At 36.9% G+C, this 144,179-nt stretch overlaps 5 protein-coding genes across 5 annotated transcripts; all 5 read left to right on the forward strand.

The window, feature by feature from the left end:
* The first annotated feature begins 9,431 nt into the window (after nt 1–9,431).
* Nucleotides 9,432–10,741, forward strand: LOC138907148 (uncharacterized). The gene is made up of 2 exons (XM_070197429.1): nt 9,432–9,821; nt 9,935–10,741. Exons 1-2 carry the CDS (start codon nt 9,432–9,434, stop codon nt 10,739–10,741), a joined length of 1,197 nt encoding a protein of 398 aa, XP_070053530.1.
* A 29,701-nt stretch (nt 10,742–40,442) lies between these two features.
* Nucleotides 40,443–48,918, forward strand: LOC104088883 (uncharacterized). Its single transcript, XM_009593632.4, has 7 exons — nt 40,443–40,816; nt 41,710–42,012; nt 45,705–45,913; nt 46,004–46,052; nt 46,148–46,237; nt 46,413–46,475; nt 46,658–48,918. Exons 1-7 carry the CDS (start codon nt 40,649–40,651, stop codon nt 48,542–48,544), a joined length of 2,769 nt encoding a protein of 922 aa, XP_009591927.1. The 5' UTR covers nt 40,443–40,648; the 3' UTR covers nt 48,545–48,918.
* Nucleotides 48,919–52,003: 3,085 nt separating this feature from the next.
* Nucleotides 52,004–60,335, forward strand: LOC104088885 (nucleotide pyrophosphatase/phosphodiesterase-like). The gene is made up of 13 exons (XM_070187374.1): nt 52,004–52,360; nt 53,078–53,165; nt 55,408–55,674; nt 55,958–56,066; nt 56,662–56,776; nt 57,280–57,412; nt 57,556–57,743; nt 58,659–58,845; nt 58,959–59,026; nt 59,400–59,496; nt 59,623–59,811; nt 59,912–59,992; nt 60,084–60,335. Exons 1-13 carry the CDS (start codon nt 52,017–52,019, stop codon nt 60,138–60,140), a joined length of 1,923 nt encoding a protein of 640 aa, XP_070043475.1. The 5' UTR covers nt 52,004–52,016; the 3' UTR covers nt 60,141–60,335.
* A 34,257-nt stretch (nt 60,336–94,592) lies between these two features.
* LOC104088884 (berberine bridge enzyme-like C-2) lies at nt 94,593–96,713 on the forward strand. The gene has a single exon (XM_009593633.4). The coding sequence runs from the start codon at nt 94,747–94,749 to the stop codon at nt 96,442–96,444; it is 1,698 nt and encodes a 565-aa protein (XP_009591928.2). The 5' UTR covers nt 94,593–94,746; the 3' UTR covers nt 96,445–96,713.
* A 17,274-nt stretch (nt 96,714–113,987) lies between these two features.
* LOC138907151 (uncharacterized) lies at nt 113,988–114,506 on the forward strand. The gene is made up of 2 exons (XM_070197438.1): nt 113,988–114,259; nt 114,332–114,506. The coding sequence occupies exons 1-2, from the start codon at nt 113,988–113,990 to the stop codon at nt 114,504–114,506; spliced, it is 447 nt and encodes a 148-aa protein (XP_070053539.1).
* The last annotated feature ends 29,673 nt before the right edge of the window (nt 114,507–144,179 follow it).

Raw genomic sequence — 144,179 nt, forward strand, 5'->3', positions numbered from 1 at the left:
TATCTCCTATTCTTTGTCAAATATTAATTCTTGAATTCCTGCATTAATTGTTACATGCTATTGAATTATGTGCCTTAATTGTTATTTGACATTTAGCATATTAAATATTAAACTGCATATTTTCTCTCTGATTTTCATAATAATTTGCTATTTACCTTTGTTTGTTTCATAATTATTGTATGCTTGTTGTCTTATAATTTTATATTAATTGTTACATTTATTGGGGAAATTTCTTCTATAAGAATTGGTAAATAAAAATGTTGGAGGAGCGGGTTGCATGTCGCAACATAATTAATTATAATGAATATATTGGAGGATCGGATTGCACGCCGCAACAGACTTATTAAAAGTCCATATTGGAGGATCGGGTTGCACGCCGCAACAGACTTATTAAAAAGTCCATATTAGAGGATCGGGTTGCACGCCGCAACAGACTTATTAAAAGTCCATATTGGAGAATTGGGTTGCACGCCACAACAGACTTATTTAAAAGTCGACATACATATTTATATATTGGGGGATCGGGTTGCACGCCGCAACAGACTTGATTAAAATGAATATATTGGAGCAGCAGGTTGCACGCCGCAACAGAACTGAATGTGAATATATTGTGAGAGCGGGTTGCACGCTGCAACATAACCGAATGTGAAATGCTGCAACAGAATTGAATGTGAATATATTGTGAGAGCGGGTTGCACGTTGCAACAGAATTGATGGAAATGATAATTGGTTATGACTACTGAGTTGGCTTAAATTATTATAAATGAGTTACCTGATTTATTTTTACTATTTGTTGTTGTTACTAATATTGCGTACAGGTAATGTAAGTGACCCGCCTTAGCCTCGTCACTACTTCGTCGAGGTTAGGCTCAACACTTACCAGTATATGGGGTCGGTTGTACTGATACTATACTCTGCACTTCTTGTGCAGATTTCGGAGTTCGGCCCAGCGGCGTACCATAGACTTGCTCGGATTTCAGCTACCAGAGGAGACTTGAGGTATAACTGCATGGCGTCCGTAGTTCTGAAGTCCCCGTCTATTTTACTTTAGCTGTGTGTTTATTTCCAGACAGCTTTATTTTATTCAAACCTTTATTTGTATTTATTCTAAAAGCTCGTGCACTTGTGACACCAATTCTGGGATGGTATTTAGACACCGTTGTATTTATGGATTATTTCACTATATTTCAAACTTTGATTATGCTTTTGTTTCCTTGATTATTAATAATGTAAAGATTATTTAAAAATTGGTTAATATGTTTCTAACATTGGCTTGCCTAGCAAGTGAAATATTAGGCGCCATCACGGTCCGAAGGTGGAAATTTCGGGTCGTGACAAAATAAATATTTAAAAAATTATTTATAATTTTAATTTATTTATATTTATATTTATATTTATATTTATATTTATATTTATATTTATATTTATATTTATATTTATATTTATATTTATATTTAGTTATATTTATATTTATATTTTGATATACTTAGTTACCTATATACCTCTTAAGGGTATAAACGTAGGATATTCATAGTATAAGGGTGCGAGTATTAGATTGTAGAACTACAAAGAATGTATTTGACATTGAGTCATATTACAGGGATGTTTAGTGTGATTAATTATTATAATTTTTTTTGGTAAATTAGAATAAACATTTATCTAATAAGATTAAATTGCAGATACATTTCATGCATTTTAAAATCAAACGCTTACAATTATGATACTATAAAAATTCTACACTAATAAAATGGGGATATATTATTTTTCTAAGAATGATTAAACCTTTTATTTAATGAAAATCTTACACACAAAAATTCATTAACTAAGAAAATCTAAGTGATTTGCTTATGAGTATTTTGTTCTAAGTGATTTTGTATGAGCTACATGAACCTGATTTTTAATTAGTCCTCTTGCAAGTGTATGCTTCTAGTATGCTACTAAAAGATTATGTTTATATGATAAGTAAAGTAATTATCAACTAAGGGTGTGTTTGGTATAACGAAAAATATTTTTCAAGAAAATATTTTCTTGAAAATCAAGAAGTATTCTTACTCATTTTCTGGTGTTTGGTACGCAAATTAAGGAAAATAATTTCTCAAAGGTATTCATAAATAATTTAGATACAATAAACATGAAGTCATAAACTTTCGAACCAACAACCTTCCAAACCCACAAATTCGGTAAACTTCCGAACCGCTAAACTTTCGAACCCGTAAACTCTATAATTTCTAAACCCGCAAACTTTCAAACACATAAACCACCTCCGAACTCATAACTTTGGAACTCGTAAAATTTTGAATCTGTAAACTGAAAAATAAAAATAAAAAACAGAAATGAAAATATATATATATAAAAAAAATTGCCACTGGGAGGGGAAGGGGGGGTAGAAAAACGAAAAAACAGAAAAAAATAAGAAAAAAAGTAAAAAAAATTTGGGTAGGTATAGAATCACGGGAGTTGGGGTGGGTGGTGCAGAAAAACGAAAAAACAGAAAATTAAAAATACAAAAAAAAAGTGTTAAAAAATAATATTTTTTTGCGGGGGTGAGGGAGAGGGGTTAGCAGGGTGGGTGGTGACAGAAAAGAAAAAAAAAAACTTTGTGGAGAGAAGGGGTGGGAGAGGTAGGGTTGGGGTTAGATGTGAGGGAAGATGGATTTTTGGAAAATGTTTTCCTAATTTTTTTCTATGGAAGTCATTTTCCTCTATTTTCAGGAAAATGTGATATATAGAAAAATATTTTTCAAACTATTTTGTGCAACTAAAGAGTGGAAACTGGGATACCAAACACACTCTAAGTGTTTACTTACACTGATTAAAATTTTGGTAACGTTTGATTTCAAATTCGCATTAATTTGTGTTTTCATATGGACGGTCTTAAGGGAGAACTGCATCAATAGCCATTTTTAAGCACACTATTTAAAATATATCATCAATTTACAATATATTTAAAGATTAGCCAATTCACCCAAATTTCAGGACTAAGTATCTTGAATTTTGAAATGCAAGACTTAGTGTCTTGAATTTTTGAGTTGCTAATTTAAAATTCACGACAAAGTGTCCTAAATTTCTGAACTACTAATTTAAAATTCAGGACATAAGATTCAAATTTTTACATACAATTTTCGAATTTTATGACACGATGTCCTTAAGTTTGAACTTTGCGGCCCATAATGTCCAATCAAAATAGCACGACTATCTTGAATTCAACCTATCGTGTGATAGTGGCAAATCAAGTTGGTTCATCGATTACTTAATTCATCAAGATAGTAATGTCCAAATCATAGACTATTCTGCACAAGAGCTATGGCTTAAAGTAAGGCATTCGCCCACAAATAGCCTTGATTTGTGTTTCTAAATAAAATATATGACAACTACGCATATTTATGTATATAATTATATAGAAATGAATCTAAAATGAAAAATAATCTAAATGCCAGAAATCGTGTGGAACTCTCTAGATTAAATAGTCTATATCAAGTAAGGGTGGCAAGTGGGCCGGTTGAGGCCCGGGACCGGCCCGGTACCGCGGGCCAAACGGGCCTAACGGGCTAATGGGCCCGGACCGTTTGGGCCGGATTTAGCGGGCTTGGTCCGGTCTTGTGGTCCGGTCCTATGAATTGGGTCTGTCAGGCTCGGGACAGTATAGCCCGCCAGGGCCCGGGACCGGCCCGGTCCCTTAGCGGGCCAAACGGTCCCAGCGGCTTTTTTTAAAAAAAAAATAAAAAATAATAACCGTTGGGCTGTCAAAAATAGTATATATAGTATACTAGATATACTAGATATATATATATAGTATAGTATAGTAGATATACATGTATATATAGTATATCTTAAGATGTATACTATCGAATATGGCTTATATACTATGTATATATAATATAGTATAGTATATATATACTATATATACAACTTAAGATATATAAGCTATATTCGATATACATATATATATATATATATATATATATATATATGCTTATATTTATACTATACTATAGTCTATTCTATATATACATCTCATAAGATATATAAGCTATATATATATATATATATATATATATATATATATATATAGTCTATACTATATATACATCTCATAAGATATGTATATCGAATATAGCTTATATATCTTATGAGATGTATATATAGAATAGACTATATATATATATATATATATATATATATATATATATATATATATATATATATATATATATATAGCTTATATTTATACTATACTATAGTCTATTCTATATATACATCTCATAAGATATATAAGCTATATTCGATATACATATATATATAAGCTTATATATATACTATGTATATACTATATATACATCTTAAGATATACTATATATATATATATATAGTATACTAGATATACTAGATATATATATATAGTATAGTATAGTAGATATACATGTATATATAGTATACTAGATATACTAGATATATATATATAGTATAGTATAGTAGATATACATGTATATATAGTATATCTTAAAATAGTATAGTGTATATATATATATATATATATATATATATCTTAAGATGTATATATAGTATATAAATCGAATATAGCTTATATATCTTAAGATGTATATATAGTATAGTATATATATATAAGCTTATATATATATATGTATATCGAATATAGCTTATATATTTTAAGTTGTATATATAGTATATACTATACTATACTATAATATATATACATCTTACAATATATATTATATATATCTTAAGACGTATATATAGTATATCTTAAGATATATACTATCGAATATGGCTTATATACTATGTATATATAGTATAGTATATAATATATTATATATACAACTTAAGATATATAAGCTATATTCGATACACACACACACACACACACGCACACACACACACACACACATATATATATATATATATATATATATATATATATATATATATATATATATATATCTTAAGATATACTATATATACATAGTATACTAGATATATATATAGTATAGTAGATATACATATATATATATAGTATATCTTAAGATATATACTATCGAATATGGCTTATATACTATGTATATATAATATAGTATAGTATAGTATATATATACTATATATACAACTTAAGATATATATAAGCTATATTCGATATACATATACATACATATATATATAAGCTTATATTTATACTATACTATATATACATCTCATAAGATATATAAGTTATATTCGATATACATATATATAAGCTTATATGTATACTATACTATAGTCTATACTATATATACATCTCATAAGATATATAAGCTATTGTGAGCACCTAAATTTTTACCATACTTATGACTTTTCAACACTTTTTAGTATGTAAATAATTTTAAGTTTAATCTACATATTTTAACATTAACTTCATTTTTAGTTGGTTTATTTAAGAAAATTAAAAATCACAAAAATTATATGTTCTTGATTTTAAAATATTTAGCTAGTATTTTTATTTTACACTCTTAAAAATATATATATTAATTAATGCAAGAGTCAATGAGTCATTTATTAATTAAAGCAAGAGTCAATGAGTCATTTCCATGTGGCAAGATTCTTCCTTATCTTTTATAACAAACTCACATGCTCTCTCTCAAAAAAGGCACATGCCCATACACACTCTTTTTCTTGGCCACCAATTAATCCTCATACCTAGACCTATATATTTTTCACTCACCCAACACACAAAGGGGGAGATAGATCTGAAAATAGAGAGATGGGGGAGGGGGCAAAAACAGAGACAAAAAAGAAAGAGAGATAGACGGAACGGACCCAATTTCTTATTTTCTGAAGAACAAACGGACAGACCCCATCTCTCCCTCTCACTCTTTCACTCTCACCTCTCTCAGACACCATACTCATGGACTCGCCTCACCATCTGCAATTTTATTTTTTTTTAGATTTGAAATCGAGGGTAGCTAAAAAACATAAGAACAGCAGTTGAAAATACTAAAAATGCCTAAAATGTTAGTTTAGATCTGCAGGTTCAAAGAGCTATTTGGTTTTCTGTTGATTTTGTTGGTTAATCCCTGGGCTTCTAAGAGAGATTAAACTCTCAAATTGGTGTCGACTGCTGCTGGACACGTTTGCTTCAAGTTACTGAGTTTCATTTCTACAATTTCAGACCTTCATTTGGTTGAGTTCATTCATTTTCTACTATTTAGGTATGTGGATTTTCATCTGTTATCCTTCATTTCGAGTTTGGGAATAAAACATTAGTTGTTCATATTCAGTGGGTGATTGATCTTTTAGATCTGGTCTGTTTAGTTTCCAAATCTGCCTAAGTTTCCTTCTTTGATGAATATCTGATGATGTAATACATGTATCAATTAAATGTCAAAATTGTTAAGTAATGGTTGATTAAATTGATACGGTTTGTTGACAGAACCCGCCTCCTAAAAGCAGTGATTCATGCTTAAGATGAACTTACAGGATTAAACTTATTTCAAGTGGTTTTTGTTTTGAACTGTATGATTAATGATAGTTGTCTCCTTGTGAATTGTGAATCTATTAGGGAAATAGAAAAACAGAAGTTGTAATTGCTTCTGTAGCAAGTTAGAACGTGAAGTTTGAATTACCTATTTGGTTATTGTGGTTGGTGTTATTCATCTACAGAGTTATTCATAAGTGTTAAGAACAAAACAAAAAGGATTGGGTTCCAAAATATTTAGTGCTTTTTTTCATTCGTCAGGAATAGGCCATTAGTATCGTTAATTGAAAGAATGTAATTTTTGTTAATCCAAATAGTTAAAATTATACATCTTCTCCACAAACAATCCAATATTCATAACTCTTGATCTTACAATAATCTCAAACCTTAGGAAAAATAAATAATTCATGAACAATCGTAGTTTGCTTTAGGCGCGATTAATAATAAATCATCGTGACTATGGGTACGGTTCCTGTGGCATAGTCATAATACGCAAATCCCAATTCAAGTGTGCGTTTCACGTGACTCGACTATAACTTCAAATGTTAATAATAAAATCAACACGTTTTAAATCGCGAGTGCGTTTCACGTGGCGCGATTCGCAATGTGTACAAAAAACAATGAGTGCGCGACATCGCGGCTTATTCAAATAAACTCCATAAATAATTAAAAGCGGTTAAAAAGCTAAAATGCACAATAGGTTATAAATATGTATTAATCAGATAATTAGGCCAATTATTAATAGTTGAGCGACCGTGCTAAAACCACGGAATTCGGGAGTGCCTTACACCTTCTCCCGGGTTAACAGAATTCCTTACCCGGTCTTCTGTGTTCGCAGACCATAAATAGAGTCAAATTTTCTCGATTTGGGATTTAAAATAAACCGGTGACTTGGAACACCATAAATTATTCCAAGTGGCGACTCTGATCAAATAAATAATCCCATTTCGAATATTGTCACTTTAATTGAAAAAACTCCCTTTATCCCTATTCCTTCGGGAAAAAGGAGGTGTGACAGCTCTGGCGACTCTGCTGGGGAACGAACCCAGAATCTCTGGTTCAGGGTTCAGAATTCGAGCTTAGATGACTGTTATACTTGGCTTTTACTTATTATCTGATTTTTACGTGTTTGAGCCTAATGTGCTAAATGCCTCTTTTTACCGCTTTGATATTGTTTGGACTGTATATAAACTGTCATGAAACCCTTCTTCTCTCTGAGTCTTCTAAATCTTCTGGAAAGTGTACGCTGGCGTGACTTCTTTTCTGTTAATGTCATATCCTAATTTAGAACGAGGATCGGATCAGTTACAAAGCCGGATGGCCTTTTGGTTACCGGTACGTTGCCCCCCCCGGCTCAAGTTGTCCGCTCGGGTAAGCCAGGTCTAGAATCATACACCCAGGGTTTTTTAAGCCTAGAATAACATAGCCTCATATCGGATCCCTAGTAGGTACGTTTGTTTGCATCACGTGCATTTGACTTTGGAGACTCAACATAGGGATTGGGTCTGTCTAGGACAGGTGTACCCAATTTAAAAGACCATTCTGATGTATTTTTTTTTTACGTGCTACTTGTGCATTTATCGGTTTCGGTTTGTATGTTGACCGGCTTTTAGAATAGGAAAAGAAAATCAAGCAAAATCAAGAAGTGAGGTAGGATAGAGAAACATCCGGTTCTAAAAATACTAGTGTTCAAAATATCCCAAAACTCTGCCGAAATTTTAAAGAAAGAGAGAAAAGAAAAAAGATTTGTCTTTGAAAAATAAGTCCTATTTTTTCACGCGTCAAAACTCACCGAACTACGCGGGTTTGATTCCCACCAGGTGTGGGATACGTAGGCAACCCTCATCGGGTCCAGTCCCATTTTTGCAAAAATAATCAAAATAGGAAAATGTTGTCATAAATAAAGTTCGGCGATGCCATTTTTGCCCAAATAGCCAAAATGTCCCGACGGGACGCCGGAAGACTGTTTTGCAAGAATAGCCACTCATGTTTGTTTTTTTTAAAAAAAAAGAAAAAAAAAGAAAAAAGAAAAAAATTGGCCACTTAGCAAACACAGCCCTAAAATCTTCTCCTCCAAAGTGTTGAAAGGTCGTATTTGCAAAAGTAGCCGTGATTTATTCTCGGTTGTATTTTGCATTAATAATAATAATCTTTTCATGGTCAGTTTTATACAAAATTTTAATTTGGTCACCCTAATTTAAAAATGTACAGAATGAGCACCGTTCAGAACTTACCTGTGAAGGTTATGGATCAGATTCCACTAGCACTCCACATGTGGTGGGAGGATTTGGGAAAACAAGGACGAGGCATGGTCAACCAATACCTGGGGGCGCTCACTGGACTATTGAAAATTCAACCTAGAAGGGACCTGATAGAGGCATTAGTGGCATTCTGGGACCCTGCTCATAATGTTTTGCACTTATCAGATTTTGAGCTTACGCCTACTTTGGAAGAAATGGCGGGTTATACTGGGAGCACGGAAGGATTGAGACACAAGTACCTGGTATCTCCAAGGACTGTTACTCCCCACAAGTTTCTAGACTTAATAAAGATAAGCATACAAATCAAGACTGGAAGTCTAGCAGGGGGAACTTCCACTTTTCATTTTCTATATCAGCGATACGGGCATTTAAGGGGATTCGAAGACCCTGAAAATGGACTCTGCAATAAAGGAAATCGATCAAAATGGGAGACCCATAGATGTTTTGCCTTCATGGTGGCGTTTTTAGGCCTTTTGGTGTTTCCAAGGGAAGATGGGCATATTGATTTACGGGTAGCCGGGGTTGTCCACGTTCTGACTACTCAGGCCAAGAGTACCCTCGCACCCATGAACGTATCAGATATATTCCGAGCCCTCACATTCTGTAAGGCCGGAGTTAGGTTTTTCGAGGGATGCAACCTACTGTTGCAAATGTGAATGATCGAGCACCTTTGTCATCGTCCTCGATACATGAACTATGGGTCTATGGGGAAAAACTTCATTGAAGAGTTTGGTACACGAGTAACAGGATTCAAAATGCCGAAAGGGGTCAAAGATTGGATTACCCGCTTTCGATCTACAACCGCAGATCAGATAGAATGGACATTGGGTTGGCTTCCCGTTGATGAGATTGTTTATATGTCCGCCACTGGGCCCTACTTCTTGCTAATGGGTCTCCGAAGCATCCAACCCTATGCTTCGTACCGAGTTTTGAGACAACTTGGAAGATGCCAGACAGTTCCTAGAGATGAAGATCATAGCACTCATGTGGTCGAAATCCGCTCTGATGCCCAATTTCCCAAAGAAGTTGTTCGCCAAATTTGGAGCGAATGCCAGTATTTGGGAGCAAACACCCGAGTACGTGATTTGTCTAGGGTGAGGTCTTACCTAGATATGTTGCCTGGTATGGAAAGACAGTGGCGACGAATGGTGAATCTGAACGGCCGACTAAACGACCTCATATCCAAGAATTTGTTGACGCATCGCAGGAGCAGTGGGCTTGGTTAGCCAAAGAAAAGGAATACTTGGCCACCATAAGCAAATTAGAACAACGAATCGGAAAAATCAAATTTGATAGTAGTTTGCAGGCTGCTGAGGATGAAGGAGAAAAGAAGAGATTGGTTCGGGAAAATGAGGCACTCCGAGCCCAACTCCGGGACATGAGGATGGCTGCTGAAATGCCTGTGAGGAGCGAGAAAGATGAAAAACTCATCGGCAAACTAAGGATGAAGGTGCATGACTATGCGGCTGACTTGACAAAGGCCGAAAGAGACTTGTTAAATGCTCAAGCAAAGTTGGCCAAAGGTGCGGAAGAACAAGCTAGATTAGCCCACCAGTTGAAGCAGAAATATGACAAAGAAGTAGCAATTTTACAGAAAAGGATGGTTGCCCTTGAGAATGAAATGGTCAAACAAACAAAGGATTTCAAGGCCGAAAGAGAGCATTGCTACGCATTGATTTATCAATTACAAGAAAGCATGCAACAGTTACAAGACCAAAACAACACAGATGCACAAGTGTTGGAGGCTCGGGCCCAGCAGATTGGACGTTTACTTCCAGAAAAGGGTGTCATCAGAATGAGGATTAAAGAGATAGCTGATTATGTTGTAATGAAATGCCATGAATGTGAAGATATGACCAGCTCTATGTTTTTTGCTTCTGTGATGACATTTATTCGCCAGGTGATGGTTGACCTAGACCACCTTCAAGAAGATATTGCCCATAGGCCCGTGCGGAGAACGACCGATGTCCCGCAGGCCCCCGGAGTACTAGTGGAGGCTCTTATGTATTTTTGATTGTTCAGTTTTGAGTCTGTATTTTACTTTTTATCGAGTTTTATTCGTCTTTGTCAAGGTTGTGTATTGCTTTATTTCGAGTCTGTAGATTTTCTTTTGTAGTCATCACTACTTTTAAGTCCTTGTTATAGAAAATCCAAAAAGATGTCTTTTATTAATGAAATATTAAAAAACCCAAAAAAAAAAAAAATTCTTTCCTTTCGCATTTATATCCCTGAACTACGTAATGATCTGATTCATGCGGCATCATGATACGTAGGCAATCCCCATAGGATTCGATCACAGTCTTAAAATAAAATAGAGAAAAAAAAGAGAGAGAGAAGAAAGAAAAAAGGGGCCAAACAAAAGGAAAAAGAGAATGAGAATTAAAAGAGCGAAACACAGCAAAAGGAGAGAGGAAAAAAAATCAGGATTCAAAATTTGGGAAAAGGCCGGGATGAAACATATAAGCCGTCGCAAAGCATTTAGAAACGTTTAACTGCTCAGGTGCATTGCATCCCCAATATACGATTCCCTATCTGTTAAATGCTTCAAAACTGACCAAGTTATTGTGTGTGCAAAGAAAGATAGGTTCTGTTTAGGTGGTTAGTTTGTTGGCATCCTAGCAAGTCACCCCTATAATACTAGATCCAAGAGCAAGGCAATCATGATTAGCAAAGAGTCGAACACGGGTGTTGTTGACCCGCCGAGGGAGATTGTAGAATCAGAGTCTGAATTGAAAGAGGAGATCCACAGGTTGAAGCATCAAATGGCTTAAATGTATCAAGCTTGGATCAGGGGGCATCCTCCACCTTCATTTCCCGTTAACTACACAGAAAATCCCGCTTTCATCCCACCACTAGCACAAGCCCAGAATCCCACTACCGTTGATCTCTCCCCTCAGTATGCACCGGGTTTTACCCCTTTCCACCACTACCCCGGCACCTCGTCCCAAACTTTCCATGCTCCACCAGCCAAAACAACAGCATACCCGGCTCCGACATCTGCTCCTGTTTTCGTAGCCCCTCCGCGAGCTACCCTCCACCGATCTTCTAGTGAACCCGCGTTCCAAGCTCCAGATACCCAATATTACGCTCCGGGCCCAACTTTCAAAGTCACGGATCCTTATTCCTACACCCCTCACTTTGAAACTCCTATTGAAACTGAGAAACCATCCCGGAACGTGGAGCAGGATGAGATATTCAGGAAAGTGAAGAGTCTAGAGCAATCTTTGAAGAACATGCAAGGGATAGGAAGCCAAGTAAGTGTGGTTTACAAGGATTTATGCTTATTCCCTGATGTCCAACTGCCTGTTGGGTTCAAGATGCCCAAGTTTGACCTGTACGATGGACATGGAGATCTTGTGGCCCATTTGAGAGGCTTTTGCAGCAAGATGAGAGGCGCCGGTGGGAAAGACGAATTATTAATGGCATATTTCAGTCAGAGTTTGAGTGGGGCGGCTTTAGAATGGTACACCCGCCAAGACGCTAGCAGGTGGTACACATGGGACGACTTGGCTCAGGCCTTTGCTCGGCACTTTTAGTATAATATAGACATTATCCTGGATCGCCTATCTTTGACCAAGGTAGAGAAGAAGCCCGGTGAGAGCTTTAGGGAATATGGTTTCAGATGGAGAGAACAAGTTGCACGAGTCAATCCTCCAATGGAAGAAGATGAGATGGTCGAGTACTTTCTTCAAGCCTTAGAACCTACTTACTTTGGCCATTTGATCTCAGCCATAGGTAAGTCCTTCAACGATGTGGTAAAGATGGGATGAATGGTGGAAGAGGGACTCAAGTCAAGCAAGATCATGAGTTATTCCGCCATAAAAGCAACCACACAGGCAATTCAAAGTGGCACCAGAAGCCTATTAGGCAAAAAGAAGAAAGATGATGTCGCTATGTTTGTCTCTGGATCAGGGCGTGGCCCAAGGGGTTCGCCTCACCAGTACACCTAACCTCGCCCCCAACCTCAAGCCTACACCAAGCTCCATATAATCCATCCCAACATTATTTCCCACCTCAAGACCCTCAATATTCAGTCAGACCACCCCAATACTATGTTCACCATGCACAGTCATATGTGCAACCCCCTCCTTACCCGCAATGGCGTGCTCCAACTCCACAAAATCCTTATCCACCCCCACAACCATATCGAAACCCTACTGGTTCAAGCTTTCGATCAAGGCCGGATTATAGAAAAGAGAGGCAGCAGCGGAAAGAAACCTTCACCCCTCTTGGAGAGTCGTATACCAGTTTGTTTCAAAGGTTGAGGCAGTTGGACGTTTTAAGGCTGATTGAGTCAAAGACACCAAATCCACCTCCAAGGAGCCTTGATTATTCCCTCAGATGCGCATATTGTTCTGATGCCCCAGGGCACGACACAGAGAAGTGTTGGCATTTGAAGAGGGCGATCCAAGAGCTTATTGATACAAATCAAATTGTGGTCCAGAACCCGGAGGCACCAAACATCAACCAAAATCCTTTGCCGGCCCATGCAGAGACACATATGATTGAGATAGTTCATAAGTATGGGGAGCCCAAGAATTCTTCCAAGTCTGTCATGATGATCAGGGCTAGTGAAAGTAATCCAGTTAAAGCTCCAGATTCTGCAAAAGCAATGCCCTTGATAGTTGAAGGGGTGTCGTAGAAGCTAAGCACGCTCAACGTGAAGCCATCTGTATTGGTTGTGAAAGGGCCTCCGATTGATGTTGAAGCGAACCAGGAAAAGCAAAAAGTGATCGTATCAGGGGTCCCGGGCAAGCCTGTCATAATTGTGGAAGGGGCTCGTATTACCCCCGTTATTATTAAGCCACTGACCCAATTACCAATGGTTGACACAAAAGTCATCCCGTGGAATTACAAACAGGTGATAGTAACATATAAGGGGAAAGAAGTAGAGGAAGAAGTCAATGAAATCGGAGGACTGACTCGTTCTGGGATATGTTTTACCCCAGAAGAACTAAGGAAAGCAAATCCATTCAAGGATGGCCACATCCCAGTAAAGAAGCCGGTCACCGAAGAAGAGGCTGAAGAGTTCCTGAAAAAGATGAAAATGCAAAACTATTCCATTATAGAGCAGTTAAGGAAAACACCAGCTCAGATCTCTCTTTTGTCTTTGCTGATACATTCAGATGAACACCGCAAAGCACTGATGAAGATTTTAAATGAGGCCCATGTTCCTGATAAGATCACGGTAAACCACTTGGAAAAGATTGCTAACAAGATTTTCGAAGCAAACAGGATCACTTTCTCAGATGATGAACTTCCTATAGAGGGTACGGAGCACAACCGAGCTCTTTATCTTACAGTGAAGTGTGAGGATTCTGTTGTCTCAAGGGTATTGGTTGATAATGGTTCTAGTGCAAATATCTGCCCTCTGTCCACTTTGCAAAAGTTAAAGATCAGCACTGAAAGGATCCACATGAACAATGTATGTGTTCGAGGCTTTGATGGAGGAGGGAAAGATTCTGTCGGTGATATAATGCTCGAATTGTCAATAGGGCCAGTTGAGTTCACTATGGAGTTCCAAGTGCTAAATGTGGTTGTCTCTTACAACTTGTTGTTGGGCAGGCCATAGATACATGCTGCCAAGGCAATCCCGTCTTCTCTGCATCAAATGGTAAAGTTCGAATGGGACAGGCAGGAAATAATTGTGCACGGTGATGAGAACTTATCTTCTTACAGTGACACAATTGTTCCATTTATTGAAGTTGAAGATGATAAAGGGCCTTGGGTGTACCAAATGTTTGAAACAGTGTCTGTCGAGAAGATTCCTGAAGGAGAATGCATTCCAGGTCCAAAGCTACCCTTCGCGTCCGTCATGTTATCAAATGAAATGTTGAAGAATGGTTTTGTGCCGGGCAAAGGCCTGGGTTCATCTCTGCAGGGTATTGCACATCCGGTGTGTCCACGTGAAAGTTTCGGTACATTTGGTTTGGGATTCACACTCATAGGGAAGGACATGAAAAAGGCTAAAAATTTGAAAAGAAAGGCATGGTCACTTCCTAAGCCTGTTCCACATATCTCCAAGTCTTTTGTCAAGCCAGGGGTTGCAAAACGCCCAATATCAGCGGTCCCAAAACCTGTGGTAGACTTTGATGAAGAGCTGATCAAGAGGTTCCAAAGTTTGTTTGATGAGGTTAACATGGTGGAAATCGGGGAAGGTTCCAGTAATGCCGATGTGCAGCTCGTTGGGCCAAATGTGAAGCTTAGCAATTGGAAAGCTACTCCTCTCCCCACCCGAAAGGAGTTTTGGTAGTTTGCTTTGTTTTCCTTTCTGTTATCTGGGTTATTCCAGGGTTGTAATCCAGATTTTTTTTTTTTTTTTGCTTGTTTTGATGTACAAACCCTTCTATCTTTTATTTTCAATAAAATACAATTTCCCGTTTTCCATTATTCCTGATAGTGTTTCATTTTGTTTTGTTTCTTTTTTCTGTATAGTTTTTTTTATGCTGGTTTCAATGACATGACATGCATGAGGAATTTTCAGCCAAATCTTAAAAGCCAATCTAATTCCGAAACAACAATCCAAGAAGTAGAGTGTGATGATGAAACAGAATATGAGGAAGAAGCAGCATTTCAGGAAATCAGTAGAGAACTAAATCACTTTGAAGAAAAACCCAAGCCTAATTTGAATGAAACTAAAGCAATCAATTTAGGAGATCAAGATAACATCAGGGAAACCAAGATAAGTGTGCATCTGGAACCACAAATCAAGGAAGAAATAATCAAAGCACTGTTTGAATATAAAGATGTTTTTGCATGGTCGTATGACGACATGCCGGGTTTGAGCACTGATTTGGTAGTTCATAAATTGCCAACTGATCTGGCATTCCCTCCAGTCAAGCAAAAGTTAAGGAAGTTCAAGACTGACATGAGTGTGAAGATCAAAGAAGAAATCACAAAGCAGCTTGACGCAAAGGTCATTCCGGTCACTCGATATCCCACTTGGTTAGCTAATGTCGTGCCAGTACCAAAGAAGGATGGTAAGACCAGGGTCTGTGTTGATTATCGTGATCTCAATAAGGCAAGTCCAAAAGATAACTTTCCATTGCCGAACATCCATATTCTGATCGACAATTGTGCCAAGCATGAGATTGGGTCTTTTGTGGATTGCTACGCGGGATATCACTAGATCCTGATGGATGAGGAAGATGCAGAAAAGACAGCGTTCATCACACCATGGGGGACATACTGCTACCGGGTAATGCCATTTGGTTTGAAGAATGCTGGGGCAACTTATATGAGGGCAATGACTACCATATTTCATGACATGATACACAAGAAAATTGAGGTTTATGTAGATGATGTGATCATAAAGTCAAAGAAGCAGTCCGACCATGTTAGAGACTTGAGAAAGTTCTTCCAAAGGCTCCACAGGTACAACCTCAAGCTCAATCCGGCAAAATGTGCATTTGGTGTCCCGTCCGGGAAACTGTTGGGATTCATAGTCAGTCGACGCGGTATTGAGTTGGACCCATCAAAGATCAAATCCATCCAAGAATTACCACCGCCAAAGAACAAAACCGAGGTAATGAGCCTTCTCGGAAGGTTAAACTACATCATCAGGTTTATTGCTCAACTTACGACAACTTGTGAGCCCATATTTAAGTTGCTGAAGAAGAATGTTGTGGTTAAGTGGACTGATGAGTGTCAGGAAGCATTTGATAAGATCAAGAATTACCTGTCAAACCCACCTGTACTGGTCCCGCCAGAACCTGGGAGACCTTTAATTCTCTATTTGACGGTATTGGATAATTCTTTCGGTTGTGTGTTGGGTCAACACGACATCACGGGCAAGAAAGAGCGAGCCATTTATTATCTCAGCAAGAAGTTCACTCCTTATGAGGTTAAGTATACTCTTCTTGAAAGGACATGTTGCGCCCTGACTTGGGTGGCACAAAAGTTGAAGCATTATCTGTCATCCTACACTACTTACCTCATTTCTCGCATGGATCCTCTAAAGTATATCTTTCAGAAGCCTATGCCCACAGGAAGATTGGCAAAGTGGCAGATTTTACTCACAGAGTTTGACATCATCTATGTGACTCGGACCGCGATGAAAGCCCAAGCCCTGGCCGATCACTTGGCCGAGAATCCGGTGGATGAAGAATATGAGCCACTGAAGACTTATTTTCCTGATGAAGAAGTGATGTATGTTGACGAGGTTGATCATGATGAAAATCCAGGTTGGAAACTCTTCTTTGATGGAGCTGCTAATATGAAAGGTGTCGGAATAGGGGTTGTACTCATTTCTGAAACATGGCATCACTACCCTGTAACAGCTCAGCTTCGATTTTATTGCACTAACAACATGGCTGAATACGAGGCATGCATTCTGGGTTTGAGGCTAGCTATAGACATGGGAGTTCAAGAAATATTGGTTTTGGAAGATTCAGATTTGTTGGTTCACCAGATTCAGGGAGAATATGAAACTCGGGATTTGAAGCTCATACCCTATCGACAATGTTTGCATGATCTTTGCCAACGATTCAGGTCGGTAGAATTCAAGCATATTCCCAGTATTCATAATGAGATTGCCGACGCCTTGGCTACTCTGGTGTCAATGTTACACCATCCGGATAAGACTTATGTCGACCCTCTACATATCCAAATCTGTGATCAGCATGCCTATTGCAATGTGATTGAGGAGGAACCTGATGGTGAGCCTTAGTTCCATGATGTCAAGGAATACATCAAATCGGGGGTATATCCGGTACATGCCACAAGTGATCAAAAAAGAACCATTCGACGTCTGGCTAGTGGATTTTTCTTAAGTGGGGAAATATTGTACAAGAGAACTCCAGATCTAGGATTACTAAGGTGCCTAGATGCTAAACAAGCTTCGACTATCATGGCCGAAGTGCATTCCGGAGTTTGCGGGCCGCATATGAGTAGGTATGTCTTGGCAAAGAAGATTCTTCGAGCAGGTTATTATTGGCTCACCATGGAACGAGATTGCATCAGCTTCGTTTGCAAATGTCATCAATGCCAGGTGCATGGTGATTTGATTCATTCCCCGCCATCTGAGTTGCACACAATGTCTGCACCTTGGCCCTTCGTTGTTTGGGGCATGGATGTCATTGGACCAATTGAGCCGGCAGCGTCAAACGGACATAGGTTTATTCTTGTGGCCATTGATTACTTTACCAAGTGGGTCGAAGCTGTAACTTTTAAGTCCGTGACCAAGAAGGCGGTGGTAGATTTTGTTCATTCAAACATCATTTGCCGGTTCGGAATTCCCAAGGTAATCATCACAGATAATGCTGCTAACCTCAACAGTCATTTGATGAAAGAGGTATGCCAACAGTTCAAGATTATACATCGAAACTCCACTCCGTATTGTCCTAAGGCAAATGGAGCTGTTGAGGCTGCTAACAAGAACATAAAGAAGATACTTCGTAAGATGGTGCAAGGTTCCAGGCAATAGCATGAAAAGTTACCTTTTGTTTTACTGGGTTATCGCACTACTGTTCGCACTTCAATAGGTGCAACTCCCTATTTGCTGGTATATGGAACCGAGGCAGTTATACCTGCGGAAGTTGAGATTCCATCCCTACGGATCGTTGCCGAAGCCGAAATTGATGATGATGAGTGGGTCAAGACCCGGCTAGAGCAATTGAGTTTGATTAATGAAAAACGATTAGCAGCAGTATGTCACGGTCAATTGTATCAGAAAAGAATGGCAAGAGCATACAACAAGAAGGTGCGTCCCCGGAAATTTGAGGTGGGTCAGCTGGTGTTGAAACGCATCCTTCCACATCAGGCCGAAGCTAAAGGCAAGTTCGCCCCAAACTGGCAAGGGCCGTTCATTGTGACAAAGGTGTTGCCCAATGGTGCTTTGTATTTAACAGACATAGAAGGTAAATGTGTGGATATGGCTATCAATTCTGATGCAGTCAAGAGATATTATGTATGATTTCTTTGCTTATCTTCAATCGCATTTTGTACTAGGCATGTTCAAAGTTGGAATGACGAAGGCATTTTATTCTGCTATCCCAAACACTTTTATCATTTGTTACCCCTTTTTTGAGCCTTATTTATTTTCTTTCATACCCCTATTTTGGAATCAGAAGTAGAGTTAGAAATATAAAAGAAAAGAAAAGAAAAGAAAGAAGGAAAAGATTTAAAGCAAAAAAAAAAAAAAAAAAAAAGGAGAAAAAGAAAAATAAAAGCAAAAACAAAACAATTTTTACTAGTTGGAACTACGTTAGACTTGATTCCTTTTAAGGATACGTAGGCAGCCTTACTCTGAGGTTCAGTCCCATCAAATAAAAAATTCAAAATTTCCCAGATTCAAAAAAGAACTGGGGCAAAAGTTTTAGTTTTGCAATAGGTCTAATTCCAAAAGTTGTAATTTTGAACCCTTTCATCTTAAGTCATGTTGAGCCTTATACCACCTTTTCTTTCTAACCCTTTCCAAAAGCCTATACTACTGTCCAAAGAAAGACCTTCCGATCAATCTTTAAAGATGCCAAGTCAAGTGAGATAGAGGTATGATTTCCATCATGGGTAACATTTTGTTCATTGGGTACAAGGAAAATAAATAAAATGAGAGATTCTTATTGGTGAAAACCCTCACGGGCCGTAAGGCGATGGTGAGCTGAGGAAAAATTTAAAATGAGAGAGTCTTATTGGTGAAAACCCTCACGGGCACCGTAAGGCGGCGGTGAGTTGAGAGATGAACAAATGAGAGAGGCTTGTTGGTGAAAACCCTTCGGGGCACTACAAGTCGAAAGAGGTTGGTGACTTTACAGAAAAGTTGGATCGTTGAAAGCCCGGTTTTTGAAGTATGAAGACATGACATGAACTGAAATGTGATTAGTTGGATGGATTAGGCTGATCAATCCGAAATGCATGTCATGATCATTAGAGCCAGTTGATTCATTTAGATAAGTCCCTTTTCCATTTTTCTTCAAATAGTCATCTCAGTTTTTTTCCTTTTTATTCCTAATTCTCGAAGTCACTTCGCTTCGTCTCTTTTGGGTCTATTTTTCTAAGTCTCTGTCAAATCAGTCTTTGTTAAGCAAGCAAGAAAGGACTTCAAAGCTCATTACCAGCTTTTTATTTGCACCAAGTGAAATTCGGCCAGGCACATCACAAGTGACATGATTTAGAATGAGCAATGCGGTGGTAACTGAAGTTCAGTGGTCAAGTGATTCGTGAATTTGTAGGAAATGCATAGGTTCAACAGTTGTCAGAATGAAAGTGCCATACGACGAGTTGAGTGTAAGAGATTCAAGTCATTCAGAGGTTTTGTGGTCGAGGTCCGATCAAAAGGTCAAACAATTCTTTGTAGCCCGAAGCAGCTAATCAAAACGAAGCAGGGTAGTGGCAGAAGCAGACACTTTCAGCAAGGATGCCACAAACTAACCACCATATTTTCAAACTGACAAAATTTTCTTTGTTTTAAGCAGGGGAAAGAAATCTTGTTTGCTTTGTTAGGAATCCCCCATGAGGAAAGCATGTTCGAGATAAGTTCGGTTTTAACTGTTCAGGACCCTCCTGGATAATGGGATTTAATTTCAAGTTTTCAGGACCCTCCTGGATAATGGGATCTAGTTTTAAATTTTCAGGACCCTCCTGGATAATGGGATTCAACTAACACTCAAGAATGTTCCTAGCATAAACTGGGGCAGAAAATTTTCTCTGTTTTGTTTGTGTTGTCATGATTGCAGGCGCCCACCTAGAGAACGAGGGAATTCATTTCAGTTTTAAGTCAGCAGGCACCCACCTGGAAAACGAGGGAATTTATTTCAAGTTTTAAGTTATCAGGCGCCCACCTGGAGAATGAGGGAATTCATTTCAAGTTTTAGAGTCATCAGGCGCCCACCTGGAGAACGAGGGAATTTATTTCAAGTTTTAAGACATCAGGCGCCCACCTGGAGAATGAGGGAATTTATTTCAAGTTTTAAGTCAGCAGGCGCCCACCTGGAGAATGAGGGAATTTATTGCAAGTTTGAAGTCAGCATGCGCCCACCTGGAAAACGAGGGAATTCATTTCAAGTTTTAAGTCAACATCAGGCGCCCACCTGGAGAATGAGGGAATTAATTTCTATTTTAAGTCAGCACAGGTGCCCACTTGGAGAATGAGGAAATTTATTTCAAGTTTTAATTTAGCAGGCACCCACCTGGAGAATAAGGGAATTTATTTCAAGTTTTAAGTCAGCAGGCACCCACCTGGAGAATGGGGGAATTTATTTTAAGTTCAAGTCAGTCGCAGGTGCCCACCTAGAGAACGGGGGAATTTATTTCAGTTTTAAGTCATCAGGCGCCCACCTGGAGAACGAGGGAATTCATTTCAGTTTTAAGTCAAAATCAGGCGCCCACCTGGAGAACGAGGAAATTTATTTCGATTTTAAGTTATCAGGTGACCACCTGGAGAACGAGGGAATTCATTTCAGTTTTAAGTCAAAATCAGGCGCCCACCTGGAGAATGAGGGAATTCATTTCAGAATTCATTCCAAGTGTAAGGTCAGCATCAGGAGCCCGCCTGAAGAATAGGGCAATCTCCAGTTTTGTTTTCAATTCAAATCAGAAGTTAGCACGAGTTGCTTGAGGAATAAGGTTTTTACCTCGAGGCACAGGGTTCAAGATGACCAAAAAAGGAGTCTCAATCCAAAATAAAGAAAAAAAAGGAAAAGAAGTGAATCCGAAATGCAGAAGCGGATGAAAAGATGTGGACAGCTCAAGACATGACTGAAGTCACAAGCTTTGCATGTCGCGTTTTGATCCGAAGAAACCATAGAAGAGTGAACTAGCACCTGTAGCTAGCAAGCATCAAGGTTCAAATCAAAAGTCTGCATGAAGAATTATTCAAGACTCAAGATCAAGCTTCAGAAGACTTATAGATAGGAGCCTTGTAACTCATAGCTGATAGGGTTGTTTAGTTCCTTTAGATTTTGATTTTTTATGTAATAACAGGACCACGGACCGGAGCCTCGACGGAACCTCACTCGACTCCTCAACCCATCATTCCATCACTCCTCTTGAACTACACGCAATCTGATACCCTTATGACCCGGAATATGTAGGTTGTCCAAAACCAGGACTCGGTTGCACCCTTTTCCTTTGTTTATTTTCCCTTTTGAATAAAGATTTGGTAAAAAATTAATCACACAGCTCACTTTTGTCTTTGCCTGAAAACTCTTCATGTTCTCAAGCAAAGAGGGGCAGCTGTGAGCACCTAATTTTTTACCATACTTGTGATTTTTCAACACTTTTTAGTATGTAAATAATTTTAAGTTTAATCTACATATTTTAACCTTAACTTCATTTTTAGTAGGTTTATTTAAGAAAATTAAAAATCACAAAAATTATATGTTCTTGATTTTAAAATATTTAGCTAGTATTTTTATTTTACACTCTTAAAAAAATATATATTAATTAAAGCAAGAGTCAATGAGTCATTTCCATGTGGAAAGATTCTTCCTTATCTTTTGTAACAAATATATATATATATATTAATTAAAGCAAGAGTCAATGAGTCATTTTCATGTGGCAAGATTCTTCCTTATCTTTTATAACAAACTCACATGCTCTCTCTCAAAAAAGGCACATGCCCATACACACTCTTTTTCTTGGCCACCAATTAATCCCCATACCTAGACCTATATATTTTCCACTCACCCAATATGCAAAAGGGGAGATAGATCTGAAAATAGAGAGAAGGGGGGAGGGGCAAAAACAGAGACAAAACAGAAAGAGAAATAGACGGAACGGACCCCAATTTCTTATTTTCTGAAGAACAAACGGACAGATCCCATCTCTCCCTCTCACTCTTTCACTCTCACCTCTCTCAGATACCATACTCATGGACTCGCCTCACCATCTGCAATTTTATTTTATTTTTTAGATTTGAAATCGAGGGTAGCTAAAAAAACATAAGAACAACAGTTGAAAATACTAAAAATGCCTAAAATGTTAGTTTAGATCTGCAGGTTCAAAGAGCTATTTGGTTTTCTGTTGATTTTGTTGGTTAATCCCTGGGCTTCTAAGAGAGATTAAACTCCCAATTGGTGTCGACTGCTGCTGGACACGTTTGCTTCAAGTTACTGAGTTTCATTTCTACAATTTCAAACCTTTATTTGGTTGAGTTCATTCATTTTCTACTATTTAGGTATGTGAATTTTCATCTGTTATCCTTCATTTCGAGTTTGGGAATAAAACATTAGTTGTTCATATTCAGTGGGCGATTGATCTTTTAGATCTGGTCTATTTAGTTTCCAAATCTGCCTAAGTTTCCTTCTTTGATGAATATCTGATGATGTAATACATGTTTCAATTAAATGTCAAAATTGTTAAGTAATGGTTGATTAAATTGATACGGTTTGTTGACAGAACCCGCCTCCTAAAAGCAGTGATTCATGCTTAAGATGAACTTACAGGATTAAACTTATTCCAAGTGGTTTTTGTTTTGAGCTGTATGATTAATGATAGTTGTCTCCTTGTGAATTGTGAATCTGTTAGGGAAATAGAAAAACAGAAGTTGTAATTGCTTCTATAGCTAGTTAGAACGTGAAGTTTGAATTACCTATTTGGTTATTGTGATGGGTTTGATTCATCTACAGAGTTATTCATAGGTGTTAAGAACAAAACAAAAAGGATTGGGTTTCAAAATGTTTAGTGCTTTTTTTCATTCGTCAGGAATAGGCCATTAGTATCGTTAATTGAAAGAATGTAATTTTTGTTAATCCAAATAGTTAAAATTATACATCTTATCCACAAACAATCCAATATTCATAACTCTTGATCTTACAATAATCTCAAACCTTAGGAAAAATAAATAATTCATGAACAATCGTAGTTTGCTTTAGGCGCGATTAATAATAAATCATCGTGACTATGGGTACGGTTCCCGTGGCATAGTCATGATACACAAATCCCAATTCAAGTGTGCGTTTCACGTGACTCGACTATAACTTCAAATGTTAATAATAAAATTAACACGTTATAAATCGCGAGTGCATTTCACGTGGTGCGATTCGCAATGTGTACAAAAAACAATGAGTGCGCGACATCGCGGCTTATTCAAATAAACTCCATAAATAATTAAAAGCGGTTAAAAAGCTAAAATGCACAATAGGTTATAAATATGTATTAATCAGATAATTAGGCCAATTATTAATAGTTGAGCGACCGTGCTAAAACCATGAAATTCGGGAGTGCCTCACACCTTCTCCCGGATTAACAGAATTCCTTACCCGGTCTTCTGTGTTCGCAGACCATAAATAGAGTCAAATTTTCTCGATTTGGGATTTAAAATAAATCGGTGACTTGGGACACCATAAATTATTCTAAGTGGCGACTCTGATCAAATAAATAATCCTATTTCGAATATTGTCACTTTAATTGGAAAAACTCCCCTTATCCCTATTCCTTCGGGAAAAGGGAGGTGTGACAGTTATATTCGATATACATATATATATATAAGCTTATATGTATACTATACTATACTATATATACATCTTAAGATATACTATATATACATAGTATACTAGATATATATATAGTATAGTAGATATACATGTATATATAGTATATCTTAAGATGTATACTATCGAATATGGCTTATATACTATGTATATATAATATAGTATAGTATATATATACTATATATACAACTTAAGATATATAAGCTATATATATATATATATATATATATATATATATATATATACACACACACTATACTATAGTCTATACTATATATACATCTCATAAGATATATAAGCTATATTCGATATACATATATATATAAGCTTATATATATACTATACTATACTATATATATAGATATAAGCATATAAGCTTATATCTAGTATACTTAGTATATCTTAAGATGTATATATAGTATAGTATAGTAGATATACATGTATATATAGTATATCTTAAGATGTATACTATCGAATATGGCTTATATATTATGTATATATAGTATAGTATAGTATATATATACTATATATACAACTTAAGATATATAAGCTATATTCGATATACTATATATACTATAATATATATACATCTTAAGATATACTATATATACTATACTATATATACATCTTAAGATATACTATATATACTATCCTATATTATATATACATCTTAAGATATACTATATATACTATACTATATATACATCATAAGATATATATACATCTTAAGATATACTATATATACTATACTATACTATATATACATCTTAAGATATACTATATATACATAGTATACTAGATATACTAGATATATATATAGTATAGTATAGTAGATATACATGTATATATAGTATATCTTAAGATGTATTTATAGTATATAAATCGAATATAGCTTATATATAGTAAGATGTATATATATTATAGTATAATATAGTATATATATATATATAAGCTTATATATATATGTATATCGAATATATCGAATATAGCTTATATATCTTAAGTTGTATATATAGTATATACTATAGTATACTATAATATATATACATCTTACTATATATATTATATATATCTTCAGATGTATACTATCGAATATAACTTATATAGTATGTATATATAGTATAGTGTGTGTATATATAAGATGTATATATAGTATAGTGTGTGTATATATATATATCGTAAGATGTATATATAGTATATCTTAAGATGTATACTATCGAATATGACTTATATACTATGTATATATAGTATAGTGTGTGTGTGTGTGTGTGTGTGTATATATATATATATATATATATATATACACACACTATATAGTAATGTATATACTATATATACATTAAATAGTCTATATCAAGCAATACTTAATATATGACATTTCAAGGCAGCATAAAACAATAGAAAGCTCATCTAGTTTTAGTATATACATGAAACTCTATTAATATTCTACGTGATACATACTATATGCCATAAAGTTATTTGTTATGACATAAACTTCATTCATGTATGAGATTATTAGTAATGTATTAGATCATCACTATAGTGCACTATTCAACGTCTTATTTTGTTATCTACAATTTATATTACTCTATTTTAATTTTTTTTTATTGTCTTCCTTCTTTACGGACTGAGAAAAAAGTTAATCATGTTCTTATTTTTATTGTGCAGATTTTATATCTGCGTTATTTTATTTGTATATTTTTCACTATTTTTCTTCATTATTGACTGAAGAAAAGAACTACTGATTTTCTTAATATTACTTGATCTGGATGTGATTGTGGAGGCTGAAGTCCCCCCAAGCCAAAGTCCATGTTGACCTCTAGGTTGTCCTCCGGGTTGTGTAGGTTGAGATCTCAAGAAAAGCTAGTAATTTTTGGTCTAAATGTATTTGCCAAGGTCTATATTTGTGCTTCATGTTGTGGAGGCTGAGGTCCCTCAAGCATGGCTAACGAGCCTTGTTCAATAGCATCTTGTCTTGGAAGAAGATTTTTGTTTAAGGTCATTTTATCTCTGAAGATAATTTAACATTTCTTCAAGATCTTAATTAAGTTGTGGATGTATTGCCCCTAAACCATATTGTATTTATATTTGTGGATGGGAAAAAGTGTTACTGTTTGAATTTGCCGGCCACACGTAGCTTGTAATTGTAGTCTTAACTGTATTTTGGACTTATGCATGTGGAGTAGGTGCTACTGCTTGAATTCCCTTCACCACCACCTTGCAGTAATAGCCCTACAAGAAGACTTGGTTAGAAAAAAAAATTATTTGTCCATTTGGTTAGAAAAAAAAAATTCGCATGTATTATCCGTATACGAAATCACATTAATATTATGACGATTGACGTGGTCAATTTGGATCACTCTAATCCCAAAGTAAAACAAATGCCAAATAAAATGCAAGCCCAGGTTTGGAGTTATCAGCTAGTCAATTTAATAACAAACATTTTATGGGCATTCTCATTATTAGCTTATTCTAAACAGTTTCACGGTGGCCTTCCTCGTTTCTACTCTTAAATTGTCCTTCATTTCCAAAGAATGTTATACAACCAATTGAATTTGTAAAAAATGTTATCCAAAACTTTCTTGTGTCTCATTCATTCGAAATAAAAACTTTTTCCTATCATTTTTACATAATTTAAAGGGATTTATAATTATCTATAAGCTACAATTTTTCTACTTTATCTTACTAAAGATTGCTTGTGTGAAACTCACATAGGTAATTACAATTTACACATAATAGAAATTGGATCAATCTAATATAGAGCTAAATGAATATAAAGGATTCTTATATATAAGATGTCAATGGGGCGGAGCGATTGTATGGTAGGTTCAGTCTTAACTAGCAAAGATTGAACTCCTTTGCCCCACCCTGCAAATTTTCATGTTTTCAATCCCCCGCTTAAATTTTCTTTAATTTTTTTTATTTTAATAAGTAATTTTTCTTTGATGGGAAGGTGAGAAATCTAACTTATTTTTTTTTTATGCTTTTTTGACAACGAACGTTAGATGTGAAGATGATTATGGACTTTTGGTTGTGCGTATATTTCAGACTTTCGATAGGCGATCTATTAATTAATGTCTTATTTTCTCTAACAAAGAAATAAATCAATTACCAACTGGCTTATGATTACCTTTATAAGTAACCCAACGGGATTGCCCCAAGGCCCCCAGGTGGACTTTATAAACAAGTGTAATAAAAATTAAATCAGATAGTAATTAATAAAGTTTAATACAACACCAATAGTGAAAATCCAATAGCCATTGTTAACTGGCTTGAAAAATGAAAGAATGCAAAGAATAATGCTGTCATAGTAATATCAACTCGGTAAATAATAGATAACTTAATATTTAGTTTAATATGGTATTTTACTTTTATGGGAAAGAACCCACTACTTAGTTAGCTTAGTATTTCACTTAAAAATTAAAATGCCATTTGGAATATGTATCTCTTATGATCAATCGACAAGATCCTTTTTTTCTTTTTTACAATGCCTTTCATCTCAAGGAAAAAAAACCAAAAAAAAAACAAAACGGAAAAGTAAATAACAATTAGCAATACTCCTTCTTCGTAATGCTCTTAGCGCACGTTAGTTAAACGTACGCCGCTTGTGTAGCCATGGCGAAAGGGAGAGGCAGAGGACGGGGTCGACCTCGTAAATACCCATTAACTACTCTTGTAAGCTCGGTGATAACTGAAAATCAGCCATTGATGGAGAAAGCAGCACCAGAAGCTACTCCACCATCAACAACTCAAACTGCAGATCCAGCTAAGGAAGGTATTGCATGTGAATTTGGCTCTACATCGGGCCATCCTAACATCTCTAAGAAACTAGATCTAACTTTGCCAGTGTTAGTTGGTTCTGTAGCAGCTACTTTGGCAGTACCAGCCAATGGAACAGTAAATATGCTCAAGCCAGCTCAAAATCAAGTAAATCCATCGAAGAAATCAGCAGAGGCAGAGGTGGTAAGAGCAAGTGAAGCTGAACCTAAAGCTCCATGGGCAACTTTGTTCCAGAAGAATAGATTCGCTACAAATGGTATGCCACTTTCCTATATCCCACCGCAAATTGTAGATGGTCAGCCTATGGTTCAATTAGACAAATTAGAGGTAGAAGCGGACGAGAACAAATGGAGGTGTGCATTGATTGCATATATTTTAGGAGATGGACCAGGGTATAATGTGATGAAGAGATACATTAATTTACATGGGTCACATGTTGCTGAGTCTGGTATGTTCTACCATGATGAAAACTATTACATAATTAGATTTCAAACTATTGAAGATGCTCGTGAAATACTATGTGCTGGCCCTTATTCAATAGCTAACAAGCCTATCATTCTAAAACCATGGATCCCTGACTTTGATTTCACTGAAGAATTTCCTATTATTATTCCATTGTGGGTCAAATTTCCTAAGTTACCTATGTCTTGTTGGGGAGTTGGCTCACTTAGTAGAATTGCTAGTGTGATTGGGAAGCCTATTTTTGCTAATGAGTGCACCACTAAGCATACTCGGGTATCCTTTGCTCGAATGCTTATTGAGGTCAATGTTACTACAGAGCTGCCAACTGAAGTTATGGTTATGGATCCAACTGGAAAGAAGTTTATGCAAGCTGTTACCTATGACTGAAAACCTGCCTATTGTGACAAATGCTTAGTTGCGGGACACAAGTGTTCTAATCAAGCAAGACCTATGATGCAGCAGCCAATCCAGCCTAAGAAAGTAAGGAGTAATAAGGTAATCATACAGGAATGGAGAGCTAAAGGTCCTATACCTAATGCATTTGAGCCACTGAATACATCCTCATCCGAGACTCAATAACAAGTTATCACCAATCTGGAAGCTGAAGTTCATAGAAGAGCAACACAAAAACCTGAACCTAAGGAGAGCAATACTCATCAAAACTTGGTGCATGTAGCCGAGAAACGGGATGATAAAGGCAAAATAGTGCAAAGTCCTGAACTTAAACTCATCAACTTCCCTCCTTTGTCTCCCATCCCAGTGAGAAATAGGTTTGAGGCAATATCTATAAGTAGATATGAAGGACACATTCCACCTGGTGATAGAGGTGGAAGTAGCAATCAATAGTAATAAATTGGTTGTTCTAGAATATAAGGGGGGTAACAAAAGGTATAAACAAAAGGAGGTTAGGGAGTATATTAGGAGCAACAAAATAAAGTTAGTAGGTCTTGTAGAAACTAAAGTGAAGGAAGGGAATGCTCAAAGGATTTCAAAAGCTATTGTTCCTGGATGGAATGTTCTGACAAATTATAAGGATGCTAGGAATGGAAGGATTTGGTTGTTGTTGGATACTAATCATCTCATTGTCACTGGTCTTAAAGATGATGCTCAAATGATACATTGTCAGGTGAAAAGTAGAAGGGGAGATATAGATTGCTTACTCACTGTAGTTTATGATTATAATGAGATAGAACAAAGAAGAGCTCTATGGGATAACCTACAACTACTATCAGTAAGCATAACTGTTCCATGGCTAATAGCAGGAGATTTCAATGAAGTACTATATCTAAATGATAGACTATCATGCAACCCAGTAAGCTATTCAGATATTCAAGGATTTGCTACTTGCCTTCAACAAACAACATTGACAAATCTACATTGGAAGGGTGACTATTATACATGGACAAATAAACAACCTGGTGTAGATAGGGTCAGCAGTAGACTGGATAGAGTTTTTGGTAACTATGAATGGATGATGTCCTGGGGCCATGTGGAAACTAACTATGGTTTGCCTCAAATATCATATCATGCTCCTATGTTGTTAACAATGTCATCTTCAACATGGACTAGTAGAGTACCCTTCAGATTTTTTAACATATGGACAACACATGAAGACTTTTCTCAAATAGTGGTAAACATATGGAATTCTCACAATACTCATGGAACTTTGAAATCAGTATGGATAAAGTTGAAAGACTTGAAACCTGCACTAAAAGCTTTGAATTCTAGAGAATTCAGAGGCATCACTCAAAGAATTGAAAAGGCTAGACTAGAGCTGAGGACCATTTAAGAGCAGATATTAATAACTTGTATTGATGATTTGTTAGATATGAAGAAGGAAACACTACTCAATCTTGAGAAGTGGTCCTTAATTGAGGAGAGTGTTCTACAACATAAGGCTAGAGCAAGATTACAGCTTGGAGATTCCAACTCAAAATACTTCACAGCAGTAATGAAGGATAGAACTCAAAGAGAGTGGATTACAAAAATCACAACATTACTATGAGACAAGTTGACTGACCCTGCAACTATCAAAAAAGACATCATAGATTTATACAAGAGTTTAATGGGATCAGCTGCCAATTCCTTACCTGCCATAAATAGATCATACACGAAGAATGGTCCTACATTATCTCATCAGCAAATGATGGATTTGTGTGCAGAGGTAACTGACCAAGAGATTGTTGAAAGTCTTAAAGCTATTGGTGATGATAAAGCACCAGGTATTGATGTATTTAATACAGTTTTCTTCAAAAAATCTCGGGGCATTATCAACATTCAGATTACAGAGGCTATAAAGGAGTTATTCTCAACTGGAAAGATCTATAAAGCAATTAATTGTTCCAATATCACATTAGTTCCTAAAGTGACCAAACCTGCCACAGTCAAAGAGTATAGACCAATAGCTTATTGTTCAGTTCTATACAAGATGATCTCTAAGATCTTGGCTTCTAGATTGCAGAAAGTCATGCCAACCATAATTTGTGAAGGTCAAGCTGGTTTCATCCATGGTAGAAAGATTGCAGACAATGTAATTCTAGCTCATGAACTAGTTAAATCCTATACTAGAGCTCAGATATCCTCTAGGTGTATGATAAAGATTGACCTTCAAAAAACATATGATTCAGTGGAGTAGATCTTTTTACAACAAGTGATGGAGGAGATAGGTTTTCCTGACAGATTTACCAAATGGATAATGGAATGCATCAAGACAGTAAACTACAATGTCCTTGTGAATGGAGAAACTATTGAGCCTTTCAATGCTGCTAAGGGTCTTCGACAAGGAGATCATATATCTTCTTTTCTATTTGCAATTATGATGGAATACTTTAGTAGATCCCTCAATGAACTTAAGCAGGAGCATACATTTCAGCACCACCCCAGGTACAGGAAATTAGACATAACTCATATGAGTTTTGCTGATGATCTATTGTTGTTTACCAAGGGTAACCTATCCTCAGTGACTACATTATACAAATACTTCTCTCAGTTCTCTGAAGCATCAGGTTTACAGGCTAATTTGGGTAAAAGTTCAATATATTTTGGTGGAGTGAAACAAGATGTGAAGAAACAGATTTTGGATCACCTGGGATTTGAACAAGGTTCTTTACCTTTCAAGTACCTAGGCATCCCCTCTCTACTAAGAAAATAACTCTCATTTAATGGCAACCTCTGATTGAAAAGATCACAGCCAAGATCTCCTCGTGGACTGCTAAAAAGTTATCGTATGTTGGTCGTGCGCATTTGGTGTAATATGTTATATTTGATATCCAATCCTAGTAGGCTCAACTATTCATCTTACTTGCTAAGGTTTTGAAAATATTGAGACACTCTGCGGAAGCTATATTTGGTCAGGAACTAACACAATAACTAAGAAGGCATTAGTGGCATGGGAGAAGATATGTACTCCTAAGTCAGCTGGTGGTCTAAACCTTATAAATCTCCATTTGTGGAACAAAGCTGCAATTGCTAAAACATGTTGGGATTTAGCTCACAAACAGGATAAGTTATGGATAAGGTGAATTAATGCCTATTAAATCAAACAGCAACAGGTACAACATATGCTAATCCCACAACAATCTAGTTGGATGGTGAGAAGAATAATTGGATCAAGAGGTACCATGTTGCAGGCTCAGAACTCCAGTGATCATAATACTAGTAGTATCCGGCAAATATACTTATAGTTGTTAGGAGAATTATCAAGAGTGAGCTGGAAATATCTAATTTTTTAGAATTCTGCTCGACCAAAGACAGTGTTCACTATGTGGCTGCTATTGCATGGAAGGTTGCCTACTAAAGATAGACTAGCTAACTGGGGATTAAATGTCACCCCTCACTGTGTTATGTGCCAAGGCCAGGTTGAAACAAGGAGCATCTTTTTGTGCAATGCTCATATGCAATAAAGCTATGGAAGAAAATTATGAAATTGATTCAAGGAGGCCAAATGATAACATCCTGTTGGGATCAACACCTTCAGTGGATCATCAAGCAAGGTAAAGGAAAATCCAACAAGGCTAGCATATTCAGAATGATCTATGCTGAAACCTCATATGCACTATGGATTGAAAGGAACACACGTACATTTGAGCAAGGATATCGTGACAGTGCTGTTTTGGCAAGAGAAATAGCATATATTTGCAATATTAGAGTAGCGGCTCGAGCTAAGAATCATATACAATAATTTCTTATAGAGGAGTAGAACAGTAGTAATATGTAATTAGGTTTGTGGTAATATTTACTTCTTTTGAGATAGTCAGTTGAGTTTGCTTGACTATGGAATTGTAAAGTATCATCTTTGGTGATTAATACAAATGAAAGTTAATTACCAAAAAAAAAAATTAATTTATGTTATAAAGTAAATATTATAATTATAAACTAAAGCACCAAAAGAGAAGAAAGAAGGAATAGATAAGAGATGTAAAGAGGAGAAGGAAACTTTTCTTCTTATTTCAATTATATAATCCATGAGCCAAAAATGCTCTATTTATAGTTATAAAAGTCTCCTCAAATTATAACAATTAATGGGTTCATTCATTTGGTACATGGATTACCAAAGAAATTACGCAAGGGACATCCACATTCACTGGATTTATAATAGTTTCATTTAAATTGTTAATTTACTCCAATTCTTCGATGTATTTGGTATCGCATGGGTTCAAGATTATTGATGCACGAGCTGAAATTTATTGTATTTAAATGACACGAAATCCTAAAATACAACTTTTGAAAAGTTTTAATATTTAATATGATTGAGGTCGCCTCAAATATATTTTCTCAACAAAGTATTGCAAAACTAAATAGTGTGGAGAATATGTTTATTACTTAGAAAAGTAGATACAATTTTAGATAATTTAAAATAGAATGTTTGATTATTTTAAGAAGAAGAAAAGATGTATATTGATCTCGATCAGCAACAACATGTTTAGATATTATAGGCAAGGGTATTTTTATTTAAGATTAAGATGTCTGAATTTGAATACATATTTGAAAATTAAGACGTATATTAAGATTAAGATTTCTGAATCTAAATATATATTTAAATATTAAGATATTGATGCTCAATAATTAAGACGTTTATTTTCTCAATAGATTAAAGTTTGTCTCTATTTAAATTTATAAATATATAATTTAAATAAAATATTAATTAATATAATACTATAGAAAAAATAAATTTATATTGTGGTTGGTGATGGTAAAGGACAATGATTATGGTCGTGGGTGCTGACTGACAATGATAATTGGTGGTGATGGCAACCGATGGTAGTGGTTGTATCAAGTATGTAGTAACTAGTGGTGATGGTGGCTGACAATTCTGATTATTGATGGTGGTTGGCCGTATCGGCTGATAAATATGGTAAATGATAATGATAAATAATGGCGGTGATAACCGATTATGGTGGTTACTAATACTTATGGTGGCTGATAATGATGATTGCCAATGTTGATTAATGGTGATCGTGCTAATGGTGATAATTGGTGATTTGTAAATTGTGACTAACTTTAGTGACCGCTAAATGTGATGATTAGTGGTTGTGATGGTTGTGCTTGAAGATGCTAGTTATGGATAATTGATGGTGATAATCGACAATGGTGGAGGCGGGATGGGGCGAGGAGGGGGGATGTAGGTAGCGATGATAGTGGACGAAGTAGTGGTAAAAATGATTTATTTTGCATAAATCTTTATATTGATAACATCTTAATAATATTAAGATTTTGTTATAGGTTTTAATCATTTAAATATATTCATACTCAATAAACAATAGCAAAAAATAAAAAAATACTTAATAGTTGAGATCTGAATGATTAAGATTTCGAAAGCTTTCTCCCTTTATAAAGTAGTTTCATGGCTCAAAACTTAAATATTACGAATAAGGTGATGGTTGAATTCGATTTGCAAGTCACTGTTCTAATTCAATTGTGCATAGTTTGTTTGAACCCGGTATCGTTACTGGGAGGAATGCTAATAAAGCGACTCAGATCAATGCTAATAAAGCGACTTATTCTCATGGTCAAATAACTTTATTGTATGTAACCCATATTACTACTTGAAATTTCTATCATTCATGTTTAACTTATGTTATTTGTTTTAATACTTCTACTAATGATCATAACTCTGGGTTGGCTTGGATATTGAATGAACATTTCTTGCCTTAAAAAAAGATTTAGAATATAAAAAGCAAATTTAATAATTAAGATATAAATAATTAAATTAAATGTAAATAAATGGAGCTTTACTACTATTATTTTAATGAAAGATTAAAAAAAAGCGAAGAGCTAAGTTGTGTTTGTTATAAAATAAAGACAGTAAAGTAAAGACAAGTATAGAGAGAAACTGATATATTATTCAAATTTCAAACTTATGTACATAATGAACTGAATCCTCCTCTATTTATAGAATAAAGGAAGCTGCTTGTAAGCTGCTGCTGCAAGCTGTTGTGTAAGTTGCTTGTAAACTGCTACTCTAAGCTGTTGTGCCAGATATAGATAATCTTCTACCATGGTTAATATTTATCCATAACGGAGTAACGAAAGGATAAACTTCTTCAGGAGGCTTATTTCCAATAGAGTACTAAATAGATAAACATATTTACGGCAAAGTCTCATATGGATAAGCTTCTTCAGGAAGCTTATTTACAACGGAGTACTAAATGAACATCCATAATATAATATATTTATAACACTCCCCCTTGGATATTTATTAAAAGATAATGTGCCTTATTAAAACCTTACTAGGAAAAAACCCTGTGAAAAAAAATCCTAGTGAAGGAAAAAGAGTACACATATTTAGTAATACGCATTGCTAGCTGCCTCATTAAAAACCTTATAAAGGAAAACCCTGTGGGAAAAAAGTTTAGTAAGGAAAAAAGAGTACATCGCGTATTTTACTCCCCCGGATGAAAATCTTGTTTCAACTATTTAAGTCTCCGCATTCCAATCTTGTATACAATCTTCTCAAAAGTTAAAGTTGGTCAAGATTTAGTGAATAAATCTGTCGGATTGTCACTTGAACGTATTTATTGCACATCAATGTCATCATTTTTCTGAAGATCGTGTGTGTAGAATAATTTTGGTGAATTGTGCTTCGTTCTATCTCCTTTTATAAATCCTCCCTTCAATTGGGCTATGCATGCAACATTGTCTTCGTATAAAATTATGGGTCTTTTCTCACATTCCAAACCACATTTTTCTCGAATAAAATGAATTATTGATCTCAACCATACGCATTCCCTACTTGCTTCATGAATAACTATTATTTCGCCATGATTTGAAGAAATAGCAACAATAGATTGCTTTGTGGAGTGCCATGATATGATAGTACCTCCACATGTAAAAACGTACCCGGTTTGAGATCTAACTTTATGGGGATCAGATAAATAACCTGCATCTGCATAACCAACAAGATCTGCACTGTCTTTGTTAGCATAAAACAAACCCATATCAAGAGTTCCCTTTAAATATCACAATATATGCTTTAATCCCGTTCCAATGTCTCCGTGTAGGAGAAGAACTATATCTTGCTAGTAAATTAACAGAAAATGCTATGTCAGGCCTTGTAGCATTAGCAAGATACATTAGTGCACCAATTGCACTGAGATAGGGTACTTCGGGACCAAGGAGTTCCTCATCCTCTTCTGGAGATCGGAACAAATCTTTATTCACTTCAAGTGATCGAACAACCATTGGTGTACTCAATGGGTGCGCTTTGTCTATGTAACAGCATTTTAAGACCCTTTATGTATATGCAGATTGATGGATAAAGATCCCGTCTGCTAAATGTTCAATTTGCAGACCAAGACAAAGTGTTGTCTTTCCAAGATCTTTCATCTCAAATTCTTTTTTTAAGATATTCAATTGCCTTTTGGAGCTTTTCTGAAGTTCCAACAAGATTTATATCATCAACATAAACATCAAGTATAACAAATTCTGAAGCCATTTTCTTTATAAAAATACATGGACAAATAACATCATTTATGTAACCCTCTTTCAGCAAATATTCACTGAGGCGATTATACCACATACGCCCAGATTACTTTAAACCGTACAAAGATCTTTGTAATTTGATTGAGTACATTTCCCGAGATTTTGAATATGCTTCAGGCATTTTAAATCCTTCAGGGATTTTCATGTAAATTTCATTATCAAGTGACCCGTACAGATAAGCTGTAATCACATCCATTAGATGTATTTCAAGCCTTTCACGTAAGGCTAAACTGATGAGATATCGAAATGTTATGGCATCCATAACTGCTGAATATGTTTCTTCATAATCGACTCCAGGTCGTTGTGAGAATCCTTGTGCAACAAGGCGGGCTTTGTATCTTTCAACTTCATTTTTATCATTCATTTTTCGCACAAAAACACATTTATGACCAACTGGCTTTATACCAGAAGGTGTTTGGACTATTGGTCCAAAGACCTCTCTTTTAGCAAGTGACTTCAATTCCGATTGAATTGACTCTTGCCATTTTGGCCAATCAGATCTTTGTCGACATTCTTTGACAGATCGGGGTTCAAGATTCTCACTATCTTGCATAATGTTAAGTGCAACATTATATACAAAAATATTATCCACCACGATTTCAAATCGATTTAAATTAATCCCATCACTAGTAGAACTTATTAAAAGTTCCTCACTCACTTGAGTCTCAGGTTCATTGATTTCTTCAAGAATCTCAGAACTAATCAGATCTTGGATCTCTTCAGTAGATCCCTTCATAATATCATTTTGATCATTTGTCGATTTTCTTTTTCTAGGATTTCGATCCTTAGAACCCAAAGGTCTTCCACGCTTCAGGCGTGCTTTAGGTTCACTAGCTCTCATGCTAGTAGATGGTCCTACGGGACATTAACTCGGATAGGCACATTCTCTGCAGGGATATGCGACTTAGTTATCCTTTTCAAATTAGTAAATGTGTCTGGCATTTGATTTGCTATATTCTATAAATGGATGATCTTCTGGACCTCCTGGTTACATATTGGGGTACGTGGATCAAAGTGAGATAATGATGAAACTTTCCACATAATTTCTCTTTTGATTTCCTTTTTCTCTCTCCCTAATTGTGGGAAATTTATTTCATCAAATCGACAATCTGCAAATCGAGCAGTAAATAAATCTCTCATCAATGGTTCAAGATAGCGAATAATAGAGGGTGATTCAAACCCAATATATATTCCTAATCTTCTTTGGGGGCCCATCTTACTACGTTGTGGTGGTGCTACTAGTACATATACAGCACATCCAAAAATTCGTAGATGGATAATATTTGGTTCATGACCAAAAACTAATTGTGACGGAGAATATTTATTATAATGTATTGGTCTGAGACGGATAAGTGATGCTGCGTGCAAGATATCATGGCCCCAAACAATAGTGGGCAATTTTATTTTCATAAGTAGTAGTCTTGCTATCAATTGCAGTCGTTTAATAAATGACTCTGCAAGGCCATTTTGAGTATGAACATAAGCTACATGATGTTCAACTTTTATTCCAACTGATAGACAATAATTATCAAAAGCTTGAGATGAGAATTCTCCAGCATTATCAAGGCGAATAACCTCTATAGGATAATCTGGGAATTGTGCCCTTAATCGAATTATTTGGGCTAATAACTTTGCAAACGCCAGGTTGCGAGATGATAGTAGGCACACATGAGACTATCTTGAAGATACATCTATTAGGACCATAAAAATATCTAAACAGCCCACTTGGTGGGTGAATAGGTCCACATATATCCCCATGTATACGTTCTAAAAAGTCAGGGGACTCAATGCCAACCTTCATTGGTGATGGTCTAGTGATCATTTTGCCTTGATAACAAGCATCACAAGAAAATTCATCATTTGTAAGAATCTTCAGGTTCTTTAATGGATGCCCACTCGAATTTCACTAATTCGTCTCATCATTATTGATCCAGGATGGCCCAAACGGCCATGCCAAAGCACAAAAGTATTTGAATCAGTAAACTTTCGGTTTACGATAGAGTGTGCTTCAACTGTACTAGTCTTTGAATAGTATAAGCCAGAAGATAAAGTTGGTAACTTTTCTACAATGCATTTCTGGCCAGAAATATTCTTTGTAATACAGAGATATTCCACGTTCATTTCATCTATTGTTTCAATATGATACCCATTTCGGCGGATATCTATAAAACTCAACAAGTTTCTTCGAGACTTGGAGGAGAACAATGCATTGTCGATAATAAGTTTTGTTCCCTTAGACAGAAATACAATAGCTCTTCCGGAGCCTTCAATCAAACTTATATTACCAGAAATTGTTGAAACATTTATTTTTTCCTTATGCAAATAAGAAAAGTATTTCTGATCTTTGAATATGGCATGGGTTGTTCCACTATCAATTACACAAATATCTTCATGATTGATCTTTGATCCAAACATAATTTGAGGATTATCCATATTCTTCAAAATGACATAAACAAAATAAATGTGATAGTAAACATCATTTTCAAAGCATAACATTTATTTATGTACAACAATTACATAACCATACTATCTACTACAAACAACAAAAATTAAAATATTTACATTTCTACAGATTCACTACCGATCACATGACTTGTTTTTCCTTCTGGGAGTGCAAAATAATCAGCTACATCCAAATGCATAAAGCCTAAATTATCTTCAGAAATAAAATTTGCTTCAATATTTTTCTCTGTCTTCTTCAGGGAGGCTCGATACAGCTCAACCAGGTGCTTTGGCGTACGACATGTACGTGACCAGTGCCCTTTTCCTCCACATCTATAGCATGTATTTTCTGGCTTTGTTGCTTGCACCGCTTCATGCTTTTGTTCCTTCCTTTTCCACTGCTGGTGGTGAGGAGGGTTCTTTAGTGCATTGTTATTACCACGATTAGAGTTTCCCCCCCGACCACGACCACGATCACGACTGGGGCCACGTCCTCTTCCACGCTTAGCTTGGTGGAAGTTAGTCTCATTCACTTCATGGAATGGATAAGAACCAGTAGGTCGGCTTTCATGATCTTTTATTAATAGCCCATTATGCTGCTCGGCTACAAGAAGATGTGAGATAAGTTCAGAATACTTTTTGAATCCCATATCTCGATATTGCTGCTGCAGGAGCATATTCGAGGCATGAAAAGTGGTGAAAGTTTTCTCCAACATATCATGATGAGTAATATTGTCACCACATAGTTTCAATTGGGAAATAATTATGAACATAGCAGAATTATAATCACTGATAGATTTAAAATCTTGTAGTCTTAGATGAGTCCAATCATAACGTGCCTGTGGAAGAACGACCATCTTCAGGTGGTCATATCTATCTTTCAAATTATTCCACAGTATGACTGGATCTTTAACAGTAAGATATTTCATTTTCAGGCCCTCATCAAGGTGATGGCGTAGGAATATCATTGCTTTGGTACAGTCTTGGTGTGATGCCTGATTTTTATCTTTGATGGTGTCTGCCAGACCCATCGCATCAAGATGAATTTCGGCATCAAGCACACAAGACATGTAGCTTTTGCCCGATATATCTAGGGCTACAAACTCAAGTTTAGAAAGATTTGACATTATTTAGAAAAAGAAAGTTCGTACCTCTGATACTTTCAATGTATTTTCTCGAGATGGCAGAGTCTCATGCTGATAATGTGTTATAAAATAAAGACAGTAAAGTAGAGACAAGTATAGAGAGAAACTGATATATTATTCAAACTTCAAACTTATGTACATAATGAACTGAATTCTCCTCTATTTATAAAAGAAAGGAAGCTTCTGTGTAAGCTGCTACTGCAAGCTGCTGTGTAAGCTGCTTGTAAACTGCTGTGTAAGCTGCTACTCTAAGCTGTTGTGCCTGATATAGATAATCTTTTACCATGGTTAATATTTATCCATAACGGAGTACCGAAAGTATAAGCTTCTTTAGGAGGCTTATTTCCATTATAGATAAACATATTTACTACGGAGTTTTATATGGATAAGTTTCTTTAGGAATCTTATTTACAACGGAGTACTAAATCAACATCCATAATATAATATATTTATTTTCCTATTTTGGTCAAATTGTGAAAATGAGAAGAGAATAAAAAACATCAAAGAAGAAGCGGTGTATAATCAGAACGAAGAAGCTTTGGAACCCTAAAAAGGTACTCCACTTTGTATCGGCGTAAGACTCTTCAGGTGGCTGTCTCAGCAAACTGCAATTCCTTCTTTTACATCGGATTCGTGTACAAATTCTACCCAGAAAAAAACCCTAGATCAAAGATCGTATAAACAATGGATGATAGCTGTGCGGTTTGCGCTGAGACACTTGAATGGGTTGCCTATGGAGCTTGCGGTCACAAGGATGTCTGCTCTACCTGTGTCGCTCGTCTTCGATTCATCTGCAACGATCGCCGTTGTTGTATTTGCAAGACCGAGGCTGCCGTTGTCTTTGTCACCAAGGTTTCCCCCTAATCTTCATTCGATTTGACCTTTGTTTCAGAGTAATGTATTTCTTTTTAGGTCTACGACCGATCGTGTTCGTAATCTCATTGATTTACTATGTATTTACAGTTTTGTATAGGTTGTATCAGTCTAGGTTTTACCTGAAAGTTCCAAAATTCAAGTCTATTCTATTGATATTATATTTTAGTTTCAATATTGGTGACGACTAATGCAAGTTAGTTTTTTTTTTTTTGGCTTCTTTTATCCAAGTTGCCTAGGTTAAAAACTATACATTAGAGCTTGATGCTGTAAAGTTCTTTTTTGGTTGTACTACACACCAGCATTCACTTAATGCTGTTTTTACATCAATTTCTTACTTTACTAATGAAAAAAATGTTCAAAATGATATACTTAGTTTCTTTTATATGTAGGAGCTGTCATTGAGTTTGGGATCTAAAAAGGCGCAAAAAGTCTGTCTTTCTATAGACCAGTCTAGCGATTACTATAATTTGTGATTTGTGAACTAGGTTGACGGTGAAAAAAAAGAACTAGGTTGATCAATCAAGATTTTACTTAACAATTGCATTTGTCATTCTTTTGAATTCCTTGTCCAAAAAAGTGCATGGTTCATTCTCTTGAATTGCTCTTGTATTTATTTCAAACATATCTTTGCGTAGCTTCAGAAGAATAATGTATTTTCTTTTTAATTTGGTTTCTTTGTACTCTTTTTTTTATAGGTTATCCCTTTGTGTTTGGGTCTGCTGTTAACTATGAATGTACATTTCTAGGGATTTCGATCTGTCAAAACTCTATTGAATTGTTGTATGATTTTGGTTTTATGACTTTGAAGATCCTTGGTGGGTGATTTTCTTCTGTTTTGTTACTTCTTTATTCCCTTTTCTGTGTTGCAGGCTCTAGGAGATTATACAAGGATGATTAGTGACTTTACGGTATTTCCATATGAACCAAAAGAAGGTCGAATTGGTTCTTATTGGTATCACGAGGACACCCAGGCTTTCTTTGATGATTTAGACCACTACAAGATGATCAGGGCAATGTGCAGGCTTTCTTGTAGTGTGTGTGATAAGATGGAGGGGCCGGATGGTGATGGCATGAAGAAAAGAGCGAGGTTCAGAAATATTGAGCAGTTAAAAGGTCATTTATTCCACCAGCACAAGTTGCTCATGTGCAGCTTGTGTTTGGAAGGAAGGAAGGTCATTTTCTGCAATATCTGATTCAGCTTTTATCTGTTTCATTCCTTTTTCGTAAGAATTTTTTGATGTGAAAGGGAAGAATCGCACTTACAAGATGCATGCGCTAAGTAGATAACTCATACATAATTCTCTATTCTATATGAAAGTGCAACTGGTCATCTTACCCTAGTTGAAACGTCATGTGTTCCAGAAATATATATTAAGTAAAAAGGTTGCAATATTTGCCTTGCTACAATATTGACTAAGTTTATTATATCATATTTGGTAATATTTCATTTTCATTTTATAGTAGAATAAGTACTTTGTTACAGTTAGAGAATAACTAAACTGTATAGTATGTAGTCTAAGAGTCCTATATAAGAAGACTCCTAAATAAGGAGTTCTTGTTGTACATTTTGTTCTGTATTGTCTTCATAAGTGAAGAGCTTCTTCGGATATGCTACTATTGGTCTCTTCCCTTTTGAACTTCCAGTCTAATAGCATATCTCGACGTTCTAATGGTAGTGCACCAACGTGTGTGTGGTAGTTGCACGTCATGGGTGTAAATCGCATATCTTAATACAACCTAGTACACTGCACACTACAACTGATATGCCACCTACAGTAAAGTTGTAACAGAAAATTGACGTCTTCTTCTGCGCTATTGCGGTTGAAACACCAACTTATGTTGACCTTTGCCTTTTCCGTTGTTCTCTGCTATTAGGATAGATTATCATGCTGTTGTTCATGCAAAAAAAAAAAGCACTTTTCTCGGTGCTCTGGGGATTTACAGGCAAGAAGGAGAAGGGGGAAGTCGCCTCATTCCTCTTTAACAGTATTGCGGAGCATACCGTCCATCTGACTTTATGATCTCTAAATGTTTATCTACACGTGAGACTTTTTGCCAGTAGAGTAACACTAGCTGGTTAAACTCCTCTCTCCTCCTGAAGTTTAGGTCTTACAGAATTGCCCCTCCATGTTTCCTCTATATGCCAGTAAGAGATGCTGAAAATAGTAGTAAATATTTCGCTTATTGGGACATCTTGATGTCGTCTTTTTTCCATAGATAAACAAACTACCCGTCATCCACTTCAAATTGTGCATTATTGTATAGGTCTTCCCACAATTTCATAATATTTCTGTATTGAGTCAGCCCATATAGCATAAAGGTCTAATTGGTCTTCCAACCCCTTTAGTGGAGTTCACTGTTTGTCAACAATATCCCTTCTTCGTAGAGATAACTCTATGCCAAACCTCCAATGCCATTTGCCTATGACTCTTTATTGAGTACCCTTAAAACTCTACCCTGACCATCCGCATTTATGGGAGGATCACCTTCAACTTGCTATGTGGTATTTTCTTTACGTTTTTGCTCATGTTTAACAGAAAATACCTTTGTGATTTTTTGTCCTTTTGCTATAGATTGTCCTTTTGCTATAGATTGGTATTGTCAGCCCCCCCCCCCTCGCCGATAAATCCCGTCTACCGTCCTGCCAGTACTATGAAAAGATTACTTACTGCACAGCCCTAGTAAGCTAAAGTCCAACGATAATTCCAGATAAGTTAGTAAGGCAACCGATGGGATGATATAGCACCTTGCCCGCCTGATCGATCTTACCTATATCTATTCAGAATATAACCTAGCTGTGAAGGCCCTTAATTAACCCCTCATCACTGCTTGGTCATAATCTTGCTAGTGTTCTATAATAAGTATGATTAGTGGAAGAGTGGATCTTCTTGCCATAGACGCCTTGAATTTTCCGAAGAAGCCTGTAGTATTTCCATTGACCTAGTTTATTTGATGGTAGATATGCAGAAATGAATCTCCACCTCTCTAAACCCATTTGTTCATTTCGAAGTCCAAAATCATAGTTGACCTTGTAATATTGCCTTTTCCCGATTCATTTTGCAAAGTAGACCACCACATTTTCTTGATTAAAAAAAAAATAGATCCACCTCATCTCTATCCTCCAGTAGACTTACCTGTTTTTGACCAGTGCCCTATCTAGCATTTTCCTTCCACAAAAACCTTATGGAATGTCAAGACCATCTCTTCTAAATTTCTTAACTCTAAAAGGAAACACCTTAGCAACATCTTGGAGATAACTTTCACTGTACTTATTGGTAAGGCAATGAAAGATGTGTTGAGCCTCTTCTCAAATTCTTCCTGTGCTATGGAGTGAATATAGTTCATTCATGTTTTCCTCCTTGAAGGTGTTCTAACATTGATGAAACAACTCCATTCTTAAGTTATCAGGATGGCAGGCTTTGTCCTGTTGAAACCCCCACATCCTCCGAGAACTCGCTATCCAATCACACTCTCATCTCCCCACCCCAATGTTACTTAAGCCTACACCTTCTAAAGCTTGGCTTCCACTCCACGTTTTTCTTATACAATCGTGTACGGAATCACTATATTGCTTCTCACCTCCTCTTTTCGTCATACTCTACTTCTACTGAAGTTACATGTTTCTCCTCTTATTAGCAATAAAGTTGCTAACTGGTTTTTTTGTTGCATTGTTTTGTTTAAAGTATTTTTTCATCTTTAATAATACGTGTTTACTGTAAGATTTATTTATTTTTGCTAAATTTTAAGGTTTTCTTACCTGATTGCAGATTTGTGTATGTAGGTTTTTGCTCTATAACTTCATTAAGTAGTCTTCTGATTTGGCCCGCTGAGGGTTGGCTTAAGTTGTGTAACTTAATAGTATTTCCTCGATGATATACAAAATACTGTGCCTTAATTTGAATAGTCTTTCTTCCTTGAGAAAAAGGTTGGCATGGGTTGCATCATTTAATACTATTTCCTCGATGCAAAAGAGTTTCACAACCTTGTAACTTAACTATAAGGGGTCGTTTGGTTAGCAGCAACAAAGTTATCTAGGTAGTAAACTGGATGGTGCGTGTAGCACATGCACCTAAGTTACCAAAGATGAGATCCAAAACCCAAAAAATTAGTCTCATCTGCAGAAGTGAATGGTGCTTTAACTGGAAAGGATGCTGTTAATATCTATTATCTGCTCTGCTTACTTTTTACTTCAAATTGCAATTGCACTTTTTGACAACTGAAACTTATGAGTGCCCTCAGTTAATAAAATGGGATATGGTTTCTCTGCTCTCCCCAAAAAGGAAAGGGGGGTGGGGGGTGGGAAGCACCGTTGTCTATAACAATGGGAATGCCCATTTGATTGAGTATGTAATACTAATAGGAGATAGTTATTGGTTCTTTTGAGGAACAAACACTAATTAGTTTCTATGATGCGACTGGATGGAATGACCATCACATACGTTGAAGAGATAGTAGACTGGATGGTGCATGTAACACATACACGCACACTCTCATATGGTATTCAAGGTGCAGCTGGAAAATCTTATTCCTGTGATTTGGAATCCTTTTGGGATCCTATAACTAGGTCTCTCTATGCTGTTATTTGGCTGTAATTGTGAGTTCTATAAAATGAGATTGGTGGCTGAAGTTTGTGTTCAATTTTTTCTTTCTAAAATTAGGATTAAGGGAGGAACAACTTAACTCTTCATATTTTGGGTTGTTTGAACTTTGAATTGGATTTTATGCAAACTGAAAATATTTGCCTAATTATGATGGAGTTGTGTTCGGGGACTTGTGCAGATTTTGTATTTCTAGTAAGAGTAAGATGAATGCATGTCAAATTTGTTAGCAACATTATGTCTGATTTGGTGGCTTTGTCAATCAGGTATTTATCTGTGAGCAGAAACTGTACACAAGGGCACAGCTGAATCAGCATATAGACACAGGTGATTCTGAGGTTGATGGTACTGAAAGTGAAAGAGGTGGATTCATGGGTCATCCTCTTTGTGAATTCTGTAGGACCCCGTTTTATGGGGATAATGAGCTGTATTCTCATATGTCGACCGAACATTATACTTGTCATATATGCCAGAGGTGCGGTTTTATGTGTACAGTAACATGATATAAGTTGGTTATCATTGATCAATTAAAGCTCACGGGGTCTTATCCATTGATTTCATGCAGGCAGCATCCTGGACAATATGAATACTACAAGAATTATGATGACCTAGAGGTGGTCTTACTATGTTATATCATCAGAAGCTTTCCCAACTTCTTTGAGTGGTGCTTTTGATGCCAATTAAAGCTGGTGTTTCTTTTCCATTTCAGATCCACTTCCGCAGTAATCATTTCTTATGCGAGGATGAGAGCTGTCTTGCAAAAAAGTTTGTTGTTTTCCAATCTGAAACTGAGTTGAAGGTTAGGATATGTTGGGCTGTGCAGATTATAAAGGGCTCCACAAAAGACATGCATACTTGCAGATTCGAATTATTGCTTTTGTGTTATTTCATAGTTTTTTCATGGACGGAGATGTTTAATTTTCCTTTATTAGATTTCATTTTTGATGGCTTTATTTTCCTGTTTAAATTTTCAGAGGCACAATACTCTAGAGCATGGAGGTCGTATGTCGCGTTCCCAACGCAGTGCTGCCTTGCAGGCAAGTTTCAATTCTGTCCTTGAATAAAGGAATTAAGCAATCTTCTCCTAAAACCCCAGGGGAAGATGTGCTCATGGTGCCTCATTTATTTGAGTTTTCCATTGTGTTTATCCTGACATTTCATTCTGAGCACTATGTTGGAGTCATGTGAGTTATATTTTTTTCTGTCTATTTTTATACAGATACCAACAAGTTTTCGATATCGCCGCAGTAATGAACAGGATAGTCGTCGAAGGGGACGATCTTTTAGGCGTGATAACTCTGAGAATGAACTCGTCATGGCCATTCAAGCCAGTTTAGAGGCTGCTAATGCAGATGGAAGACCACGTGATACGTCAAGCAATAGGAGGGTAGTTTCTGATCTCGCGGAAACAAATGATGAAGATTTCCTTATTGCATCCTTTGAATCTTTGGCTACAGATTCTGTTGAGCCAGCTTCAAGATATCGTCAAGCTGTGTCACAAGCTTCCGGAAATTCACAGCTTCAAGAGTCTTCATTTCCTCCCCTTGCTGTGCCTGTGCCTCCTGCTAATAATCAACCAAGGCCTCAGTCTGATGCTTTACCCAAAAACACCATGGCATCCCGTCTGCGCGGAAAGCAAAACAAAACTACAAAGCCTTCTAGTTCATCTCCAGCATGGCCAGCAACCGGTCACACACCCCCGGTAATTGGTCATCAGCGTGCCTGGCCCGTGGTAAGTAGTGCTTCTGGGTCTTCGTCTAGTTCCAGGCATAGTAAGGCAGCAACTGACAACCCTTCTGCACCAGTAATTACCCGTCAGCATGCTTGGCCTGCTGTTAACGGCGCTATTGGATCCTCATCAGGCTCTAGCCAGATTAAGCCGCCATCATCTAGTTCCAGGTATAGTAAGGCAGCAACTGACGACCCTTCTGCACCAGTAATTACCCGTGAGCATGCTTGGCCTGCTGTTAATGGCGCTACTGGACCCACATCAGGCTCTAGCCAAATTAAGCCATCAACAGTAGATGGGCCTCCACCATCTAGTTATTTAAGTTCTGTTGCTGCTCGATCTTCATTAGTTCATGAAGCTTGTTCTAGTTCCGTTGGTTCGTCAAAGAATTGGTCCCAGAGCAATAGAATTAGCCATTCCACATCAGCCCCAAACCTTGTTCAGAGTGGGTCTTTTGACTCTTCTGCCTCTGATTTTCCTCCAGTCTCTGCTGCGCAGACTCGCAAACTTCCTGCAAGTGGCCAGCAGGCAGTCACGAATGTGGAAGATGTTCAGACTGCAAATAAATCTTTGGTAGAAAGGATGCGTCTTGCTCTACAATTTGATCAAGACAAATTCGCTGCATTTAAGGACATCTCTGCAGAATATCGTCAAGGTTTAATGGATGCTGAGACGTATCTGGCATATGTCGAGCAGTTTGGCTTGTCACACCTCATTCTTGAGTTGGCTAGACTATGCCCTGACGCAGAGAGGCAGAAAGAACTAATTGACACCTTCAATGCTAATTTAGGAGGCACCATCCCTATACAGAATTTTCAAAGTGGTGGCAATCAGTTGAAAGATGGTTACAGTTCTAAGAAAGGTAAAGGTAAGTCATTAGATGCTGGAAATGGCACTTCAAAGGGTAACGTTGCTGATAATATTATAAGTACTGTCAGGAAATTGCAGTCCAGTCACAAGATTCCTGAAGATGATGTGGAAGTGTTGTCAAAAGATGGGTATCGTTCTACTAAAGGTAAATCAAAATTGACTCTGAGTGAATCAGAAGAACTGAATTCCCGAGGTGAACCCTTAAAGCTGCAAGCCCGTCAGAATGGCTTGTCTGCCAGAGATGAGTCGAATCACAGTTCAGGGAATAATGATGGGAAAAGCAAGCAGCGGAAGAAAACCTCAAAGTTTCACAGAGTTCGCTTAGGTGATGGATCTGTTGAAACACTTTTAAATCTCAAAAGTTCAGACCCTGATGCGGATCCAGATCGAAAAGAGACATCAGATGAGCAAAGTGACCCTCCTGAAGGTTTGCCTGTGCGTGGTGTTTGGAGAAATGGAGGAGGTCATAAGCTTGTAGCAATGACTTCAAAAGGTCCGAAAAAGTGATGCAACAGGGCGCGCAACTTTTTGGCTTGTAGGGTAAGCTTCGGATTTCCTCTCCTTTGAACATATTCTTTTGATATTGACGCTAGGTGGCAGGCATTTAAAGTTGCTCTTTTGGTGAAATGTGTTAAGGATGGTCTTGATAGTGGAGCAACTTTACCAATGAACTGGCTCATCTATGTATTGATAAGGTTCCAGCCCCCTGGAAGCCTAAATATTTATGGTTGTCAGACACAGCAGTTGTGCAATATCCGGGCTGTGGTATTTTTTCGTTTCTTTTGTAGTTCCAACCCCTAAAGATGTTCCCTGAAAGATTGGTTCTTTTTTTAACTGTATATTGACATACTAAATACAAGGATAAAGTGGTTTTGCTGATCGCGATTCAGTGCCATTCTACTTTTTGCGAGTATAAAGTTTATGTTTTAGAATTTTTTTGCGGTGCATCTAAAAGTCATTGAAGCATTTATAGGTCAAGCTCTAAATCATCAACCAAAAGAAACAAAGTCAAAAGAGAAATAAATATTGATCTGAACACACAGCTCATGCCATCAGGAGAAACACATACACAAGGAAAACGAGCTACGTGACAGTTTCACAAGACACAACTCATGCCATCTAGCATTGAAAATTTTCTCTGTGGAAAACGGAGAATATAACGATAATTAATGTAATATTATACCCAAATCAATGCGAATCCCCCAATTCAATAGCTAATGCGAAGCTGGCGGAACTCCTTGACTACAAGAAAAAGCATTTTCTTTTTTCTTAAACATATCTGGTTAAACACTATCATATAATGAAACGAAGAAAGTAAATAGTAGTAGTATTTATTGAGAGGTGCTAGACCTCATTGTATCCATATAATTTGCAATAAATATGAAAATACTTAATAAAAATTAATACATATATCAAATTTTATAGCAAGAAATAGTATGAAGTGAACAGTGAAGTTTGAATAAAGTATAGTTGACAAATATAATAATCGATCGAATCAACATCCGGGTGGAATGACAACTCCAACTCGCACAACACAGGCATTGCTAATCAATCTAATGCGTGAAAGAAAGAAGAAGGAAGAGCAATCTAATGTGCTCCTAGTAGCACGAGCACCTGTAATACATGAAATGGCAGATCTGTAGTTTAGATACAAATTTTAAGGGTGTAAGTTAAGTTTTAGGGTTTTACTAACTTTAAAATAGCTTTGACATTTGAAGACAGGAGAACGCTTTCAACTTGGAGTAATATTGTTCTAGCCTGTTTCGCTTCTGAAAAGTTAAAAGTGTTTTTTTTAAAAATATTATTTTAAATTAAATGTGCTTATTTAAAACTCCGCCCGTGTGAGCTTGCTTACATGGCCAATCCCAAGACCAGATAAAGGGGGAGGATTGCGGTAGGTTGACAGCCAGCATAAAACTTATCAATTCATGACACGCCGATCTAATTTGTTTGAGGTTGAGACATAGTTATTCTTGTATTCTAAATGTGCTTATTTTAGAGAGTTGAAGTGTATCAGATACTTAAAAGATTAGATATTCCCTAGAAGCAGTTTTGGAACCTAATCAAGCACAAATTAATGTTCTAATATTGCAAAAATACTTTTTAAATTGATTAGTCAAATACAAACGACTCTTCAAAAGTACTTTTTCAATAAACACATTCAAAATAAGAAGGTTTTGGAAGCTAAAGTGTAGTTTCTATACTACTTGAACTTCATTCACAATTTTCTTTTCCTCCTTAAGGGAGTGGGTGGGTTTCAGAAAATTATTTAAGTTCACGCTAGAGAAAAGTGACTGACAAAATGAGATGTTGATTTCCAATTTAATGTTGTTAGCTGTTCCTTGCTAATTTAGTTTTATAAAGGAAAAATCTTCTTAACTATGTTGCTACCCTAAAAGAAGAAAAAAAGGACAAAAATTACGATTAGTTATTATCATCAGCCGAAAGGGAATAAAAATGTCATTTGCATAAGTCATAACCAACAAGGTAAGTCGAAGGAATCAATTTATCAATAGGATCTCCTTATGTAATAAACTCCCGTAAAATCATAGTATTGATCATTACGTATGATTCAAAAATATCTCTAATTCTCTATTTAATTCCAAAGGTTGAAATACTACTCAAAAACATAATGAGACGCAAAATAAATCGTAACGGTGCCTAAAAAAACGAGAGGGGAATTTAAAAGAATAAAGTATATATAAAATCCAGGATTTCTAGCATTTCTGTTAGAAAAATCTGTTTTCCGAATAATTACCTGTATGATAATCTCAAGAAGTTCTTAACTTCTTTTCATCTCAATATTATATTCACTTAAACATAAATGCCTACTTTTATTTTGTTATTTAAACTTCTATAATTAGGTCGATATCACTACAATTAGATTGTTCGTCTTCGAAGTTGATTTAGATAATATTGCAATAAAATCGGAGTATTCAAGTTAGGCCTAAATTTATCCCCCTTGACTTAACCACCAGCATTGCTCTTTCCACTTTATTTATTTATTTTGCATATGAAGAATCATAATTTTCCCTATTTTTACTTGATGTTAGATCTTCACAGTTTGTATTCCATAATTGAGTTTTTCTTTTACCCTCTTTAGTCATTTTATTTAAACATTTTATCTTGTTTAAGTTGATTTTAAAGAACATGTCATATGAAAATAACATGATGAAATATTATTATTTTAAAACCTCTTGTTTCATCCAACAAAGTAATTACCTGCAAAACATGTCATATGAAAATAACATGATATATTATCCTTTTTCTCATTTCAGACGAGATTTTACAAATTTGATTTCCTGAAGTTTTCTATTTAAGTCATTAACTCAATATTGTTTTCCTTTTCACTTGTCATAAAACATCTGTCTCCATAGTAGATTTATTTCCTATTAAGATCAATATGTAGCAAATATTTACTTAAGCTATCAAATAGGATAAAATCCGACTCATTTGTTTCATAAAAGGAGATAAACTTTAATTTTGTTGAATCGATTTGACACGGATGAAATAGATTACTATACTGAATGCCTACTACTACTAATAGTTTAATACTACTATTACTACTTTGTTAAGTATTAATTTAAACTCCAAACCTTAGGTAAATATCATCATACATATTTGTAAATTCATCTGTCAAAGCTAATTTAGGTCATTTGCACTAAAAACCAATGGAATATTCAAGTTTTACATCTTGCTTTCACACATGTATATGTAGCCTCTCTAAATTCTAGTTTGACAAATTGAAAAAAATAAATAAATTATGTATACTGATAAAATATGTAATATTTTTTTTTACAATATTAATTCAATTTAAATTTTGATATAACAAATTCTGTCGTTCTACTTGATATAAAAAGTTACTACCAGTTATTTTACATCAACATAACTTAAACTTAAAAATAAAAGGAAAACTTTAAAAAAGAGGCTTAGACCATCACCACACCTATAAATATCCATTCTCTTCAATATTATCTCCATGTTATCTCCCATGGCTTCCTTCTATTCTTTTTATAAAACAATTCTCTTTACCTTCTTTGTGTTCTTAACCTCTGCTTCTTCATCTTCATCTTCTACTTATTATTTGTCAAACGTAATTGTGAATTCAACAGCTGAGTTTATTAACCATACAGCAATATCCGAATTTCGGATACTGAACCGAAGAGTTTTAGCCAAATGCCCCGACCCGAACCCGTATCTCAGTATAACTACAGCCTCAAATTCAAGCCTTTCTGATGAAGGCTTTGTTACAGTTCATGTTTCTGGTGTTTTGCTTCCTTCAAAAGGCGATTGGGTTGGAATGATCTCTCCTTCATATGCGGAGTAAGTTAAAAAAAGAAATTAAGTTATATATACTGACACTATAAATATTAGTAAATTATTATTGTAGTTTAACATGCGATAACATATTAATTAGTACTATTAATTTTACCAAATTACCAGTTAGTGTTTAATACTGTTTATCATAAAAAATTACCTATAATTACATTTTAAATGGATTGTGTAACTTTTTTTAACATTATCCGTGCATAGAAAACTTTAAATAAAGAAAAAAGAGACTATGTTTTAATTTAAATTCTATTAGACGCTATATTCAATAGCGTGTTCTGTTTTTCTGTAGTATGAATGTAGATTATTGTTGTTGAAAAAATTTCTCTTTTTCCCGAATTAGAAGAATTATGATTACCTTTTATCATGATTTTCAAAAGTACCTTTAAATTATATATGAATATTTGAGGTTCATAACATGTTTTCCTTTATTATTGCCGGTGGGTCATTAGTAAAGCTTTACCAGCAAATAAGAATTCAAAATATGAATACGTGATGGAGAAAGACATAAAACTCAACCAAGTGGTCCAGTACTTTTGACGAAGAGAAAGTATACTACTTATTATTTGCAGTGTAAAGAAAAGAACATGTGAACAATGGAAGAAGTGATATGAAAATATATGTTCTTTATTTGTTACTTTTATTGTGTTCTCTTTTATAGTTAGGATATTTATTGTATTGACATTTCGGTTGTTATACCCCTGTTTTCAGCGTATCAAGTTGCCCTTTTAACGCCATACAATATCAACAGACTGGTGATCTCTCTCAACTTCCACTCCTTTGCCATTATCCTGTCAAGGTATGTTCGCTATAATAAAATTTCAAATTATATATATACAATCATATCACACTATAACAACATTCCTATATAACAGTTATTCACTATAAAAGTTAATTTTTTTCTCGTAATCGATTTTTATATTATGTTATAATATATGTCGTCTGGAACAACACTTCACTATAGCAGCCTAAAAATATCGGATCAAACGAAACTATTATAATGCAGATATTATTGCAAATGTATATTACAATCTTTAAAAATCACTCAATATGGAAAAGATAATAATACTAGAAAAAAGGATGAGAGATGAGAGGTGAGAGATGAAACAAACAATGTGGGAATTATGTGGTAATTGGTAAAGTAGTGGGAATATGCCTACCACTTAAGAGTAGAGCATTTAATAAAGTGTGGGAAGTGGTCTCGCACCCATAAGCGTACGTACCACATTGAAATTGAAATAAATAAGTCATGCAATACCGCCTCCTTAACTAACTATGCATATATTTCGACTTACATTCATTCGCCCCCACTGCCCACCTTTCATTTTTGATCATCATTTAATACGTTCCCATTTTCTATGCCACCCTCTTGTTAGGACATGTTATAATGGGCCGAACTGATTTTTGACGGGTCAAAATAAGTTGAAGTCAATAAATAGACAGATTAATGACCTGCCCAAAAATTACTTTGCCTGATATGAGCTGGATCAAGATATGTTAAAGTTTGGGTTATAGCCCAACCTACTCAACTCTTATCAAATTTTAGTTAATGTATGTTGTTTTCTTATGAATTATTTAATTATCAAATAAGACTTCTTTTTCTTTTGTTATGGTTATATATAACATATCAAACAAAACAGAATTATTTTAAAAATATTTTAGCAAAATTGTTCATGGAATGGACTGAATCAACCCAACTTTAGATAGACTGAAATGGACTGAATCAAGATGGATTGAGTTTACAATGAGTGGGTTAATGAGCAGCCCAACCTTTGTCGGGTTCATGGATAGGTTTGGGCTTAAATTGCCAAACCCTACATATCATCTTCACATTGATAACCTTTCGTGATTGATTTGATGGACGATCTTTTTTCCTAAGAAATATCCTCCGTTATCAAAGTAATTTGTGCGGAACGACTGTTTTACATTATCAAAATTGAATGTAATGCGTTTGGTATGATTCAGGTCATTATTTATTTAATAGGATCTTCTAAAAATATTTTCTTGAAAATGTGTCCCACATTTGGCTGGTGAATGGAAATTTTTTGAACGAAGAATATATATATGTATAAATTAGTAATAATATTAATAGATCGGAGAGTGTTCTGATAAAATTTTGAGTACTAAAAATTAATAATAATATCTAAATTTAATTATTGTTACTTGTTAGTTAGAATAATATTATCAAGTTATTGTAAGCAAACATGACTTCTACCATAAGCTCTGGCAGTAATGGAAGCCATTTTTTTTTTGATGGAAAATATTTTCCTTGACAAGTGACTTTCATTGTACCAAAAAATATCTTAATTATGGTAAAAAAATATTCTCTTTTGCATACCAAACACACTCTACATTGTGATTCACGCAACAACCTGAGTGACATCATCCGTTTGAGAATATGTCATAAGATAATACTTATATATTTAGACAAGGCGAAATTGACATTTGTTTCATGTATGTTTCATGCAGGACTCACTCCTTGAGTTATATAATTTCCAGGCATTTAAATTGATTTTTGTACATTTTCGCTCTTGGATTTCAGATAAATTTGAGTTCTTTCATATTTTATAATTTTACTTTTATTTATTTTTTTTAAAAATAAAATTTCTTCGAGCTAAATGTCACGCACCCCATATAGTAGGTAAAACGTATCAACGTCCACTGCCTTCCCCTACCTTTTAAAACCATGATCTTAATTAGCTAGTTCGTTTAATTTTGTGTAAGAATTTGTAGATTCTTGTAGAATATTTTTCCTATCTTCTTTAAATAGATATCCATCCGACTATTGGAATATAGATAATTCAACTCTATACACTTAATTTCTCTTCCGTTTGCACCACGTCTTGTTAGTTTCTCTTCGAATTCATTGTTTAATCTTTAATTTATGCATATTTCAAATATGTTAGTACCTTAATTATTTAGGGTGCGGAATATGACAACTCATCCAATTTACAGGAACCAAGCTTATTAAAAAGTTTGGTCTTTAATTTGTATTGTTTCTTACTTTTTTAATTTGAAAGATGATTTGGTTATTATGACAGGCACAATATTTAAGCAAAGATCCAGGTTATCTAAGATGCAAGAAGAAAGAGTGCAAGAAATATGTGAAGGGTTCTTGTGTTGAGAGAAGTTGTAGCGCCTCACTCTCATTTCACGTTGTTAATTTTAGGACTGATATTGAGTTTGTCCTCTTTGCTGGTGGATTTGCCACACCTTGCATACTCAAAAGATCAAACAAATTGAGTTTCACTAACCCTAAACAGCCTTTAAATGGCCATCTCTCAAGCATGGACTCAACAGGAACTTCAGTAAGTACGTATATGCATATTAAAGGGAAACGTTCCTTATTAGAAATTTCTTCATTATAGAGTTCAAGCCCGAGACATCTGGTCAAGGGTAGAATCATCTTATCTAATCTCATCCAACAAAAATAGTTGTGTTTCTTGTTATATATGGAAGGGTAAAAAATTGTAGTTACAATAATGAGCCCTATTTCTTATTTTGATTCTTTGGTTCGTTTTAATACCATAAATAATGTTAGTTTGACCATTTGCTTTTTTTTTTCCCTCTCCTACATTTCATCAAATTTAGTTGAGAGTAACATGGGTTAGTGGGGATAAAGCACCTCAACAGCTGCTGTATGGAAATGGAAACTCTGAAATATCAAAAGTTTCAACTTTTACCCAAAAAGACATGTGCAGTAAGTTTCTTCTTCCAATCCCTATTAATTTGTTTTTTTTAAAATTTTATCTGACATGTGTTTTAACTTGTAAGTGGATGAACAAAACCACAATAATGATTTTCTTTTCATTTTAGTTAAACTTAATTAAGCTTATAATTACTAACATCTGTGATGAGTGATTGACAACTAAATAGTTATACGAATAAGATAACTTCATTGCTCGGTACAACTTATCTATTGCCAAGTAAGCTATATGGTTAAGGCTTAAATGAGCTAATTAGCTAATTATATCTTATGGTTGTTGATTTTCTCTAACACTTCATGTTATCAAGCATCAAATTTATTGCCTTTCATCATCATTATATTAATTAGTTTTTGAGCTAGAAAAGCAGAAGCGGGTTCACGCTAGAAAATCACATTCTATATACAAGTTCAAATATATAATATTTGTATATAGAGTAGATATTGAATCTTGGTAAAAAATTTGGCTCTGCCACTAAATATAACCAATATCCATGCTAAAATTCTGTAATTTTGCATGCCCTTTTTGGGCCTAATTTCTTGTAGGAGTTTAAAATTGATTTTTTTTTTGTTTTTTTGGGTAAATCCGAAGGTGCTTTTCCAAAAAGTCCAGCCAAGGACTTTGGGTGGCATGACCCAGGCTTTATTCATTCAGCAGTAATGACAGGACTTAATCCTTCAACCACATACTCCTACACATATGGAAGGTATATATAAGTCATCTCAAAATGAATGTTTGGTTGTCGGATAAAATTTTAAAAATAAAAAAATAAAATATCAATTATAATTTTTGACAACTGTAATCGAAAAATTACGACTATTGTTTTAAAGTCGAAATAAGTAGTCGAATAAGAGCGACTTTTTAATAGTGAAAGATATTTTTCGGTGAAAATATTTTCTTTCCACCAAAAGGGAGATGATTGTCCTCACTTTTAAACGAAAGTCACTTTGTTTCAAAATTATCCTAACTCTTAACGAGAAACATTTCTTTAACTAATATTTAGACGTTAAATCAATCTTCAATACTCAAAATTACATCAAAACACTATTCAGTTTGCTAATATAATTATCAATCTTCAATAAGTGTTTTTCTGTTTGAAAAATAATTCCGATCATATATACCAAACATATATACACGGATATTTTTCTTGTCATTTCCCAATATATGCTAGCTACTACATGTTTTTCGTTTTTTGCTAAACAAATGCAGTGATTCAGCTGGTTGGAGTGGGAAAATAAACTTCAAAACACCACCTGCTGGAGGATCAGATGAGGTTCGATTTCTGGCATATGGAGATATGGGAAAGGCTCCTAGGGATCCTTCTTCCGAACATTATATTCAGGTAATAAAATTAGTCATATGTCACGTACGGTCGCGAATTTTATTTATTATCACAGTAAAGTCACAAACTCTTTTTTGTTACATTAAGGTACATGAATACCAAACTTTAAATAATTTATACATAGTACAATTACTTTAATGTAGCCAGGATCTTTGGCGGTGACGAAGGCTATGGCAGATGAAATATCATCGGGGAATGTAGATTCCATATTTCACATAGGCGACATAAGTTATGCCACAGGATTTCTCGTAGAGTGGGATTACTTCCTTCAACTAATCACTCCAATTGCTTCTCATGTTTCTTACATGACTGCTATTGGCAACCATGAACGGTAATATTCTTTGTTTAAGCTTAATTAATTGAGCAGTATATATATATATATATATATATATATATATATATATATATATATATATATATTCATTTCCATCAGAGATGCTTTTCCGAAAGTAAGTCATTTTTTGGTGTTTGATTGTCACAAAATATTTTTCAGATTTTTGGGCAAAAAGTCGTTTTTCTTCATAATTATCTCTAACTCTTCATATCATTCCTTTAACTGGCCAACACTTAGTCATTAATATTACCAATCTTTAATACTTAAAATTTTCATTAAAACACTTTCCAATTTGTTAAATATTTTTATCAATCTTTAATCCTCAGAAAATATTTTTCACCCTTTCACCACATACAAAATAAATTATTTTCGAAAAATATTTTTTAAAAATAACTCCCATCATATCAAACACTTCCAAACTTTTGTAACTTTTCAGCAAGCATGGCTATCCTACAATCTTATTTAGTGAAAGATGCTTCTTTTGCCACGAATGTGCTAGAGAAGGTTATATCCTAATAAGTCGGGATAGGAGCGATCAAATAAACAGTAATTCATCTTTGCATAAATGAAGAATGAGTTACTTACTCACAGATTGAAGACTTAAATACTAAGAAAAGATCCTTCCGAAACATAAATGCCCGAGAGCATTCAATAAATCTTCTCTTCCTCTATCAACCCCAACCTCGATTTAGTCGGTCATGGGGCTTCCCTCTGCCAAGAATTGAGAGAAGATATTATTTCACTTTTACTCGGTACACAGATTCAAATTAGTCAAATAAAACTAGACGGATCAACTATCTTACTCACAAAAAAAGTCAAGATCTTGAAATTTTCATAAATTTTATAAAATAAACTTTGGTTGGGGGAGGAATATGAACAATGTTCTTATCCTTTAAGTTCAAAAACATTCAGGGATTATGTAGGAACAGGATCAGTGTATGGAACACCAGATTCAGGGGGAGAGTGTGGAGTGCCTTATGAAACTTATTTTCAAATGCCAACTGCAGCAAAGGATAAGCCATGGTACTCCATTGAACAAGGAAGTGTTCACTTCACAGTTATTTCAACAGAGCATAATTGGTCTCACAACTCAGAGCAAGTATAATTCACCATCCAGTTTAGCTTTTTTATACTTGTTATTAATTCCTATTTATTTGCAGATTCTAATTTACTAACTTCTTACCAAAAATATAAATTAATGATCTCTAACAGTATGAATGGATGAGGAAAGACATGGCTTCAGTTAATCGATCAAGAACTCCTTGGCTAATCTTTACTGGGTAAGTGAATATTCTTCATGCAACATTTATCGCCTGTAATTATCTTATAAGTGATCTAATTATGTAAAATTTTTTTACACTATCAGAGCTTATAACTTAAACTCATTTATATAATAGGAGTACTATTTAGTTCAAGATCAATATAGAGTTTTACTATATTAAAGTATTAACATGTAACATGTTGGTAAATGGTAATTATGCTAGTATTTCTCCATCTCGATAAATTATACCCAATTTGACCTATTAAGGTTAAAACATTTGAATTGATTATCATACTGAACAGCTTAGAATCTTAAATGCTGAATACATCAAGTTCAAATCTTGAATCAACTTCTAATACTATTGTAGTGATCTTATGTTAATTTCTTCGTAGGCATCGACCCATGTATTCGTCAGTTAATGGGGTGTTTCTTAAAAGTGTTGATGATGATTTTGTCAAAGCTGTTGAGCCTCTACTACTGGCAAACAAGGTATGCATCTTACGCTATTAAATTGAACTTGTGCACACTCAAAGTTCAAAAACATTTACACTCTAAATGACTAGTTCAAATATATTTCTTGTTGAGTATTTATTGACACTTAGAAATATGTGTCAGGTTGATCTAGCATTATGGGGACATGTTCATAATTATGAGAGGAGTTGTGCAGTATATCAGAAGGAATGCAAAGCATTGCCTACTAAAGGTGCAAGTGGAATTGATACTTATGACAATACCAATTATACTGCACCAGTTCATGCTGTTATTGGAATGGCTGGCTTTAGCTTGGACAAGTTCCCTTCTGATGTAAGCCTAGTCTTGCGCAAAATAATAGAATTTTATTTACTATAACACTAAAGTCACAAAATTATCACATTAAAGTAACTAACTTTTTCGGTACACACAGGCTGATAAGTGGAGTTTGATAAGAATAGCCAAATTTGGATACGTGCGAGTTCATGCAACAACCAAAGCATTGACAATTGAAGTAAGTGATACAAACATGGACTTGTGCATTTTTTGTTACACAATATATGCACGTCTTAGAATTTTCTAAATTTCTCTTTTCCATTTTGCAGTATGTAAATGCAAATACTAGAAAGTTGGAAGACAGTTTTCAAATAACCAGAAGCTGAACAAACAAGAGATGGAAAGAGAATACAATACACTAGCTAGTGCAGTAAAATTATGTTACACAAAGTATAGGGAGAGTTTATTCAAATTCATATAATACTGTCATACATACACATTGACAGTTTTTTATTCTCTTACATTTAGCAACAATAATTGTCTCAATAATTTAATTTTTAGCTTATGCGCTAATTATTCTACTCCTTCTCGATCGAGACCTTTCTTTAATTTGTTGATATTCACTGGCTACAATATTTTAATTGGGCTCGAGAACTCCCGTGTAAGTTGGGTGACACTAAATTTGCTGGGTCGAGAACTCCAATAATTTGTATTTTTAATAAAAGTACTTCATTACTTTATTCACACTATTAATGTTTAGGTTGAATGCTCAGATTCTTTCACATAGCAACATAATTAACATTTAGTAAGCTCATTTTTTCGCTTATAAGTGTAACGACCCGACCGGTAGTTTTGAGTTCTAGCACGTCGTTCGACGGTTTGAGGCCTTGAGTAGCTTCACTTCGGGTATTATGACTTGTACGTGTGGTCGGAATTGAATTTCTGGAAGTTTGGAGTTGATTTGGAAAGAAAATTCTAATTTTGGAAGCTTTAAGTTGGAAGAATTGACTAAGGTTTGACTTTTGAGTAAACGACTTCGGAATCGAAATTTGAAGGTTCCAACAAGTTCGTATGATGATTTTGGTCTTAGGAACGTGTCCGGATGTCGATTTGGAGGTCCGCAGGTCATTTCAGCATCAATTGGCGAAAGTTGGAAATTGAACGAGTTTGGAAAGTTTGACCGGGAATGAACTTTTGATATCGGGGTCGGATTCCAATTCCGATTCCGGAAGTGGGAGTAGGTCTGTAATGTCAATTATGACTTGTTTGCAAAATTTGAGGTCAATCGGACTTGATTTGATAGGTTTCGACGTCGAATGTAGAAGTTTGAAGTTCTAAAGTTCATTAAGTTTGAATTGGGGTGCAATTCGTAGTTTTAGCATTGTTTGATGTGATTTGAAGGCTCGCCTAACTTCGTATTGTATTTTGGGACGTGTTGGTATATTTGGTTAAGGTCCCCAGGGCCTCGAGTGAATTCTGAATGATTAACAAATTAAGTTTTGGACTTAAGAAATGCTGAAGCTGGGCAGCAACTGGTGTGATCGCTTCTGCGATGTCTTGATCGCAGAAGCGAGGTTGAGCTCGCAGAAGTGAAATGGGAAGGGGCAAGGCAGTGGTCGCAGGTGTGAAGATCTCACATGTGGAATTTCAGAAGCTAAAAATGAAGACACAGAGGCTGCTGGTCCGCAGATGCGCAATTGGCCATCGCAGAAGTGCCTGCGCTGAAGCAAAAACGCTTCCGCAGATGCAAGGTCTCAGCTGGGTAGTGTACTCCGCAGATGTGCATTTTGGCTTGCAAAAGCGAGGCCGCATATGCGCAAATATGTCCGCAGAAGCGAAAACTGGGCAACACATAACGGGATCGAACTTGGGTCATTTCACCATTTTCATTTGGGATTTTTGGACCTCGGTTCTTAGGCGATTTTGAGAAGTTTTCATCATGTAACACAAGGTAAGTAATTTTCCACTTGTTGTGAGCTTAATGTAAGGCTTATATGTGGATTCAAGGAGGAAAATTTAGGAAAATTGTGGGATTTTGGTAGAAGACCCAGAATATAAAATTTTGGATTTTGACCACGACTTTGAAAATGGAATTAAGAATAAATTACATATATGAGTTAGTAATGTTATGGGTATGGTTTATCTTCAAAAAATTTCGGAATCCGGGCACTTAGGCCCGCAGGTTGACTTTATTTACTTTTCGAGCGAAATTGAGAATTGTTTAAATTGATTAATTATGGGTATTAGAGTATATTTTGATTAGTTTGCACCTTGTTTGACTAGCTTTGGATCGACAGGTATCGGTTTGAGGTGTTAGAGAGGCTTTGGAGTTGGTTATGGAATTTCAGAGCGAGGTAAGTATCTTGTCTAACATTGTGAGGAGAAACTACCCCTAGGTGATATTTATTGTTATGTGAAACTAGTTGCGGGTGTTATGTACGCACGAGGTGACGAGATTCCGTACGTACCTAAAGCATGTTTATGTCTGTGCAGACTTAGGATCTTATTTTGTAATATTTGAATTATTTGAACTCATGTTGCTAGCTTAATTAATTGAGGTTATAAATGAAATTGATTTAGAAATAAACATTTGTATACCAGGCCAAGCCTTAACACTTTGAGTAGTGCGCAGGTTATTTGAGAAGCGGTAAAGATTATATTTATTTTGTACCCATGTACGGTATTGTAAACACTTATCTCGTAATTCGGTAACTTTCTTCCTTTTCTTGTGGAGCGGGCCAAATGCCTCGGCAGTATATAGATGCATCTATAGTTAGTGCCGCACAACCCTCGGCAGTGTACACATTATTTCGGATCGGACCGAACGACCTCGACAGAATCGTGCGTTATATCGCTAGTAGTCCGACTATTCACGAGCGAGTCTTTCCACGGATGCCCGACATTTTATGGTATTTATTATATATTTGGTATTAACACTTGGCATTTTTTGAGATATTATGGTAGAGTACAAGATCGAAAAGTTTATGCTTTAAAAGAAATAATTGGGAAACCATGAGATTACAGATTTACTCTACTATTGCCTTGCACTTCATATCTGTCATGAATTATTATACTATTTACTTAGACCTCTAGTAAGTGTCGATATCGACCCCTCGTCACTACTTCTCCGGGGTTATGCTAGATACTTACTAGGTACGCGTTGATTTACGTACTCATGCTATACTTCTGCACTAAATGTGCAGGATCTGACATGTTCATTGATGATCACCTTGGTGCGTAGGCGCACCTGTTGAGGAGACTTCACATGAGCTGCATATTAGGCTACGCAGCGTATTCCACCGAGTCTCCATTATACTATTTATTTTATTCTGTCTAATTACATTCAGGACAAATATTGTATTATTATTGTACTCCTTAAAAGAATGCTCATACACTTGTGACACCAGATTTTGGTGGTTCCTACGGGTTGTTCGTTATTGTAGTTGTGTAAATTCTAATTCATACGATTTAATTAAGGAAAAATTATGATTTCAAAAAAATGGATAATTAAGTTGATCAATCACCGTTGGCTTGCCTGACGGCGATGTTGGGCGCTATCACGACCTTTAGTGAATTTTGGCTTGTGATAGCTTGGTATCAGAGCATTAGGTTCACTTAGGTCTCTTAAATCATGAGCAAGTCTAGTAGAGTCTTACGGATTGGTACGAAGACGTCTGTATTTATCTTCGAGAGGCTACAGTGCTGTTAGGAGCACTTCCCTTCTTGATTTCCTCATCGTGCGATTTGATTCCATTGAGGCTGGTGCCTTTGTTACCTTCCTACTCAATCTTATGCGGCGTGAAGCGCTTGTTATCAATTAGGCGCTGAGTAGTGGTATTGATCCTGTGGACGTGGTGCATGATGTTTTTCCATACGTGTTCGGGCATGCTATTATCGTCGCCTTGCGGAAGGGTGTTCTGTAATTTCAATTCAGTATCGGTACTTCCTATGGTTTTGAGGTTATGCACAGATTGTTATGATGTTCATGCGTTGTTATCGCACAATGTTGGTGTAAGGTAGGGTGCTTGTTTATATGTCGAGGCAGTGAATGACTTGAAAAGAGGATTTCTCAATGCACGATTTAGAGGTTCAACATTTAATTCCAGCAGAGGAAAGGCAATTAGACTATGGATGATTATGCTTTGGTTGATGGAGTAACGAGACTTGAAATTTTTGAGCTTGGTGGATATTTTGTTGTGATGTGGTTTCCTCGTCCTTCTTTGAACGCATTACGGTTTGCCGACATTATGGTCTTCTTTGATTTTGCCTTCGGGGCAGGGTGTGGTGAAATGGTACCTGAGAAGCGGTTGTGAGAGATAGTAGGGTGTAGCGGTTTTAGAATCGAAAGAGTGTTTCTAGTGTTGATGGCTCGAGAAAGATGATCTTCTAGGAGGTTTAGAGTTGGTAGCAATTAATTAGATCTAGTGCTACAATTATGGATTTGATTTGAGGAAACATTTGGGAACCGAAGTATGAGGAAGGACATGTCGGGAGGTGTCTAGCGGCAGATGAGTTACTAGCAGGTCGAGTATGAGAAGCGGATGTCGAGAAGTTGCTTAAAGGAGATAGTTTGACCGAAGTAGGAGTGGCAGAGTAGCATATGGATCATATGGAAGGATAACCACGTACCTTGAGGAATATTTGAGTGATTTGGAAGGCATAGTGGGAGTGACTAGGTCCACGAATTATAATTGGAATGGTGGTTACTGTATAGAGAAATATTGAATATGGCAGAGAGGAGTTTGCTTGAAATAAAGAGGGGTGTGAAGATTTTATTATCGTTACGGATGCAACATAGTTTTGAGTTTGGAAGGTACTGTTGAACTTTTAGTTGATGTCAGCGGGGAAGGAACATGCTTGTACAACTGGTGGATGAGCATGGGCTCAGGAGAATTTACTGATTATGTAGTAGTTGTAACCAGTGCAACATCGTTGGAAGATGTCAGCATGGAATTCCACAGGTGGGTTATCTCCTGTGGGTAGGTTAGCGGTTGCGTGATATTGACGAAGCTTCTGCGAATAATACTACTTGCTACCCGGTAAGAGGTCAAATATGTGATTGTGACTGATGATTCAGAATGTTCATGAAAAGCTTAACCAAAGACTTCGAGAAATTTGGCGGGTTAACGGTACGAGATCATGGTAAATGAGAAGGAGGGATCGTTGTGGGCTCTACATTATGTGATGGTAGCTTAAAGATAAGTGGGGGAGACCCACCGTCTACGATTGGATCGCGTGGATGTCGTCGTGTGCAATTTCTGGTTATCGGTGCATTAGTGGATTATTTGTGACTAAGAAAAGGAAACATTAGGGGTAATTTGAGCAGAGAAATTGATAAATGTGTGTTATATTCCGCCTTATCGATTCATGTATAGGTTTTGGGAAGATTCAGAGTTTACGCTTTGTGGATGTGATGTACAAATAAAGGAATTCATCCGGTTGCTTCTTTCAGAGGGTGTTCATGCTCTAGCAGAGCATTGGAGTTTGGTTATGTTCGAGATCAGGTCAGAGTGGGTGACTCTCAACCACGGTCCTAGTGGATTCAAGAATTTAAGTGCATTGCTTAAGAATTTCGGGTCTGTTGTGTGGTTAAGGATCGAGTTTTTGCAGTGGATTGTGAACGGAACTTGGAATGTTCTATGTCATCATCGGGTATGCGACACAATATTCGAGTAAAGGAAGAAATAGCTTCGAATTCGCGGAAGGTCTTGCAAAATGAGCATACCAATTGAAGATGCTATTGTGCGCTTGAGAAGGGTATGAGATGGTTCATGGGCATTGAGACGATGTGGTCTCGCAATTTGGCTCACTCGGGATGAGTGTGGATTGAGTTCATTATGTTGTGAATGGAGATATTATTATTTCTAAGTCAGGTCAAGAGTAAATTGAAAGAAGTTGGATCAGTTAGTAATAGTTAAATCAGCATGATTGTGGCAATACATGTGGTTTGTGGTTGTACATATGGGCTTGATTGACACCACAACTTGATTGATTTGGGGGAGTAGGGGGGTATTTGATTCAAATGGCCTTGTGGTGTAAATAGATTCCGGAAGAGTCATGACAGTTTAGATCATGACTTGAGGGCTGTATTTCCTGCGGTTTGGGAATTTAGTTGCGTGTTGCATTGGTTCATTTGCAATGAGCTAAGTGAAAGGTTTCTAGCCAATGAGGTGGTTATTTTACTAGTAGTTCAAGGGTTATGGTGAATGCGTGTATTATCGCGTAGCGGCACGATAAATGCAGTGAGAGGCACGTGAATTTGAAAGTGGAGGATTTAGGTTACGGTTCGGTGTTGATAAGAATGTCACGAGCTTGGATGAGCAGGGAAGAATTAAGATGTTTAGAGTAAGCTGGCGTTATCTTAGTGTCGCCTGAGAATGGCGTTATATGGAAGAGGCATTGTGTATCGATTTGCGGATTATTATTTGCCTTACATAATTAGTGCGGTTAGCTGTATGGATGTGCATACTTTGCTACCTGGTGCAGAAGGTCATGTGAGTGAACCCCATGGGGATATTTGTATAAGTGTGGCATGTTAGTCCATTGATTGTTAAAGATTAAAACCAAGTATGGAGGTTATGGTAGTATCACAAATGCGAGCGTTTATGCTTGAGATGCGTTCTGTTCCTTGGGTTGTGGACCCTGTGAGTTTGTTTCGGATTGGACGACTATTCGTGTGTGATGAATAGGGCCATTGTGGATCCTTGAAAGGTTTTTTGCCTAGTATGGGATGATCGGAATCGGCTTGAGGTCTGTTGGTGGGCCTAATGTGAATGTGTGCCCTACGTCAGGTCGGACGTATTCATTCATCATAGCATTACTTACGGAGGAGTCATCAGGGATTGGATGTTATGCATGTCATCAGTTATTCCATGTAAATCTCTATTGTTCCATGTGAGTTGTGAGGCGGCTTGATTATTCGCACACTTGTTGAGGTCCCGTGTAGCTTGTGGTGTTATATGAGTAGATGGATCTCGAGATGCAGGTCATCATTGCACCTTAGTTGTGCTTGGGTTTCGTAGCGTATGGCGCTATCCGTCTCCCCAAGATTTGTATTATGCGCTTGGCGTGTTTGTGGTCGATATTTGGGCATTTCGTAACTATGAGCGTTACGACTTGATATGTGTTTTCTTCTTGATTATTATGTGCAGATTGGGTGACACGCCGGTGTAACGACCCGGCATGTCGTTTTGTGTATTACAACCTCATTCTCCCATTTACTGCTCAATTTATGCTTTCTAGTTGTTATGCGACTCGTCGGGGTGATTGGTTCGAGTCCGGTGAGGTTTTGAAATGAATTTGAACACTTAGTTCCAAGGTTTAAAGCTTAAGTTAAAATAGTGATCGGATGTCGACTTATGTGTAAACGACCCCGGAATAGAGTTTTGATGATTCCAATAGTTCCGTATGCTGATTTTGGACTGAGGAGCGTGTCCGAAAAATTATTTGGAAGTCCATAGGTAAATTAGGCTTGAAATGACTAAAAATACAAATTTTAAGTTTGGAAGTTCGGGGAGTTAACTTTTTAATATCGGAGTGGGAATCCAGTTCTGATAATTTTCATCACTCCGTTATGTCATTTATGACTTGTGTGCAAAATTTGAGGTCAATCGGAATTGAATTGATAGGTTTCGGCATCAAATGTAGAAGCTGGAATTCGTTAGTTTTCGTTAAGCTTGAATTGGGGTGTGATTGTGATTTTAGCATTGTTTGATGTGATTTGAGATTTCAACTAAGTTCGTATGATGTTTTAGGACTTGTTGGTGTATTTTATTGAGATCCCGGGGGCCTTGGGTGAGTTTCGGATGGTTAACAGAATAAATTTTGAACTTGGAATTTGGCTGGAATTTTTCTGATACTTGTGTCTAGTTTCGTTCTTCGCGTTCACGGGTGGGTTCTCGCGTTCGCGATGGGAAACTTGAGGCAGGTAATATTTGATCTTCGCGTTCGCGAGAGGGGTCTCGCTTTCGCGAAGAGGGGCTACGGTCAGGCGAGGTTGTTCATCGCGTTCGCGATTGGGTACCACGTTTGCGAAAGGGAAAATAGTGTCACACCCCTTTTATCCCCCCCTCCCCCCCCAAATGATGTGTATGTGTGGATTGTGAGTTAAAGAGTTTCTCCAATTAAAGTGACAAACTTGAATAGAGATTATTTTATTTACAGAGTCGCCACTTGGAATTGATCTTTTGGGTGTTCCAAGTCACCTTTTAATTGAATCCCTAGTCAAAGGAAGATTTGACTCTATTATTATTGGTCTGCAAAAATAAAGTTCGGGTAAGGATTTTTGTTGACCGGGGAGAAGGTCTAAGGCATTTCCCTAGTCTCGTGGTTCTAGTACGGTCTCTTTATTGACTACAACTTGGCTTGAATTAATTTTTGATAAACTATGATTATTGGTTTTCATATTTTATCTATCCGCTTTTAAAATATGGAATTATCTTTGAAACGAATCACGTGTGTGAATCCATTTTATTTATTGTGCCAAAATTATGCCACGCGTATGTGTACACAATTAATAGCATTTTGTATTATATTAAGATTGTTTTGGCCAAAGTTGCGCGAACACACATTTCGGTTTTAATTTTGGAAATCACAATTATGTCACGTGAACAAATACATAATCGCGATAAATTCATTAAAAGCACGCCTAAAGCACTCTAAGAGGTGTTCATTATTCTTCCTAAACTTTGAGATTATTATAAGGTCATGCATTTTGAAATTATTTGTGAAAATAAATGTAGTAGATTAGCTATGGAAAGGTGAGTTAGCCTAAGAATATTTAACAATTGGGACAACTAGAGCTCTTATATATATTAAACAACTAGACTTGAACATTTGGCCCATTTACCTTGTCGGCTTCAACATAAAAGCTTTTGACAAGTATCTTTCTTAACTTTCACTAGATGTCACACCTCTTTTTTCCCGTAACCCTTATTACGAGGTTGAGTTAGAAGAGTGTTTTCAATAGAAGTGACGCTTTGAAAAGGGATTATTTATTATTTAGAGTCGCCACTTGGAATTGAGTTTTGGTGTTCCAAGTCACCTTTCATTGAATCCCTTATCAAAAGGAAGATTTGACTCTTAATTTATGGTCTACAAAAACAGAAGACTGAGTAAGGAATTCTGTTGATCGAGGGGAAGGTGTAAGGCACCCTTCGAGTCCTGTGGTTCTAGCACGGTCGCTTTATTGACTAATGTAAGGCTTAAATCAATTTCTAGCTATTCTTGTATTTTATTGATTATGGATTATTTATTACCGCCTAATTAATTATTATATTTTATTAATTGTGTTCACCAAGATGCAAGATGCACACAAGGTACTTCTTTGAAATAGAATGTTAAACCAAGGTGCGGAATGTACACATGGTCAAAATATAATTATTTTAGAATTAAAGGTGCCGAGACGCGGAATGCGCACATGATCTTTTTATTGCTTAAGCATATCAATTCAAGGTTCGGGTATGAACACATGGGTTAATATTTAAAGTACAGCTAAAGTTTTTCTAGCGTTTTAGAGTATTTCAAATATTTACTTTTATAGATCTGAGATATTTCTTTAATTATTTATTTATTTTACTCTTTCTTTTTTCTTTTGCGACGAGTCTTGAATTAATTCGCGACGAGCCTCACTCCCTCGCACAATTGTTATTTTCACTCTTTCTTTCTTTAATTTACTAGACAAATCCCCTTCATATTAGATGACCAATATAAACAGACAAACAACTATGTATTCGAGACAATCATGAACTCAAACAATTAACAACAAGAAAGAAAGACATAAGAACGAGTAAACATAATACTAGCCCAAGCCGAATTTCTTAGTGTCCATTTCACAAAGTTTGTACTTAATTCAATTTAATATTTTATCTTAAACAAATAAACTCATTTACCAAATAAATCTCATGAACGAAACAAGGAACAAACAATATAATATTCCTTCAAAATCCTTAACCAAATAAAACAATCAAATGGTTTAACATAAGAAAACAACAAACAACATTCAACTAAAAATAGTAAAGATTGGTGGAAATAATGGAACTTTAATAACGTAAAACTTTCTGACTTTATAAACAAAATTCTCCACAGGAATTTTTTGCGCAAAACACAACAAGATTTGAATCAAACTGATAAACCGCATCGGCGACCTCGAAACCGATCGAACTCAACCAACTGAACCTTGGACAAACATCATGGTGTTTCAGTGATTTTGGGATGAGCTTTATGGATGTTTTGAGCTGGTTTTAGGTGAGTTTAATGGTGAAAACTGGGCTGGTAAATGTGAAGATTGGCAGCTCTTCAACGGCTGCATTTTCATGGGATTTGGGGATGTTTTAAAAAAGGAAAATAACTAGTTTTGGCGTGAGAAATAGAGATGCTTTTATGGCTGAAATTTCTTAACTTTTGCTATAGAAAGCTTCAAGCGCAGAAGCATACTTTTTTGTTTTCTCTGCCTTCGTTTTCTCTCCTTGTTTTTACGTTTTTCTTTTTTTGTTCTTTCTTTTGTGTTTATATATAAATGAAAGGTGATTATGCATTCATAGATATGGGTATTGATGAGATCGTGTGCGTGTGATGTTGTGTGTGGGGTGAGCGATGGGAAAGTTAGGGAGTGTGGGGGTGAGAAACGTGAGGATGGTGGGGAGTTTTGGAGGTTACAGATGTGGGATTAGTGATTAAATTAAGATCTTTTTCTCTATTTTATTTTTATTGTTAAGAGATATAAAATAAAATATAAAGATAAGAATATTAATTATCTATTTTTAGACCAATACAAATATATACTTGGACTATGATTTAAATGACACTAAAATTAAATTAAAAGTTACTAGTCTACTTATTAAGATCCTAATTTAAAAAAAAAAACATATTGTTTTTGTAAATTTTCTTCTATTTAAAAATAGAAACAAAACATATACTCTAAGAACATGCAATTATTTTTTGTAGTTTTTAATTTTTAATTTTTTTTATAAAACTTATAAAGAGTATGATAAAAATTTAAAATATTAAGATTAGACCTAAAAGAAATATTTATACTAAAATAGTATAGAACTCGGGTGGGGTCAAAAATTTGTTGTTCATAGTATGCCCCTCTTTGCTTGGAAACATGAAGAGTTTTTAGGCAAAGAAAATGAACAAGGTGACTGATATTTAACCTCACTATTATTTAAAAAAGGAAAGAAGATAAACGAAAAAGGTGCGACCGAGCCTTGATTTTTGGCAGCCTACATATCCCGGGTTATAAGGGAATCAGGTCACATATAGTTCAAGTGAAAGAAGAGTGATGGAGTATGCTTAGAGGGAGAGTCGAGTGAAGTTCCGTCGAGGTTCCGATCTACGGTTCTACTATTACATCAAAATGAAAAGAAAATCACATACTCTTGAAATCTAAGAGTTACAAAATTCCTATCTAAATGCCATCTGGAATCTTGTCTTGATTCTTGACCTGCTTCCCCCATTGACTTTAGACTGAAACTTGATGCTCTCAATGTAAAAGACTATGAAATATTCTCACAGGCCTGCTTCTTGATCAGGTGATAAAAAGATGGATGTTGAAATTCTATGTCTCAGCATGCATTATGTCAAAGCTGGTTCGGCTGGTGGTTCGGCTGGTATTGAGATCTAACGTTCCACTTTCTCTGGCGAGAGATGGAATCTTATTTTTGCACATCCAATCCGTACTTTGCAGAAAAACCTGCAAACCATCAGAAACAAGCAAAACGAACAAAAATTTTCTGTCTCAGTTTACACTAGAAAATTTTTGCGAGTATTTAAAAACACAATAAACTATCTTTGCTATTGCAAAATAAAGAATTGAAAAATAAATGAGATTTCTTTTTTTGTTTTTTTTTGTTTGATAATAGGGGATGTCGTACCCTATGTTAACAAGATGGAAGGCAACCAGGGGATGTAGTACCCTTTGTTGGTAATAAGATGAGGTTCGTGGCACTCTGAGATGCTACTAGGGAATGTCGTACCCTACGTTGGCAAAAAGTAATGCAGCCAGGGGATGTATTACCCTATGTTGGCAATAAGATGAGGCCCGTGTCACTCTGATATGCTACTAGGGAATGTCGTACCCTATGTTAGCAATGGGATGAGGCTCGTGGCACTATGAGATTCTACTAGAGAATGTCGTACCCTACGTTGGCAAAAAGTAATGCAGCTAGGGGATGTAGTACCCTGTGTTGGCAATAAGATGAGGCTCGTGGCACTCTGAGATGCTACTAGGGAATGTCGTACCCTATGTTGGAAAAAAGTAATGCAGCCAAGGGATGTAGTACCCCATGTTGGCAATAAGATGAGGCTCGTGGCACTCTGAGATGCTACTAGGGAATGCCGTACCCTATGTTGGCATATAAAATGCAACCAGGGGATGTAGTACCCTGTGTTTGGCAATAAAATGAGGCACGTGGCTCTCTGAGATGCTATTAGGGAATGTCGTACCCTATGTTGGTAATAAAATAAGGCTTGCAGCGTTCTGAGATGTTACTAGGGAATGTCGTACCCCATGTTGGCACAAAATAAATGCAACCAAGGGATGTAGTACCATGTGTTAGCAATAAGATGAGGCTCGTGGCACTTTGGGATGCTACTAGGGAATGTCGTACCCTATGTTTGCAATAAGAAATGCAACCAAGGGATGTAGTACCCTATTTTGGCAGAGAGTAATGCAACCAGGGGATGTAGTACCATGTGTTGAAGATAGTGTATTGATTCCCTATAATGAAACTAAAAATAACATGATTACATGAATATTGGAAGAAAATCAAGGATTTGAGGACTTCACTTGGTGGTATTCGTCTTTTCACGAACTGTTTCCTAAAATTGTTATGTTCCTGTTCTGAACAAAGAAAGATTCATTAGTTTTAAAATGGTGGTCAGTTTGTGGCCTTGATTTCTTGGGTGACTTGACCTTGCGTCCATTATACTTGTTAGAAAAACTGACTCCGTCGATGATTGTACAAATTGCCGGGAGATTCTGTCTTTTCTTTCTGGAGATCTTCTTTCTCAACATCAAAACCTAACCATTTTACGCCTATCACCATTTGTGTTCATGGTGCAAACAACATTGCTCCCAAAATAACTTTTAACTGAGTAACTTTTGTTGACCCTTGAAACATTATTCAATCCTTCAAGCCTTTTGTTCGTCAGAAAAAATCACAGATGGCTTTATGCCTTTGCCCATACGGTTTATGCCCAGCAATCTTTGCTTTATATAACGGGAAAACTGTAACCAGTTTTGCAGCCTTTTCTTTGCTTTGCTTTGACAAAATTAGACTAAAAGGGACTCAAAAAAGTAATGTGAAAGAAAATAAGAAGGTGAACTAATAGGTATTACAACTTAATCAAGAAGTGTCCCTTTTAGAGGAAAGAATAAGAAAGGACTTATCTGGAGGAAATATGGTGACTTCAATGAACATGACATGCACTTTGGACTGGATTCCCGATCCGTTTGAACCGTCTAATTCTCAAAATCTATTGTAAACTTAACTTTGAAACTTAGTTCTTTGTCTTGACCATGCTTGTGTCGGGATGTACGAAGCCTTAAATCGATCAATGATGCCCTTTGTGGATTTTCACTAATTGATCTCTCTCATTTGCCTTTCTCTCAACTCACTATTGCCTTATAGTGCCCGTGAAGATTTTCACTAATAAGACTCTCTCATTTATTTTCTCTCTCTTCAATGGCTGAGGCATTACCCGTAGTATATTGACTTAGCATTCTCGAAAGTTGATCAGAAGGTCTTAGCAGGGAAAGGTAAAAAGAACTATTCAACTGAATTATAACTTTTGGAACCATTTTGATGGAACAACCATCGAAAATATAATAAAATCATGCCCCAATTTCTTTGAATACTGGGAAAATGTGGATTTTTGTTTTGTTTTTTCTTCTGTTTTGTTTTCTTTTGCTTATTTTCTTTTTTCTTTTCCTTTTTTTTCTTCTTTCTCTCTCTTTTTTTTTCTTTTCTTTTTCTTTCTCATTACATACAAGGTTCCAAAGAGGGTGGCCAAGAAAAAAGTATCTGGCTCAAAGGGTTAGCAAAGGGTTAATAGTATTTGGGTAGTGAGAATGAAAGCCTTCGTCATCCCAATCAAAGAGCATTAAAGTTGCGTAAAGGGTCAAACATAGTACCTTTTGACCTTGTCTGCATTGACAGTTGTATCAGGAACATTTCCTTCGATGTCTCCCAAATACAGTACTTCCTTTTGTTAGCACTCTTGTTACAATGTATGGACCTTCCAATTTGGGGCAAATTTTCCTTTAGCTTTCTCGTGATGCGGAAGAATACGCCTCAGAACGAGTTGCCCTACTTTAAATTTTTTGGGCCGCACTTTCTTGTTGTAGGTACGGGCCATTCTTTGTTGGTACAACTGCCTGTGGCAAACTACAGTCAATCGCTTTTCATCAACCAAAGTCATTTTCTTCAATCGGGTCTTGACTCAATCTTCATCCTCGAACTCGGTTTCAACAATGATCCGAAGAGAAGGAATTTCAACTTCTACTGATATCATGGCTACAGTGCCATAAACTAATCAGGTAAGGGTGGTTTTCATTTGGACTTGGTTTAGGCTTGTTGTCCCTTCTTTGTTTATTTTCTTACAAGCCTTATCTTTGGCACATTCTACTTCTTGATTCATTATTTCAAGGTCTGACATCGTTTTAGGATCTGGGCATGAAGTCCGCAAGCATGTCATGTTATTAAAATCTGCATTAACAAAAATTGAAAAGAGAATAAGAAACGTGACAAGATTAATAAAAGAGACATTCATGGATGATGAAATATTGATTTCATTTATTTGAATTTTATATGTAAACAAAATAGAAGGGTTTACATCAGAAAGTAAGATAGTAAAGTAAAGGAATTCGGATTACACCCTGAAATAACCCGAAATATAGAAAAGATAGCAAGACCTGCTACCAACATTCCCACCTGATAGGGAAAGTTTCAGGTTTGGCGTCCATTTTTAGGTTTCTTTTCTATTGCGGCAATGGCTACAATGGCTTTTAGAGCCGGATCAAATTCTTCAATTGCCCTTTTGAGGGTCTAACAGTCCTCTGTATCATGTCCTATTACTACAGAGTGGTATTCACATCTAGCATCAGCTTGGTGCGAGGGGGACTCAGGATTTGGCCGGTTCAGGGCCACTGGCTGCAGCAGACCTAGCCCGATTAGCTTTTGAAACAAACTTGAATATGATTCACCTATAAGAGTGAACTGATTCCTTCTGAGGAGCTCTCTTGGGCGAGGATTGTATTGGGGAATATTTGGTTGGGGATTATATGGAGCTTGGTAGGGACGAGCATTTCTGGGAGGTGGAGCTCGGTTTTGTGTATAATGTCGTGGCCGCGTGTAAGGTTGCGCGTTTATCACCGCATAGAGAGGAAGTTCCACGGCATAAACAATATCTTGATGGGGATAATATTGTTGTGGGACCTTAGAAAGCATATATGATTGGTTGAATGACCTGCGGGCCCCCTTCGAGCTCAAAGCCATCATGGCTCCCTCTTCCCTCCTGTTTCTGTTTATTAAACTCCCCGAACCATTCTCAACGGTCTGTGATGTGGCCTTAAAGGCAGCATGACTCAAGATTTGGCCCCTTTTAAACCACTTTCGACAATCTCTCCAATTTTGACAGCCTCGGTGAACGGATTACCCATAACGGACATCATGTTCTGGAAGTAGTCCGCCTCTTGGGCCTGTAGGAAGACCGTAACCATTTTTGCTTCATCTATTAGAGGCTTTACCTTGGCGGCTTGCTTGCTCCATTTGACAGCATTCACGGAAAGTTTCCGCAGTTTTCTTTTTTAAATTGGACAAAGAGTTCTCTTTTTGTATTTTTTCACTCTTGCTTTCTTTTATTTTTTGTTGTTGTTTTTCGCTCTTTGTTTTTCTTTATTATTTTTGTCACTCCTTTCTTCTTCTTTTTTCACTCAGTTTATTTGATGGCAATGATCGAATCCGATGGGGATTGCCTACGTATCATGACGCCGCATGAATCAGATCTTGCGTAGTTCGGGAATACTGGGAATAAAGTACATAAGCTAGCTCTTATTTTTTCTTTGGGAATTTTTGAAAAGAAGACTTCTTAAAGGAGAAAGAAAATATATTTTTTAGATTTAGATTGATATTTCTTTGAATTTTTGGAAGAAAGACTTCTAAAGAAGGAAAAAATATATTTTTGGATTTTGATTTGCAAATTTATTTTTTTTCGAATGAAAGACTTCGGGAAAAAAATATTTTTTGATTTAATGATTTTTTTTGAATTTTCTAAGGAACGAATTCTAAGAAGGAATTAAGCAAAGAAAAAATATTTTTAGATTTTTTAAAAATCAGGGGTCGGAACCGATGCGGTTTGCCTACGTATCTCACATCCGGTGAGAATCAGACCCGCGTAGTTCGGTTTAAATAAATAATAAAAAATATTTTAAAAATTATGATTTTACACATTAGAACCCTTCAAAATTTTATTTTTAAAAAAATGGGTTTTTTTATGAAAATTTTAAGGAAATTTTCTCTTTCTCTCTTCCCTGTTCAATCAATCTATCCTAAAGCCGGTCAACATTTCAGTAAATCCTACCAAATAATGTTATATGTAGCATAGAAAAATGAACATGTTGGTCTGAAAAATTGGTACCTGTCCTAGACGGGCCCGACCCCTGTGCCGAGTCCCGCTAAGTCCAATGCACATGATGCAAATAAAGCATAGCCTACTAGGGATATTCATTGCTGGTGGGTTGTTCTTCTAAGTTTTCAAATCCTAAAGGAGATGGTATCTAGACCTGGCTTACTCGGGTGGATGACCCGAGCCGAGGAGCGTCAAGCGTCACCAGTAATAGAACAATACTGGCTAGCTAACGGCTCTCCCGCCTAAATATGTGTGACTAAATCCTTCACCAGAAGCTGGTAGGCTAACTGGCTTTATCTCAAGATAAAAATTTTGTGATGCTGGTAGGCAAACACAACATAACTACCAATCAGAAGACTCAGAGGGGTACGGGAGAGGATACAATTTATATCACAGTTCACATAAATATTAAAGCAGTAAATAAGCGACAAATAGCACATTAGGCTCTCAAACACAATAATATCCAAAACATGATAAAAGCCAAATAAGAATCAATATACAAAGCTCGAATTCTTATTAATTGGTTCCCAGCAGAGTCGCTAGAGCTGTCACACCTCTTTTTTCCCGCAACCCTTATTACGAGATTGAGTTAGAAGAGTGTTTCCAATAGAAGTGACGCTTTGAAAATGGATTATTTATTATTTAGAGTCGCCACTTGGAATTGAGTTTTGGTGTTCCAAGTCACCTTTCATTGAATCCCTTATCAAAAGGAAGATTTGACTCCTAATTTATGGTCTACGAAAATAGAAGACTGAGTAAGGAATTCTGTTGATCGAGGGGAAGGTGTAAGGCACCCCTCGAGTCCCTTGGTTCTAGCACGGTCGCTTTATTGACTAATGTAAGGCTTAAATTAATTTCTAGATATTCTTGTATTTTATTGATTATGGATTATTTATTACCGCCTAATTAATTATTATATTTTATTAATTGTGTTCACCAAGATGCGGGTTGCACACAAGGTACTTCTTTGAAATAGAATGTTAAACCAAGGTACGGAATGTACACATGGTCAAAATATAATTATTTTAGAATTAAAGGTGTCGAGACGCGGAATGCGCACATGATCTTTTTATTGCTTAAGCATATCAATTTAAGGTTCGGGTATGAGCACATGGGCTAATATTTAAAGTACAGCTAAAGTTTTTCTAGCGTTTTAGAGTATTTCAAATATTTACTTTTATAGATCTGAGATATTTCTTTAATTATTTATTTATTTTACTCTTTTCTTTTTCTTTTGCGACGAATCTTGAATTAATTCGCGACTCGCCTCACTCCCTCGCAGAATTGTTATTTTCACTCTTTCTTTCTTTAATTTACTAGACAAATCCCCTTCATATCAGATGACCAATATAAACAGACAAACAACTATGTATTCGAGACAATCATGAACTCAAACAATTAACAACAAGAAAGAAAGACATAAGAACGATTAAACATAATACTAGCCCAAGCCGAATTTCTTAGTGTCCATTTCACAAAGTTTGCACTTAATTTAATTTTAATATTTTATCTTAAACAAATAAACTCATTTACCAAATAAATCTCATGAACGAAACAAGAAACAAACAATACAATATTCCTTCAAAATCCTTAACCAAATGAAACAATCAAATGGTTTAACATAAGAAAACAACAAACAACATTCAACTAAAAATAGTAAAGATTGGTAGAAATAATGGATCTTTAATAACGTAAAACTTTCTGACTTTATAAACAAAATGCTCCACATGAATCTTTTGCGCAAAACACAACAAGATTTGAATCAAACTGATAAACCGCATCGGCGACCTCGAAACCGATCGAACTCAACCAACTGAACCTTGGACAAACATCATGGTATTTCAGTGATTTTGGGATGAGCTTTATGGATGTTTTGAGCTGGTTTTAGGTGAGTCTAATGGTGGAAACTGGGCTGGTAAATGTGAAGATTGGAAGCTCTTCATGGCTGCGTTTTCATGGGATTTGGGGATGCTTTAAAAAGGGGGAAGAACTAGTTTTGGCGTGAGAAATAGAGATGCTTTCATGGCTGAAATTTCTTAACTTTTGCTATGGAAAGCTTCAAGCACAGAAGCACACTTTTTTGTTTTCTCTGCCTCCGTTTTCTCTCCTTGTTTTTACGTTTTTCTTTTTTTGTTCTTTCTTTTGTGTTTATATATAAATGGAAGGAGATTATGCATTCATAGATATGGGTGTTGATGAGATCGTGTGCATGTGATGTTGTGTGTGGGGTGAGAGACGGGAAAGTTAGGGAGTGGGGGTGAGAAACGTGAGGCTGGTGGGGAGTTTTGGAGGTTACAGATGTGAGATTAGTAATTAAATTAAGATCTTTTTCTCTATTTTATTTTTATTGTTAAGAGATATAAAATAAAATATAAAGATAAGAATATTAATTATCTATTTTTAGACTAATACAAATATATACTTGGACTATGATTTAAATGACACTAAAATTAAATTAAAAGTTACTAGTCTACTTATTAAGATCCTAATTTTAAAAAAAACATATTGTTTTTGTAAATTTTCTTCTATTTAAAAATAGAAACAAAACATATACTCTAAGAACATGCAATTATTTTTTGTAGTTTTTTTGCTCTTTCAATTCTTTTAACTCAGCTGGTGCCATACAATATGGAGGAATAGAAATAGGCTGAGTGCCCGATACCAAGTCAATACCGAAATCAATATCCCTGTCGGGTGGCATACCCGGCAGATCTGCCAGAAATACATCCGGAAAGTCTCGTACTGCCGGTATTGAATCAATAGTAGGAGTACCTGCATTAACATCTGTCACAAATGCCAAATTTGACAAACACCCATTCCCAACCATACGTTGGGCCTTCAAATAAGAAATTACCCTGCTGGGAACATAATCTAGAGAACCTCTCCATTCGACCTTCAGCAAACACGGCATCAACCATACTAAGCAATAAGAGATCAACTCTACTCTCCAGTCCCCCAATAGTTACCACACATGACCGATATACATGGTCCATAATAATAGTATCGCTCACTGGTGTAGATACACGAACATATGAAACTAAGGACTCACGGGGCATATCCAGAGAATGAGTAAAGTATGATAATACATACGAATAAATAGAACCAGGGTCAAATAATATAGAAGATTCCTTGTGGCACACTGAGACAATACGTGTGATCATTAAATATGAATCTGGCCTGGTAGGAAAAGCATAGAATCGGGCCCGACGGACACCTGATCAGCCTCCCTCTCTTGGGCGACCCCTATCTGACTGAGCCCCACCCTGAACTGGCTGGGCGGGTGGTGGAGAAACTGATGCAGAAGTTGTAGCCTGACTCCTCTGCTGAGATGAACCTCCCGTAAGGTGAGGGCAATATCTTTTTATGCATCCCAAGTCTCCACACTCAAAGAAACCCCTTTCTGAAAATGCTGTTAAGTTCTCAGGCGGACCTCGAAAACCAGAATAACTGCTAGAAGCACCTGGTGCAAATGAACCCTGAACTAAAGTGGAACGTGACGTACTTTGGGCTGGCAGGGCACTAAGATATGACTGACCCTGGTGAGAAATGTATGAACCATGGTTGGATGATGCACCACGGTGAACTGGATGACCCATCACTGGGTCACAGACATGTCATCCTGACGAAGCTGCTCAAATTGTCTGTGCAGCTCCTCCTTGTGAAACTGCGGCACGAACTTCTCCAAAAAGAGAACAGAGAACTTCTGCCATGTAAGTGGTGCTGCACCGACTGGAATGCGTCTCTCATAAGCCTCTCACCATCAGAAGGCAGTTGCAGAAAACTGAAAAATAGTGAATGAGGCCCCACTGGTCTCCAGAATACCTGTTGTCTGAAGAATCCGCTGGCACTTATACAGAAAATCGTGAGCATCTTGTGGCTCGGCAGTGCTAAATGATGGAGGTCGAAGCCTCCCAAATCTCTCAAGTCTTCTTTGCTCATCATCTGCCATAACGGGGAATACCAGGGCCTGAGCAGCTGCAACCGGCTGGGCTGGTAGTGCCCCAGGTATCTGAAGTTCCTGCACTACTTGCTCTGCAATACGGGCAACACGGGTATGATTACCTCCCCTGGCCTAAAAAGTGGCAGGTGCGGCCTGAGCCGAAACCACATGAGCAAGTCCAGTGCAAAATGTTAATATCTGGGCCAAAGCCTCCTGAAGGCCTAGAATCACAATGGGCACAACTGGTGCCTGAGCTGGTCCTGTCGGCTCAGCTATATCTAGAATCTTCTCCTGAGCTGGAGCAATTGCTAGTGATACATTCTGCTCCATCTGTTGTACGAGCTACACCCTGACCTCTACCTCGGCCTCGGCCTCTACTACGGCCTGGCCTCTCGCGGCCCTGACTGGTGACACTGGTGGCACTGGTGGCTGACCGTCCAATCCGGTAGTACATGTCCTCGCCATCTATGAGAGAATAGAATAACAGAAATTTAATTTCTGGAATCAACAAATTCGCACGACAGAATACAAGAAAGTGAAATTTTCCTAAGGGTTCGACAACCCTCGAAGATAAGTACAAACATCTCTGTACCAATCCGCAAGACTCTACTAAACCTGCTCATGACTCGTGAGACCTATTTAACTTAGGCTCTGGTACCAACTTGTCACGACTGAAAATCACACTTATCGTGATGGCACCTATCTCAATATTAGGCAATCCGACAACATCAATAACACATTTGTTTTTCTTTAAGTTTAACCTTTGGGCTGAAAGTAGTGACGATCTCAGCAAGTACAGTCCAATATAGAAATGACAGTACAGAAATGTGGACAAGCTTTCAAGTTCACAGTTAAACTCAGTACAAATAAAATAAATCAATTCTGAATGATATGAGGATTATGAGATCTATGTATCTACATGCCCATACACGTACCGTATGTGATGCACCTTAGTGAATACTTCGTGTACTCGCAATCGAAAAATACTCAATCACACAGTACTGTATTTGGTCGATCCATCATAGGGAAGATCCATCCCAAGTATGTATGTATATCCATCAACTGACAGTCAGTGACTCAGTACTGTATAAGGTCAATCCAGTCCAGAGGAAGATCCATCCCCAAATATCAATGATTCGGATAAGATCTATGCCCAGGAGAGATCCATCCCATATATATATATATATATATATATATATATATATATATATATATATATATATATATATATATATATAATGCGCTCATAGTAGGGGTGCAGAATCCGAAGGGGCTCCTTCAGCCCAAGCGATATAATAGCCAGATCCATGCATAAATAAATAAACATAAATATCGCTCAGAATTTCAGTCTCTCGGGCTCTCAATGACAAAAGCATCTACCCGACATGATAATATGATGTATCAATAAATGACAACAAAGACTGAGATATGATATTCAAGTGACATATGTGACTGAGTACAAAATTATATTTTAAACAAATAGTTCAACAACAATACGACCCATGTGGGTCCCAAAATATTTACATGTAGCCAAATCATGATCTTTAATATGAGTCTCAGCTCAATTTCCTAACACGTAGAGAATATGCGAATAATAACATGATTATTTACTTTTATAACTTCACAGAATTTATTCAAGTCATAATTTTTATGGTGCACGTCCACATGATCGTCACCTATAGTGTGCGTCACCTCTAAACAATTTATATAACACCAAATTCGGGGATTCATACTCTCAGAACCAAGTTTAGAAGTGTTACTTACCTCAAACCGTGTAATTCATTATTTCGCTATGCCTTTTCCTCGTTAATTGGCCTCTGAATGCCTTGAATCTAGTCATAATTAATTCGATTCAGTCAATACAAATTATTGGAATTAATTTCATATAAAAATACTAATTTTCCAACAAAAATCGTAATTTAACTCAAAAACGTGCCTGTGGGACCCACGTCTTGGAACTCAACAAAAGCTATAAAATATGAACGTCCATTCAACCACGAGTCCAGCCATACAAATTTTACCAAATTCTGACATCAACTCGACCTTCAAATCTTCAAATTAAACCAAGAGGGTTTTCTAAATCTTTCAACTTGATTCACCAATTAAATATTAAAAACAACCATGGATTCGGGTAACTTGACCAATATTGAGTTAAGAATACTTACCCTGTTATTTTTCTTGAAAATCTCCCAAAAATCGAACCTTCCCGAGCTCCAATCCGTCAAAAATAGAAAATGGGTAGTCTCATTTTCAAAACTTAAATATTCCGTCCAGGCATTCCTTCTTCGCGAACGCGACAGGTACCTCACATTCGCGAAGCACAAACTTATGCTGTCCAAACCAATAATCATCCCAAAACAACCTCCAAAACTCAGTAAAAATCCTAGCCAAAAACTCCATTTAAACAGGTTGGAAAATCTATCCAAACATCACCATTTCAAGGTAGTGTTCAGTGGGGTAGGAGTTTAAAATCCAAAATCTTCTACTCAAGTCGAGGTCGGGTTCAAGTTTCCTATTGAGATTCCGATCGTGGGTCTATTGTTGATGTAGTAGCTGTGCTATTCGAGCTCTTATAGAGGTCCGTTGATGTAATGAAGAAAGTTTAATGCCTGAAGGTCCATCTCTCATTTTATACTTGACTAATACATTATCTTGATTATGGTTGTGAATCCTTGAGCATGAATAAACTTCTCTTTGTCCCTAATAAGCACGATTTTATTTTTAATTTGATCTTCTTATTTTTCATGTTTATATCACTATAATCCGAAAATTTTATTGTTTTGACCTAGCGTGTCTTTAAGTTAGTATTATTTCATTATTAAATTGGTCTAGTGAAAGTTAAGAAAGATACTTGTCAAAAGCTTTTATGTTGAAGCCGATAAGGTAAATGGGCCAAATGTTTATGTCTAGTTGTTTAATACACATAAGAGCTCTAGTTGTCCCAATTGTTAAATATTCTTAGGCTAGCTCACCTTTCCATAGCTAATCTACTACATTAGTTTTCACAAATAATTTCATAATTCATGACCTTATAATAATCTCAAAGTTTAGGAAGAATAATGAATACCTCTTAGAGTGCTTTAGGCGTGCTTTTAATGAATCTATTGCGATTGTGTATACGTTCACTTGACATAATTGTGATTTCTAAAATTAAAACCGAAGTATATGTTCGCGCAACTTTGGCCAAAACAATCTTAATATAATAAAAAATACTATTAATTATGTACACGTACGCGTGGCATAATTTTGAAACAATAAACAAAACGAATTCACACACGTGATTCGTTTCAAAGATAATTCTATATTTTAAAAGTAGATAGATAAAATATGAAAACCAATAAATCATAGTTTATCCAAAATTAATTTAAGCCAAGTTGTAGTCCATAAAGCGATCGTGCTAGAACCACAGGACTCGGGGAATGCCTTACACCTTCTCCCCGGTCAACAGAATTCCTTACCCAAACTTTATTTTTGCAGACCAATAATAATAGAGTCAAATCTTTCTTTGACTAGGGATTCAAATAAAAGGTGACTTGGAACACCCAAAAAATCAATTCCAAGTGGCGACTCTGTAAATAAAATAATCCTTATTCAAGTTTGTCACTTTAATTGGAAAAACTCTTTAATCCACAATCCACACATACACATCATTTGGGGGGGTATAAAAGGGGTGTGACAGCTCTGGCGACTCTGCAGGGGATTCTCAAGAATTTGAGCTTGTACATTGACTTTATTTGGCTTTATTAATTTTTGTATATATTGTGATTTATTTGGGCCTAATGTGCTATTTGTCCGCTTTTTATCACTTTGATATTGCTGAACTGTACTTATAAAACTTTTTCTTTCGCACCTCTCTAGGTCTTCTTGAATTTAAATTGGGCATTTGCTTGACATAGCCCGTTTTCTTTCAGATAGCCGAGGTGTTTGTCACACGGTGAAGGATTTTAGTCACACATATTTTAGGCGGAGAGCATCACCAGCTAAATCGGAAAGCAATGCTACCGGTACGCTGACCCTCCTCGGCTCGAGTTGTCTGCTCGAGTAAGCCAGTCTAGATACATTCTCCACCAGGATTTAAACCTAAAAGAACAAACCTCATGTCTGATCCCTAGTAAGTATGTTTGTTTGCATCTAATGCATTTGACTTTGGGGACTCAACACAGGGGTTGAGTCCGTCTAGGACAGGAGTACCCAATTCAAAAGACCATCCTGATGCATTTAACATGCTACTTGTGCATTTATTTGTTTCGGCTTGCATGTTGACCATCTTCTAGAATAGGGAAAGAAAATCAAGAAAAAATATGAGTGAGGAGAGAGAAACTTACCCGGTTCTGAAAAATCCTAAAACTCTGCCTAAATTTTGAAGAAGAAAAAAAGAGTCATTTCAAAAATAAGCCAAATATTTTCAAACAAAAAAAAATTATGTTTTTTCTGTTATGTCAACACCCACCGAACTACGCGGGTCTGATTCTTACCGGATGTGAGATACATAGGCAAACCTCATCGGTTCCGGCCCCCAATTTTCAAAAATCCAAAAAGATATTTCCTATAATTCCTTCTTTAGAAATTATTTTTTTGAGACCAAAAATCCAAAAATATTTTCTTCCTTTTATAAAAAAAAGTCTTTCTCCAAAAATTCAAAAAAAACAAAATCAAAATCCAAAAATATATTTTCTTTCCTTTGAAATTTACAAAACAAAAAATCAAAATTCAAAAATATTTTCTTTCTTCTTTAGAAGTCTTTCTTTCACAATTTCCAAAAAAATTTAAAAATATTTTCTTTACTAGGAGATTTTGTCAGATTAATTGTATATGAAAAAAAAAAGAGTTAGTTTATCTATTTTATTTCTGATCCATCGAACTACGCGGGTCTAATTCTCACCGGGTGTGAGATACGTAGGCCAACCTCATCGGTTCCGGGCCCCAATTTTCAAAAATCCAAAAAACTATTTTCCTTTAATTTCTTCTTTAGAAGTCTTTCCTTAGAAAATCCCAAATATTTTTTCTTTCTTTTTAGAAGTCTTTCATTTGAAAAAAAAATCAAAATCCAAAAATATATTTTTTCCTTCTTTAGAAGTCTTTCTCCCAAAAAATCCAAAAAATATTTTCTTTCTCCTTTAAGAAGTCTTCTTTTCAAACATTCCCAAAGAAAAAAAAAAAGGAGCTAGCTTATGTACTTTGTTCCCGGTATTCCCGAACTACGCAAGATCTGATTCATGCGGCATCATAATACGTAGGTGATACCCATCGGATTCGACCATTGCCATCGAATAAACTGAGTGAGAAAAAAAAGAGTGACAAAAATAACAAAGAAAACAAAGAGTGAAAAAGAAAAAAAAAAGAAAAAAGAAAGCAACAGTAAAAAAATCCAAAAAAGAGAACTTTGTGTCTAGATTGACAAAGAAAACGGCGGAATGTTTCCGTGAATATGCTGCCAAATGGCGCGAACAAGTCGCCATGTAAAGCCTCAAATGGACGAAGCAGAAATGGTTACGGTCTTCCAACAGGCCCAAGAGGCGGACTACTTCCAGAACATGATGTTCGCTATGGGTAATCCGTTTGTCGAGGCTATCACAATTGGGGAGATGATCGAAAATGGTTATGCTGCCTTTAAGGCCACAACACAAGTCGTTCCACTGCCTCCCTATGCGGTGATGAACGCACAACCTTACACAAGACCACTGCATTATACACATAACCGAGACCCACTTCCCAAAAATGCTCGTTCTTACCAAGCTCCATATAGTCCCCCAACCAAATGATCCCCAATACAATCCTTGCCCAAGAGAGCCTTTCAGAAAGAATCAGTTCACCCCTATTAGTGAATCATACTCGAACTTGTTCCAAAAGCTAGTCAAGTTAGGTCTACTGCAGCTAGTGGCCCTGAACCGGCCAAGTCCCGAGTCCCCCTCGCATCGGGCTAATACTAGATGTGAATACCACTCTGGAGTAGGGGTGGGTATACAATCCGAAAAACCGAATTCCGAACCGAAACGAATTAATTTGGTATTTCGGTATCAGTTTTTTCGGTTTTTCGATTTATTTCGGTACAGAAATTTCGGTATTTCGGTATTTCAGTTCGGTATACGGTATTGGATTTTTGATATTTCGGTATACCGAAATTCCGAAATAGTTTAGTGTAATGGAAAAAGGTTGTATTCATATTACTGTTGTGCTTTTGCTGCTTCCCCAAATGAGTACTTGTTTGTCGATCGCCAATATCACTACTGATCAAACAACACTTCTTAGCTTGCGATCTCAATTTTCTTTTTATAATTCTCACCACCTCTTAGCAAGAAACTGGTCCACTTTCACCCCTACTTGTAGTTGGATTGGAGTTACTTGTGGCTTTTGCCACCAAAGAGTCACTCCCTTAAATCTTTCTAATATGAACCTTAAAGGAATGGTTCCACCACAACTTGGAAATGAGATCTCTCGTTTCTCATTTCCCTCGATATCAGAAACAATAGCTTCTATGGGAGTTTGAAAAAGCTACGACAACTTCTGAAATATAAACTGTAGTCACAATGTAATCTACTTGGCTTTGGTATATGAGATCCAGTAGTAATTCTTTAGATAGACTCCTAATGAAGTAATCCTGTGTTAAAAAGAACATAGTCATGTGTTAGTACACTGATCAACATGGATTACATTAGTTAATGAAGTGGGGGAGATAGTGAAGATTTGGTTTAAACCGAAACCGTACCGAACCAAAATAATCAATACCGAACCGTACCGAAATATTTTGGTACGGTATTTGGTATACACTATTGATAAACCGAATATCAAAATTTTTAAATACCGAATGCCCACCCCTACTCTGGAGTAGTGGGACATGATACGGAAGACTGTTGGACTCTTAAGAGAGTAGTGGAAAACCTCATCGAGGTTAAGACAATAGTACTTAGGGATGAAGAGGCCCCTAATATGATGAACAATCATGTGCCTACTCATATCAATGGGCGAATAGTCAGAATGATCTGTGAAGATGAGGAATTTGATACGGCGCTCAAGGTCATTGCAGTCAATGCCGAGACAAAAGAAAAGCCAAAAAGGGTCGCCAAGCCTGAAAGTCCCCCATCAGACGGGAGTCACGGTAGCAAGTCTTGCTATCCTTTCTGTGTCCAGATTATTTCTGGGTGTAATCCGGATGTTTAACTTTATTGTCTTACTTTCCGATATAAACTCTTCTATCTTTACAAAAAATCAAATTAAAAAAAAATTAATTAAATGAAATTAATATTTCATTGTTCAGGGATATCTCTTTTCTTAATCTTGTCAGATTTCTTATTCTCTTTTCAGTTCTATTAATGCAAATTTTAATAACATGACATGCTTGCGGACTTCATGCCCAGATCCTAAAACGTTATCAGACCTCAAAATGATGAATCAAGAAGCAGAATGTGTTAAAAATAAGGCTTGTGAGAAAATAAACAAAGAATTGGAACACTAGGCCTAAGCCAAGTCCAAATGAAATTGGAAGAAGTTGAAATTCCCTTTCTTCGGATCATTGTTGAAGCTGAGATTGAGGATAAAGATTGGGTCAAGAACCGAGTTGGAATAATTGACTATGATTGATGAAAAGCACATGGCCACAGTTCGCCACGGGCAGTTATACCAACAAAGAATTGCCCGTGCCTACAACAAGAAAGTGCGGCCCAGAAAGTTTGAAGTGAGGAAACTCGTCCTAAGACGTATCCTCCCTCATCACGAAGAAGCCAAAGGTAGCGTTGCCGAAGGGAGCGTTGTATTTGGGAGACATCGAGGGAAATGACCCTGAGACAACTGTAGATGCAGACGTGGTCAAAAGGTATTATGTTTGACCCCTTTTTCCCAACTTTAACATGCTCCGATTGGGATGACGAAGGCTTTCTTTCTCGCTACCCAAACACTATCAACCCTTTGCAAACCCGTTGAGTCGGTTCCCTTTCTTGATTACCCTCTTTGGAACCTAGAAGTTATTATTTATAAAAATAATTGGAAAAGAAAAAAGAAAAAAGAAAAAAAAAAAAGAAAGACAAAGGAGAATAAAACAAAGTTATTGAACTACGTTTGACTTGATTCCGAAAGGATACGTAGGTAGACTTTATCTGGGGTTCAGTCACACCAAAATAAAAATCCACATTCCTCTAAAAATTGAAACTGGGGCAGATTTCACATTGGTTCAGCTACGGTTTCACCTGAAAGGTTCTAAAGTTATAATTCAATCCCAATCCTTTTTACCCAAATCCTATTCAAGTCCTTCCGATCAATCAACGAGAATGTTCAAGAATTGGAGGATACAATTACTTGGATCTGATATAACAAAATGAGAGAAATAAAATGAGAGAGTCTTATTGGTGAAAACCCTCACGGGCACTGCAAGGCGACGGTGAGTAAAGAAACCAAAATGAGAGAGTCTTGTTAGTGAAAATTTGCAAAGAGCATTATAAGGCGATGGTGAGAAGAGAAATGAGAGAGGCTAGTTGGTGAAAACCCGCAAAGGGCGCCATTGATCGAAAAGAGGATCTTCACAGCCATTGGCATTGACACGGTCCTAGGCAAGGTTTCTCGGTTTCAAAGCAAAAATTGTGATGAATTTCTGAGAGTCGGACAGTTGACACAAATCAGGCATCCAGTCCAAAAGGCATGTCATGTTTATTGAAGTCCGCATGTACTTCAGATAAGTCCTTGTTTTTCTTTCCCTGAAAGGGATACCTTTTATTTTAAACTCATTCTTCATTCCATTGTTTGTTTTTTTTTTGAATCTTTTTCGGTCTAATTTTGTTCCGAAAACTGAGACAAAGAAGAGATGGCAAGACTGATTTACAGGACTTTCATTTGCCGCAAGCTAATATTCAAGAGGCACCCAGCCTCTGCAGTGGCATCAAGTCATCCCTGACTGGCCATGGTGGCTGATGCTTTGAAATCAAAAACTCTCAAAAGGATAAAATCGAATTAAAAGTGCCTACAAGGGAAAAATGAAGTTGAAAAGGTTAAGTCCCAAATGGCTAACCGTTTTGGCAAAGTTTGTAAAGCCAAAGGTTCCCCAATGCTCTGAAATTGAAAGTTATGGAGGAAAGAAGTCAAAAGTGAGATGCCATAAAGGCAAAATAAAGTTGAAAAGGTTAAGTCCCACGCGACCAACTGTCATATAAAAGTTTGAAAATTCAAAGGCTCTCCGGGGCCAGAAATGCAAGTGGTATTCACGAAACATCTAGTGGTAGGTTGAAATCATCATCAAAAGAAGATGGGCACAAAGCCAAGCTGCCAAAGACATCAAGGCCACAAACTGACCATCACTTTTTAAAACTCACAATTTTTCTTTGTTTGCAGAAGGAACAAAGCAGTGCAGAATGGCGATTCCTAAAGAACGAATGTCACCAAAAGTGAGTTTCACAAAATCACTATTTTCTTTTATTTTCAGCATGCATCACTAATACAGATTATTTTCGTAGCTTAACCCAGGTAGAACCTTTTCACCTAGAGGGATTTAGCTCATAGTTTCGGGTAGAAGTACTCTTCGCCCAGGCGGTTTTTCGTACCTTAACCCAGGTAGAACCTTTTCTCCTAGGGGGGTCCAGCTCATAGTTTTCGCGTAGAAGTACTCTTCGCTCAGGTTGTTTTTCGTAGCTTAACCCAGGTAGAACCTTTTCACCTAGGAGGATCCAGCTCATAGTTTCCGGATAGAAGTACTCTTCGCTCAGGTTGTTTTACGTAGCTTAACCCAGGTAGAACCTTTTTGCCTGGGGGGATCCAGCTCATAGTTTAGGGTAGAAGTACTCTTCGCTTAGGCTGTTTTTCGTAGCTTAACCCAGGTAGAACCTTTTCGCCTAGGGGGATCCAGCTTATAGTTTCCGGGTTGATGTACTCTTCGCCCATGCTATTTTTTGTAGATTAACCCAGGTAGAACCTTTTTGCCTAGGGGGATCCAGCTCATAGTTTCCGGGTAGAAGTACTCTTCGCCCAGACTTGCTTTTCGTAGCTTAAATCAGGTAGAACCTTTTCACCTAGGGGATCCAACTCATATTTTCGGGTATAAGTACTCTTCGCCTAGGTTTGCTTAATGTAGCTTAATCCGGGTAGAAGTACACTTTATCCAGGCTTGCTTTTCATAGTTTAACCTAAGTAGAACCTTTTCGCCAAAGGGATTCAGCGTTTTTTTCCAGTAATACAGGGCGCCAACCCCTGGTTACATTTCCTTTTCAGTAATACAGGGCGTTAACCCCTGGTTACATTTTCCTTTTCAGTAATACAGGGCACCATCCCCTGGTTACATTTCATTTTCAGTAATACATGGCTCCAACCCCTGGTTACATTTTCTTTTCAGTAATACAGGGCGTCAACCCCTGGTTACATTTCCTTTTCAGTAATACAAGGCGCCAACCCCTGGTTATATTTTCTTTTTAGTAATACAGGGCGCCAACCCCTAGTTACATTTCCTTTTCAGTAATACAGTGGCGCCAACCCCTGGTTACATTTCCTTTTCAGTAATACAGGGCGCCAACCCCTGGTTACATTTTCTTTTCAGTAATACAGGGTGCCAACCCCTGGTTATATTTCCTTTTCAGTAATACAGAGCACCAACCCCTGGTTACATTTTCCTTTTCATTAATACAGAGAGCCAACCCCTGGTTACATTTCTTTTTCAGTAATACAGGGCGCCAACCCCTGGTTATAAAACTTTTTCAGTAATACAGGGCGTCATCCCCTGATTACATTTCCTTACCAGTATAGGGTACACCAATCCCAGATCTCCTTACCAGTATAGGGTACACCAATCCTTATCTTTGTTCTCCAACATAGGGTACACTACTCCCTACTTGATTTGATTTTAAATGCAGGATACACCACTTCATGATATCATTGCCAATATAGGGTATCCCATTCCCTCGCCACATTTTCTCAATATAAGGTACACCAATCCTTAGTTGAGATATTCTTTTGGGACAATTAAAAAAATCATCATGACCTTTTCAGGGTACACCATTCCCGTTTTTTTTATTGCTTTCAATAAAAAAAGTAGTTTAGAATTTTGTTACAATAACTCACGAAATTTTTCTAGTGAAAACTGGGGCAGAAAAATTTTGTTCGTTTGTTTGTTGTGATGTCTGGGCGGGTTTTACCTCGAGGTACAGGATTCTAGATGAACAAAAAAAGTCGTAGAAGAATGAACTAGCACCTGCAGCTTAGCAAGCATCAAGGTTCATATCAGAGTCTGCGTGAAGAACCATTCAAGATCAAGTTTTAGAAGATTTATAGATAGGAATCTTGTAACTCATAGTTGATAGGTTTGTTTAGTTTCTTTCAGGAACTTCTTGATAAAGGGTTTATTAGGCCTAGTGTGTCGCCTTGTGGTGCACCGGTTCTGTTTGTGAAAAAGAAAAATGGTACTATGCGGATGTGTATGGACTATAGGTAGTTGAACAATGTTACAATCAAGAATAAGTATCTTTACCGCGTATTGATGATTTTCTTGACCAGTTTCATGGAGCGAGGGTATTCTCCAAAATTGATTTGATATCCGAGTGTCACCAGTTAAAAATTCGGAACTTGGATATTCTATAGACGATATTTAGGACCCGCTATGGTCACTACGAATTTCTCGTGATGTCTTTGGGCTGACAAATGCCCCAGCAGTATTTATGCACTTGATGAATAGTGTATTTTAGCCATATCTTGATTCATTCGTCGTATTATTTATTGATGATATCTTAGTGTACTCACGTAGCCAGGAAGAGCATGCACAACACTTGGGTATTGTATTACAGAGGCTGAATTAAAACGGAAAAGGGTCAGAAATGCCCTTAACATATTAGAAATGGCTCAAAAATGTCATGCTTCCACCTATGGGTTCAAATTTGCCCTTAATGTTAAAATGTCCATCAATGCCATGTCATCTTTCCGTTAAGAGAGGGGCATTTTTAAGCCTAAAAATAACATTAAGAGCAAATTTGAACCCATAGGTGGAAGGAGAGCATTTTTGAGCCATTTCTAATATGTTAAAGGCATTTCTGACTCTTTTCCGTATTTTAATTGAGCTCGAGAACTCCAATGTAAGTAATTAGGTGACACTAAATCTGATGGGTCGAGAACTCCAATAATTTGTTTTTATTTTTAAATAAAAGTACTTCATTACTTTATTCACAATATTAAGGTTTTAGATTGAATGCTCAAATTTTTTCACATAGAAACATAACATTTAGTAATATATGAGCTCATTTCTCATAAGTTTATATTAATGTTCAAGTGTAAATTTGAAATTTACTTACACGTAGATGCTGAGTTATATAGTAATTACTCAAGACAAATACAACTCAACTAGTTATTAATCACTCCTGTTGATTCTCATGTTTCTTATATGATTGCTATCGGCAACCATGAAAAGATAATATTTATTTTTAAGCTTACTCGCATCTTCTATTTAACATCTAGTAATTAATCGAGCAGACGCATATATATATACCTAACTTGATATTCTTTTCCAAAAGTTAAGAACAAATGCAGGTGTATTTGATGTGATAAAAACTATATTTAATTAGGAAAATACTTATCAGAATATAATAAGTCATCATTGTATTAGCACTCTTAACACGTGCTTATGATTAGAGACAAGATTTTTTAAAGAAATAACTCTAGTTAGTGACTTTGTGACTCTTGCATTGCAATTTGCATTCATCAAGTTGCTGATGTTTAATTGTCACAAAATATTTATTAAACAAAATAAACTTTCTTATGTTTGGGCATAAGTTATTTTCCTTTAAAATTATCTTCTAAATTTTAAAATAATGTTATTTGAACTTCATATTTATCCTTATGACAATGTTTTAATTGTATCCACACAAATATTATTGCAGGTTTAAGATAATAAATTTTAAAAAGATTATTTTATGTTTAAACTCTGTACTAAATTAACTATATTATATAAATTAAAAAGGACAAAGTATAATATAGAAATAGGTAAAGAAATAAAAAATCAATCTTTTCAGACCAATCAGGCAAAGAAAGAGACAAATTAAATAGTAAGAGGATGGCTACGGGGAATCCTTAATCAAGGCAAGACATGCACAGCTGTGATATGCAATGACGTACGCATATTTGTTTTTTTAAGCGGTGTAAATAGGTAAACAAAGAAGTGAACAAATAAATAACTATTATAAATTTAAAAGGATAAAGTATAATATAAATAAAAGAGAAGTGGGTAAAGAAATAAAAAATCACTCTTTTCAGACCAATCAGGCAAAGAAAGCGACAAATTAAATAGTACGAGGATGACCAATCAGACAAGGCAAGACATGCACAACTGTGATATGCAGGGGTGTAAGCATAATTGTTTTAAGGGGTGTCACATTTTTTTAATAGGTAAACAAAGAAGTGAACAAATGAATAACTATTATAAATTAAATAGGATAAAATATAATATAAATAAATAAAAGAGAAATAGGTAAAAAAAATAAAAAATCAATCTTTTCAGACCAATCAGGCAAAGAAAGCGACAAATTAAATAGTACGAGGATGACTAAGGGGAATCCTTAATCAAGGTAGGACATGCACAAGTGTGATCACCAAAATTATTTTTTATAAGCGGTGTCACAATTTTAAATAGATAAACAAAAAAGTGAGAATAACTATTATAATGATATCATATTTTAAAAAAATACAAAATTCAGAATATCACTATAACTCTCTACAACGAGTTTTTGTTTTTTGAGATGTATAAATGATAGTCTTATTAGAAATAGTACTAAATATGTCTTTTTCTTAAGAATGATTTGATTATATTTATTGTCAACTTGACAAACAAATGCAATTTAGCTCAAGTGGATTTTGTTAGTCCTTAATTTTGTTAGAGGTATCAATTTATATGAATTCATTTGGTCTTACTTATTGTCTATATATGTATATTTAATAAATTTTTTCGCTGAAGCGGTATCACGCGACATCACTTCCCATAAGATGGCTCCGACCCTACAGCTATGCACCATGTGGTTAAAATCTAACTGCCCATCTAACATTTACCATATTAGTAATTTATTATTGTACAATAACAACAACAAGAAATAAAGTATAATCCTACAAATGAGTTTGTTATTGTTGTTGTACAATAATAAATTACTACTAATATACTTAAGTGTAAATATTGGGTGGACAGTTAAACTTTTACACGGTGCATGGCTGTCCCCCCTTAAATTAAGGTGAAATTATTTATTAATTAATTATGGTTTTATGATAGGACTATATATATGTCACATATGTCAAGTGTTCAAGATTTGAGTAAGGATAAGTTATAAGCACTCCGTAAAGCACGTGATGCCCCTTTAGCCCACCTGAACTTTTCAATATTACTCCCATCTTTTTGTTCTCAAACTGCTCATGTCTACTATATATATGTATGCCAAGTTAATTGGAAGTAAAGGAAAATAGTTGGAAGAGATACATACAACATGTTTCCAATCATAATTCTGATCAGCTTTTCATTTACTTTCCTCTTTGCTAGTGTTACTAGTGGAGCAGGAGGAGTTACAAATCTTTCCACCTGTTTAATCAACCACAATGTCCATAACTTCTCTATTTACCCCACAAAGAATGATCAAAGTAGTAGTAATTACTTTAACTTGCTCGATTTTTCCCTTCAGAATCTTCGATTTGCTGCATCTTACATGCCGAAACCAACGGTCATTATCCTACCAAACAGCAAAGAGGAGCTCGTGAGTACCATTCTTTGTTGCAGACAAACATCTTATGAAATCAGAGTAAGGTGCGGAGGACACAGTTACGAGGGAACTTCTTACGTTTCCTTTGACGGTTCCCCTTTCGTGATCGTTGACTTGATGAAATTAGACGACGTTTCAGTAGATTTGGATTCCGAAACAGCTTGGGCTCAGGGCGGCGCAACAATTGGCCAAATTTATTACGCCATTTCCAGGGTTAGTGACGTTCATGCATTTTCAGCAGGTTCGGGACCAACAGTAGGATCTGGAGGTCATATTTCAGGTGGCGGCTTTGGACTAATGTCCAGAAAATTCGGACTCGCTGCTGATAGTGTCGTTGATGCTCTTCTAATTGATGCTGAAGGACGGTTATTAGACCGGAAAGCCATGGGAGAAGACGTATTTTGGGCAATCAGAGGTGGCGGCGGTGGAAATTGGGGAATTATTTATGCCTGGAAAATTCGATTACTCAAAGTGCCTAAAATCGTAACAACTTCTATGATCTCTAGGCCTGGCTCCAAACAATACGTTGCCCCATTACTTTACAAATGGCAATTAGTTGCACCAAATTTGGCCGATGATTTTACTCTAGGAGTACTCATGAGACCTATAGATCTGCGGGCGGATATGAATTACGGAAATACTACTCCTATTGAAACATTTCCCCAATTCAATGCACTTTATTTGGGTCCAAAAACTGAAGCGGTTTCCATATTAAATGAGGCATTTCCAGAGCTGGACGCTAAGAATGATGACGCCAAAGAAATGACTTGGATTGAGTCAGCACTTTTCTTTTCCGAATTAGATAACGTATTCGGGAACTCCTCTGACGATATCTCCCGTTTGAAAGAACGCTACATGGACGCAAAAACTTTCTTCAAAGGCAAATCAGATTTTGTGAAGACTCCATTTTCAATGGACGCGATGATGACAGCTCTTGTTGAACTCGAGAAAAACCCCAAGTCATTCCTTGTCTTCGATCCTTATGGCGGAGTCATGGACAAGATTAGTGATCAAGCTATTGCCTTCCCTCATCGAAAGGGTAACCTTTTCGCGGTTCAATATTATGCATTTTGGAACGAAGAGGACGATGCCAAGAGCAACGAGTACATAGAGTGGACAAGGGGATTTTACAATAAAATGGCGCCTTTTGTTTCAAGCTCGCCAAGGGGAGCTTATATCAACTACTTGGATATGGATCTTGGAGTGAATATGGACGACGACTACTTACTGCGAAATGCTAGTAGTCGTAGTTCTTCTTCCTCTGTTGATGCTGTGGAGAGAGCTAGAGCGTGGGGTGAAATGTATTTCTTGCATAACTATGATAGGTTGGTTAAAGCTAAGACACAAATTGATCCACTAAATGTTTTTCGACATGAACAGAGTATACCTCCTATGCTTGGTTCAACGCAAGAGCATAGTAGTGAATGAGATTTCAATTGTACTACTACCAGGGGCAGATGCACAAGGTGGGGGCGGTGTCATCTGACGTCGCTTCGCCGGGAAAAATAATAAATATTTATACTAATATTCTGTAAAAATGAAGCAATATATAATAATGGCACCGCTTATTCCTAGAAAATAGTACTTCTTGGTCCACTGGTCAAACTCATATTTGGGCTTATAAAGGCCGTAGGTTCAAGGCTCGACCTAGACATTGTATTTCTTGAACATATTTAAGCGAGCAATTTTTGTTAAAACCTTTGAGGCTAAAGAGAATTGAACCTACACTTCCCTTGGCAATAATAGAAATGAAGATGTTAAGTTGGATGTGGGAGCATACCAGGAAAGACAAGATCAAGAATGAAGTTATTAGGGACCAGGTGGGTGTCGCTCTTGTGGAACAAGTTGCGAGAATTGAGGCTGATATGGTTCGGACATGTAAAGAGAAGATGCTCCGATGTCCCGGTCACGAGGTGTGAGAGGTTGACCGTGACGGGTCAGAGGAGGGGTAGAGGGAGGCCTAAAAAATATAAGGGAGGAGTGATTTGGAAGGATATGACACTACCTCAGCTTACCGAGGACATGACCCTCGACATAAAAGTGTGAATGTCTAGAATTAAGGTTGTGGGTTGACATTTAGTTGATGGTAGGTTAGAAACTCGTGTTTTAGCTGTATTTTACACTCTAATTACTGCATTTTACTTGTGTTTGAGCTTAAACGATGGTGATTTGCATTTATTACGTGTTTTATGCCTCGAAGGAATTGATTTTGAGTTAAAAAGTTAATTTGGAGCTGAATCAAACAAATTAGAGCTTTGAAGTCTGAGTAAAAGCCCAAGGAATTAAACTGGAATCGCGTTCGGGGGTCGATGACCAAGTATGGATAACAAAAAATTAATAAAAAGGAACACTCTAAGAAAAAAGCACTATCGCTCCGCATGGGGCGCGGCGAGGCGCGACATTCAATTGGGAAAAGCTTGTCAGAATCTGTTCTCTGAAGATGCCCACTAACGCGGCGCGTGGCATGCCGCGAGGCGCTCCGCACCCGTGTATTTTCCTTAGAGTAATTTTTCAATTCGACTAGGAAAGAGTAGTTCCGTCTGGACCCGCTTCTACATGGTATAAATACACCAAAACATGATTTGAGGTGACTTTTGACCTACGAAAGATTTGAGAAGCAACTAAGGCAAGATGACACAAGAATTCATCAAGATTTCAACCTATAATCGGTGCAATACGGGAGTTTGTATCGAATTATTAACATTGATGTTTTCAATGTCTTTAAACCTTCTTGAGATGAATTTTTCCATTGACATGGAGTAGTTTTTCTTTGGGTGTTAACAGACATGGTGTATTAATAATTCGATTAGGGATTCGATTCTAAACAATTGGTTGACTTAATTGATGGAGTTTGAATTATATTGTGAAGTTGTTCAGTATTTGGCTTAATCGAAAGAGGAGTTTTATATCGAATTTCTTTACTTCTTATGCTCTAGTTTAAATTTGTGATTCAACTAGGTAATCGAAAGAGCCTCTTGAATTATTAATTGAACCAAAAAATAGGGTAATATTCGTGAGAAGTTACTCTTTGAACAGAAAGCATCATTATGTTCATTACAATTATTCATTGTGCTTCAATTGGATTATTTCTAGAAATTAAAGTTTAATCGAAAGAGGAACCTTAACATCGAGTGTAATTTAATTATCTGGTGAATTCGTGAGAATCGACAGTATTATAGAGTGAACTAATTTAAGAATTGGACCCCGAATCAATTATCTTGCACCTGTCTAGTCATTTATCTATTTCTCTCACTTATATTTTGTGTTGCTCAACTTTTGTCCTCTGTGATCAATTGATAATTGCTTAAATTTTAGTAGCTAATTATAGTTGATAATCATTCAAATCAAGTGTTAATTTTTCTGGATAGTATTTAACTAAAGATTATTCAAACACTGTTTGAATTCAATCTTTGTGGAGATAATAATTTACTATACTATCTTTGATTAGCGAGTATTAATTATGTGTTGTGTTTTGCCCTCGTGAAACTATGTGTCAAGAATTTCTCCTTGTCCTATTAGTAGTATTAGCACAAGTCTTGTATTTTTCTATTCCTAGTTCCTTATTACTACACGGTGCGTCACTATTACCAATAGTTGATACTAGTCTTGTATTCTCGTATTCCTCGATTTTGGTTATTACATGTTTCGCCATTTGCTGCCACTGCCTTTTACCTTGTTGTTGCTATTGTCACGCCTCCTTTTTTCCGAGGATTGTGAAAAGAAAAGAGTTTTTTCAATTAAAGTGACATTATTTAAAATAGAATTGTATTTTAATTAATTTTAAAGAGTCGCCACTTGAAATTATTTAATTACGATATTCCAAGCCAGTGGTTTTATTTAATCCCTATTCAAGGAAGTTTTGACTCTGAATTACGGTCTGTGAAACACAAAAGATCGGGTAAAAAATTCTGTTAACCCAGGAGAAGGTGTGAAGCGCTTCCGAGTTCCGTGATTTTAGCACGGTCAATTAACAATTTATACTTGGCTTGATTATCTGAAGATTTATATGTTTTAAGGGTTTTTACGTATTTTTATCTTTTACAGCTTTTAGATTACATGGTTATTATAATTATAGAATTATCTTTGAAACGAATCACATGTGTGTATTTGTTTAATTTGGTATGTCAAAGTCACGTCATGTGTACGTGTACACAACTAATAACACTTTATTATTGTTAAGATTGATTCGCCTAAAGTTGCGCGAACGCATACCTTGATTTTAATTTTGGGAGTCATAATTATGTCATACGAACGTATACATAATCACGATGATTTGATTAATTAAGAGTACGCCTAAAGCATTCTAACGCATTTATGAGTTATTTTCTAAGTTTGAGATTATTGTGAGGCATGAGAATTATGGAAGTAAAATTGTGGAAAAATATAGATTTAATCACTAAAAATTATTTACAACTTAAAAGTTCTTACTATTCTATCTATTTACCAAGGAAAGTTTACCTCATATAGCAAAGTTTTACACCCTATTTATTATAAATAAAAATTCTTTTAAAATATTATTTACTATAGCTCCCTTTTGCTTTTTATAGCAAAATATGTATTTATGGTCACTTCCTACCGTTAAGCCATTAAATACGCTATCTAATATTTCTCTCTCATTCTTTTAGTTTATTCTCTCCCAAAATCACCGTATCTTATTTCTCTCTGCACGATCTCTCTCTCACAGCGCCATTGTCTTCCCCATTGTTGAACCACGATTCTCCTTTATTTGCAGTTCTCTCTCTAGATTGTTCTCAAACTCTTGATCTCGATTTGCTGGATTTCATCTCTGTTAACATGAGTTTCAAAATGTCTTGATCAAAGTTTTCTGATATGAGTTGTATCTTTTCCCAAAGTGGAGCGGACATGGTCAGTTCATAGCTGAATTGATTTTGAATGTTGACATGGAAGAGGAAAGGACAGAGGAGAGGGTGGCAACGGCTAATGAGATTAGGATTAGGTTTGGGGAAATGGGTTAAACCATTCACATATAATAATGGAATTGTATTTGTAGGTTCATCAGCAACCATTGAAGCCCAAATGAGATCAAAAATGCGCAATGACCTTAATTGTAGATGTATTTATATGTATTCGGGTCTGCATATATTGATTTTTAGTTTGTACAGTGGGTTTCTCTTCTTGTATTTAGATGTATTCGATAAGGCATAGACTGATTTTTAGTTTGTACAGTGATTTTTGATTGTTGTATTTATATGTATTTGAGTTCATACAATAACATTTTTAAATACATTGTTAGTTCTATCATTTTGATGTTATTCATCAATTAGTTATGCATTCAATCTAACTGTATTCATCTGTATTTTTAACCTAATTATATCCATCTGTATTTAAAACGACAATACAATGAAATACAGTAAAAATACTCTCAATACAAATAGAAAATTAATGAATACAACCAATGAAATATACTCAATAAAGCAGTAATACCATATATTAGGAATAAATAAAATACTGTAAATACAAAAATAAACTTGAATATATTGAACACAACTGTTAGATACAGCAGAATACAAGCACTAGGTTTATTATGAAATATACATGCAATAGGTTACTATTACAGGTTATATCCGGTATAAATATATGATGTATTCATATACAGAAAATCGAATTTCAAAGTATTTCTGTAGATACTTGTATCAATTCCGAGTAGAACCTCAAACAATGTCAAAAAAAAAAACTCGAACTGTATCAAAAAAGAAAGAGGGACTGAAACTCTGAACAATGCTTTTTTTTTTTTTTTTTTGTTTAGCGTCTGATAAATCTTCTCATTAATTGGATTGACAATGTTGTGTGTTATAATTGATTTAGATAAGTTATATTAGGAGTGTATCCCGTTAAATTAGTAGCTTTCCGTTATTAAACAACTGAAGAGACCTATTATTACGTTGTATTCATGAATACATGTGAATTCAACGGCTGACAGCTGGACTGCCCTACTTTTTAGCCGATTTTTGCTACTGTATTCATGAATACAGTAGCTCGAATACACCGAATATATTACCATAACAACTGAAAGGTAGCTACGGAAAGTAATTATGTATATGATAGTTATAAAAAGATAATAGCCACTAAACAATATTCATTTCTGAAAATTTCTCATTTACAAAATTAGGCTCAACTGATCATTTATTAACGTTGGCCCAATTGTCCCTAATATGAAACATCGTTTTAAAGCCCAAATTTTCAAAGTAATGTCAAACCCAACTCTAACTCCTTCTTAAAAGGTGATTTGGCATGACATAACAATTAGGTCCAACAATTGGCATAAAAAAATAAACGTTTTAGGATTTGGAATATAATAGCCTAAAGTTATTCTCTCTCTTCTAATGGTTCATCCTAAGAATAAGCCCCATCAAAATTATTTTTCATAAAAATAGCAAAAAATATTTAAAACCCCATCTCTCTCTTCTCTCATAGCAACCATCATCCTAGAAATTAGGTTCTATTTCCTTCAGTAGTATCTGAAAAACTCCCAAATATTTTTTAAAAGTATATTAAAATTTTATTTTCCTTCTTTGTGTAACATATTTCAGATTGAAAACTCAGGTTCAAGACGACTCCACATATGTATCCCCTATTGTATCCCGTGTATATCTCTATGTACAACAGTGATATCTCATGTATATCATGTGTACCTGTGTATATCCATGAAAATTTGTGTTATATATATGATATACAATGTGATATACACGGGCGTCCATAAAATAATTATGTTGTATACACGATATATAAAGTGATATACTTAGACATCCTTGAAAACCTTTGTGTGATATACACTTATGTACACGATATACAATGTGATATACACATGTCGCAGTTGGATTTTTAGGTCCGAGTTTTTACCTAAAATCAGTCTAAATCACTTCTAATCTTGCTCAAATTTTAAAAATAGTCTCGTTTAGGTATTTTCAACCAATTTCAATCACACACTCATTCAATCCAACCAAAGAAAAAGAAGAGAAAAGAAAAACATTGTTGAAATGTATTTTTTTTTAGTTTTTGCTTTTGATTTTCTCTGATGTGAGATCAACCTTACCTTTTCATCCCAATAATATTTTTGCATAATTTGTAAGAATTTTTGCTAAACTATGAGAGCGAAAGAGAAGAAATAGAAGAAGAAATACAAGGAGAAAAAGGGAGAGGAAAGCAGTGAACAAGAAGAGAAGTGAGCGGCGAAGAGGGGGAAGGCTAAAAAATTACTCATCCCTGTTATGTGTTGTCACCTAGTGCCATCCCTACGCTACCGTAACACGATATCCAACACCATCTTCCCCACCTCCACTATTATAGTCACTATTCCCATTATTTTTGAACCATAAAAAAGGCCACGGTCCACCAACAATGGAAACTACTGTCCAAATCCACCATCACCATTTTTATTCATCATGTATCAGAAAGTAAAAAATATAGAAGCAAAAAGTGAAAAGGAAAAAAACAGGAAAATTTACACGGATTCAATTTCAACAATATTTCACATTCAAACCAAATTGGAACCTAATAAGAACCAAGTTAAATACACCAAAAATTCATTTTTGTAGGAAGATCAATAACCCAATTGGAGAATTGAAAGAAAACTATTTTGATACTAGGATCTCATTAATAATCGATTTTTCTTCACATTTTATATATCTAATGGCTATTTGATAATTGGGTCTTCTGAAATTGCGCCAACTTTTGTAAATATAGAAGGGTTAGCTCTTTGTGAGGGGTTTACGGTTTAATAGAAAAAAAAGGGAGACAATTATAAAATTCCACATTCAAAATGTATATCTTCAACTCAAAGCCATGTCGGCTAATCCAAATCGATAAACTATTAATTAACTAGTGAACAATATTATTACATTTTAACGTTAATCAACCATAACGCATTATTCAGTGTTCTTAAGACCAAGCAATAATCACTAATCATCATTCAAAGAATCCAAAAGTTAAATATTACGTACTACTTAACAGAGATCTAATAATCACTAATGAAGCAACTTATCTACTGAAATTGGTGTCATGAATCAGTTAAGATAACACATAAAGAAGACTCAAAATAACAAGCATTCAAGCACAGAATTATTCATCCAAAAGCAAATCCTAAGATTCATGAATTGAAAAATCCAATGAAACAAGAAAACGGACCTTCAAGCAAACTTTGTTTCAGATCCGCAAACAAAGAAGAAAGAACCTTGCATCGGAAGCCTCACCTAAACTCGAATGAGACTGGTTTGACTATGGTTTTGGACTGGGATTTTGATAACCTTATATATGGAGGTGTTTCGCGACTGATTTTCCAGGCTCCAGCAGTAACGTACACAGCTGTTTTGGGGCTGGTTTAGGGTCAGTTTTGAGCTTAGTTTCCGGGCTGTTCTAGCTGCGTTTTTGGAGCTTCATTTGAGCTGGTTTTGGGACAGTTTTTCAGATCGTTTTGGAGCTGTTTTGAGGTCATTTTTTGACGGGAGTTTGGCAGGTCGTTTTGGGACTGTTTTTATGGCTGATTTTTGGTGGTTTGATGGAGGAGTTTTGATGTTGTTTCAGCTGGATTTTAGTGGCCTGGTGCTCACTGCTGGTTTTAATGGAGGATTTGGGGCTGCTAACTCTATTCTTCTTTGGTGCTCTATATCTCTCCAAGAATAGTGGAGAAGTCCATTCTATCCCTAAAGTAAGGTGTTTTGATAACAATTACTCTACAGCTGTAAAGTCTTTTTGTCTGCTGTGGGAATATTTCATATTTGGATGACTAATTTACGTGTGTAGGTGCTGTGGGTTAAGAATTAGAAAGCAAAAGAAATTAAGTGACTTGTGGATGGAGTAGGGTGAGTGCATAATTTGATTGGCTCTTGTTCTTTCCTTTTTGTTTTCAAAGGTGAAATAAAATACCAAGTTTAAAATACTAGCTAAAGATTTTAAAATCAAGAACATATAAATAAAGTCACTCAACAAGAATTATAAAACCACTAGCTAATTTAATACTACAAAGTTTAAAAGAAATCTTTTTTATAAATTTTCTTTTACAAGTGAAAACAAAATATGCACTTCTAAAAATAACTCCTTTTTTTGTGATTTTAATTTTATTAAATAAAACCTATAAAGGTGAAACAAAAGCCAAAATATCAAGATTAAACTTTAAAAATATTTAAATACTAAAAAGTAGTAAAAAATTCGAATATGATAAAAAAATTAGATACTCACATCTATTAATTGGTTATTGCTTATTTTTGTTGTTTTTGAGAGTCTTTCAGGAATAGACCCTTTCCATCTTCATAAAGTAGCGGTAAAATCTGTTTACACTTTATCATTCTCAGACCACACTTGTTGTTGTTGTGTACTTCCTTTTGCAATAATATTTAATTAAGTCATCGGGCTTAGGCTTTCAACTTAAGAAAAACTAATATTAGATAATACATATTTATTTATTTATTATTATTATTTACGTAAATACGACACAACTTGCGTACCCTCCTAACTACTACCTTGCACTTGTTTAGGTGAGAGATTCCGTTGTTAATTTTCCTTTTTTACCTAGTAAAATTGATCCTTGAATAATCGACTTTTTTCTGATTTAATCTGCGTGTTGTTCAAGTCATATTTGATTCAGTTAGATAAGTGTGCGGTATTGATTCAATTCAACGACTAAAGTAGCTAACGTTTGATATGATTCTTTATAACTAGTTTATAAACTTACTTTAGAAGAAAATTAAGACAAGCATGTGGAGAGCATTTCTTAACTGAAAAAATCAGTTTATGTCAATTTCTTGGTTTCAAACTGGATAAAGCATATAACGGTAGTGTCGCAACCCAAATCTGGCATCTAGACCGTAATAGACATCAAACGAGCCATTACACTCCGGGCGAACCATCTATGTCACGATCCAAAATTCACTATAGGGCGTGATGATGCCCAACATCGCCATTAGGCAAGCCAACACTTAATTATTCATTTAATTATATTTAAAATCATAAGTCTTTCTTGGATAACGAGGTTAGTGCATCAGGATGAATCGTAGTTACGTACAGTTTCGTTAAAATAATAAGTGAAAGTGAATCAGTATAAAACAATCTATAACAAATTCTAGAACATCCCCAAAACCCGCTGTCACTGGTGCATGAACATTTACTAAGGAGTATAAAAATAATACAACCTATGTCCGGGATGTAAATAAGATAGGATAAAGTAAATGGTAATGACCACCAATTGAACCTGTCAGATCCTGCACATTTAGTACAGAAGTGTAGCATTAGTACATAAATCAACGCGTACCCAGTAAGTATCTAGCCTAACCACGGAGAAGTAGTGACGAGGGGTCGACTTCGACACTTACTAGAGGTCCAACAAAGCAATATAATAAATCATAAGCAGTTGTGAAACACACAACAATAATAGGGTAAATCTGTAAGTTACCTAATCTTCCAAATATTTCTTTTAAGGTATGAATTTCTCATTCTTGTATTCTACCTAAACAGCTCAGATGTATCAAGTACCAGTAACAAATGGATAAGAAGTACCATATAAAATGTCGGGCATAAGTGAAAAGATAATCTCGTGAATATTCGGACTACCAGCAATATAGCGCATGATTATGCCGAGGTCGTTCGACCCGATCCAAAATAATGTATACACTATCGAGGGTCGAGCGAAACGAACCATAGATGTATCTATTATACTGTCGAGACGTTCGACCGCTCCACAAGAAAGGAAGGAAATTATCGAATTACGCGACACGTGCTTATAATATAGTACATGAGCACAAAGTGAATATAACATTTACCGTTTGTCAGATAACTTGCCAACAACTCAACGCGATAAGGCTCGGCCTAATATATACATATATTTCCAAATTAATTTCAATTATACATTCAATTAATTAAGCCAGCAGAATGAGTTCAAATATTACATGATAAAATCCTAAGTCTACCCGGACATAAACATGCTTTAGCCACGTACGGACCCTCGCCAACTCGTGTGTATGTAGCACCCACAACTAGCAGCACATAACAATTACATCACCTAGGGGTAGTTTCCCCCTCACAAGGTTAGACAAGATACTTACCTCACTCTGAAGTTCCATAACCGGCTCCAATGCCTCACTTGACTCTTCAATTCAAATCCAAACGATTCGAAACTAGCCAAACAATGCGCAATTCAATCAAAATATACTCCAATGCTTATAATTAATCAATTTATAATAATTTTCAACTTCACTCAAAAAGTCAATAAAGTCAACCCTCGAGCCCAAGTGCCTGAATTTCGAAAATGTTCGAAGATAAACTTTACCCATGACGCCACGAACTCAAATATATGATTTATTTCAAATTCCATGTCCAATTTCGTGGTCAAAATCCAAAAATACTAAATTTTAAGTTTTCTACCAAAATTCCACTATCTCTACTAATTTTCATGTTTAAATTCTTATAGAATCCATGTCTTTAACTTAAAATAGGTAGGAATAACTTACCTTCCATAGATGATGAAAATCTCCCCTTGAAAATCTCCAAAAATCGCCCAAACCAAGAGAGAAATGAGCAAAATCCCGATTTTAAACAATATGCCTAGGCCCATCCTTCTTCGCGTTCGCGACCTCCATGTCAAGTTTGCGAAGCCTACTGACACCCATCCTTCACGTTCGTGAAGGAAGCGTCACGTTCCCGAAGGTTAAACAGCTCCAGGCCTAGCTCTCAATCCTTCTCTGCGTTCGCGTAGGTTCCTCAGGCTTTTCTCCGCGTTCGCGACCTCTGTGTGATGAGCAATTTCCACATGTCCCAAAAATCCTTCTTCGCGAACGCGATAACCACCATGCATTCGGGACGAACGACACCAGAACCAGCATCAGCAGCAGCAAAACAAGGGGAAATGACCCGAAACTATCCTGAAACACACCCAAGGCCCCCGGGACCCCGTCCAATCGAACCAAGTCCCAAAATATGATACGAGCTTGAGGCCTCAAATCATACCAAACAACATCAAAACTACAAATCGACGATAGAAACCTTTCTTTCAACTTTCAAACTTCCAACGACGAACGCGTCTGAATCAGATCAAAACATTCCGGAATGATGCCAAACTTTACACACAAGTCACAAATCCCGTTACAAACCTATTCCAAGGCTCAGAACCCCAAACGGACATCGATAACATCAAAACCACTTCAAACCAAACTTATAAAATTCTAAAACCTTTAAAATGCCAAACTTTCACAATAAGCACCAAAATGCTCCCGGGCCTCCCGATACTCAACCCAGACATACTCCCAAGTCGAAAATCATCATATAAACCTACTGAAAACCTTCAAATACCGATTCTGAGATTGTTTACTCAAAAGTCAAACCTTAGTCAATTTTTCCAACTTAAAGTTTCCGAAATTAGAATTTTCTTTCTAAATCAACTCCGAACTTCCCAAAATTCAATTCCGATCACACGTACAAGTGGTAATATATGAAGTTCCAAATCAATTTCAATTATACATTCAATTAATTAAGCCAGCAGAATGAGTTCAAATATTACATGATAAAATCCTAAGTCTACCCGGACATAAACATGCTTTAGCCACGTACGGACCCTCGCCAACTCGTGTGTACGTAGCACCCAAAACTAGCAGCACATAACAATTATATCACCTAGGGGGTAGTTTCCCCCTCACAAGGTTAGACAGGATACTTACCTCGCTCCGAAGTTCCATAACCGGCTCCAATGCCTCACTTAACTCTTCAATTCAAATCCAAACGATCCGAAACTAGCCAAACAATGTGCAATTCAATAAAAATATACTTCAATGCTTATAATTAATCAATTTATAATAATTTCCAACTCCGCTCGAAAAGTCAATAAAGTCAACCCTCGAGCCCAAGTACCTGGATTCCGAAAATGTTCGAAGATAAACTTTACCCATGACGCCACGAACACAAATATATGATTTATTTCAAATTCCATGTCCAATTTCGTGGTCAAAATCCAAAAATACTAAATTCTAAGTTTTCTACCAAAATCCCACTATCTCTACTAATTTTCATGTTTAAATTCTTATAGAATCCATATTTTTAACTTAAAATAGGTGGGAATAACTTACCTTCCATGGATGATGAAAATCTCCCCTTGAAACTCTCCAAAAATCGCCCAAACCAAGAGAGAAATGAGCAAAATCCCGATTTTAAACAATATGCCTAGGCCCATCCTTATTCGTGTTCGTGACCTCCATGTCAAGTTCGCGAAGCCTACTGACCCCCATCCTTCATGTTCGTGAAGGAAGCGTTGCGTTCCCGAAGGTTAAACGGCTCCAGGCACAGCTCTCGATCCTTATCCGCATTCGCGTAGGTTCCTTAGGCTTTTCTCCGTGTTCGCGACCTCTGTGTGATGAGCAATTTCCACGTGTCCCAAAAATCCTTCTTCGCGAACGCGATAACCACCATGCATTTGGGACGAACGACACCAGAACCAGTATCAGCAGCAGCAAAACAAGGGGAAATGACCCGAAACTATCCTGAAACACACCCAAGGCCCCCGGGACCCCGTCCAATCACACCAAGTCCCAACACATGATACGATCTTGAGGCCTCAAATCATACGAAACAACATCAAAACTACAAATCGACGATAGAAACCTTTATTTCAACTTTCAAACTTCCAACGACGAACGCGTCTGAATCAGATCAAAATATTTCGGAATGACGCCAAACTTTACACACAAGTCACAAATCCCGATACAAACCTATTCCAAGGCTCAGAACCCCAAATGGACATCGATAACATCAAAATCCACTTCAAACCAAACTTATAAAATTCTAAAACCTTTAAAAAACCAAACTTGAAGCTCTTGGGAACTCTGACACACTAGGGATTTGGTTCTATATGCTCTACTCTGTTTTATGCCCACTGGGTGAATCACTCAATTCCTGGTTGCCTTATGTCCATGAAGATGTAATTTTGGGTTGTTATGAACTATGAGAATGAAGGCCAAGCCTATCCGGGTGTAATTTGGGCCTGCTATAGGCTCCCTATAGTTATTCTTTTCTGTAATTCATGCTATTCATTCTGGGTCTGTAATAATTATTGTAATAACATTTGGGATATTAGTGAAATTGGGAAATGGATTTTTATCTTATATTTGCAATAAATGGGGTACAAATCCTGCCTATATGTTCAATAATATGTGTTTAGTCATCGTGTGTTAGAAATCATGCCTATAGATATCCTATTATGTCAGTCATTATATGTTAGCAATCATGCCTATGGTTTCAATACATGATTCAATGGTGTTTTTCTGTTTATTAGAAACCATGGCTATAGAGAATTGTATGATTCAATATGCACTTACATGCTGCCCTATTCACAAATTGTAGAGATCATGTCTATAGGATTTAAAATTAGGTTAATTGTAGAAAGCATGCCTATAGGTCTGAATCAGTTTAATTATCATCTTGCTCGTTATTCAGGAGTTCTCGACATTGTGTCATTATTATCTCTAGAAATCATGCATATAGGACATCACTACTCGCTCTTCAAACGCCGTTATTCACGCGATTATTAGGAAGCCTAAGTAATTTTGAGCATTTCCAATAAGTTTTATTGTCCCTACTGCGTAAATCACCTAGAGATCATGTCTATAGGTTTAATAACTTATAACCTGTAGTCTCAATAATCAGCGTGTAATACCAAATACTCCTAAACTGTATAGTCGCTTAGAAATCATGTCTATAAGTGTCATAAGCCCCTTATAATCTGCAAATCAGTTAACTTGGGACAGCAGCACCACATATACAATATTGAATTCAACATCACCTAGAATCCATGCATATAGGACTCTAAGCCTCAAATTCTGAAACTATGTATTGCTTAAACTGCCCGCGTGCATTTGTTTGTTTGTGTGTGGAGGCTAACTTGAGCCCTTAATTGCCTTCACATGAAGTCCAACTTGTTTTGGTATGTCACCTAGTTTTATCATTTTTAAGCAACCTAAGTTAAGTCTAGAACCACCTGAAATAGAGGTCCAATTGCCTCATGGACCATAGGCATGGGACGGGTAGTGCACGCATAGAGTACGACTTAGAATTGACTAGTGCGCTTTAGGTAAGCAACTTAAAGATAGTAATCGGGTAGCATGAGATGATAGTCTATTCCTGCTGAATAATATGAGTAACACCCCATGTTGAGGGAGTTACAAAGTATTATTTATGTTGCACGGGGTGATCCTTTAGGCTAAAAAACTTAGGACCCCCTCCCTTTGTTTAAAGTCAATCATTTTATTTATCCAAATTGCTTCCCTTCTCTTAGACTAATTCATATAATTCGAGTTCGGTCGGGACCCACCGTTGTGGACCTCGAGGAGTGCCTAACACCTTCTCCTCAAGGTAATTTGAGCCCTTACCCGATCTTTGGTGATGTAAACTGGTTAATCCAGAGTTATTTGCAAAAATAGGTGCCCTAACGTACCTTAATCCGTTAGGTGGCGACTCTCTCTTTTAACATTCCTTCCCTTTAAAAGGAGTTGTCACGACGTCAAATCCCGTTTCCATAAGAAAACGGGGTACGACAGCATGGCGACTCTGTTGGGGATATATTTAGGATTTTACATTGCGAACTTGGTATATATGAATTAGTCTCTCTCGATAAGCGTGTCTTTATTATTTTGCTGAAACTTGAACATCCCACTCCCATCCTCCCTTTTATTGATACATGAACACCCCCTTCCTTATTTCCCCTTTTATATGAACTTACGTGCAACTCTTCGCTTAATCTGGTTACAATATGCATTCCACTAGCTTCAACTTTTTAAATTTTGTTATATCATGACTTTCCCAATCATTACCTCTTTATTGCTTTATTACTATTTTTTATATACGAACTAACTTCTTCCATGTTTTTCTTTCTTTTTTGTCTTTACATTTATTAAATACGGCATTTATCGCTTTTATCATGCAAAATACTTGACAATGTGTTGTTTTATATTTGCATGAAGCATGCTCTACATCATATTCCACTCATGCGCAATTATACCATAGCGACACTTGATGAGTGTCCGCGCTCTTTCTATATTACCCTTTTTAAACTTGAAAAGGCTTATTTGCGGTAAAGCTAGTCGATCAGCGGTGCAATCGACGGTTTCGTGCCTTTCCCTCTCAAGTTGTCCACTTGAGGGTACCGGTCTGGACTCTCGTAGAAACCCCACTCTAATATTAACTGTGCATGCATCATGTCAAAACCTAGTATGGATTAGAACGCTGCCCGCGTAATAACTCTCTAAGGCAAGCCTTGTCCAAAGCCCGCCGGGATTTCCTTAAATTCCAATTGGTATAATCATGATATGTGCATTATTTTGGAGAAAACGTGCCGATATGCTAATCATTAATGTGTAAATAGTCAAATCAAGAGGGAAAAAGGGCTAACTTTATTTGTTTTGCAGAAATGAGGCAGAGAGTCCCCAGGTTCGGCATGGTTCGAAGTATCCCACCTTTGTTGCTAGATTGGTGGAAAAATCTCTCGCCAAGCGACAAAAACCATGTGAAAAGAGTTCTTTGAAATTTACCTTCTTTGTTGGACATTCAGCTAAACAATGTACTGATCAAGGCCGCTACTATGTTCTGGGATGAGAAGAGGGTCGTCTTCCATTTTGATGATATAGAAATGACTCCCCTTCTAGAGGAAATATGAGGCTTTGCTGAGCTTTCCTGGGAGAGCCCTGGTCTGTTGGTACCGGAAAATCGCACTTCTCGAGATTTTCTGAAAATTATGGGTTTAAGGAAAATTGATGAGTTAGTCTGTCTGAAGAAATCTTACATACCATTCGACTTCCTTTACAAGCGTTATGGCACAGCAAGTCCTACCGTGTTTAGCATCATGAATTTGCTATCACCTCTCTGGGTTGGACTCATCGCCGGGTTTTTGTGTTCATTGTCTGTTTTTTGGGGATGCTGGTATTCCTAATACAAGGAGAAAGGATTCACACTCGCTTAGCTATGGTTACTAAGACCCTAATGGAAGGAATTGAGGGACAAACTTACACCATTATCCCAATGATCATAGCAGAGATATACCTAGCCTTGGACCGTTGCAAGAAAGGATATAGGCATTTTGAGGGTTGCAATATGTTACTGCAAATATGGTTGTTGGAACATCTTCAAAGGGGACAATACCGTCAAGAATTTCCGCAGCGACCATGGAATGACCACGTAGCTTTTCACCATCCGAAAAGAATAACTTTTTTCTTGGATAGGTTTGCACAATCAGGAAACGTTGTGGGCTGGGTACACTTCTTTAGCAATTTGACTAACGACAAGGTCCATTGGATGTTCGAATGGTTCTCTACTAGCGAATTCATCATCAGGTCAAGAGATATTCCTCATTTAGTGCTAATCAGATTAAGGGGTATCTATCCTTATGCTCTTATTAGAGTCATGAGGCAAGTTGGGAGAAAACAGGTCATACCACGAGTCTCCAAGATGGTTCATTACAAAGCAAATTTCCAAGAGAATGTCATTCCATTCAAGTTCGAGGAACAACACATGAGGCATCAAAAGATTATTGTGGAGAAAGATACCATCGAGCCAGACATGTATAATGCCGGTCATGTATACTTCTACCCATCATGGTTGGTCAATGACATAGCAGGAGAGGTCAAGCCAGGGGTTGATTTGAGGAATAGGGTCATAAACGATGCTGGTGAAGCACAAGACAAATATAGGAGGTTGCGCAAAAGAGTCTTTGAATATGAGTCCAGGCATTTGGAACAACATAAAATGGACATGGAGGCAATCAATGAATGGAGGGGAATCACTACTAAATCAACAGAAAGGTTGGAGTATTTGGAGCAGGGTTTTATGGAACTTGAGGGAAAGATGAGGAAAAGGGTCTCGGATTGTCAGAACGCAGAGGGCAATGAAGGAGGACATCTAGCAAGGGCGTATCTGCTATTGGACATGCGTGACCTGGGGAATCTGATTGACGGGGCTAAGAAGGCCAAGCTTGGGGAAGGTCCCTTTGGGACCAAGTAGATTAGGGATGATGTTTTCTAGATTTGTTTTAGAATTTGATTGTAATAAGGCAAATGCCACTAGTGACTCTTTATAATTATTGTCGTTTTAGTAGAGATTTGGTCTATTTATCATATTAATGATATGATGCAATTCTCGGCATTGAGTTTTCTCCAAAACTATATGTCTCTAGGCCTACCTCGGGCACGATGAGGTCCGCAAATTAGGACGTGAATTGTTGCATGACTTTGTGAAACATGTTTTAATATCGCAAACACTCTTTTAATATTCCTTACTAACTTGGTTACCTTTTGCTTTTTCCTTTCTTTTGATTATTCCCATCCCCTAAGGTTGGTTTGTGCATACTGGCATCATCGGCATATCATACCAGATCTAAAGGTCCTCCACCTCCTCCTCCTCCAAGTGGTCCTAAGAACAAAGGAAAGGTTAAGATGGATGGTCTGAGCGGTATCAGGAAAGACAACGCTACACATGTAGATAATGTTGAGACTTCGGATGGTCGGAGTACTCCGGCACAAAACGACTTGCTTTTACGATTAGAGCAAAAGATACTAGAGTTACAAGGGGAACTTGAGCAGGTCCGTAAGTTGGAAAACCTTTCCCTTACCCTGAATGTTCCTGACATCAACCAATAAAACGCCCAAAACTCAACATCTCCTCAAAACACACAAAACCAACACCCGCAAAATCCTCTCGCACCTCATCAATACGTCACGCATCCCCAAAATCCTAATCCTCCACCAGCACCAACTCATCCACAGCATCATCATCATCCGACTTAGTACCCACAAACTACCACATACCACATTCCTCATAATGCACCACAACCTACTCCTGACCCGAAAAACTCAACTAATGACCACTATTACGCCCAGATATCCGTAGTCCACCAAAGCAATCCCATATATGTGGAAGCCTTAACCCACACCCCACAACAAACCCTATACATACCCTAATTCGTCGAGAAGGACCTGCTCATCAAGAACATGTCAAAGGAACTCAAGAAACTTACCAGCAGGTTTCAAAATGAGGAAAGGGGCAAAGGCGGTGAGGGTTTGAATTATGAAGATTTGTGTATTCAGCCGGACGTAGGACTAACAGAGGGTTATAAACCTCCCAAGTCCGAAATGTTCGATGGAATAGGTAATCCGAATATGCACTTGAGAATATATTGTGACAAGCTTGTAGGAGTGGGCATGGATGAAAGAATCTGCATGAAGCTGTTCATGAGAAGCCTCACTGGAGACGCCCTGTCTTGGTACATCAGTCAAAACCCAAAGAAATAGGTTAACTGGGTAAGCATGGCATTGGATTTTATGGTTCGATTCAGGTTTAACACAGAAAATGAACCAGACATTTTCTACATTCAAAATCTCAAGAAGAAGCCAACAGAAACTTTCCGCGAATATGCTACTCAGTGGAGGTTTGAAGCTGCAAATGTAAGGCCAGTGCTGGAAGAAGAACAAATGAATAAGTTCTTCGTCAAAGCTCAGGATACGCAATAGTACGAAAGATTGATGGTTATTGAGAACCATAAATTTTCTGATATCATCAACTTGGGAGAGAGAATAGAATAAGGGATTAAAAGCGGAATGGTGACAAATTTTGAAGCACTCCAAGCCACAAATAAGGCCCTGCATTCAGGAGGTGTCTCCAGGAAGAAAGCAGTAGGTGCAGTAATGGTTGCCCAAGGTCTGAAGTCTCCTCTTTCATACCAAACACCTCCACCCACATACCAATCTTCACCTCCCAGATACCAACAACCTGCCACCACTTACCATACCTATAACACCCAACCCGCATACTACCACTCACCGCCAGCCCGTCAAAACTACCAAAAACCTAGACCAAATTTCGACCGCAGACCACCCAGACAATACACCCCAAATGCTGAACCTATAGACCAACTGTAGGAGAGACTAAAGGTTGCCGGTTATATCACTCCCATTCCCATTGTCGTTATGGAAAATTCCTCTCAATGGGTCAATCCAAATAAGACATGTGCCTATCACTCAGGCATGAAGGGTCATACTATTGATGAGTATCGTACTTTAAAGGATAAGATTCAGACATTAATCGACACCAAAGTCATACAGGCAAAAGAGGTTGCATCCAATATCTGTAACAATCCTCTCCCGGATCACGGGGCGGAGGGGTAAACATGATAGAGATCGATAAAGAATGGGACTCAGAGGGGTTAATTGGACTCATTAGAGAAGGGGATAATCCTGAGACAACTCCAGTCACTCTCACACCTATCATGGTACAAACTCAGGCACCAATTAAAGTTGAGGTAGTTGTATCAATTCTGTTTGAGGTTGAAGTAACAATACCCTTCACCGTGATGGTAGCCCCTACATCGTCTTATAAGTCTAATGATATACCATGGGATTATGTTGTAGAAGCAAAAAGGAAAGGAAAGGGTAAAATAGAAGAAACGGGTGGAGCACAAGGTATAACCAGAACTAGTAGGGTTTACACGCCCGAGCATTTGTGGGGAACAAGTAAAGAAGCTACTTCCAGGCAGCCCATCATTGAAACCGGCCCTGATGATCTTTGGAGAAAGGTACAAGCAAGGGAGTATTCTGTGGTTGATCATTTGAACAAAACCCCTACTCAGATCTCTATTCTATCACTACTGCAAAATTCTGAGGCACACAGGAATGCATTGATGAAAGTGTTGAATGAGGCTTATGTACCCAACAACATTACCAGTGGAGAAATGGCCAATATGATAGGACAAGTGTTGGAAAGCCACAAGATCACTTTTTATGAAGACGGGCTACCCCCAGAAGGACTAGGTCACAACAGGGCACTGTATATCACAGTGCAGTTTGAGGATAAGTTCATTGCCAGAGCTCTGATAGATGGAGGTTCTAGTCTTAACATATGTCCACTAACTACTCTGAAAAGATTGGGTAAAGGAATGCATGAGATACGAGCAGGAAGTATGAATGTGAAAGAATTTGATGGGTCTCAAAGGGCCATAATTGGGGAAACCTACCTCAGCCTACAGATGGGCCCAACCTGGTTTGATGTTGAGTTTCAGGTGTTGGACATATCTGCTACTTACAACCTATTGTTGGGACGACCTTGGATACATGTTGTTGGGGCCGTAGCTTCTACTCTACATCAGGTCATGAAGTTTGAGTGGAACCACCAGTAAGTGATTATCCACGGGGACAAAAATAATCCCATTTACACCAGTCAAACTAATCCGGTCATCGAGAATAGAAGGAAGTTGGGTGGAGAAACATACCATCGCATCGAGCGCGTCAACGCAATTGAAAAGGACAAATGGTGGAGCAGTAAGATAGAAGGCATATTAGCATGGACAGGGTATGAGCCTGGCAAAGGTCTCGGTAAGAATCTCAAGGGGATCACCAAACCAATACAACAACAGTGTCACGGCACAACTTTTGGGCTTGTGTATTAATACACCTGGCACGAGTATCAGAATTGGTCACCACCATGGCGTGGTCCTTATTACCCTCTAGAGCAACCAGTATCATATTGGAGCCAGTCATTTCACCAAGCTGACATGATGTGGAAGTCCGAAGAAGATGAAGTTCTAGCCGGTATAAGGAATCTATTTCTGGATAATGAAGACATGGATTGCAGTGCGATAGTTGAGGAGGAGGAAGGCCTCATTATTCAAACCGTGGAGAAGAGAGCTGTTCTCAAGAACTGGACTGTTGCACCATCAAGGGCCCATCGAGTTCCTGGGTAGCCTGGAAATTAGCATCATTTATTTTAAAAGAAATTTTTATGAGCATTTAAGACATTTTGAGCATTTTGTTTTAAGCATGTTTTGTTTTGAAATAATTGCTTGGGTCATCGAGCCGCACCTGTTTGACATTTTCAAGATTTATCTAAATGCATTGCTTTTTTTAGTATTTATTATTATTCTTTACATTTTTTCTCTACAACATTATTATTACCTATCCTGATGAACTTACGACTATGACATGTAATGAGACAACGCAATATAAGGAAAATGATTCAGAGGATCTGGAAGAGGATATAGTACCCGAGGAATTTGTCAGAGAAGTGGAAAACTTTGAAAACAAGCCTAAGTCCAATTTAGATGAGACTAAAATAGTTAATCTAGGAGACTCCGAAACAGTCAAGGAAACACGTGTAAGCATTCACCTGTCACCATCAGAGAAAGAAGAATACACTCGTTTCTTAAAGGAATATAAGGATATCATTTCATGGTCCTATGATGATATGACAAGTTTGAGCACGTCCATAGTGGCTCATAAACTACCTACCAACTCAATGTGTCCGCCGGTAAGCAGAATCTCAGAAAGTTCAAGCCAGATATGAGTTTGAATATCCAACTTGGTTGGCTAACATCGTGCCAGTTCCGAAGAAGGATGGAAAAGTCAAAATATGCATCGATTATCGGGACCTAAACAAATCAAGTCCCAAAGATGATTTCCCGTTACCTAACATACACATACTGATCGACAACTGTGCCAAGCATGAACTACAATCCTTTGTGGATTGCTTCATGAGATATCATCAGAGCTGGATGGATGAAGAGGATGCCAAAAAAACAGCTTTTATCACACCATGTGGGGTGTACTACTATAAAATGATGCCATTTGGTATGAAGAATGCTGGGGCCACTTATATGAGGGCCATGACAACTATTTTCCACGAGATGATACACAAAGAGATAGAGGTATATGTGGATGACGTCATCATAAAATCCAAGAAAAGTACATATCACATATCAGACTTGAGGAAATTCTTTGATCGACTCCGGAGGTACAATTTGAAATTGAATCCCGCAAAATGTGCCTCCGGGGTCCCCGCAGGAAAATTATTAGGAATCATCGTCAGCCGCCGAGGAATTGAGTTAGACCTATCAAAGGTCAAGGCTATCTGAGATTTGCCACCTCCAAAGAACAAGAAAGATGTAATAACCTTCTTGGGACGTCTTAATTACATCAGCCGCTTCATAGCCCAATCAATCATGATATGTGAGCCGATTTTCAAAATGTTAAAGAAGGATGCCGCAACCAATTGGACTAAAGACTACCAGAATGCTTTTGACAGAATCAAAGAATATTTATCCACACCATGAGTCCTGGTCCCGCCAAAAACCTGGTAGACCACTGCTACTCTATCACTCAGTATTAGATGGGGATTTCGATTGTGTCTTGGGACAACATGATGAGACAGAAAGGAAAGAGCAAGCCATATACTATCTGAGTAAGAAGTTCACACCCTACAAAGCACGGTATTCTTTGTTGGAACGCACCTGCTGTGCTTTGACCTAGATAGCCCAGAATTTGAGGCAATACTTATATGGCTATACCACATATCTCATATCAAGGATGGACCCTCTGAAGTACATCTTCCAGAAAATCATGCCTATAGGGAAGTTGGCAAAATTACAGATATTATTGCGTGAATTCGACATCGTCTATGTGACTTAGAAGGCGGTTAAGGGACAAGCATTAGTGGATCATCTTGAAAACAATCCTGTAGGAGGAGAATACGAACCACTAAAAATGTATTTTCCTGATGAAGAAGTATCATTCGTAGGAGAAAAGATCGTTAAAGCCTACGACGGGTGGAGAATGTTTTCCGATGGAGCGACAAACTTCAAAAGAGTGGGTATTGGAGCCGTTTTGGTGTTAGAAATAGGTCAACATTATCCGGTATCCGGGAAAATCAGATTACCGTGCACCCATAATATGGCAGAATATGAGGCTTGCATATTGGGGTTCAATTTGGCCGTCGACATGAATATCCAGGAATTACTAGTAATTGGTGATTCAGATCTTATGGTACATCAGGTGCGGGGAGAATGGGCTACAAAGAATACCAAGATATTATCATATCTATATCATGTGCAAAAGATGATGATGAGGTTCACGAAGATAAAGTTTAGACATGTATCGAGAATCCAGAATGAGTTCGCAGATGCATTGGCTACTTTGTCCTCCATGATACAGCATCCGGACAAGAATTTCATCGATCCCATTTCGGTAAGGATTCATAATCATCCAGCTTACTGCGCTCATGTTGAAGAAGAAGTAGATGGGAATCCATGGTTCCATGATATCAAGGAGTACTTAAAAATGCACGCTCCGAATATTGTCCAACTATTTCTTCCAAAGTGGAGGAATTATGTACATAAAGACTCCAGACTTGGGATTATTACGGTGTGTTGACGCCAAGAAGCTTCCAAATTGCTCGAAGAGATACACTCTAGAACCTGCAGACCACACATGAATGGTTTCGTTTTAGCCAAGAAGATACTGAGGGCGGGTTATTTTTGGATGACTATGGAAACAGACTGCATCAAGTATATCCAGAAATGTCATCAGTGCCAAATACACGCAGATATGATACGGGTGCCGCCAAATGAACTTAATGCAACGAGTGCACCTTGGCCCTTTGCCGATTGGGGAATGGACATCATTGGACCAATCGAGCCCGCCGCTTCAAACGGATACATGTTCATTTTAGTGGTCATAGACTACTTCACAAAATGGGTCGAAGCTGCATCCTACAAAGTTATAACCAAAAAAGTCGTCGCAGATGTTGTCAGAGATCGTATTGTTTGCTGATTCCAGAGTGCATCATCACTGACAATGCCACCAATATCAACAGTGACCTAATAAAAGCTATGTGCGAGATCTTCAAAATCAAATACAAGAATTCCACATCACACAAGCCTCAAATGAATGGATCTGTGGAGGCCGCAAATAAGAATATCAAGAAAATACTGAGGAAGATGGTAGACAACCACAAGCAATGGCACAAGAGGTTACCATTTGCCTTATTGGGGTACAAGACCATAGTACGCACGTCAACCGGGGCAACTCCTTACCTATTGGTCTACGGTACTGAAGTCATTATTCCCGCCGAGGTAGAAATTCCCTACCTGAGAATTATACAGAAAGCTGAACTCAGTGATGTAGAGTAGGTAAGAAGTCGCTATGAACAATTAGCTCTCATTGACGGGAAAAGAATGAATGCAGTGTGTCATGGTCAACTTTATCAGAACAGAATGTTCAAAGCTTTCAACAAAAGGGTCAAACCTAGACAGTTCGCACCGGGGCAGCTGTTGCTGAAACGAATCTTTACACATCAGGATGAAGCCAAAGGAAAATTCTCACCCAACTGGAAAGGACCCTATATGGTTAACAGAGTACTAACAGGAGGAGCACTCATACTCGTAGAAATGGATGGAGAGATTTGGCCAAAGCCTATCAACTTAGACGCAATCAAAAGATACTATGTTTAAAGTTGTTTACATTTATGCAATTGATGTAATTGAACTACGCTCGACCTGATTCCCGTTTAAGAGAAGATACGTAGGCAGCCCTGTGGGTTCGGTCACAATTCAATAAAATTCTCATTTTTCCCCACAACCATAAACTGGGGTAGAATTTTGAGAAGGACCCTCAAAATTCCGGAGCAAGTCCAACCAACGTCATCATATGCAGAATGGTAAGAGAATCGCCTAAGTAAACTGGGGCAGAATTTTGAGGCCTCAAAATTCTAAGGAAGTCGCAATGTCTCTAAAGTGTCACAGTCATTGGTTCATCTAGTTTATCCGATATTGCATACTAATGTATTCATCATATGCACACACATTTTCAAAAACTTTATTTTTATGAAACAACCAGATGCTACCCGTGGTAACTCAAGCAAGACTTCAATGCAGAGCGAAGTAAAGGAGGCATGCGGAGGCACGAACCAACCTTCCCCCGTAAAACTCTTGATTGTCTTTTGGATACAAGAACAAGAAATATTCTTAAATTCGGGCACACCTCGGAATCACTATCTTCATAACAACAAAGCTATCGAACGCAAACATATCTCCAGCTAAGAAATACTCTACTATCACTTATTATCTATTCATTGCATAAGACTAAGCATTGTCTCCCGCTTGCATGAGGCTAAGACATGCCTCCTGAAATTGCATAAGGCTAAGCATTGCCTTCCCGTGCATGAGACTAAGCATTGTCTCCCGCTTGCATAAGGCTAAGCCCTGTCTCCTCAATTGCATAAGGCTAAGCATTGCCTTCCCCTGCATGAGACTAATCATTGTCTCCCGCTTACATGAGGCTAAGTCCTACCTCCTCAAGTTGCATAAGGCTAAGCATTGTCTTCCCCTACATGAGACTAAGCATTGTCTCCCACTTGCATGAGGCTAAGACCTGCCTCCTCAAATTGCATAAGGCTAAGCACTGCCTTCCCCTGCATGAGACTAAGCATTGTCTCCCGCTTGAATGAGGCTAAGCCCTACCTCCTCAAATTGCATAAGGCTAAGCATTGCCTTCCCCTGCATGAGACTAAGCATTGTCTCCCGCTTGCATGAGTCTAAGCCATGCCTCCTCAATTGCATAAGGCTAAGCATTGCCTTTCCCTGCACGAAACGAAGCTTTGTCTCCCACCAGCATGAGGCTAAGCCATTCCTCCTCTTGCACGAGACTAAGCATTGTCTCCCATTTCGCATGAGGCTAAGAATTGCCTCCTTAGTCACATAAGGCTAAGCTCTGATTTTCCTTGTGTAACCCCAAATGCTACGCTATTTAAAACCTTGCACTATCCTCCACTTCGGGGCTAAGCTCTGCCCCTAATCCTACACAATACTAAGCTCTGTCTTTTTTCGTTTCGCATAACCAAGCATCATGTCTTTGCATCTCATGAGCTGAAATATCGCCATTTTGTCCGAAAGGGTCATAGTCCGAAGGCATCATCCTCAAAGCCGGAAGACACCAAGCCATGGCCTGAGGATCTCTCAATATTGCACATCATTATTCAAAGGTGTCATAGTTCAGATGCACCATCCTCATGGCCCGAGAACATCATTTCATGGCCTGCGAATCCCCTATCTCATGATTCATGGCCAGGGACGTCATGGTCTACCATAGTCCAAAGACAACTTTCATGGTCCAAAGAAAATTTGCATCGTGTTTAAATTATCGCAATAATCCATATATACTTGCATGCATTGTGTTTTAAGTTTTACAGGTAATCCGGGAAGTAACTGTTTTCCTAACGGGAGCAATCTTCGCTCTCCATTCAACGTTCATATCTTGCAATTATTTCAAACGTAACCATCCACCATCCGTTACCTATTCCCATATGATAACCGTTCAAATATCCATATCCACCCCCAGATACATCCATTTACAATCCCGATATCATCCTATCCAGAAAAGCTTGTCCGTTCCTATAACAACTCCATCGGTTTATTCCACCGTTGGATCCAAAACTACACATGGCCCGATTCCTGTAAAACCAGGGATATGTAGGCAACTCAGAAATTAGGGTTCGGCCTATAGATTTTAAATTACCCCATTCAGTCAAAATCGGTCATCATTTCTTTACCCGACAACTCTTTCATCATTCCCGGGTAAAGAGGGCACAATTTTTTCCTCATACTATATATATATCTTATATATATATATATATATATATATATATATATATATATATATATATATATATAGTGTGTGTGTGTGTGTGTGTATGTGTGTGTATGTGTGTGTGTGTGTGTGTGTACTTTTAAAATAGTGCATATGCATCATCACTTAATTTATAAGCATACACAAGTATTGTCATAATTTTTCATGATTCTTAAAGGCTTTAAATCAATTTATTTCTATATTTTATTATATAAATATCTAATAATTACCCTCCAAATTATTTTTTATGATGATATAATCATTTAGACTTATCATTTATACTAATATGAGGTTTTAAATATTTTTAGGGTATTTCTTATAATTACATTTACATTTTCAGGGCTAAATTGCACATTTTGCAATAATAGCCCACATTCATGTATAATTACATTATTTATGCAGAAAATAACTTTTTATATTTTTATAATTTTAAATAATTTTTTTTAAATATTTTCATGCACAAATGATATTTTTGTTATTTTATTTATTATGTTTGTAAATTATGTATTTTTTAAAATTGGGTATTTAAAATCTAGCCCTAAATTTCTTCTAATTTCGGACCTAAACTACCCAATCCCATCCCAATTACCCCATACACTAGCCCAATTACCCCATACACTATCCCAAAACAAATCCCCTTTATTTTATAACCCAACTGGTAACCCGTTTACACGACCATCCCAGCTTCCTAACAAACAAACCTCTTTTAATTACCCTCTTTCGCTCAAATCCCTAACCCATTTGCCCCTTCACCCGCCACCCTTGAACTCTATCAAACCCCCTTCTCTCTCTGTCAAACCCTAGCTGCCATAACCCCTAATCCTCTCTGATTCTGGCTCAAATATTGGAATCAATCCATGATCTACTTACCTATTTAATAATACTCTATCATTATACGCATGTTTTGGCATCACTTAGTTCTTGCCCTATTTTTGGCAAGAACTACCTCTCAAGAACGGGCCGATTCACTTTTATTCTATGAAGATCTAGACGATCTTCTGTCTCTATACATGTTATATTGAACGGTCTTTGTATTTTTGGTCTGATTCAAGGCGTCAGTCTCAACTAGGGTTTGATATTTTCCCTTATTCTTTACTGATTTATGATTGATACTCTTTCCTTTCTTGTGTTTGACTGATATTTTCCTTATTTCTGTTTAACCTACCGGTTTCCCTTATTTTTACTTTAATTCGCCCTAAATCTGACTCTAATTGATCTTTGTATGATATTTTCCTTATTATCTATTGTATCCCCTTATTTTAAGTGTTATTTGCATGATTATGTTCTCTCATTCTCCGTTAATTTACCGAACTCCCTTGTTTTACGTATCATTTGCACTAAAAATCGATTCTAATTGATTGTGTGCTTAATATTTACCGTGTTTCCTATTTTATGTATGAAATATGCTACTATATAAACCCCTCTCATAAAACCCCTCAACAAGGGATTGGGTCCTCTGAATCCTTACTTTGTTCTAACTACTCCTTTCTCTTACTCACTCACTGGCACACTCAAACGCTCTCTAAATTGTTGAACAACCTCCTCCGGTGCAAGCACTGCTCGGAGCCCATTTTTGAGGCTTTTGTGAACTCTGAAGCATCAAGGATTTGTGATTTTTGTTACTACACTCTGCACTCTTTTAATTCTGCTACTGGTTAGTGTTTAAACCTTCATAATATTTAATTTCTTTCCTTCTTTCTGCACATGTATCTGAACTTTGGTTCAATTGTGATGGTGTTCATCTTTGATATCATTATGTGTTAATTGATGCCGTAGAATAGTCTATTGTTCATGTCATGCTTCACCATAATCTGCATCATGTGATCTCTTATCTCCTGGTATTAGTTCTATGCCCATGTAGCATCTTAACATGTTTATTTGAACTTCAGTATTGTGGTTGTATGTTGTTTTGCATGTAATGCTTAGATAACGCCCTATCTCTTTGAGAACCCCTTTACTTGAATGAACCTTCAATGAATACTATGTATATTGGAGTGTTTTAAGACTTGTTCAAACTCGCTTCATGATGTCCTGGATTTCCAACTCTATTTTCTAAGACTCTTGTGATAACATATTCCCTAGTATGTCTTGGTTTATCTGTTGTTCTCTCCTTTCTGTGGTTATTAACATGTGTATTCATCCATTGTGTTCAAGTGTTGATTAATGTGGCATTAGGTTAGACTAAATTTAATTTAGACCCTTAGATGTCCACTAATGCAACATATGTATGCTTGCAAACCTGTCTCTTCTCCTAGTCCCTATGATGTTTATTTATTTGATACTCTACTATGTGCACATTGCTCAACCTACTGGATTACTTGACTATTTGTGTTGTATGTTCAGTTCAGTGATCTCTATCTACCCTCCTTACTTGTTACTTTGACATTCTAAATTCCTATTCTTATCCGGTTGAAAGCCAAGGCTATCTAGGCTCTATTGTTGGCCTTTATAGTGTGAGCACTACTTGGGATCCAATTGAGGTCCTTGTGAACTCTGACACACTAGGATTTGGTCCCTAATCCCTCCTATGAACTATTTTTGTTAACCACCCTAGTGTGAGCACTGCCCTAGGTTCTTGAAGCCCTTGGGAACTCTGACACACTAGGGCTTTGGTTCTATAAGCTCAACTCTGTTTTGTGCCCACTGGATGAACCATTCAATTCCTGGCTGCCTTATGTCTATCAAGATGTAATTTTGGGTTGTTCTGAACTATGAGAATGAAGGCCAAGCTTGTCCAAGTGTATTTTGGGCTTGTTGTAGGCTCCCTATAGTTATTCTTCTCTGTAATTCATGCTATTCATTATCGGTCTGTAATAATTATTGTAATAACATTTGGGGTATTGATGAAATTGGAAAAGGGATTTTTATCTTATATTTGCAATAAATGGGGTAGAAATCCTGCCTATAGGTTCAATAATATGTGTTTAGTCATCGTGTGTTAGAAATCATGCCTATAGATATCCTATTTTGTTCAGTCATTATATGTTAGCAATCATGCCTATGGTTTCAATACTTGATTCAATGGTGTTCTATTTCTATTTATTAGAAACCATGCCTATAGAGAATTGTATGATTCAATATGCGCTTACATGCTGCCCTATTTACAAATTGTAGAGATCATGTCTATAGGATTTAAAATCGGGTTAGTTGTAGAAAACATGCCTATAGGTCTGAATCAGTTTAATTATCATCGAGTTCTTGACACTGTGTCATTATTATCTCTAGAAATCATGCCTATAGGACATCACAACTCGCTCTTCAAACGTTGTTATCCACGCGATTATTAGGAAGCATAAGTAATTTTGAGCATTTCCAATAAGTTTTATTGTCCCTACTGCGTAAATCACCTAGAGATCATGTCTATAGGTTTAATAACTTATAACCTGTAGTCTCGATAATCAGCGTGTAATACCAAATACTCCTAAACTGTATAGTCGCTTAGAAATCATGTCTATAGGTTTCATAAGCCCCTTATAATCTGCAAATCAGTTAACTTGGGACAGCAGCACCACATATACGATATTGAATTCAACATCACCTAGAATCCATGCATATAGGACTCTAAGCCTCAAATTCTGAAACTATGTATTGCTTAAACTGCCCGCGTGCATTTGTTTGTTTGTGTATGGAGGCTAACTTGAGCCCTTAATTGCCTTCACATGAAGTCCAACTTGTTTGGTATGTCGCCTAGTTTTATCATATTTGAGAAACCTAAGTTAAGTCTAGAACCACCTGAAATAGAGGTCCAAATTCCTCCAGGACCATAGGCATGGGACGAGTAGTGCACGCATAGAGTACGACTTAGAATTGACTAGTGCGCTTTAGGTAAACAACTTAAAGATAGTAATCGGGTAGCAGGAGATGATAGTCTGTGCCCGCTGAATAATATGAGTTACACCCCATCTTGAGGGAGTTACACGAAGTATTATTTATGTTGCGCGAGGTGATCCTTTAGGCTAAAACACTTAAGACCCCCCCTCCCACACCCTTTGTTTAAAATCAATCATTTTATTTGTCCAAATTGCTTCCCTTATCTTAGACTAATTCATATAATTCGAGTTAGGCCGAGACCCACCGTTGTGGACCTCGATGAGTGCCTAACACCTTCTCCTCAAGGTAATTTGAGCCTTTACCCGATCTTTGGTGACGCAAACTGGTTAATCCAGAGTTATTTACAAAAATAGGTTCCCTAACGCACAATAATCCGTTAGCTGGCGACTCTCTCTTTTAACATTCCTTCCCTTTAAAAGGAGTTTTCACGATGTCGAAGCCCGCTTCCGCGAGAAAATGGGGTGCGACAATCATGAGGTTCGGGACGAAGGGCAAGTTGAGCCCAAGGTTTATAGGTCCATTTGAGGTGTTGAGATGAGTTGGAGATTATGAGTTTCCTTTGCCTCCCAGTCTATCGGGAGTTCATCCGGTTTTCCACGTGTCTATGCTCCGAAAGTATCATGCTGACATGTCGCATGTGTTAGACTACATCACGGTTCAGTTAGATGAGAGCCTGGGTTATAAGGAGGAGCCAATTGCCATTGTTAACGGGCTGGTTTTCCAGTTGAGGTCCAAGAATATTTCTACGGTAAAATTTAGTGGAGGGGTCAACCAGTCGAGGAGGTGACTTGTTTAGTCCAGGTATGATTCTAGACCCGTTCGAGGACGAACGTTTGTTTAAGAGGCGGAGAATGTAACGACTCGATCGGTCATTTTGCTTTCTAGATCCACGTCTCCCTAAATAAGACTCCCCATATGTGATTTTTTTTATTTTATGACTTGCGGGGATGGTTAGTTCGAGTTTGTAAGGGTCTGGGTTGAAATCGGAACACTTAGTTCCTTAATATTGACTTTAAAAGGTTAAATTTGACATGGGTCAACATTTCAAGTAAACAACATCGGAATCAGGATTTGACGGTTCCAATAAATTTGTATAATGATTTTGTACTTGGGCATATGTTCGGATCGGGTTTTGGATGACTCAGGGGCGTTTCAGCGCATAAAGTTGAAAATTGGCACATTTAAGGTTTTAAAATTCTTTAAATTTGGGTTGGAGGATGTTTTGGAATTATCGAGGTCCATTTGGAATTCTGAGCTTGGGAATAGCTCTGTATGGTGATTTAAGACTTGCACACAAAATTTGATGTCATTTTGAGTAGTTTAAGTATGATTCGGCGCGTTCGGAGCAAATTGGAAGAACTTGAAGTTAATAAGTTGATTCAATTTAGTTTGGAGTGTAATTCTTAGTTTTGGTGTTATTTTTCTTCTTTCGTGAGGTCGAGCAGGGTTGTTTTATGATTTCGAACTTGTTGGTATGTTTGGACGGGGCCACGGGGGCCCCAGATGCCAGTCAGACGAGGCACAAGACTCGTTTGGACTTGGAAAGAATAGTTGAAGCAGCAGAGATTCTGGTGCAATCGCACCTGCGAGAAACTAGCCACAGGTGCGAGCTTGCAGAAGTGAGCAAATGACCGCAAAAGCAAGGCGGAGTGGACTGCTCAATGATCGCAGAAGCGAGGAATGGGACCGCATCTGTGAAGGCGCAGATGCAAGGAAGTTATCGCAGAAGAGAACTGGTGCGCAGGTGCGGTGCTCGTGCCACAGAAGCGGGAAGGGAAGACCTAGGCATGGTCCGCATCTGCGAGGCTTTGCTCGCAGAAGGGGAGCCGCAGATGCAGCCATTGCTCCGCAGAAGCGGAAGTCGCTTGGCAGTGAGGTCCATTTGTTACGGGACTTAGGCCATTTTTGGTTCATTTATTTCACTTCTTGGGCGATTTGGAGCTTCTTAGAGAGATATTTCCACCTAGCTATTAAATATAAGTAATTCCTACCTAATGTAAGTTAAATACATAGAGTATGGGTAGATTTTAACATTTAAAATTGTGAGAGTTTTGGGTTTAGATGTTAAAAACTTAGGTTTTAATAAAAATGGGATTTAACCATGAAAATGGTTATGGATTTGGGTAACAAGTACATATTTGAGTTCGTGAGGTTATGGGTATCAATTATCTTCGAAAATTTCCGGATTCCGGGCATGTGGGCCCGGGGATGAATTTTAGGAATCTTCCAATTGGGGTTGGGTAATAAATCTAATAGTTAAATTGTGAGCTTTTGAACACATGTTGATTAATTTGTATAACATTTGACTAGTTTCAGGTTGTTTGGCACCGAGTTGAGGATTTAAAGCATATTTCTGGATTGAAAGTGAGCTTGAGAACGAGATAAGTCTCTTGCCTAACCTTGTAAGAGGGAACTCATCCCCTTAGGTGTATTTGTTGTTGTGAATTACTTGTGTGGGGATCTACGTACGTACTAGGTGACGAGAGTTCGTGCGTAGCTATATTCCATGAGATGTCCGGGTAGCCTTAGATTTACATCATGCCTTGATTGTACTGTTATGTTTATTATGCATAATAATTGTCTAAAATAAAGCTGAGATTAGGGATTGTAAGGTTGAAACTCTCCAATTTAGATTTTTTATTTTTACGAAGAATTAAGGAATATATATAATAACTCTAAGAAATACATGTCCACTTGCGTCGCAAGTACTTCTGCGAGCGAGGTAAACTTCTCTACTCCTCATGGGAGTGGGTCGTTCACCTCGGCAGATTAATAGATGCATTTATGATTCGTGTCGTTCAACCCTCGGCAATGCATACGGTATATTTTTGGATCGGGTTGTACGATCTCGGCATAAATCATGCATAATAATACTCGGAACCTAATTATACTTAATATTATTTCATGGCTTGTGAGGATATAATCCATTTAACGGTAGAAATTAAATTGGAATTAGTAGGTGTTGGCTAGAGGAATTCTTGGGATTTTATCATCAGTTAAGGAACCATTTATTTATTATTTGTTGTTGTGTTATTATTATTATTATTATTATTATTATTATTATTATTATTATTATTATTATTATTATTAGTAGTAGTAGTAGTAGTAGTAGTAGTAGTAGTAGTAGTAGTAGTAGTAGTAGTAGTAGTAGTAGTAGTAGTAGTATTATTTATTATTTTTTATTTTCATGTTTAATACTTGTTTATAATTCATTCATTTTATTATTGGCCCATAGTAAGTATCGATGTTGACCCCTCGTCGCTTCTTTTTCGAGGTTAGACTGGATACTTACTGGGTACATATTTTTGTACTCACGCTACACTTCTGCACTAACCGTGCAGGACCTGAGGTATGTGCTTCTGGTATTTATCCCAACGCGTGCCCCTGATATTCTGAGACTTAATGGTGAGCTGCTTCTCAGTCCGTTTTGCATCACCCGAAGTCTCTCTTTTGTATTAATTTTTTGTCTACTCTACTTCAGACAATAATTAGTGTTTTGTATATTCTACTAGTAGCTCATAGACTTGTGACACCACGTCTTGAAATTATGCTAGTAGACATTTGATAATTTTTGGGTATTTATTTCATTACACTTGACCTTATAATTGCTCACACTTTATTTTTATTCAATTTCTCACCTCTCACTTATTTAATAATTAAAATCAACCGTTTCTAAAGTGTTAAAAAAGAATAAGTACATGGCTAGTTCATCGTTGGCTTGCATGGCGGCGATGTTGGGTTCCATCACGACCAATAGGGGAAATAGGGTTGTGACAAGCACGGTCGCTTTGCAAATTATACTCGGCTTATTTATCAGGATATTTACAAATTTTAAGACTTGTGTGCATTTTTATCTTTCATCGCTTTTAATTATATATTTTAAGTGATTTATGAGTTTATTTGAAACAAGTCACGATGTCGTGCACTTGTTATTTTATATATATTGCAAATCACGCCATGTGAAACGCACCGTGACGATTATTTATTAAAGCACGCTTAAAGTAACTACCGGTGTTCATGAATCATTTTCCTAATTAGTTTGAGGTTGTCTATAATTATTGGTGGAAGAAATGTATGATTTTAGCTATTTGAAATCATAAAAGAGTCATTTATACTATGTAATTTTCATTTGCACATTAAAACTATAAGTTTTGCTGCTAATCTAAACATTTAACAAACTTTTCTAACTTTATCTAACAGTCCACATAATTTTGTAACTTTGAGTTTTGATTACAAAAGAAAAACATGTACTAAATTTCCATGACTTCAATAACAGTGAAACTAACCAAATCAGTTAGGGAACAAAGCAATAGAATCGATATCATAGCTAGCCATAAAACATTCACAAAATGAGAATAAAGCATGAAACTAATATAAAAGCAGTAGATTAAAAAAGTTGTCACGACCCAAAATCCATTATAGGTCGTGATGGCGTCTAACGCCGCCGTCAGGCAAGCCAACGATGATTGATCAACTTAATTACTCATTTTTATTACCTGAAATCATAATTCCTATTAATTAAATAGTATAAAATGAAGATTTCAGGGTGAAATGATAATAATTACGTGAACTACCATACTAAACATCCAGTAAGAACCCCCAAAATCTGGTGTCACAAGTGCAAGAGTATTAACTAGGAAATATAATAAAATACAATATCTGTCTGGAATACAAGTTAGACAAGAGAATACATATAACGCTGATGGAGACTGTGTATGATGCGGATCATAATATAGAATGCAGCTCACCGTAAAGTCCATATAATAGCTACGCCTCTGCGCCCAAGAGACCACCAGAAATATAAACCTGCACAATAAGTGTAGAAGTGTATTATGAGTACGTAAATCAACGCGTACCCAGTAAGTATCTAGCCTAACCCCAGAGAAATAGTGACGAGGGGTCGACATCGACACTTACTAGTGGTTCAATAAATCATGTATAGTAAGAAGTAAACAATTATGAGGAAGAGTAAATAAACGGCATAAACCAATATAAATACGAGGTACAATCCTCCTCTGAATGGTAAACTCAAGCTCTCAATTAGCAGTTACCTCCTCGACCGGAATATATATAAAATGGACATCACCAGATAGGTCGTCATAACTCAAATCAAGAAAACAAAAACACGGATACGCTGATTTATTATCAAATATTACGCACGACGTTGCCGAGGCGAATAGCCCGGTTTATAAGAGTGTTTTATAGAAATGCCACGACGAACGGCCCGATCCCATCATAATATGTGCATTGCCGAGGGTCGAACGGTACGAACCATAGATGTATCTATTATACTGCAGAGGCGAACAACCCGCTCATATAAGAGTGTGGTACATAATCATGCCGAGGCGAACAACTTAATCCCATTAGAATAAAAGGCTTTAACGGATCCCTGACCCCACTCACGAATAAACGTGTGAGTTATAAATTTTAAGGAAAATCTTACGTTGAAAATGTACAATGCAGGAGAAATTCATAAGGGAAGCATAAACTATTTCTCAGATTATCAAGTAGCGAGTCTATCACCCTATGCAAGTCTAGTCTCAAGTCGTAAATCGAAATAAAGGAATTTAAATGAGCAAAGATAATACCTATGTGGTAATTTCTCTCTCAAAAGGTTAGAGATGAGACTTAACCGGCTCTAACGCCTCTCTAACACCTCAAACCAAATGCCACCGATCCGAACTAATCAAACAATCATGAAAAACTAATAAGACTATACTCCAGCATCATAATTAATTTATTTATAACAATTCCCAACTTTGCTCGAAAAGTCAATAAAGTCAACCCCCGGGTCCACGTGCCCGGATTTCAAAACTTATTAAAAATAAATATTTCTCATAATGCATATGGTTTGTATCCAGAAAATCATCCAATTCCGTCCATGAATCGACCCTCAAATCAAGGATTTACCATTTCTCAACTTTGGGGCTCAAAATCCCAATTTTTACAATCCAAACACAGATAAAAATAATAACCAACGGAAATAATAATAATAGAGAAACATCTAAATAAAGGTCAGATTTAAATACCCCCTTGTTGAGATGAGAACAACACCGCAAAAATCTGTTTAAACGGAGCTCTAGAACTCAAGATGTGCCCAAAATACTAAAATTCTCGGTTTAAAACAATGTTCAGATGATTTTTCTTCATCGCCTTCGCGAGAGACCTTCGCGTTCGTGAAGAGAAATTTTTTGCGTTAACCCGTAAACCCATAAATCCTTATTCGCGTTCGCGGAACCTCTCTCGCGTTTACGAAGAATAAAGCTTCGCACCAAAAACTATCAATTTTGTCTGACACTAAAATGGGCAAAACTCTCTCATACGACATCGGAATTCGACAATTCTTGTTGATATGGCTCAGTAATTATGATACGGATCTAATAGTTTAATATAATCACAAATCAAAGATCGTTTTCTCAATATAGTACCCTTTATGCCCAAAGAAACGATGCAGAAACATCAAATAAGAGCGCGACATCATCCAAGCACATCTGAAACACACCCAAGGCCCCCGGGACCCCGTCCAATCATACAAACCAATCCCAAAATATAACACGAACCTGTTGATACCCAATTTATCCCTCAGTTTTTTTTTAAATAGTATATATACTTTCAAAATATTATTTTGCATCATTAGATAATTTACAAGGGTTATATAAGTATTTTTCAATAATTTTTAAAGCTTTAAAAATTATTTTTTCTTGCATTTTAATTATTCAAAATATTTATTACTCCTTCAAATTATTTTGTGATGACTTAATCACCAAAATTTATTATTTACACCCACATGTATGTTTTAAAATATTTTTAATTCATTTTACATAATTATATTTGTATTTTTTAGCTATTTACGTAATTTTACAATAACAGTCTATATTCTATATATGATCATATTTATTATATTATTTATACTAAAATAGATTTTTTTATATTTTTATAATATTATGATATTATTTTTAAGTATTTTACTACATAAATAATATTTTTTTATTATCTACTAATCATTTTTATAATTTATTTTGGATGATTTAGTTTGTAGCCCAATTTTGAGCTAATTTTCGGACCAAACAAACCCAAATCACTAGCCCTGAGATCCTAAATTCATGGCCCAATCCCTTTAGCCCAAACCAAACGACCCTTTTTACCCAACCCGATCGCGACACGTTAAACCAACCGCCCCGCTCGATTTTTAATCTTGGTCGTTGATCTCTCAAAATCAACGGCCCACAACTATCCTACCACTTTTAATTACCTAACCCCAAACCCTAATCCTCATTTTCCTAAGACCGTTGCCCCCGTTTCCCTCGTCTCTCCTCCTCCCTCCTTCAAAAACCCTAGCCGCATTCACCAACCTTCTCCCCAATCCGATTAATTCATGGATTCCTACCATGATTCACTTAGATTTTATGGATTATCTCATTGTTCCTTACAAGACTATGGTATTACATAGTACTTTTCCATTTTTGGCAAGTATAAATCTTCTGAATTAATAGAAATTAGACTCGCTCCTCAAGATTCAGATGATTTTTCGTCTATATACATTCACGACAAGATTATATGGGTCTGATTTATCAAGATTCTTTGGCCAATCTGAGATTCTAGGCAGAACTAGGGTTTGCCTGTTTTTTCTCCTAATTTGGTTCTAAATCGATTATGCATGCTCTCCTTTCCTTATTTTATGTTTGATTGATTATGTTTCCTTATTTGTTCGTTTAAATTTTCTACTATATAAACCCTTCCCCAATCCCCCTAAAACAGACCTCATTACTACGACTATTCTCACTATTCTTCTCTTTCACTCACTCACTTACTATGTTACACTCGAATATTTTCTGAAACTGTTGAATTTTTGGTCGACTGAAAGCCAAGGCCATAATACCGTTAAACGACCTCCTCCGGTGCAAGCACTGCTCGGATCCCTTCTCGAGGCTCTTGTAAACTCTGAAGCATCGGGGATTTGGGGTTCCATTGTCCTCTTTCAATTACTGCTACTGAATCACTACTGATATTCTAAGTTCCTCACTCTTTTGCTCGCTTAACTTTGCTACTGGTTAGTGTCCCTGACTCTTACAATTTTAACTATTTCCCTCTCTGTTTGTCTATGACATGTATGTTCTATGTTCTAACATTGTTTGAACTTTTAGACAAGCATGCCTTAAGCTTCTTTGTTATTTGAGAATTCCCAGCATTGTATTGTTGTATGCTTTCTGTAATTCTATTGTCTCAATCATATTCTGCAGTTCCATGTTCTCTAGTATCGAACATGAAAGGTTTCAACATGTGTAGTATACCTTCACTATGTGTAATTGATTCAAATAGTTTCTGGCCTTCTTAGGTTCTATCTGATTAGTCATGCTCATGTTAGCCTTGATGTCGTGTCTTTGGCATGTTATGAGTTCACATTTATGCCTTGGATTTATGGGACTTTTATAGAAACTGCGTGCCCATAGTCTGCTTTAATGAACCACTTCCTACTAGATCCTTTATGTGTAATCTTTTGTTTCATGCGAACTGATCCTTGACTATCCCATGTTATTGAATTGTCTTGATTTCTAGCCAAGCAATTTGGTTTGCGATTTGTAACTCTAATAATTATGTTCCTTGACCTGTCAATTCTGCATTCTTAGCATTTGATTTTAGGATAAATACCAATATGTAGTTTTTATCTCATGTGGGGTTGACTGACATGAAGTTTGCTTGTCCTGTTAGCGTATAATTGACATGTGAGTTCTTTAGAATCTTTGTGCTATAGTTAATGTCTATCATGTTAAGTTACATGATCAACTAAGTGATGTTTGCCAAATTGTGCCCACTAGCATGTTGTTATGTTGTTTGCCACCACATTCTCACAAGGTTCTCATGTTAAAACCTTCCTATAAAGACGACACTCCACCTGCTTCCTGTTCATGATTTTGTTAAACTATCACCTAAAGGTCTTTAGGTTGTTTCTGGTTCATGCTTTACTTTGAAACTCTTTGAAATGGTTTATTGTCCTATGATGTTCAATCTTATCACTATCAAACTCTGTTTTTGGAATTACAAAATATAAGCTTGCCTCGTATGTGTCTTCTGTGCTTTTCCATTTAATATGATCCCATTTATATGTCTTGTCTATATGGTTAAAGCGTTTAAGAGCTACGTGTTTAGGTTGTTTTTTATGAGTATTGTGTCACTTGCATAGCTCAATTTAGAATCCGTTTGGGTAAGTAAGTTATCCATTAGGCCTGGAAACGAACCATTTGTATTGTTGAACCTGGGGCACTGGATTTAAGTGCACTCTGATTGACTTGTGAGTCTATGGTTTGGGCCTGCTGTTTGTCCGGAGAGTAAAACTATTAAAGGCCTGGGATAACCCTGGTTTACTTTTGTGTTAGGCCTGTAATTGCAATTTAGTGGGCTTGTATTCGTTCCAGTCCATGTTTTGTCATTTTCCAGTCAGTATTATTTATTCTTGGGCCTGTAATAATTTGTAAACAAACAATTGGGGTACTAGTGAAATTGGAAAAATGGGTATATTCTAATATTTGCATTAAAAGGGTAGAAAATATGTCTATAGGGTCTATGTGTTATGTTTGGTTGTTTCGTTCAGCATGCCTTATTTGTTATTTTGTTTGGTATGTGATACACCCATAGAAATCATACCTATATGGAATCACACACTTTATTTTACTTGTCTAATACTTGTACACCACTAAAAGCATGTTAGTTAAAGCATTTGTTGTACTTGTTTCTCATTGCGCACATTTAGACAACATGCCTATAGGTATTATAACGTATTCTTTGATGATCTAGATACTATGACTATAGGACTTTAAATAATCAATTGGTCAACTGCTTCCATTACTTTCAAGTGTACTGCCCCTCTAGAAATCATGACTTTAGGATTCTAATCTTTTAATCAATTATTTTCGTTCATTTCATTACACTGCCACACTTAGACGACATGCCTATAGAGATAAAGTATATAAAATCAATTTCAATTGTATAGAAATCCTGCCTATGAAACATGTCTATAAAATCAGTGTCTTAAACCCTGAGTTTTCGAACAGCCTTGTTGCCTCATCGCACGAACAATGTAGATGTCATGCCTATAGATTGGTAATACCTTTAATATGCCCATACGATAGTCCAGAAACTGAAGCACTGCCTGTATAATGCTAGTATCCATAATCACATAGAAATCATGCTTATAGGACTTAACGACTATAATGCGTCTTAATCCTGAAAACTGTCTATTGCTGAATCTGCCAGCGTGCATTTGTTGTTTATGTGTGGAGGCTAACATGGACCTCTAATTGTCTTTATGTCAAGTCTTGATTGTTTTGAATGTCTCCTAGTTTTTATCATTTTGAGCAACCTAGGAGAAGTCTAGAACCTCCCAAATAGAGGTCCAAAGCCTCCTGGACCATAGGTATGAGACGTGTAGTGCATGCATAGGGTACGGCCTAGAATTAAATTAGAGCGCCTTTAGGTAAACAACTTTAAAACAATAATCGGGTAGCAGGAGATGATAGTCTGTGCCCGCTGAATAATATGAGCAACCCCTACCTCAAAGGAGTTGCGAAGTATTATTTATGTTGCACGGGGTGATCCTTTAGGCTAAAAATCTTAGGACCCCCTCCCCTTTCTTTATTTGTTATTTACACTTAGTCATTTAACATATATCAATGTAGTTTTATCTCTATAGTCATTAAGATTTGTGTTGATTCTCGCGTGCCCTAATAAGACTCTTCGACTTCTAAATTTCCCTTTAGTTATTTGATCACCTAGTCTAATTATATAATCCACATAGTTTAAAGTTCGGCCGGTACCCATAGTTGTGGACCTCGAAGAGTGTCTAACACCTTCTCTTTGAGGTAATTTGAGCCCTTACCCGATCGTTGGTGACATAGACTAGTTCAAACAGAGTTATTTAAAAGTAGGTACCCTAATGCGCCTTAAAAATCATTAGGTGGCGACTCTTCTATTTTATCACCCATTTAAAAGAGTTGTCACACGTAGAAGCCTGCTTTCGCGAGAAAACGGGGTGCGACAGAACCTATTCGAGGCCTCAAATCACACCAAACAACATCCAAATCATGAATCGACGATCGAAACCATCTTTAAACTTTCAAACCTTCAAACTTTTACGAACGCGTTCGATTCATACTTAAATATTCCGTAATGATGCCAAACTTTGCGTGCAAGTCACAAATCACGATACGAACCTATTCCAAGGCTCAGAACCTCAAACAAACATCGATAACATCAAAATAAACTTCAAAACAAACTTATCAAATTCTAAAACCTTCGAAATGCCAACTTTCTCTAATAAGCGCAAAAATTCTCCCGGACCACCCGATACTCAACTAGAACACATGCCCAAGTCTGAAATCATCATACGAACCTATTGGAACCTTTAAATCCAGATTCTGAGGTCGTTTACTCAAAAGGCAAACCTTAGTTAATTTTCCCGACTTAAAGCTTTCGAAATTAGAATTTTCCATCCAAATCAACTCTGAACTTCCCAAAAATCGATTTCGACTACGCGTACAAGTCATAAAACATGACGTGAAGCAACTCAAGGCCTCAAACTGCTAAGTGACCGGTCGAGTAGTTACATTCTCCCCCACTTAAACATATGTTCGTCCTCGAACGTGCCAATGACCGTTTCGGAGTTGTCCAAAATCGATGCTTAACACCTCTTGCACCTGCCCGTGCCACCACAACCTATGTGAGCACATTAGCTCAAGCCAGACTGAAGATTCTCCCTATAACCTTAGCTAACAAGCCTTAGAACCAAATTCCAACATCCGGAATTCTCCACGAGACCCGATTCTAACGTACGAACATTGCATCAATACTTACACACTATACCAAAACCTGATCATGCACCTATGTTGAAATCACACAATGCACCACATAAGTCGTGTGCCCATAATAACATCCTCCGACCACAATAGCTGAAATTCCATGAATCTGATGCCCGTAATACACCTCATGACACATTTAAGCCATGTTCCAACTCTCGCAATGCTTCCACGGCAAAAGAGAGGCTTAGAAACTCATTATCACCTGCCAAATAAATAAATCATGGGGGTCTCTCCACCTAACAAGAATCATTACCTCATTCTGAACTGAATAACGATATTTTCTCTTTAATATACCCTACATAAATGTGATCGCACTGACCTCTGGTCCAATAACCTCATCTCACTCAGTACAAGCCGCTCGGGCAATAAGCCACCTCACACACCGTCTAAAATCTCATACAGCGCTATTGATGCGCCAATAAGCTAAAACTTGAATATGACACAAAAGAAAGAGAGAACTCTAGAAAAGAAATACCCAGCCTGTGTAACGAATAAAAAAATGAAAAGATGCTATGAACCTTTCTCAGAGAATGAGAAACAAAATACACAGAAATTAAGTATAGGGAATCGTACTTAACATCTCACTTTTGCATCGTGCAACCTGATCCAATCATGACATTGTTGCGGCGTGCAACCCGATCCAAACATGATACCGTTGTGGTGTGCAACCCGATCCAAACAACATACCTGTGGTGGCGTGCCACCCAATCCACACATAACAATAATAAGGAAGTGCCCATCGAGCCATAATGCTTATTCCTACAAAATACCCGAATATCGACCACAAACACGCCAAGTGCAAAAATACAACCTTGGGGAGACGGATAATGCCATATGCTATAAAACCCAAGCACAACTAAGGTGCGATAAATGACCTGCATCTCAAGTGCCATCCTGCTCATATAACACCACAAGCTACATGGGATCACAACACATGTGCGAATATTCAAGTCGTCTCATAACCCATATGGCACAATAGAGTATTACATGGAATAGATAACGACGGGAATACATCCAATGCCCGAAGACTCCTCCGCAAGTAATGATATACCGGATGAACACATTCGACCTGATATAGAGCACACATTCATATTAGACCCACCAACGGATCCCAAGCCAATTCCGATCATCCCATACTGGCCAACAACCTTTCAAGTATCCACAATGGCCCTATTCATGACACATACGAGGAGCCGTCCCAATCCAGAACAAACTCCCACAGTTCACAACCAAAGAAATAGAGCATCTTTCAGGCATAAACTCTCACATTAATGATAGTATCATAATCTCCATGCTTAGTTTCAATCTTTAACAATCAAGTGACTAATATGTCACACTTATACAATTTTTCCGTGTGATACGCTTCCACGACATTCCGCATCAGGTAGAAAGGTTTGCACTTCTATACCACCAACAGTGCTAATGCTATAAAGCAAATCGAGAATCCGCAAATCAGTACACAAAGCCTCTTATACAGGACATGTTCTTAGGTGACGCTAAAGAAAATACCAGCTTACTATGAACATCTGAATTCTTTCCTTCTCATCCAAGCTCGTGACATTCTTGTCAATACCGAACCGCAACCTTGATCCTCAACTTCCAATTCCCATGCCGATTACTGCACCTATAGTGCCGCTACGCGAGAGTACAAGAATTTAATCATAACTCCTGGACCACCAATAGAATAAACACTTCAGCGCCTAGAACGCTTTCACTTAACACATTTCAAAGGAACAATGGAAACACGCAACTGAATTCCCATAACCACAGAAAATATGAATCTCAAGTTGTGGTCTAAATCACTATACTCTTCTGGGATCCATCTACACATAACAAGCCATTATAATCAAATACCTTCAAATCAATCAAATTATGGCGGTTGTCAATCCCGCACATACTTCCACAAATCACATGTATAATATCAACACGCCGAAGGAACTGATCATCGCCTCACTTACGCTGATTCAAACCATTACCAACCGACCCAACTTCCTCCGATTTACTCTTGACTTGTCTTAGACATAATAATAGCTCCATTCAAAAACATAACGAAACTCGATCACCACTCATCCTGAGTGACCCAAATCACGAGATCACATTGTCTCAATACTCGTTGCAAAAACTTGATCTTTAACCACAAAACAAACCCAAAATCCTTATACACCGCGCTTACATTCTAGAACCCATTAGAACCACTATTGAGAGTCACACACTCTGTCCCGGTCCCGAGTACAACCAAACTCCAAAGCTCTGCTAGCATATGAACACTCTCTCAAAGAAGCAACCCGCTGAATTCTTATCCTTGTACATCACATCCACAAGAAGCATACACTTTGAGTCTTCCCAAAACTACACATGAATCGATAAGGCGAAATATAGCACACATTCATCAAGTCTTTTGCTCGAATTACCCCTAATATTTTCTTTTCTTAGTCATAATTAATCCATTGATGCACCGATAATCAGAAACCGCACAAGCAGACAACCACGCGATCCAATCATAGGCGGTGGGCTCCCTCACTTAACTTTAAGCTACAATCACATAAATCTAGAGCCCACAAAGATTCTTCCTTCTCAATTACCATGATCTCGCATGGTTAACCCACCACATTTTTCGTAATCTCTTGTTAAACTTCTTATGAACATTCCTAATTATCAGCCACGATCATATATTTGACCTTCTGTTGGGTAGTAAGTAGAACTAATCGTAGAAACTTTATCAAAATCATGCAACCTCTAACTTTCTCACATGAGATAGCCCACCCGTGGAATTCCATACCGACATCTTCCAACAACGCTGCATTGGGTGCAACTACTACAAAATCTGTAAACCCTCCTGAGCCCATGCTCGCCCACTAGCTATAAAAGTTTATTCATCCCCCATTGACATCAACTGAAAGTTCGACAATACATTTCCAAACTCGAAGTCACGTCATATCCTATAACGAAAATCAAGCTTTTACAACCCTCTTCATTCTAAGAAAACTCATTTTCGTCATATTCAACCTTCCTCTCAACAGTAGCAAACATCCCAAATAGAACCCGTGGACCTAGTCACTGTCCACCACGATTCCCAAATCGCTCTAAACTTTTCTCAAGACACTTGGCTATCCTACCACAGAATTTATATGCTACTCTTCCATTCCCACTTCGGTTAAACCACCTCCTTTAAGAAACTTCTTGACCTCTGCTTTTCATACTTGGCATGCTAGCAATTCAACCACCGTGAGACACCTCCCACCATGTCTTTCCTCATCTTTCGCTACCCAATTACTGCCTCAAATCAAAATCCATCTATGTAGTACCCGAACTGATAAATTGCTACTAACCCTAAACCCCCTCGAAGATCATCTTTCTCGAGGCATCAACATTAGAAACACCGATTCGATTCTCAAACCGCTACATACCGCCATTTCTGACAATCACTTCTCAGGCACCATTTCATAATACTCTGTCTTGAAGGCAAATCAAAGAAGACCATAACACCAGAGAACCTTAATACGTTCAAACAAGGAAGAGCACACCACCTCACAAATAGGAATTCCACCTCGCTCAAAAATATCAAGTCTCGTACTCCATCAACCAAAGCCTGAACATCCCTAGTCCGATTGCCTTTCCTTTGCTGAAATTGAATATCGAACCTCTGAACCACGTACTGCGAGATCCTCTTTTCGAGTCATTCACTGCCTCGACACATAGACAAGCACTCTACCATTACACCAACGTTGTGCGATAATAATGCATGAACATCATAGCAATTTTTGCATAACCTCAAAACCATAGGAAATACAGATACTGAGCTGAAATGACAGAATATCCTGTTGCAAGGCGACGATGATAGCATGCCCGAACATGCAGAGAAAAACATCTTGCATCACGTCTGCAGTACCACTACAACTCCTCGATGCCCAATTGATAACATGAGTTTCACGTCGCATAAGATTGAGTAGGAAGGAAATAAAGGCATGAGCCTCAATGGAATCAAATCGCACGATGAGGAATCAAGAAGGGAAGTGCTCCTAATAGCCCTGTAGCCTCTCGAAGATAGGTACAGACGTCTCCGGACCTATCCGCAAGACTCTACTAAGACTTTCTCATGACTCGTGAGACCCAAATAAACCTAACGCTCTGATACCAAGCTGTCACGACCCAAAATCCACTATAGGCCATGATGGCGCCTAACGCCACCGTCAGGCAAGCCATCGATGATTGATCAAGTTAGTTACTCATTTTTATTACCTGAAATCATAATTAACATTAATTAAATAGTATAAAAAGAAGATTCCAAGGTGAAATGATAATGGTTACGTGAACTACCATACTAAACATCCAGTAGGAACCCCCAAAATCCTGTGTCACAAGTGCATGAGCATAACCTAGGAAATAAAATAAAATACAACATCTGTATAGAATACAAGTTAGACAAGAGAATATAAATATTGATGTAGACTTTGTATGTTGCGGATCGTAATATAGAATGCATCTCATCGTAAAGTCCCCGCAATAGCTGCACCTCTGCACCCAAAGAACAACCAGAAATGTAAACCTACACAATAAGTGCATAAGTGTATTATGAGTACGTAAATCAACGCGTACCCAGTAAGTATCTAGTCTAACCCCGGAGAAGTAGTGACGAGGGATCGACATCGACACTTACTAGTGGTTCAATAAATCATGTATAGTAAGAAGTAAACAAGTATGAGGAAGAGTAAATAAACAGTATAAACCAATATAAATACGAGGTAAAATCCTCCTCTGGACGGTAAACTCAAGCTCTCAATTAGCAGTTGCCTCCTCAACCGGAGTATATATAAAATGGACCTCAGCAGATAGGTCGTCACAACTCAAATCAGGAAACAAATACACGGGTACGCTGATTTCTTATCAAATATTATGCATGACGTTGCCGAGGCGAACGAGTGTTTTATAAAAATATCACGGCGAACGGTCTGATCCCATCCTAATGTGTGCACTGCCGAGGGTCGAACGACATGAACCATAGATGCATCTATTAAACTGTCGAGGCGAACAGCCCGCTCCCATAAGAGTGTGGTAGATAATCCTGGCGAGGCGAATAGCCTGATCCCATTAGTATAAGAAGATTTAATAGATCCTAACCACACTCACGAATAAACATGTGAGTTATAAATTTTAAGGAAAACCTTACGATGAATACGCACAATGCAGAATAAAATCATAAGGTAAGCACAAATTATTCCACAAATTATCAAGTAGCTCATCACATCTCTACAATAGCGAGTCTATCACCCTATGCAAGTCTAGTATAATTATAGCATGGAGTGAACCTAAGTCTACCCGAACGTAATCAGGAATTCTAGCATATGCACGGATACTCGTCACCTCATACGTGCGTAGCTCTCATACATGTAGCACAATAATATAACACATACGGGGTAATTTCCCCCTCATAAGGTTAGGCATGAGACTTACCTCGCTCTGAAGATCCATAACCGGCTCCAACACCTCTCTAACACCTCAAACCAAAATGCCCATCGATGCAAACTAGTCAAACAGTCATGAAAAACCAATAAAAATATACTCCAACATCAAAATTTATTTATTTATAACAATTCCCAACTCCGCTGAAAAGTCAATAAAGTCAACCCTCGGGCCCACGTTACCCGCTTCTGAAATATTATTGAAAATAAATATTACCCATAACTCATATGGTCTGTATCCATAACATCATCCAATTTCGTTCATGAATCGACCCTCAAATCAAGGATGTACCATTTTTCAACTTTGGAGCTCAAAATTCCAATTTCTACAATCCAAACACGGATAAAAATAATAACCAATAAAAAAATAATGGAGAAATATCAAAATAAAGGTAAGATATGCCCAAGACGAGAACAACGAAAATCACCTCAAACGGAGTTTTAGAACTCAAGATATGCCCAAAATATTAAAATTCTCGGTTTAAAATACTATAGAGATGATTTTTCTTCATCGCCTTCGCGAGAGAACTTCGTGTTCGTGAAGAGCAATTTTTCGTGTTGATCGGCCAACCCATAAATACTTCTTCGCGTTT

The sequence above is a fragment of the Nicotiana tomentosiformis genome, chromosome 1 (assembly GCF_000390325.3).
Source record: "Nicotiana tomentosiformis chromosome 1, ASM39032v3, whole genome shotgun sequence".
NCBI classification, from domain to species: Eukaryota; Viridiplantae; Streptophyta; class Magnoliopsida; order Solanales; family Solanaceae; genus Nicotiana; species Nicotiana tomentosiformis.

Coding starts and splice junctions, on each gene's coding strand:
- LOC138907148 (XM_070197429.1), top strand. CDS start 9,432: ATGGGGAAAAACTTCATTGAAGAGTTTGGTACACGAGTAACAGGATTC. Junction 9,822..9,934: donor GAGTACGTGATTTGTCTAGG/GTGAGGTCTTAC, acceptor GACGCATCGCAG/GAGCAGTGGGCTTGGTTAGC.
- LOC104088883 (XM_009593632.4), top strand. CDS start 40,649: ATGGATGATAGCTGTGCGGTTTGCGCTGAGACACTTGAATGGGTTGCC. Junction 46,053..46,147: donor AGAATTATGATGACCTAGAG/GTGGTCTTACTA, acceptor TTTCCATTTCAG/ATCCACTTCCGCAGTAATCA. Junction 46,476..46,657: donor AACGCAGTGCTGCCTTGCAG/GCAAGTTTCAAT, acceptor ATTTTTATACAG/ATACCAACAAGTTTTCGATA.
- LOC104088885 (XM_070187374.1), top strand. CDS start 52,017: ATGTTATCTCCCATGGCTTCCTTCTATTCTTTTTATAAAACAATTCTC. Junction 55,675..55,957: donor TGGACTCAACAGGAACTTCA/GTAAGTACGTAT, acceptor CATCAAATTTAG/TTGAGAGTAACATGGGTTAG. Junction 59,993..60,083: donor CCAAAGCATTGACAATTGAA/GTAAGTGATACA, acceptor TCCATTTTGCAG/TATGTAAATGCAAATACTAG.
- LOC104088884 (XM_009593633.4), top strand. CDS start 94,747: ATGTTTCCAATCATAATTCTGATCAGCTTTTCATTTACTTTCCTCTTT.
- LOC138907151 (XM_070197438.1), top strand. CDS start 113,988: ATGTCAAAGGAACTCAAGAAACTTACCAGCAGGTTTCAAAATGAGGAA. Junction 114,260..114,331: donor ACTGGAGACGCCCTGTCTTG/GTACATCAGTCA, acceptor GGTTCGATTCAG/GTTTAACACAGAAAATGAAC.